The sequence below is a fragment of the Ovis aries genome, chromosome 2 (genome assembly GCF_016772045.2).
Source record: "Ovis aries strain OAR_USU_Benz2616 breed Rambouillet chromosome 2, ARS-UI_Ramb_v3.0, whole genome shotgun sequence".
NCBI lineage: Eukaryota > Metazoa > Chordata > Mammalia > Artiodactyla > Bovidae > Ovis > Ovis aries.
The window spans coordinates 235,567,570-235,695,783 of NC_056055.1; the positions used below are offsets into that span (position 1 = coordinate 235,567,570).

The 128,214-nt window shown below is 45.3% G+C and overlaps 2 protein-coding genes, 1 long non-coding RNA gene and 1 pseudogene across 8 annotated transcripts in view; 3 read left to right on the forward strand and 1 right to left on the reverse strand.

The window, feature by feature from the left end:
* Positions 1 to 163, forward strand: part of PTP4A2 (protein tyrosine phosphatase 4A2) — a 26,060-nt gene extending 25,897 nt beyond the window's left edge. For all 5 annotated transcript variants that reach the window (XM_027965362.2, XM_042245001.2, XM_060410550.1 and 2 more), the window contains one exon: positions 1 to 163. This exon is cut by the window's left edge and continues 2,367 nt beyond it. The gene's annotated coding sequence lies outside the window, so the exon portion shown is untranslated.
* Positions 164 to 42,944: 42,781 nt separating this feature from the next.
* Positions 42,945 to 60,667, forward strand: LOC132659238 (uncharacterized). Of its 2 annotated transcripts, none has more exons than XR_009599443.1 (5): positions 42,945 to 43,434; positions 44,055 to 44,155; positions 45,403 to 47,285; positions 54,249 to 54,364; positions 56,478 to 60,667. It is a non-coding gene; the product is annotated as an uncharacterized LOC132659238 (long non-coding RNA). The 2 variants fall into 2 exon arrangements; XR_009599442.1 differs by having other exon boundaries at positions 46,947 to 47,285.
* A 13,402-nt stretch (positions 60,668 to 74,069) lies between these two features.
* On the forward strand, positions 74,070 to 106,987 carry SPOCD1 (SPOC domain containing 1). The gene is made up of 16 exons (XM_042245003.2): positions 74,070 to 74,163; positions 74,716 to 75,924; positions 95,637 to 95,678; positions 96,679 to 96,855; positions 97,298 to 97,339; positions 97,504 to 97,564; positions 97,876 to 97,966; positions 98,747 to 98,906; positions 99,046 to 99,162; positions 100,738 to 100,863; positions 103,223 to 103,334; positions 103,550 to 103,700; positions 104,015 to 104,150; positions 104,670 to 104,759; positions 105,050 to 105,236; positions 106,151 to 106,987. Exons 2-16 carry the CDS (start codon positions 74,755 to 74,757, stop codon positions 106,816 to 106,818), a joined length of 3,330 nt encoding a protein of 1,109 aa, XP_042100937.1. The 5' UTR covers positions 74,070 to 74,163; positions 74,716 to 74,754; the 3' UTR covers positions 106,819 to 106,987.
* On the reverse strand, positions 90,670 to 91,275 carry LOC114113239 (large ribosomal subunit protein uL13-like; annotated as a pseudogene).
* Positions 106,988 to 128,214: the final 21,227 nt, after the last annotated feature.

Sequence of the window (128,214 nt, forward strand, 5' to 3'; positions counted from 1 at the left end):
CAAAATTAAAAAATTTTTTTTCTTTCGGATTTAATGAAGTATTGCTAGCTGAAGCCAGTTTGACATGGTGAGAGAGATGTCAGACTGATGAAAGGTGTGCAGCCTGATTTAAAACCAAACCCTGAGCCCTTTTAAAGAACAATAAAACATATTTTACATGCTCTTTGTCTGTGCATTTGTTCTCTGTCCTCAGGTTGAATTTCATTTATGTCTCCTTAGAAATCTTGGTATTCTCAAGGCTTCTTTTGAGTCCTGCTTATAATTACTATAAGGAGGTGAAATAATCGGATGTTAGCAAGTTTGAAGATTTCATGCCTCCTGGGTGTTCAGTAAGGGCAGACTTAACCGTAGTTGGGATACATGAGGTTCACTTTCTGGTTCAGTTCTTGGAGGTAGCACTGTAGGAATTCAGCATCTCGTTTCATCTCAAAGGGCTGGTTTATTCCATAGAGTTTTGATGAAGCACTGAAACTTTTTACTGGAAAGCTTCAAGAACAGTGAGAAAGGAGGAACTTTATGTATCATTGGATTTGGGGGTGGGAAATTTCCCTTAAACTATGGGTGAACATCTCTCCATCCATCTGGATAACAAATTCATGGATAAGGTACTGAGACTGAAAAAATAAGACACTGATCCCACTTTGGAGGACCTCTGTCCAGAAAAGGAGCCAGGTATGTAGACAATGGTTAGAGCTGTGTGACTTACAGTTCACTGATCATTCACTTCATGTCCTTCATTATGCAGCTTAGATTCTGTGGTCCAGTGTTAGAATCACTCTTAGCTACATAGTCAATTGCCTTGCCCCATCTCTTGCTTCATTATACTTGGTTAAGGTCAGTATGGCACTTCTGCAGTTAGGCAGCTGAACTTGCTGGCATAGTTGCTGTGTTTTAAAGTCACAATCTCAAGTAGACCTTAGTATCATCTGATGATCCTGTTTGCATTTCTCTGTCCCGTTTACTCTTGGTACTCTTGAAAACTTTAAAATTTTTCTAACTCTCAGTCTCAACTTACAACCTTTTTTTTTTAAGAAACAAATTTCACAGGCTCCTACTGTTGCATCCTTGTCGGGAGTACTTTTGAGTAGTTTAATGGTAGAGCCTTGACTTGAAGGGACTGTACAAATAGCATGTTCAAGTGCTGTGACTATAGCACCTGTAGGAAGAGTGATAATTTACTAGTAAGTATTTGAGCCCCTGCGACATACTTATACTATTCTAAGCACTTAAGATATGGTGGCAAATAAATGCCCTTACAGGGTTTAAATTCTAGTGAAGATAGAGAATAAAGATAAGTAATACACTTTGAAATAGTGGTTAACTATGAAGATATGAAGAAAGTAAAAGGGGTTATTGATGGGGTTATGTATGGAGTTAGATGAGGGTCAGGGAAGGACTCTGATGAAGGTAAGGGAGCCTACTATGTGCAAATGCTGTGTGAAGGCAGTGGAAGTACTCTCCAAGCAGTGTGTTTAACACTGCTGTTTAACACTGTTTAACACCGTGTTTCAACTTGAAACAACTTGTATGTTCAGGAGATAGCAATGGGTGGCATGGCTGAAGTCCAGCAAGGAGTAATGGTGAAATTCAGGCAGAGACAAAATTGTGTGGATTTGAGAAGGCTGGAAAGATTGGGATCATATTGTAGAGGGTATTGGATATCACAGCAAGAAATCTGAAAGTGTTTTTTACTCAGGAGGAAACATCAGATTCAACTATGTGGTTTATTAAAAATGTCCATGTTCAGGCATCACTAAGGTCATTCTTAATCAGTCTTGAGTTAGGAATCTCTTTGGGTAATGAGCCTTTGAAGGTTGGTAAACACAGCAGTTACATAGATCTGTGCTCAAAAAGCTTATTCAAGAAATCTTTATGTTAGGGTTTCCCTAATAGCTCAGTGGTAAAGAATCCACCTGCCCATGCCGGAGACAAGGGTTTGATCCCTAGTCTGGGAAGATCCCACGTACTGTGGAGCAACTAAGCTTGTGTGCCAAAACTATTGAGCCGATGCTGTGGAGCCAAAGAGGTGCAGCTATTGAGCCCGTGTGCCACAACTCCTGAAGTCTGTGCACCCTAGAGCCCATGCTCCGCAACAAGAAGGCGCTGAAATGAGAAGCCTGTGCACAGCATCTAGACAGTAAACCCTGCTCACCGCAACTAGAGAAAAACCCACACAGCGTTGAAGACCCAGCACAACCGTAAAGTTATATAAAATAGAAGCCCTTAAAGTAGAGGCCATACCTCTTACGAAACTCAGTTGCTGCAGTACTATGCATGCAATAAATAACAGCTGAATGAAAATGTTTCGGAGAGAGAGAAGCTGAGAGACCATTTATGGGTGGTAGGCTTTCTGCTTCTCTACACTAAAGCCTTTGCTGGATCACGACAAACTGGAAAATTCTTAAAAAAGATGGGAATACCAGGCCACCATACCTGCCTGCTGAAAAACCTGTGTGTAGGTCAAGAAGCAACAGTTAGAACCGGACATGGAACAACGGACTGGTTCAAAATTGGAAAAGGAGTATGGCAATGCTGTACGTTGTCACCCTACTTATTTAACTTACATGCAAAGTACATCATGAGAAATGCTGGGCTGGATGAAGCTCAAGCTGGAATCAAGATTGCTGGAGAAATATCAATAACCTCAGATACGCAGATGACACCACCCTTATGGCAGAAAGCGTAGAGGAACTAAAGAGCCTCTGGATGAAAGTGAGAGAGGAGAGTGGAAAAGCTGGCTTAAAGCTCAACATTCAGAAAACTAAGATCATGGCATCTGGCCCCATCACTTCATGGCAAATAGATGGGGAAACGATGGAAACAGTGACAGACTTTATTTTCTTAGGCTCCAAGGTCACTGCAGATGGTGACTTCAGCCATGAAATTAAAAGATGCTCCTTGGAAGAAAAACTATGATAAATCTAGACAGCATATTAAAAAGCAGAGATATTTCTTTGCTGACAAAAGTCCGTCTAGTCAAAGCTATGATTTTCCCAGTAGTCACATATGGATGTGAGAGTTGGACCATAAAGAAAGCTGAGCACCAAAGAATTGATGCTTTCTGAACTGTGGTGTTGGGGAAGACTCGAGAGTCCCTTGGACTGCAAGATCAAACCAGTCAATCCTAAAGGAAGTCAATCCTAAAAGTTGATTGGAACGACTGGTGTTGAAGCTATGGCTCCAAGACTTTGGCTAGCTGATGCAAAGAGCTGACTCGTTGGAAGGAACCCTGATCCTGGGAAAGACTGAAGGCAGGAGGAGAAGGGGATGACAGAGGATGAGATTGTTGGATGGCATCACTGACTCAATGGAGATGAGTTTGCGCAAACTCCAGGAGATGGTGAAGGACAAGGGAAGCCTGACACGCTGCAGTCTATGGGGTCGCAAAGAGTTGGACACAACTGAGTGACTGAACAACAATGAGGTTGATGATGGCTTATAGTAGGCCAGAAGAGGTGTGTTTGTGTTGGGGCCTCTGTCTCCTTTGCTGCTTTGGGGTTGAGGCAGTCAGGAAGACAGGAACAAGAGGATGACACTAGCCAGTATCTGCTGAGTATAACTGGCTTCAGAATTTCATAGGCATTATCATTTAACCTTCCTAGGCTTCCGCTCTTGCTAACTGCTTGATTGTACTGCTGTAGTAGACTGGGATGTTTATGATCGCATTGCTGTGGTTTTTCTCACCCAGTGAATCCCTATTAATTGAGCTGCATCTTTATATTAAGTGTGGGGAGTGAGGCAGAGAGGAGTGCAAGTGTCTGTGTGAACAGCAGTCCTGTCTAGTCAGTGGATTTAACTTGTATAAATTGTGTGTAATGGGCCCTACCAGTAACAAACCAGGACATTTGAGCAGAGTGGTTTATAATTTATAATTGGCTTCCTATTACTGTTGGCTGATTCTCCTGCACAGAGAGTATTACTCGAGGATTGGTATTTGATTTAAGAAATTTTCAAATTGATTTTATCTTCAGTGCATTAATGCATGGCCTAAATTCTTGCAGAAGCATTAGATAACCAGCCTGGACATGCTTTAGCAATCGTAACTGGATCTGAGCTGGCCATGCTACAGCTTTTATTCAGCATAGATAAATCCCTTTTCTGAAAATACTTCTCTACCTAAGCCCTGTGACTTTTTTTTTTTTTTTTTTTTTTTTTTAGGACACTGCAAGTTTAGGCACCTTGACATTGGAATATATTACCCAAATCATGCTAAGACACACAAACAGAAATTTGTTAACACAAGTAGATTTAATCTCTATCTTCCTGTTGGAAGAGAGTACATAAATATACAAGGAATGATGTGGAAATCAGCCTAATTTTCAAGGGTGTGCAATTGCAATGCCTTTTGAAATCCGGAAATATGAAATGTGATTCCAGTAATAAAAATGCTATAAATGTAACCGAGTACATGGAAACCTGGAGGATGTTCTGCAATTTCATGAGGATTAGGATAGGTAAATGTTTTTAGTGAAGCATTTTTTTTTTTCACCTGTAGAAGTGCAGAATAGATCACAGCTGCACAAAAATACCAATTAATCATCTTCTAATGCTTTTATGTAAATGATTATATTTGACTTTCGCTTAGAGTTGCCATTAACACCTGGAACACTAAGATTGATAACAGGTAAAATTTTAATGAATACATAAATTAGAGATTTGAATCATGTTTAGATTAATTTATAACACCTTTATTCATCACTGCAAGTCCTCTTGAAATCTAAAAATCAAAAGATGAGAGAAAATAGAGAAGAAGAGATAGCCTTTGAGCTTATTAATTTTTTTAGAGGTGGGAAAGAATGACTAGGAAATGCTAAACCCTCAAGTGTTTTTTCTGCCTTTTGCAATAATTTTGCCCAGATGCCAGGCCTGTGTGTCCTGTGGAAGACTTTATTTTCTCATGCCCTGAGACAACACTGATCTTTTTTTCTTTCCTTTCCTTTTTTTAGTGAAGATTTTTCTTCTTATGCACACTCCTTGTTTTAGGAAGAAAAATTTTTTTTTTCCAGAATCAAAGTCAAAATCAGCTTACTGTAGAAACTTTGGGAAATACAGAGGATGTGAAGTTAAAAAAAAAAACAAAACAACCCTAATTGTCCTGCCATCCAGGGACAACCTTTATTATGAGGTATTTCTTTCATTTTACCTCCTTACCTCCATGTATTAATATAAGTGTATTTATGTAATTATGTGTCTTCCATTTTTAGTTACATAGCCAAAGTAGTATTTACAGTTTATTGAAAGTTTACCATCTGCCCAGCACTGCACTCAGTGTTTGAAATGTGTTATGTTTTGAATGGTATATCACGTTACTTTCATTTTACAGAGGAGGACATTAAAGCTCAGAAAGGATCAGTACCTTCCCAGTATCACACATTTAGTTAGTGGCAGCGCTAGAATTCTAGCTTGAAATGTCTAACTCAGAAACCCTGATCATATCACTGTGCTACACTCCCCTTGCTTTCAGTAAGCGAAGCTGTTATTAACTGAAACCAAGTTGTCCCCTGAGGACAACTGTTTTCTCTGCAACCTCAAAAAACAGAAGTTACTCATTCTCCCATGACCTGTGTACTACAAAGGTCACTGGGAGGTGAGGGGTCGGCCACATCTAGATTATTGTTCTGCCCTTGGGTAATACCAGTTGAGACAGGCTCATTGGTGCTCTCCTCTGTCGCCCTCCCCATCACTCAGTGCAAGGAATTCCTTGGGCCTTGAAAGCTCACCCCTCATCATTCTCTCATCCTTGGGTGATTCAGTGCCTCTTCCAGCCCCTCAGCATCAAAGGCCTTTACTACCTTAAATCTATACCTCATTTCCTTGGTAATGAGACAGCTCTGCTTCTGATGTAGTGAGGAGGTTGAACAATATCTGGGGGAAAACAATTGTATGTATATGTGTATATGTACCCACATATATATCTATATTTACATATGCACATATATGTTTACTGTACATTTTACTGATGAAAAGAATGCATGAAGGGCTTCCCTGGTGGCTCAGCTGGTAAGGAATCCACCTGCAATGTGGGAGACCTGGGTTCAATCCCTGGGTTGGGAAGATCCCCTGGAGAAGGTAATGGCTACCCCCTCCAGTATTCTGGCCTGGAGAATTCCATAGACTCTATGTGTGTGTGTGTGTGTGTGTGTGTATATATATATATATATTTATACACATATGCACATATATGTTTACTGTACATTTTACTGATATAAAGGATGTATAACATAAAATTTTTTTAAAAGTTAGATTTGTTCTATCAGGTTCAGAGTATGTTAGGAATTATAGAATCCCTCTTGTACACTGAATGTCTTGTGATCATTTGTTATGCTTTATTCTAAAAGCCTAGATGGCATATTAAAAAGCAGAGACATAACTTTGTCAACAAAGGTCCATCTAGTTGAGGCTATGGTTTTTCCAGTAGTCATGTATGGATGTGAGAGCTGGACTATAAAGAAAGCTGAGCGCCGAAGAATTGATGCTTTTGAACTGTGGTGTTGGAGAAGACTTGAGAGTCCCTTGGACTGCAAGGAGATCCAACCAGTCCATCTTAAAGATCAGTCCTGAGCGTTCATTGGAAGGACTGATGTTGAAGCTGAAACCCCCAATATTTTGGCCACCTGATGTGAAGAGCTGACTCATCGGAAAAGACCCTGATGCTGGGAAAGATTGAAGGCGGGAGGAGAAGGGGATGACAGAGGATGAGATAATTGGATGGCATCACCGACTCAATGGAGGTGAGTTTGGGTAAACAGGAGTTGGTGAGGGACAGGGAGGCCTGGCGTGCTGCAGTCCATGGGGTCGCAAAGAGTCGGACACAATTGAGCGACTGAACTGAACTGATTCTGAAATCATGTCTCAAACTGGAATGCTTTTGAGGACAGATACTTCTATAGCGGTCCTTTGACCTTAATTCAAGGTTTGAATTAAGTTTTATTTCAGTGTCTATTCTGAATCTCAGCCCGTAAGAAACAGTGTGACTAATACTGGCCTTTGCTGATGTGCTTGAGTGTGTGCTAGTTTTTCTTTTTCCTTTAAGTCATAGCCATATGGTGAATTTTCTGCTTTGTTATGATTGCCTTTTATTGGTGGGCATGCAGTAGGTGTTTCTTGGAAATGGCCAATTTTTATTCAGATGTTTCTGGAAGAAAATTAAAAGAAACATGCAATTTTAAAATAATAAAATATGCATTAATCTTTACTGTAAATTCCATACAGTCAATTAATTAACACAGAATGCTTTTGTTGATTTTTCCACAACTCTTATATCCTAGCCATCCTATGGTTACAGCTGACACACCCAGCATAAATGACCGTTGTTGTTTTCCCTTTTGTTACAGACGTGAAGGTAGAACAATGAAGACTCCGTTAGATCTTTACTCAGTCACCAGTGACGTGACTTCTTTATGGAACTGGAAAATAGTTTCTGAATACTGGAGGACTATGTCCTCGATTTTTTTGGATGCTGTTTACAATGTGATGGCTGCAGTCAGGATGCACTTTAAAGTTTGATATCCATTACTAACATTTTCTCCATTAATTTCTTAAATGTACACAATCGCAAAAACAAGCCCTGTCTGTAGCATTTTCCAATGTCTGTGGTATAAATACGCCTGCCATGGCCCATTTCAAGCTACCAGTAGACATCACTGAACATAGATTTTGAAAAGGTGCAGTGGCACACCATTTCAATATTTCCACCAAACAGATACCATAATAGTAAATAATAATAATAGTAAAAGAAAGTGAAGAATCTTAGGAATGCATAAGCTTTGTCTTTATTATTATAATGTTTTTACAACTAATTTTTAAAATTTTATTTTATTGAGGTATAGTTGATTTACAATGATGTGTTAATTTCTCATTGACAGCAGACTGATTTAGTTATACATGTATATTCTTTCTCATATTGTTTTCCATTATGATTTTTCATGGGATATTGAATATAGTTCCCTGTGCTATATAGTAGGATGCTGTTATTAATAATTTTTAATAATGGCTGTATTTAACAGCCAGCTTGCAAAATCCCTAAAGTCTAACAATCACTTGGCATGAGTGACTTCCACACACCACTGTGTATACTTGCCTCTGCACCTATTGGCTGGCCCAGGCATCATCAATCTTTCTTACCTGCAGCATGTATGCTTACCCTTCAGTTCCTTTTCTGTTCTCTCCTCAACCCACCACAACCTGACTTTGGTCCTTTCCATGACAGACCCTATGCTAGTAAGTTAAGACTCCTCTTCCCCCACTGGCTCCCTGAATTCCAGTTTTCCCCAAAGCTCTGTCATAGGTAATCTGCTTTTCTCTTCCTACACATTTTGCTTTGGTGATCTCACCCAAACCCCTGAGATGAAGCACACTTATGGCTCCTAGATCTATAATTACAACCGACATCTTTCTCTGGAGCTCCAGATCCATGTGTCCAACAGACTACAGGACATCCCACTTGCTTGTCCCATTGAAGTTCAAACTCAGCATTTCAAGAAATATAGTAATTGATTCTCCAGCTTTTAGCCGCCACCCCTGAATCTGACTTTGCCCCTCTTTTTCCTGCTTCAGTAAATGGCAATGCCTTATTTACTAAGTCTTCCAAGAAAGGTATCTGGGTTTCATCCTTGATGTCTCTCTCTTCTTCATTACTTCCACCTTTCCCCCTGGTAGTCAATCTAGATTTACTCAACAGTTCATTCATTCATCCTTCCATTGAACTTTCAGTAAATATGTATTAGAATGGCTGCATAGTATATCAGAGAAGGCAATGGCACCCCACTCCAGTACTCTTGCCTGGAAAATCCCATGGACGGAGGAGCCTGGTGGGCTGCAGTCCATGGGGTCGCTAAGAGTCAGACATGACCGAGCAACTTCACTTTCACTTTTTCACTTTCCTGCATTGGAGAAGGAAATGGCAACCCATTCCAGTGTTCTTGCCTGGAGAATCCCAGGGATCGGGGAGCCTGGTGGGCTGCCGTCTATGGGGTCACATGAAGTCGGACACAGACTGAAGTGATGCAGCAGCAGCAGCAGCAGCAGCAGCATAGTATATCGAGTAAGAACACTAGAGCTTGGAGTCAGTCTGCCAAACACGAAATTCTGGCTCTGCCATTTCTCTAGCTTTGTAGCCTTGAGAAACTTACTCGAGTCCTCTGCGTTTCAGTTTTCTTTCTTTCTTTTTTTTTTTTTTTAATGATTTTATTTATTTCTTTATTTTTGGCTGTCCTGGGTCTTCGTTGTCTCCTGGGCTTTTCTCTAGTTGCAGAGAGCCAGGGGCTACTCTTTAGTTGCAGGGCGCAGGCCTCTCATTGCAGTGGCTTGTTGCAGAGCATGGGCTCTAGAGCACACGAGTTGCGTTATTTGTGGCACATGTGCTTAATAGTTGCAGCTCCCAGGCTCTAGAGCACAGGCTCAATAGTTGTGGTTCACCAGCTTCGTTGCTCCACCTAATGTGGGATCTTCCTGGACCAGGGGTCAAACCCGTGTCTCCTGCCTCGGCAGACAGATTCTTTACCACTGAGCCACCAGAGAAGCCCTGATTTCAGTTTTCTTAAATATAAAGTGGAAATAATAATAGAATCTTTTTTTCACAGGGAGCTGAGAGGTTGAAATGATTGCTCTGAATGAAGCACTTAAAACCCAACCTGTGACAGAGTAACCACTCTAGAAATGTTAGCTATTGCTGACTGGGGCCACGGTCCCTCTGAAATCTGTAGGAGAATCCTTCTTTGCCTTTTCCTAACTTCAGGTGGTTTTCTGGCAATATCTCACACTCCTTGGCTTGCAGCTACCTCACTCCAATCTCTGCCTTTGTCATCACATGGAGTTTTCCCTGTGTGTCTCTGTCTTTACATGACTGTCTTCTAATAAGGACACCAGTCATATTGGATCCATCCTACTATAGTATGACCTCATCTTAACGAATTACATCTGCACTGATCCTGTTTCCAAAGAAGGTCGCATTCTGAAATGTTGGGGATTAGGCCTTCAACATATCTATGCTGGAGGGACACAGTCTAATTCATGACAGGCAGGAAGTATGATATAGGGATCATATCTAATCCCTGACCTTATTAACTCTTCTCCCTAGAGCCACGTCTTAGTTCTTTCTGTCTTGTAACTCTTCCTAACTAGACCCCAGTCTGGCCCCACCATCACCAGTTCTCCATGTGGCTGTCAGAGTAATTTTTCCAAAACATAAAGTTCATCATGTTGCCTCCTTCTGAAGCCCTCTGAGGTTTCAGGTAAAGATTTACCACAAAAGAACGATCTTGCTCCAGCTCCTTCCTGCTTCTCTACACTGAACGTTTGACAAAAGCACAGACCAAAAAACTCTTTGTAGTTCCCCAATTGTATCATTCTCTTTTGCAACTCTGGACATGCACCATTCCTCTGCTTTGCATATAATCACCCTCATATTTCTTCATTTGTCTGGGGAAGATGTCCCCAACTCTCCCCACCCTTCTTCTGAGGTCCTTTCGTAAACCTGTGCACACCCTAAACCTGGGTCTTACTGAATTTATTGTTTCTTGTGTGCTTTTTTGACAGGACAGAATGCCCCTTAAGGGCTGGGACTATTTTTATATCCCCTATTGTTATAGATTAGTGTCACTTTGAATTTTTTCACCACTGTAAATAATACTGTGATGTTTATGTTTAAATAGTTTTCCCATTTAAAATTATTTCCTCAGGCACAACTCAACAGCAAAAAGACAAACAACCCAATTTTAAAAAAGGACAAGGTCATTTTCCTGAAGAAGATATACAGATTGTTGATAAGCACAAGATGTTCAACGTCATAGTCATTAGGAAAATGCAAATCAAAACTCTCACAATGAGATATGACTTTATACCCACTGCTGCTGCTGCTGCTAAGTTGCTTCAGTCGTGTCAGACTCTGTGCGACCCCATAGACAGCAGCCCACCAGGCTCCCCCGTCCCTGGGATTCTCAAGGCAAGAATACTGGAGTGGGTTGCCATTTCCTTCTCCAATGCATGAAGGAATGAAAGTGAAGTCGCTCAGTCGTGTCCGACTCTTAGCGACCCCATGGACTGCAGCCCACCAGGTTCCTGCATCCATGGGATTTTCCAGGCAAGAGTACTGGAGTGGGGTGCCATTGCCTTCTCCGTTATACCCACTAGGATGGCCATAACAACAACAACAACAACAAAATAAGCATTAGCAGGGTGTGAAGATGGAGAAACTGGAACATCCCTGGGGGAATGTAAAAATGGTAGTCACTAGAAAATTGTTTGGTGGTACCTCAAAAAGTTAATCTTAGAATTAGCATGTGACCCCTTGGGACTTCCCTGGTGGTCTAGGTTCTGGTGGTCTAGGTTAAGCCTCTGTGCTTCCACTTATCCCTTCTCAGGGAACTGAGATCCTGCCTAACATGTGGCATAACCCCCCCAAAAAAATTAGTTTTGAAGAATTACCATATGACCTAGCAATTTCAATCTTCGGTGTATACCTGAAAGAATTGAAAATTGATGTTCAAACAGAAACTTGTACACAAATGCCCATAGCAGCACTATTCACAATAACCAAAAGGTGGCAATGACCCAAATGCCCATTAATTGGTGAATAGATAAGCAAAATATAGTACATCCATACAGTGAAATATTACTCAACCATAGACAGGTATGAAATACTGATACTTACTACAGTGTAGGCAAACCTTAAAAAAAAGTCATGTTTATAAGAGAAGCCAAACACAAAAGAGTTATATATAGTATATATATGAGTCTACTTACATATATATATGATTCATATGTCACATATATATATATGATCATATATATATAATCTTATATATATGGTTCCATTTATATAAAATATTCAGAATAGATAAATCCATAGAGAAAGAAAGCAGATTGTTGGTTGTCAGGGGAGGAGGAGAGAATGGGAATTAACTGTCTAATGAGGATGGATTTAATTTTTAGATGATGAAATGTTTTGGAATTAGATAGGGTGGTAGTTGCACCACATTGTGACTGTTCAAAATGTCACTGAATTGTACACTTTAAAATGTTTTATTTCATGTTATATGGATTTTACCTAAAAAGTTAAAACAAAGAAGTAAGACAGTACTGATACAGGCTACAAAATGGATGAACCTGAAGACAATATTCTTGTGAAAGAAGTCATACACAGAAGGTCACTCCATTTATGTTAAATATCCAAATAGGTAAATTCATAAATACAGAAATCAGATTAATGGTTGTCAGAGGCTGGGGCAGAGGGGAATGGGGAGTGACTACTGAATGGTTATGAGGTTATGAGTTTTCTTTTTGGTGTAATAAACTGTTCAGAACTAGATATCAGTGGTGGTTGCACAACAATATTGTGAATGTGCTAAAAGCTACTAAATTACACACTTAACAGTGGTTAAAATGGTAAATTTTATATTATGAGTATTCTACCACTTCCCTTAGAAGAAAGGGAGTAACTCTCATAGTCAACAAAAGAGTCTGAAATGCAGTACTTGGGTGCAGTCTCAAAAATGACAGAATGATTTCTGTTCGTTTCCAAGGCAAATCATTCAGTATCATAGTAATCCAAGTCTATGCCCCAACCACTAATGCCGAAGAAGCTGAAGTTGAACTGTTCTATGAAGACCTACAAGACCTTCTAGAACTAACACCAAAAAAAGGGGACTGGCATGCAAAAGTAGGAAGTCAAGAGATACCTGGAATAACAGGCATATTTGGCCTTGGAGTACAAAATGAAGCAGGGCAAAGGCTAACAGAGTTTTGCCAAGAGAATGCACTGGTCATAGCAAACACTCATTCAACAACACAAGAGAAGACTCTACACATGAACATCACCAGATGGTCAATACCAAAATCAGATTGATTATACTCTTTGCACCCAAAGATGGAGAAGCTCTGTACAGTCACCAAAAACAAGCTGTGGCTCAGATCATGAACTCTATATTGCCAAATTCAGACTTAAATTGAGGAAAGTAGGGAAAACCACTAGACCATTCAGGTATGACCTAAATCAAATCCCTTTCAATTATACAATGGAAGTGACAAATAGATCCAGGGATTTGATCTGATAGAGTGCCTGAATAACAATGGACAGAGATTCGTGATATTGTACAGAAGGCAGTGATCAAGACCATCCCCAAGAAAAAGTAATGCAAAAAGGTGAAATGGTTGTCTGAAGAGGCCTTACAAATTGCTGATAAAAGAGGAGAAGCTAAAGGCAAAGGAGAAAAGGAAAGATATACACATTTGAATGCAAAGTTCCAAAGAATAGCAAGGAGAGATAAAGACTGCCTCAGCAATCAATGCAAAGAAATAAAGGAAAACAATAGAATGGGAAAGACTAGAGATCTCTTCAAGAAAATTAGAGATACCATGGGAATATTTCATGCAAAGATGGGCACAATAACAGAAATGGTCTGGATCTAACAGAAGCAGAAGCTATTAAGAAGAGGTGGCAAGAATACACAGAAGAACTATACAAAAAAGATCTTCATGACCCAGATAATCACGATGGTGTGATCACTCACCTAGAGCCAGACATCCTGGAATGTGAAGTCAAGCGGGCCTTAGGAGGCATCACTACGAACAAAGCTAGTGAAGGTGATGGAATTCCAGTTGAGCTATTTCAAATCCTAAAAGCTGATGCTGTGAAAGTGCTGTACTCAACATGCCAGCAAATTTGGAAAACTCATCAGTGGCCATAGGACTGGAAAAGGTCAGTTTTCATTCCAATCTCAAGAAGGGCAATGTCAAAGGATGTTCAAACTACCACACAATTGCACTCATCTCACATGCTAACAAAGTTATGCCCCAAATTCCCCAAGCCAGGCTTCAGTAGTATGTGAACCGTGAACTTCCAGATGTTCAAGCTGGTTTTAGAAAAGGCAGAGGAACCAGAGATCAAATTGCCAACATCAGTTGGATCATCGACAAAGCAAGAGAATTCCAGAAAAACACCTACTTTTGCTTCATTGACTAGGCCAAAGCCTTTGACTGTGTAGATCACAACAAACTGGAAAATTCTTTTTTTTTTTAATTATTTTAATTTTTAATTTTTATTTTTTTTAATTTTTATTTTTACTTTATTTTACTTTACAATACTGTATTGGTTTTGCCATACATTGACATGAATCCACCACGGGTGTACATGCATTCCCAACCACGAACCCCCTCTCATCTCCCTCCCCACAACATCCCTCTGGGTCATCCCCGTGCACTAGCCCCAAGCATGCTGTATCCTGCATTGGACAAGAGGTGGGAATACCAGACCACCTTACCTGCCTCCTGAGAAACCTGTATGCAGGTCAGGAAGCAACAGTTAGAACTGGACATGGAACAGTAGACTGGTTCCAAATAGGAAAAGGAGTACGTCAAGGCTGTATATTGTCATTCTGCTTATTTAACTTCTATGCAAAGTACATCATGCTAAATGCTGGGCTGGATGAAGCACAAGCTGGAATCAAGATTGCCGGAAGAAATATCAATAACCTCAGATATGCAGATGACACCACCCTTTCAGTTAGCAGAAAGTGAAGAGGAACTGAAGAGGCTCTTGAAGAAAGTGAAAGAGGAGAACGAAAAAGCTGGCTTAAAACTCAGCATTCAAAAAACAAAGATCATGGCATTCAGTCCCATCGCTTCATGGCGAATAGGTGGAGAAACAATGGAAACAGTGAGAGACTTTATTTTGGGGGGCTCTAAAATCACTGCAGATGGTGACTGCAGCCATGAAATTAAAAGACACTTGCTCCTTGGAAGAAAAGCTATGACCAACTAGATAGCATATTAAAAAGCAGAGACATTACTTTGCCAACAAAGGTCCATCTATGATGTGAGAGTTGGACTATAAAGAAAGCTGAGCACTGAAGAATTCATGCCTTTGAACTGTGGTTTTGGAGAAGACTCTTGAGAGTCCCTTGGACTGCAAGGAGATCAAACCAGTCCATCCTAAAGGAAATCAGTCCTGAATATTCATTGGAAGGACTGATGCTGAAGGTGAAACTCCAATATTTTGGCCACCTAATGGGAAGAACTGACTCATTGGAAAGGACCCTGATACTGGGAAAGATTGAAGGCAGGAGAAGGGGACGACAGAGGATGAGATGATTGGATGGCATCACCGACTCAATGGACATGAGTTTGAGCAAGCTTCAGGAGATAGTGAAGGACAGGGGAAGCCTGCTGTACTGCAATCCATGGGGTCTCAAAGAGCTGGACATGACTGAGCAATTAAACAACAACAACAAACCGCATTAAAAACCTATTTCCTTGGGAAAGATTTTCTAAGTGAAGTCTGAGTCAAAGGATATGATATTTCGCTGAATTTCTCTTGAGAAGTAGTCACTCATTGCCCTCTCACCAGCAATGTTTGAGATAATCTGTATTGCGTCCTCACTAGACATTGTGATTGTTTTTAAAAAGCTAAAAATGTCACCAATTTGACATTACACTCTTCCTCTTCAGGGAAGTTCCTCATGCTTCCAAGTATAAGGCTAAACTGAACAGGAAGAGTTGTTTAGGAACATAGCCAGAGTAAATAGATTCTAGAACTGGGAGAGACCCAGGGCATCTAGACCACTGAATCTCATCCTCATCATCATTATTTAGTAACAGCCTTACTCAGTCACTCAGTCATGTCCAACTCTATGCGACCCCAGGGTTTATAGCCTACAAGTCTCCTCAGTCCATGGGCTGATTTTTAAAGGCAAGAATACTGGAGTAGGTTTCCATTCCCTTCTCCAGGGTATCTTCCTGATCTAGGGATTGAACCCACATCTCTTGAGGCTCCTGCATTGGCAGGTGGATTCTTTACCACTAGTGCCACGTGCGAAGCCCCTAACAACCTTCCTAGCCTGAAATAAAATCTGTGGGCTATTTTAGGTAGCTTAAAGACTCTAGATTTTTAGGCTAAAAGCCTATGTGATGTAGTGCTTCAGACAATATGATTTTTGGAGTAAATGTTCTGGGTTCAAATTCCTGCTCTGCTGCTTATTAGCTGTGTGAACTGGGGTACTGTTTTGTGCCACAGTTTTTCATCTATAAAATGAGGCCAATGACAGTATATACCTCATATGATTGCTTGAGAACTAAATTAGTATATTAGTATATATATTCATATATATATTGTAATCCTAATGGCAGAATATATATATATTATATTAGGATTGCCATTTCCTACCCATAAGAAAAAAGAAGTAATTTATTATAAAATATATTTTACATTTGTAAATACCTAGGTGTGATTACCCTAGAGACTGCAATGGATGTTTGCAGCTACACACAGAATCACCCTGAAACCCATGGCTGTAAATGTAGTCTGACGGCTGCAGCTGCTGCTACTGCTGTTATGTCGTTTCAGTTGTCTAACTATTTCTGGCCCCATGGACTGTAGCCTGCCAGGCTCCTCTGTCCATGGAATTCTTCAGGCAAGAATTCTGGAGTGGGTTGCCATTTCCTTCTCTAAGGTATCTCCCTGACCCAGGGATCGAACCCAGTCTCCTTCAGCTCCTATATTGCAGGGGGGTTCTTTACTGCTGAGCCACTGGGGAAGCCTAATGGCTATGTGTTGCAATTCAAACACTATAAGCACTTCAACTGGTGACAGCTCTTCCAAAGACAATTCTCTAAATAGATCAAATTTGATTTTCATTTGAGTTGACCTCCTGGGAAGTATTTTTAAAAACCATGCTTGTATGTAGAATGGATGTAGATTCTAGGCTCAGATAAACTTACAGGTTTTTCATCTTTATGTGCAGTGGGGTGCTTGAAAGTGGATCACAAGAGCATTTTTTATTATTGGGATATTTACATTTTCTAGATATCTAGAATCCCTGGCCTCTTTCTCTAAAGGTCAGCATTCTGTAGTGGATACTTCCTCACTGAGAACTACCGAAATTATTCCAACCATCTCGTTTTCCAGACCAGGTACTGAGGCTTAGAAAAAGTTTCCTTTATTTATTTATTTTTGATACCCGAGCCTTAAGACATAAAGCTTAGAAAGTACTGACAGCTGAATGTTCTGCCTTTTGGGCCACAGAACTGGAAGGAAATCAATTTGTGGGAAGGTTGCTGCTGCTGCTGCTAAGTCGCTTCAGTCGTGTCCGGCCCTGTGCGAACCCATAGATGGCAGCCCACCAGGCTCCCCTGTCCCTGGGATTCTCCAGGCAAGAACACTGGAGTGGGTTGCCATTTCCTTCTCCAATGCATGAAAGTGAAAAGTGAAAGTGAAGTCGCTCAGTCGTGTCTGACTCTTAGCGACCCCATGGACTGCAGCCTACCAGGCTCCTCCGTCCATGGGATTTTCCAGGCAAGAGTACTGGAGTGGGAGAGAGGCATATGAAGAGCCAGAGATGAGACACAGAGAGAGAGAGAGAGGAGAAAGAGAGTATATTTGCAACAGTGGCAGGTGGGCACCAGAAGTTTTGGGGGTTCAGCTGCTAACCTGATCTCTCTGCATGGATGTGCCTATGTGTATGTCCTGTTTATTAAAAATCAATTTCATTGAGGTATAATTCACGTGCAATAAAAATCATTGCTTTAAAGTGTTTAGATTCAAAGAAATTTGATGAACTTTAATGCCATAGACATTAAAGTTCATCAAAGGCTTGATAAAGGACAGAAATGGTATGGACCTAACAGAAGCAGAAGATATTAAGAAGAGATGGCAAGAATACACAGAAGAATTATACAAAAAAGATCTTCACGACCAAGATAATCACGGTGGTGTGATCACTCACCTAGAGCCAGACATCCTGGAATGTGAAGTCAAGTGGGCCTTAGAAAGCATCACTACGAACAAAGCTAGTGGAGGTGATGGAATTCCAGTTGAGCTATTTCAAATCCTAAAAGCTGATGCTGTGAGGGTGCTGTACTCAATATGCCAGCAAATTTGGAAAACTCAGCAGTGGCTATAGGACTGGAAAAGAGCCCAAAGAAAGGCAATGCCAAAGAATGCTCAAACTACCGCACAATTGCACTCATCTCACATGCTAGTAAAGTAATGCTCAAAATTCTCCAAGCCAGGCTTCAGCAATATGTGAACTGTGAACTTCCAGATGTTCAAGCTGGTTTTAGAAAAGGCAGAGGAACCAGAGATCAAATTGCCAACATCCGCTGGATCATGGAAAAAGGAAGAGAGTCCCAGAAAAACATCTATTTCTGCTTTATTGACTATGCCAAAGCCTTTGACTGTGTGGATCACAATAAACTATGGGCAATTCTGAAAGAGATGGGAATACAGACCACCTGACCTGCCTCTTGAGAAACCTATATGCAGGTCAGGAAGCAACCCTTAGAACTGGACATGGAACCACAGACTGGTTCCAAATAGGAAAAGGAGTACATCAAGGCTGTATATTGTCACCCTGCTTATTTAACTTCTATGCAGAGTACATCATGAGAAACGCTGGGCTGGAAGAAGCACAAGCTGGAATCAAGATTGCCAGGAGAAATATCAATAACCTGAGATATGCAGATGATACCACCCTTATGGCAAAAAGTGAAGAGGAACTCTAAAGCCTCTTGATGCAAGTGAAAGAGGAGAGTGAAAAAGTTGGCTTAAAGCTCAACGTTCAGAAAACGAAGATCATGGCATCCGGTCCCATCACTTCATGGGAAATAGATGGGGAAACTGTGGAAACAGTGTCAGACTTTATTTTTTGGGGCTCCAAAATCACTGCAGATGGTGATTGCAGCCATGAAATTAAAAGACACTTACTCCTCTGAAGGAAAGTTATGATCAACCTAGATAGCATATTCAAAAGCAGAGACGTTACTTTGCCAACAAAGGTCCATCTAGTCAAGGCTATGGTTTTTGCAGTGGTCATGTATGGATGTGAAAGTTGGACTGTGAAGAAAGCTGAGCACCAAAGAATTGATGCTTTTGAACTGTGGTGTTGGAGAAGACTCTTGAGAGTCCCTTGGACTGCAAGGAGATCCAACAAGTCCATTCTAAAGGAGATCAGTCCTGGGTGTTCTTTTGGAAGGAATGATGCTAAAGCTGAAACTCCAGTACTTTGGCCACCTCATGCGAAGAGTTGACTCATTGGAAAAGACTGTGATGCTTGGAGGGACTCGGTGCAGGAGGAGAAGGGGATGACAGAGGATGAGATGGCTGGATGGCATCACCGACTCGATGGATATGAGTTTGAGTGAACTCCAGGAGTTGGTGATGGATAGGGAGGCCTGTCGTGCTGCGATTCATGGGGTCGCAAAGAATTGGACACAACTGAGCGACTGAACTGAATGCCGTAGACAGTCATGTAATTACCACCACAATCAAAATCTAGAATAATTCCTTCAATCCTCAAAGCATAACCTGAGGAACTGGAGTTCCACGTGATACTCCATGATTCTTTTTGTTAAAAAAAAAAAAGCTTTGTTGCGCTTATAGACAATAAAGCTGCATGTATTTAAAGTGTGTAACTGGATATTTTGACATATGTGTATACCCATGAAACCGTGACTCTAATCAAGATAGTGAACACTTCTATTACCCCCCCCCCCAAATTTCTTCCACTTCTTTGTAATCCGTGCCTCCCATCCCTCTTTACCTCAACCAGAGAAACCACTCATCTGCTCTGTGTAACTATAGATTAGCCTGCATTGTCTAGGGATTTTTATAAACGAAATCACGCACTCCTTTTTTGGTCTGCCTCTTTTCTTTCAGCAATTTATTATTATTTTTTTTTACATTCATCCATATTGTTTGTTGCAAGTATCAGTAGTTAATTGCTGAGTAGTATTTCGCTGGGTGGATATGCCACAATTTGTTGGACATTTTGGGTTGTTTCCAGCTTGAGATTATTACAAATAAAGTTGCTATGAGCATTCATGTACAGGTCTTCATGGGAACATAGTATTTCTCTTTTCCTTGGGGAAATACCTGGAAATGGAGTAGTTGGATCATATGCTATCCTTATTTTGTTATTTTTTAAGAACTTTGACATGTTTGCAAAACATCCATTCCCAGCATTATCTTATTTTATTTCTTTGGCTGCATGGCTTGTGGGATCTTAGTTCCCCAATCAGGGATCAAACCTGGACCCCCAGCAGTGGAGGCACAGTGTCCTAACCACTGGACTGCCAGGGACTTCCCACCATTCTGTTATTCTTTTTTAAATTTTTTAAAAAATTATTTGCTTATTTTTGTTTAGGCTCTGCTGGGATCTTCATTGTTGAGTTGGTTTTCTCTGCTTGTGGGTTTTCTCTACTCTCTAGAGGCGGTGCACAGGCTTCTCTTGTCATGGAGCCTGGGCTGTGGAGTGCAGGCTCGGTAGTTGTGGCTCCCGAGCTTAGTTGCTCTGCGGCACGTGGGATCTTCCCAGACCAGGGATCGAATCCATGTCTACTACATTGGCAGGTGGTTTCTTTACCACTGAGCCACCAGGGAAGCCCCACCTTATGTTATTCTTAATAATCTATTTTCCTTTTTGGCTGAAACTGATCAATTTAGGATCAGTCAGGGCCTTCTGCAGGAGAGGGACTCAGTTCCTCCCCGCAAGTGTCTCCTAGCTGTCTCTGGTCCTGTGTGAGCCACAGTGCACCTTGCCATCCTGAGCACGTCTCAGTGGAGAAGCTGTGTTGGCTTACATAAGCACACTGACCTCTTGCCTCTTGCCAGAGTCTAAAATCATGAAATCTTTTGCAAGCGTGCTTTCGCTGCCTCTGGACTGGAATGTTAAGTGCCAGTGGAGTTGTCTGGCTTAACAGTCTGATCAAAATACACCTGTAGATGGACAAGGTCAGTGATTGACTCTATGGAAGGAGAGCCTTAGATGAAAAGACGGTTTGAGGAACAGGGAGCCATCGGGATGAGCTGAGAACGAGGCTCATGCATTCAGAGCAGCTTCAAGACAGTGGCAGCATGATTTCACATTTGAGTTTATTTCTGAAAAAGGAATGCATTCAGATGGCTCAAAAATTCGAGAGCTTGGGTGGGTATACAGCATTGTGAAAGGCCTGTCTCTTACCCACATCCCCACTTCCTCTTCCCGGAGGCAAACCACAACTCCTCCCTCCCCAGTTCTTGTTTATCCTTCCAGAGATTTGCATATACTAAAATTTGCATACACAAATACGTATGTGTATATCTTGTGTGTGTGAAGCACTTTTACACAAGTGCTAACAGGCCAAGCTCATTGTCGTACATTTTGATTTTTTTCCACTTTACTTATCTTAGAACTTGTACATAGTACGGTGAAAAGAGTCTGCTCATTCTTTCTTTTTTTTTTTTTTTAACATTTACATAGAATTCTACTGTGTTGGATTTAACCTGTTGAGGCAACATTTGACCACCAGTATTGGTATGACAACAGTTGATAGGGTGAATAATTTTAGTTTGCACAGTAAATAATGTCAAAGTTATAGGTGGATTCTCTAAGCCTGTTGGGCTGTGATGTCATCTCAGGGAAGGCAGACTAAGGGGAAGGTAACATTTCTGAGCACTTGATATGCCGAAGGGTTCATAAAGCAGTGATCTACTTTGGTGTCTTGGAGAATTACCAGGGGAGCTAATTAAAAGTGAGGCCAAGCAGGCGCCTCCCTCCTTCACAGCCCCAGAAGTTCTGATTCATTGGAGCTGGCAGTGGAGGGGAGCACAGATTTTTATAAAGGTAGTCCTCAGACTCGGCTTTGAGGAAAGCCTGGCTCTGCAGAGGGGAAAGCAGAAGTCACTGAGGAATTCATTAATTCAAATTCTTAAAATCATTTCATTCCTATATTTTTAAAACTGAGAAAAATTCATGAAGGAGAAAATAATGTTTTCAAATGGTTTGGAAGGCTCTGTAGTCTCCCCACCCCTGCCTCCCAGTTCTCTCTCCTTAGAGACAACAATTTCTTCCCTGGTGGCTCAGTGGTAAAGAATCTGCCTTCTAATGCAAGAGATGTGGGAGACACGGGTTCAATCCCTGACTCGGGAAGATCCCCTGGAGGAGGAAATGAAAACCCACTCCATATTCTTGCCTGAAAAATTCCATGGACAGAGGAGGCTGACAGGCTAGAGTCCATGGGGTCACAGAGAGTCAGCCTGAGCAGTTGAGCATGCAAGCACTGCAGGGAGTGCCTATGTGACTAAGGAAGTAGGCCTTGTTCCTCCTTAGAGGCAGTGAGAAGAGCACTTTTCCCACTGTTTGAGAAGGGCAACAAACTTGGATTTGGGAGTGCTGGGTCAAATGCCTTAAATATCAGTGACTCCCTGTAGGCCAGGAACTGAGCTCAGGATTTTACATGCATTATTTTCCTTAAGGAGAAGACTCTTGAGAGTCCCTTGGATAGCAAGGAGATCCAACCAGTCAATCCTAAAAGAAATCAACCCTGATGATTCGTTGGAAGGACGGATGCTGAAGCTGAAGCTCTTATAGTTTGGCCACTTAATTTGAAGAGCTGACTCACTGGAGAAGATCCTGATGCTGGGAAAGATTGAGGGCAGGAGGAGAAGGGGGAAACAGAGGATGAGATGGTTGGATGGCATCATTGACTCAATGGACATGAGTCTGAGCAAACTCTGAGAGATAGTGAGGGACAGGGAGGCTTGGCGTGCTGCAGTTCACGGAGTCACAGGGAGTTGGACACAACCGAGTGACTGAACAACGACAGTGTCAGTTAATCTTTCAACGAACCTTTTTACAGAGAGCAAAACCAGGCTGAGAGATTTAGTTATTACCTGGGGTACGGGTGATGTGGGGCTCACACAGCTAAAGGAATGAAACCAGGGTTTTGAATTCAGGTTTAAAACCCTTGGTCTTAAACACTGTTTGGAGGACCAACCACAGTCACTGGGCATTTGGAGAAAAGCTGCGCTTCTCAGGCCTCCATCACACTTGGTGGAAACCACACGCTGATCGTCTTTTCCCTTTTGGGAGCTTTTTGAGGACATGTCTGCATCTTCTACTCCGCTGTAGATGGAGCCCCTGCCCTCGGGATGGACAGCGGGTGCCCAAAAAAGGACTTCTCCGATGGGCTTTGGGTAGAATCCAAGAAAGGTGAAATCTCATAACTGTTGCAGTTCCTCAGCCCAGTAATTTTTTTAGAATTGTTTTAATTTAAAAAAATTTATTTATGGCTGTGCTGGGTCTTCATTGCTACATGGGCTTTCTCTAATTGGGGCCAGTGGGGGCTACTCTCTAGCTGCGATGCACGGGGTTCTTATCATGGGGGCTTCTCTTGGTGGGGCGCATGGGCTCCAGAGTGTGTGGGCTTCAGTAGTGGCTGTTCATAGGCCTACTTGCCCCATGGCGCAGGAAACCCTCCTGGAAGAGGGAGGAACCTCTGGCCCGTGAGTTGGCAGGCGGATGCTCAACCACTGGACTATCAGTGAAGTCCCTAAAATTGTTTTAATTTTTAATAAGTGTTTCCTAATTACAGACAGATGTATGCTCATACAGTTCAGAAAATAATTTTGAAAAATATAAATATCCATAATTGCATCACCAGGAAAAAGTCCTTGACCTTTTCCTCATCTTGTCTGCCCATTTTATATACACATATGTATACACACATACACGCGTATATATCTGTACATATTATATGCTATAAATAACATCATATGGACTTCCTGGGTGGTGCTAATGGTAAAGAACCTGCCTGCCAATGCAGGAGACATAAGAGATGCGGGTTCGATCCCTGGGTTAGGAAGATCTCCTGGAGGAGGGCATGGCAACCCACTCCAGTATTCTCCCATGGACAGAGGAGCCTGGTGGGCTATGGTCCATGGGGTCTCACAGTCAGATACCACTGAAGTGGCTTAGCACACACACATGCACATTACATCATATACATAAAACGTAGGCAGGCAAGGTCATTGTATATATGTATGTATAATAGTATATGATGTATACATATAATATCTATCTACTTATCTATCTATGTATCGCTGACCATTGCCCTCCTATTTCCCCCTGTTAAACAGGCTGACTAATCTCCACTTCTAGGGCTCCAAGGAGGTCCCTGGGGGATTTTTGCCAGCATAGTGCCAGACCCACACTGACTTGCTTTTTCTGCATGATAGGAAAAAGATGGCAGTATGTCAGGGAATTCGGGGGGCCAGGCCTGCCTTGAGCCTCCAGCCTTATCCGTTACTCTGCGGTGCTGCCTGCAGGGTCATCAGTGACTGCTGGGTCGCAGCAGGATCCTCAGGAGCCCTCACTCTGGAAGAGACACGGTGTTCCCAAGGGACCCACATGTCTGCTCTCTGTGGTCTTTCTAATCTCACAGTAAACAAACATCTTGACCTCCTATTTCTCTACAGTTCCCCTTGATTTTGGTTACTGTGGGTCAGTCCTCTGGAGATAGAACGCTTCTGGGGCACTCACAGACTTTAGCTTTTACTTTTGCAGAGTGGACCCAGCCTGAACAACTGCCAGCTTCCCTGACAGATTTACTGTCTTCTCTCTGAGCCCCAGGAGCATCCACAGCTGTAGGGCTGCAGTAGATTACATTTCTGTTTAAATTATTCACTGTCCATCCTGGAGGAGGGTTATACTACGTCTTTATTCTGTTGAATTCAGGAGTGGCCGTAAGATTTGATTTGGTCAATGAAACGCTGGTGCTGATGGCCATGTCACTTGTAAACAGGTGTTTTCAGCCAGCTTGTGGTCTGCTGTCTTTTTCTTTCTTTCTGCCGTGAGTCCAGCAATGTCCCTGAGAGGGTCTGCCCCTTCAGCCTGGACTGACAATGACACGGAGTAGGCACAAGCTGACCTAAGATGACATTTGACATGAGTGAGAAGTCCTTATTTGTCAGAGAAAAAAGAAACTGTCCCTGACATCTTGAGGTCATTTGTTACTACAGCATAATTGAGTCCATCCTGCACCTCTGTTACACTGGCCTCAGGCATGTTACCCGATGTCTTTGAACTTGACCCATCCCCATCTGTAAAATGGGGAAAATTGTGCTTACTTCATTTACAGGGTTTTTTTGAGGCTTTTATAAGCAATGGGTTGAAAGCACCTGGCCTAGATCCTAGAACTCAGTAACTGCTTATTAAATGCTAGGTAAATCTCAACCTAATCAGCAGCTGGAGAGAGACCAGACACAGACTGGTATTTGGTGGCCTTCCCTTAAAAAGCCAGAGAAAACACTGATTTCACAGTAGCACTATTCACAAAGCTAAAAGACAGAACAGGCCAAATATCCATACATGGATGAATAAGTAAACAAAATGTGATGTAGACATACAATGGCATATTATTCAGCCTAAAAAAGAAGGAAATTCTGACACAGGCTGCAGTGTGTATGAACCTTGAGACATTATGCTAAGTGAAATAAACCAGACACAAAAGACCAAATAATGTAGAAGTCTCCTTATGTGACTGCTAGGGTAGTCAATTTATAGAGACAGAAAGTAAAGTGGAGGTTACCTGGGGTTGGAAGTGGGGAGTTGGGGAAATTTAATGGGTATAGAGTTTGAATCCGTGAAGATGAAAAATTTCTGGACATGGAAGGCGGTGGTAGGTTGCTCAACAATGGGAATGCACTTAATATCACTGAGTGAATGAGTGAGTGAAAGGCACTCAGTTGTGTCCAACTCTGCGACCCCTGGACTATACAGTCCATGGAATTCTCCAGGCCAGAATACTGGAGTGGGTAGCCTTTCCCTTCTCCAGGGGATCTTCCCAACCCAGGGATCAAACACAGGTCTCCTGCATTGCAGGAGGATTCTTTACCAGCTAAGCCACAAGGGAAACCCTAATACCACTGAACTATACACTTTAAATGGGTAAAATGCTACATTTTACATTATGTGTATTTTATCACAATTTTATTTACTTTTTTAAAATTGAATCATTTGTCATTGTATTATTGAGTTGTAGAGTTCCTTATATATCTGAATAAGATATGATATATACCCTTATCATATGTATAATTTGTAGTTACCTTCTCCCACTCTGTGTATCATGTTTTCCAGCTGAACTCTTGTTTAAACAATATTTTTTGTTTTTAAATTTTAATCAGTGTTTTTTAATTGAAGTATAATGTTCTTGCCTGGAAAATCCCATGGACAGAGGAACCTGGCAGGCTACAGTCCATAGCATCGCCGAGTCAGACGCAATGGAGACTGAACACCAATCTAGAGCTGACTTACAATGTTGTGTTAATTTCCGCTGTACCGCAAAATGATTCAGTTATACAAATAAGTATTCTCTTTTGAATATTCTTTTCCATTATGGTTTATCGCAGGATATTGAATATAGCCCCTGGTGCTATAGAGGAGGACCTTGTTGGTTTATCCATTTATATGTAATAGTTTGCATCTGCTAGCTTCAACCTCTGACTCCATCCTTCCCCCAGCTCCCTCCCGCTTGGCAACCACCAGTTTTCTCTATGTCCGTATTTCTGTGTATATTTCATAGGTAGGTTCATTTGTATATTTTATTTTCATTTATTTTTAATAAATGAAAATATGGAGTATAATTGCTTTACAATATTGTATTAGTTTCTGCTGTACAACCGTGTGAATCAGGTATATGTATTGTGTTGTATTTTAGATTTCCCATATAAGTATTTTATCACAATTCTGTAAAGCTGGATAAAGCTTCCTTTTTCTTAAAAAAAAAAAAAAAACAAAAACCCTCATTCCTTTTTTTAGTCTGCTTGGTGTTGGGCAGACCTCATTTGGAGTCTTCTCTTGCTCTGGGCCACAAAATTTTATCTTTTCCTTTATTATTATTTTTATTACACACATCACACATGGTCATCATTAAAAAAATTAAAATGCAGATAAGCAGAAAGAAAAGAAATTTACTCATGTACTCACCCTGCAAGGATAACCACTGTTAACGGTTTGGTGTATCTCATTCCAAACAGTTTTCTAAGCACTTACACATATAATTACACATGCATCTATATGCATTTATACAAACTTACATTTAAACATAAAATCAGGTCATATTATATACACCGACATAAAAACCTGCTTTTTAAAATACAAAATAAATACATGAACAATTTTCCACATTAACAAGTATAGATATGCATTATAATTTTATTTTTACTATTAACTTTTTGTATTGAATTTTATTTATTTTAAAATTTAATTTTATTAAAAAAAATCATTTATTTTGGCTGCAGTGGGTCTTCATTGCTTCACAGGGGCTTTCTATAGTTGCAGTGAGTGGAAACTACACTCTAGTTTCCATTTGCAGGCTTCTCTTTGGGGTGGCTTATCTTGCTGCCGATCATGGGCTCTAAGGCACGTGGGCTTCTGTAGTTATGCATGTGGACTCAGTAGTTGTGGCTCGCTGTGCAACGGCGTGCTTGCTCTGTTGTGTGTGGTATCTTTCCGGACCAGGGATAGAACTGCTGTCTCCTGTGTTGGCAGGTGGATTCTTTACCACTGAGCCACCAGGGAAGCCATGGATATAATATCTTTATTTAACCAATTCCCCATTGATCAACATTAGGTTGTTCCCATTCGTTTTTGTTATTATAAGCAAGCCTGTGGCAAATGTAATAACAATGGTATAACTTATTATTTCCTATATCAGATTCTATGCTAAACTCTTTACAAGTTATTATTTAATTTCCACAAGACTCCTAGAAAGTAATACAGTTATAATCTTTGATTTATAGGTGAGGAAACTGCAATTCACAAAGGTTAAGTCACTTGTCTATATCATCCAGCAAGTGACTTTCAACACTGAATGGAGCTCTGCCTGGTATATTGCAGTCCATCCTCTTTCCTCTGAATTGTGCTGTGTCCCAACTCCTGAAATAGGGCTCCTTAAATTCCCTCTCCTGTGGCCACAGAATGGGAGGGATTTGTGGGCAAGGAGCCTGCCCCCATCTAACTCTTTTGAAACCTAAATGAAGCCAAAAATTTGTGCACCCATTTTCCCTTACGAAAGTTTACATACTCGCCAACAAGGATACCATGTCTTCCCTAGGGACTGTCCAGGAGGTCTTAGATCTAGGTCATCACTGTCAGGGAGCAGACCCAGAACTGCCTGAGGTCATGTGTTCTTGATCTGCAAGTTTGTCTGTTGTCCGCTCAACCCCAGGAGACACACTGGGTGCTCTCCAAGTTTCTCTCTAGCTGAGGCTTAGAGGTTGGCCAACGCAACCCAGAGTCTTGTGCTTCCTTGCCAAACAAAGCAGGTGCTCCTGTGGGCCTTTGGCCTCCCTGTGTACAAGTAGCAGCCACTAAGTGTTGATTGTTTGTCAGCTCGCTACTTGGGCAACTGCTCCTTTAGATACAGAACCTGCTTCCCCTTGTTTGTACAAGAGGGAGTTATAAAGCATGTTAAAAGACAAGTTAAAATTACAAGTTAAAAAGCATATTGTTAGGTTAATACAAATTTAGAATTGTTACATCTTCCTGGTAAATCGGATTTTTATCATTATGAAATGATCACATCTCTCCATTATGAAATATTTTTGACTTCAAAGTCTGTAATTTTATTATGTTATTCTGTAACTAATGTAGCCATGTCAGCTTTCTTTTGTTTCAGTTCAGTTCAGTCGCTCAGTCATGTCCAACTCTTTGCGACCCCATGGACTGCAGCACGCCAGGCTTCCCTGTCCATCACCAACTCCTGGAGCTTACTCAGACTCATGTCCATTGAGTCAGTGATGCCATCCAGCCATCTCACCCTCTGTTGTTCTCTTCTCCTCACCTTCAATCTTTCCTAGTCTCAGGGTCTTTTCCAGTGAGTCAGCTCTTCGCATCAGGTGGCCAAAGTATTGGAGTTTCAGCTTCAGCATCAATCCTTCCAATGAATATTCTGACTGATTTCCCTTAGGATGGACTGGTTTGATCTCCTTGCAGTCCAAGGGACTCTCAAGAATCTTCTCCAACACCACAGTTCAAAAGCATCAATTCTTCGGCACTCAGCTTTCTTTATAGTCCAACTCTCACATCTATACATGACTACTGGAAAAACCATGGGTTTGACTAAATGGACCTTTGTTGGTAAAGTAATGTCTCTGCTTTTTAATATGCTATCTAGATTGGTCATAGCTTTTCTTCCAAGGAGTAAGCATCTTTTAATTTCATGGCTGCAGTCACCATCTGCAGCCCCCCCCAAATAGTCTCTTACTGTTTCCATTGTTTACCCATCTATTTGCCATGAAGTGATGGGACCAGATGCCATAATCTTAGTTTTCTGAATGTTGAGTTTTAAGGCAACTTTTTCACTCCCCTCTTTAACTGTCATTAAAAGGTTCTTTAGTTCTTTGCTTCCTGCCATAAGGATGGTGTCATCTGCATATCTGAGATTATTGATGTTCCTTCTGGCAATCTTGATTCCATCTTGTGCTTCATCCAGCCCAGCATTTCACCTGATGTTATAGAAGTTAAATAAGCAAGGTGACAATATACAGCCTTGTATATTGAATATTGTATATTGGAAGGAAATATACTCCTTTCCTGATTTGGAACCAGTCTGTTGTTCCATGTCCAGTTCTAACTGTTGTTTCTTGACCTGCATACAGATTTCTCAGGAGGCAGGTCAGGTGGTCTGATATTCCCATCTCTTGAAGAATTTTCCAGTTTATTGTGATCCACACAGTGAAAGGCTTTGGTGTACTCAGTAAAGCAATAGTAGATGTTTTTCTGGAACCCTCTTGCTTTTTCGATGATCCAATGGATATAGGCAATTTGATCTCTGGTTCCTCTGCCTTTCCTAAATCCAGCTGGAACATCTGGAAGTTCACAGTTCACATACTGTTGAAGCCTATGTACTGTCAACTGTGTCTCTTTCATCTTCTGCATTCGCAGGCAGGTTCTTTACCACTAATGCCGCCTGGGAAGCCCAGAGGCAATATATAGTTGAATTTTTATTATCCACTCTGGCAATCTTTGCCTTTCAAATAAAATATTTATTTTTAAACCTCAAGATAATCTTATCATTAGTTACAGCCAACATTTGTTTGGCTTCATTTGGCTTCCCTGGTAGCTTAGACTGTAAAGAATCTCGCTGAAATGTAGGAGACCAGGGTTCGGCCCCTGGGTCAGGAAGATCCTTCGGAGCAGGGAGTGGCAACCCACTTCAGTATCCTTGCCTGGAGAATTCCATGGACAGAGGAGCCTTGTGGGCTACAGTCTATGGGGTTGCAAAGAGTCAGGCATGACTTAATGACTAACACACACACACACACACACGGGATCGTTTTTTTGTCTGCCTGTAATATATTTAGAATGTCTTCAGTATATTTGATTTACTAGTGGCAAATTGTTTCAGTTTTGTTTGTCTGAAAATGTCACCTTAATGGTTGCTTTTCTCCCCGATGTCTAACATGTTGGAAGAGAACAAAAGTCAATTCAGAATTTTACACTTATCAAAGTTATCCTTCAAGAATGAAGACAAAATGAAGACATATCATTCCACTGAACTCTTGGTTCTTTCCATTCCAAACCTGCTCTTCCCTGGCAATCCCAATAATTTGGGCAGGGAGCACAAAAATATTGAGGTTATCTAAGATTCATCTTCTTTCTACTTCATCTCATATCCTGTTTTTTGTGAAGTCCTGTAAACTCTGTTACAATCTAACCACTTTTTACTGCTTCCACTTTTACTGTGTTCACTTAAACTACCATAATCTCTCACCCAACTGGTGTCTCTGCTTCCTGTCTTACTACCCACACGATGTCGACACAACATCCTTTTTTAATGCAAAGGAGATATTGCTATTTTCCTGCTCAGAGCCCTCCAATGTCTTCCCATCACATTTAGCATAAAATGCATAGTATCCTTGCATAGAGTCCATGAGGCAGCTTTCCCTGCCTCTCTCACTTCATTTACACACCCCCCTCACCCTGCATCTTGTTCACTGAGCTCTAGCCGCAGTGGACTCCTGTTGTTTCTCTCTTATTCCTAGTTTGCTTTCAACTCAGCATCCTCCCACATGCTCCTCCTTCTGCCTGGAGTCCTCCCCCTAGACTGAGCTTGCCTCCCTCCCTCACTTCATTCCCACCTCTGCCCAAATGTTAACTCATCTTCAGTGAGGGCTTCCCTGAACTCCCTTTCTAAAATAAAGTCCTCTCACTCTCTATCCTCTTCTCAGCTTAGATTTTCATCATAACAATGATGACTATCTGACCTTACTTCAAAAGGACTAGAGTATAAACTCCAGGGGGACAGTAACTATATTTTATTCACTGTATTCATCCCTAGTGTCTCCAACCATCCCTGGCAGAGAGGAAATTGTCAGTAAATATCTGCTGAATAAATGGATCTTCACAGTTGTCTATTTTATAATGAGAATGCATATTAAAATATTTTAATGCAAATATAGCCCGCATATCTAATCTCATCAGCTTGTTACTACAAAGTTGGATTTAATTGCCTGATTGCTTTTTCATATTCAACTTGTAATGACTTTACATCCCATTCATGTGATGGCAAATCCTGTCTTTCCTCAAAGGACCCTGCAGTTATCTCTGGGGGTCCCAATAGAAGAGCTTCCAGGAGTTATGTACTAGAGTTGGCATGTACAGCCTCCCAAGAGCTGATTGTTAAATATTCAGGAATTCTGTGAGCTGGTTGTTGCACCGTGGTAGCTTGAAATTGAGTTACAGGGGGAATATTTACACCCTGGAAATCAGAGAAGGCTATAAATCAAAGATTTTTTTCTTAAATAATTAAAAATATTTATTTATTTGGGCCTTAGTTACAGCACGCAGGATCTTCATTGTGGGGCACAGACTCTAGTTGTGGTGCGCAGGCTCAGTAGTTGTGGCTTGGGGACTTAGTTGCTCCCTGGCATGTGGGGGCTTAGTTCCCCGACCAGGAATCAAACCCACATCCCCTTCCTTGCAAGGCAGATTGTTAACCACTGGACCACCAGGCAAGTCCCCAGGGTGCTTTTTAAAATTCATTTATTTTTTCCCCTGGAGCCAGTTTATCAGTCCAAGTTTCCCCAAACTAATTAGTAAATTACTGTCTCCAGGTGGTACCAGCTCCCCTCCTCCTGAGGCCAGGTGGAGAGCTCTTGGAGAACCCCTTCCCGCTGCCACTGCCCATCTGGAGAAGGCCAATGCCCCTGTCAAGGCTATATCACATACTCTCAGGGAGCCAAGGGTAAAACTAAGGCCTGCTTATCCAGTAGATATGGAATGAAGGGGCTCTTTGAAGATATAGGATTTCTCCAAAACCTCCCCCAGCTTCTCTTACCTGCTGACTTTGAAAGCTCTTAGACCTTTTTTTTTTTGTCAATCAAGTCTCCATAGTGGCAGTGCCAAAGCATGGCTTGATGACTTTATCCCCCCCGTGAGGGACTGCTAGTTGCATTTCCATACCAGTTCTTCATTCTCCCTTACTACAGCTGTGATGCCAGAGCAGCAGATAAAAGATACCACCATAAGGGCACTGGAGACAAAATAAAATCCCTTGACTCACTTAAGCGATTGTAACTGGCTTACCTGCTGCCTGACCAATTCCTATCTGAAACACTTCTCTATAATATCCATAACATCCCCCAAAGCAGTTAAGTGAAATATGTTTTCCATGCAAGTACAATATCAAAACCAGAGCCCTAAGCATCTGCCCCACAACCTGATGAGTACCTCCAGGCCACTCAGGACTCTGGAGCTGCCCTTGCAGTTCCATACATGTCCCTTCTGGCATGTGCTGCACCATGCCTCCCCAGGCAGAGATACCCAGAAGCAGGAGGTATCCAGAAGGCATTTCTCCTGAACCTGCTCCCTCCACAGAGCAAGGCCTTTATGTTGAGGAAACAGCCGAGTGTGGGCCTTCAGACATGTAGTTTCAGCCCTGATACTTAAAAGCATCCTGAGGAAAGTTATTCATTGAATTTTCAGTTTCCTTTTCTGTAAAATGGAGTCAATATTCCCAGGCTCATAGGGTTGATTGCTGTAGGATTAAATGAGAAAATGCCCAGAGTAAGTTCTCAGTGGGTATTAGCTCTTATATACAGGGCGGTAATGAACTTTGTGGTCCATACTTATCACAACCAATCATTTCCTTAGGATAAATTCCTAGAAGAGGAATTTCTGGGTTACAGTTTCTGTTCATTTAGAATTTTGACAGATACTGAAAACTGTTCTCCAGAAGGGTTTATCCCGTTTCTCCAGAACTTCCTTATCTTTGTTGGTTTTTTAAAGGCAAAAATCTCACCTTTTTTCTCATTAATTTTTATGTCGGAAGTATCTTTAATGACTCATAAGGTTGATCACTTTCTCACATTTGTCAGTCATTTGAATTCTTTTGCAAATTTTCTGCTTTCACCCTTTGCCTGCTTTTCTGTTGGTCATCGGAGGTGAGGGACATGGAAGAGCTGAAGTTGATTTGGCTGATTCGGTGGCAGAGAAAATGACAGTTAATAGATGGATCTGAGAGAAGTTTAAGTGGTTTACGTTTACATGGTGGTTTTGGTGATGGTCTGGATTCGGGAGAGCAGAAGAGAAGGCAGTTAAGGATGACATCCAGTTTTCTGGTTTCTTCAGCTGGTGGGAGTGGGAGTTTCTTTATTTCTTCTGGTTAGGTGGAAGTGACCTCTTCTGCAATGGGCAAGATAGGGAATGAAGATGATACTTTTCTTTTGGCCATTTGAGTTTGAGGTGCATTGTGGAATAGCTAGGAAACAGTTGGGTTTGTAGGTCTGGAGCTCTGGAGACAGATGTGAATGGTAGTCGTTGCTTTGCTCCTGGACACCATGAAGAAGGAAGACCTAGAGAAATGGGAGACATGCCAATACTAAAAAGATGGAGAGAGAAAGACAACTGGGAAGGAGGGATGGGAAAATAAGTGAAAAACCAGGCATTGGAGGGGCCATGGAAGCAAAGGGAAGAGGATGTATCAAGAAGAAGGTAGTGATCAGTGTCCAAGGAGGTGAATAAGACAAAAGCTGAGACATGTCCATTCAGGTTTCCACATGAGCAGGAGTAGTTTAATGGTGTGACAGTGGTGGAAATCGAGCTACAGGGGGTCAAGGAAGGAGGGTGAGGAAGCAGATGGCAAGTGCCAGGTCTCTGTGGATTTGGAACCACTGAGGAAACAAGAGTCAAAGGGCTGGCTGGTGTGGCCTTGCCTCTTTTCCCACACCTTCCACCAGTACTGGATTTGGCCATTTTTTATTCTTCATCTGCCTGATAGGTTAACATGCCTTCTCATTATTTTTATTTTCACTTAGTTGATTGTCAGTCCAGTTGATTGGTTATTTCTTCTTTTTAGAAAAGTCTCCTGTCCCCAGGCTGCTGCTGCTGCTTCAGTCATGTTCAACCCTGTGCAACCCCACAGACAGCAGCCTACCAGGCAAGCCGATTCTCCAGGCAAGAATACTCGAGTGGGTTGCCATTTCCTTCTCCAATGCATGAAAGTAAAAAGTGAAAGTGAAGTTGCTCAGTCGTGTCCGACTCTTAGTGACCCCATGGGCTGCAGCCTACCAGGCTCCTCCGTCCATGGGATTTTTCAGGCAAGAGTGCTAGAGTGGGTTGCCATTGCCTTCTCCACCCCAGGTTGCTAGACTCAGTAAATAAAAATATGCTGCTGCTGCTGCTGCTAAGTCACTTCAGTCGTGTCTGACTCTGTGCGACCCCATGGACTGCAGCCTACCAGACTCCTCCGTCCATGGAATTTTCCAGGCAAGAGTACTGGAGTGGGTTGCCATTTCCTTCTCCACAGTTAATATGAACTCCAGATAAAGAAGAAATGCTTCTCAAGGATGTCCCAAATATTGCATAGGCATTCTTTGTTTTTGCTGACAAACTTCTCCCCGCCCCAAGGTTATAAAAAATGTTCACCTGTTCGTGTTTCTAACACATTATCATTTCATTTAGATTTTTTTCTCATTAAATTAAGAAAAAAATTTTAGTGGGTCTCAAATTCTGTGACAGATTTTTGGTCAAGTTGTTTTTGAAGCCATCTCATGTTTATTTTGTGAGATACAGTTCTAATTTAATTTTTTCCTAAATGGTTAGGAAGTTGTTCCAGCACTACTCATTGAATAATCTAACAATTTATCATGATTTAGAAAACTATCTTTATCACATCAATTTTTTTTTTTTTTTTTTGCCATGCCATGTGGCTTCAGGAAATTAGTTCCCCAACCAGGGATGGAACCCAGGCCCCTTGCAGTGGAAGCACCAAGTCCTAACCACTGGAAAGTGAAAGTGAAATCGCTCAGTCGTGTCCAACTCTGCAACCCCGTGGACTGCAGCCCACCATGCTCCCCCGTCCATGGGATTTTCAAGGCAACAGCACTGGAGTGGGTTGCCATTTCCTTCTCTAGAGGATCTTCCCAACCCAGGGATCAAACCTGGGTCTCCCACATTGTAGTCAAATGCTTTACCATCTGAGCCACGAGGGAACCACTGGACTGCCAAGGAATTCCCTCATATAAAATTATTTTACATACTTTGGTCCCATCTTTCTATTCTGTTTCATTGTCATTTGTCTACTGTGTTCTACTGATCATTTAAAAACTTTTTTTTCTATATTTCAGGATGCTCTGACATCTTGGGGTCTTATTAATCCTGAAGAGACTGCCTCTCCCAGGGCTAGAGAGGCTAACTCCTAGAGATGGTAAACACAAGTTGCCTGCAAGCACACATATGCAAAGGAGAGTGAAAAAGCTGGCTTAAAACACAGCATTAAAAAAATTAAGATCATGGCATCTGGTCCCATTCAGTTCAGTTCAGTTCAGTCGCTCAGTCGTGTCCAACTCTTTGCGACCCCATGAATCTCAGGCCTCCCTGTCCATCACCAGCTCCCGGAGTTCACTCAGACTCACGTCCATCGAGTCCGTGATGCCATCCAGCCATCTCATCCTCTGTCGTCCCCTTCTCCTCCTGCCCACAATCCCTCCCAGCATCACAATCTTTTCCAATGAGTCAACTCTTCGCATGAGGTGGTCAAAGTACTGGAGTTTCAGCTTTAGCATCATTCCTTCCAAAGAAATCCCAGGGTTGATCTCCTTCAGAATGGACTGGTTGGATCTCCTTGCAGTCTAAGGGACTCTCAAGAGTCTTCTCCAACACCACAGCTCAAAAGCATCAATTCTTCAGCGCTCAGCCTTCTTCACAGTCCAACTCTCACATCCATACATGACTACTGGAAAAACCATAGCCTTGACTGGTCCCATTACTTCGTGGCAAATAGAAGGGGACAAAGTGGAGGCAGTACAGATTTTCTTTTCTTGGGCTCTAGAAACACAGCAGACAGTGCCTGCAGCCATGAAATTAAGAGATGCTTGCTCCTTGGAAGGAAAGCTGTAACAAACCTAGACAGCATATGAAAAAGCAGAGACATTACTTTGCTGACGAAGGTCCGTCTAGTCAAGGCTATGGTTTTTCCAGTAGTCATGTATGGATGGAAGAGTTGGACATGAATTTGAGCAAATTCCAGGATATAATGGAGTGAGGAGCCTGGCATACTGCAGTCCATGAGGTCACAAAGAGTTGGACATGACTCAGCAACTGAACAGCAACAACATGCAAAGCAACCAATCCAAAACCCACATCCACCATCACATTCTCTATCTACCTCTCTCACCAGGCCGGCATTCTCCCTGCCCTAAATCACCCTAGGGTCATGTACCAGACAACTAGGGACCATTCCCAGAGCAGCTGAAATTTTTCAGACTGATCAATCTTAAACCTGTTTAAGTTGTTTACCCCATGAAAACCACAATAAAGGACCTGGCCTGTGGTTTCCTGTTCCTCCTTCCTCCTGACCTACCTGGATTTCTTCCTTACCTGTCCTGGCATGGCCTGGCATGCCCATTCCTCTTGGGAACTGTAAATAATAAACTCTTCTTTCAAAGGCAGTTGTGCTTGCATCTATCACCCTGTCATACCTGATTAATACAAAATCCCAGGCACAATTAAAAACATCTCTGCCAGTACCATACTGTTTTAACTTCTAAAAGGTAATATTTTAATGGATGGGCAAGTCCTTTCTCTTATTTTTCAGACTTTCCATGGATATTATTATAGCTTTATTCTTCAAATTGCCATCAAAATTGCTTTGTTAAATTTGAAGATAAGGTCTTTGGGGATTTTAGTTTGAATGTGTGAATTTTTGCATTAATTTGAGGAAAATAGTTGGATTTTAAATATTGAGTGTTTCTATTTAAGAAGTTTCCAAGTTCTCTTCCATGATCCTCAATAGACTTTTTTCCGCCAGAAAGTATTTCTAGTTACTTTATGTTTTTACTGATATTGTGAATGGAACTCCTCCCCATTGTAATTTCTAACTGCTTTTTATTTGATTCTTGTATACTTATTTTGTAAACTGGCCATGTTCTGGGACTCAATTTATTTTTAGATTTATTTTATTGAAGTATAGTTTTTTAAAATTTGTATCGCAGTATAGTCGATTTACAATGTTGTGTTAATTTCTGCTATACAGCAAAGTGATTCAGTTATACATATACATACATTCTTTTTCATATTCTTTTCCATTATGACTTGTCACAAGATATTGGGTTCTCCTGGTGGCTCAGACAGTAAATAATCTGCCTGCAACGCTGGAGACCCGGGTTCGATCCCTGGGTAGGGAAGATCCCCTGGAGAAGGAAATGGCAACCTACTCCAGTGCTCTTGCCTGGAAAATTCCATGGACAGAAGAGTCCATGGAGTTGCAAAGAGTTGAACATGACTAAGCAACTAACACTTTACTTCACTTTACTGAATATAGGTCCCTGTGCTATACAGTAAGACCTTGTTGCTTATCCATCCTATATGTAGTAGTTTGAATCTGCTAATCCCAAACTCCCAATTCTACCCACCACCCTCTGCCTCACCTTGGCAACTGCAAGTATGTTCTCTATATCTGTGAGTCTTTTTTTGTTTCATAGGCGTGTTCATTTTACATCCCACAGTATTTTACATTCCACAAGTAAATGATATCATATGGTATTTGTCTTTCTCTTTCTGAGTTACTTCTCTTAGTATGATAATCTCTAGGCTGGACTCAATATTTTTAATGGATTTTATGGGGATTTCCAGATAAATAATCATATTAACTCTAAATAATGATTACTTTGCCTACTCTTTTCTAATATTTACACTCTTTTTCATGTGTTTCCCTAATCAAATTAATAAGTATTTTCAGAACTCCATTAATGAAGAGTCATGATATAATTTCTGATTTTTCTTTATATTTAGAGCTTCATTATGAAGCACAGTGCTTAAATTTGGTTTGAGACATTTAAAAAAAAATAATCCTTTGAAGGTATCACTTCTGTTTTACTAAGATTTAAGATAGTTAGTTATGGATATAAAATATATCAAATATATTTTCATTATCTTTTAATAATATTATATAATTTTCTTTTTCTACTTATTAATAAGATAGATTATATTCATAAATTTTCTAATATTGATTTATCTCTTTTTATTTCTGTAAACAATACCCCCAAGAGCTATATTTTCCTTTTAAACCAATATTTTGGTCTATTTTTCAGAATAAATTGTATTAATAGACATTAATATTGCACTATCCTAACATTCCTATAATAAATACCTCTTGATCACAGCATATTCCTCTTTTAACACACTATTAGTCCTCTTTGTTAATATTTTTAAAAGTATAAACTCAGTGTATAGCTTAGTTGCCCAAGAAATATCACATTTCTCATTGTGCCACAATTTTCTTCAGCAGTTTTGCATCAGTATGAGTAAGTGAAGTTGTTCTATTCTCTTCCTTTGCTCCACTGTCCTTGAGTTTAGAGGACAGGGGTTTTGTAAAGAAAACCAGGAATATTTCCTTCTTTCTCTTTCGCCTGATACAATTATCCCTGTTAATTGACGTAACTGCCTGATATGTAGGTGGCATCATTCCCTTGTGATACCTTAGGAGAATGAGGTTCAGACTTGCCATCATTAAGCCTGGTGTCAAGGTCTCTGGGAGCCAAACCTCATCAGTGAAAGACACTGCGGCGTGGTGGAAAAGTCTGGGCTGGAGGGCGAGGCTAACTAGCCAGCGACCTTGGGCATCCTTCCCTCCGCCCCGTCATCTCCAGTTTCTTAAGAGAGTTTTAACAAGATGATTGTGGATAGAACTGACGACAATGCCTGACGCATAGTAAACACTAAACAGACAACATCTGAAAACCAAACTGGAACAAAACAAAACCCAGAGGCTATCGGATGAACCAGAAATAAGGCAAAGGGAAAATGGTCCTGAAGATGACTCCTTCCACGCTGAAGAAAAGCCTCAGAAAATATCTCTGCCCACAGCAGGAGCCCCTCTCTGGCACCCGTGTCTCATGTGCCTTTCAAGTTCAGCAGCTTTTGCCAGCAAACAGTTGCAGGGATCATTGCAACAGTCAACTTTCTGCCTGGAGACCTCAGATTCTCCTAAGCCAGGCCCTACGTGTGGGTCCATTGTGACCTGGGACTGCATTCGCACAAAGGCTGTTCAGCCACCAAAAAAAAAGCAATTTCCATTTGTACTGACGCGTCCTGAGTAATGTAAAAGGGGTTCACATGAAGAAATCTCATACCTGAGATAGCCTTTCTCGACTTCACTCACACCTCCCAGTTGCCTTGAAGACTCAGCCTTTCTCAACTTCCATCCTAGCTGGGCAAGCATCCTCTCTCTCCTTCCATTCCTTCCACCCCCGTTCCCTTCCTTCTCCACCGCGTGCCCACTCATGGCGCTCAGTTCTCTACAGGACCCTCCCCAGCAAGGTATTTTGTCTTCGGCTCTGATCGCTTCTCCCACAAGCAGCAGCTGTCCCTGGGATTTGTTGATACTGTTCTCTGGTGCCCTTGAGGATGACTTTTGTCTGCAGAGAAGACTATTTAAAAGGTCTATTTTGGGTTTTAAAAATGGAGTCAGTTTATTAAAATTACAGGTTCTTAGACTTTGGTTCTTTCTCAGGCTTTTATGTTCAGCTTACAAACCTTATTATTCTATTTATAACCTGAACACATTTTAAGAATAATTTTTAAGGAGACTTTGAATAATGTTTGATCCTGTTTATGAGCTCAGTTAATTAAACACCTTCACCAACATAAAACTGCGTTGATAAATTTAAATAGATTTGACTTCTTTTTAAGCATTCAAATTTTCTCACTTAACAAACAAAACCTTCGTAAGTGCAAAATAATTCTTATCAATCTAGAAAATTAAACTAATAAATATGGTGAGCCAAAAACTCACTTTGATGTTCCAGCATTGTGCGTTAGTTTAGTAAAATTTCTGACAATCATACATCTTAATCAATTACTCCATTACACATTTATGCTAGAGTTACACAGTTAATTTGTCATTCTAATAGACCAAGTGCTCTTAAACCTTCCAAACACATAAAATACCAAATATGAGTAGATTTCATCTTATCACAGCATTATTAATGCTATAGTTCTAATTCTCTTAGACCTTTCGGCACTTCATTTTAAACAATAATAGCTAATACATTGCATTTTCTATGTGCCAAATTCTGTTCTAAGTGCTTTTCATATATTATGTATTAGCTCATTTAATTCTCACCAATTCTTGACCACAGACTTCAAGTGGGCCCTGAAGGCTGCCTGTCAGTCACACTGTATGGCAATGGACCCTTCACTCTCACATGCTTATAAGTGACTATTTCATACATTCTGTTTCAACCTCCTCCCCACATCAGTCTCAGTCAGTGACCTGTCTCGCAATGATTCACTGGATTATTTCCATCAGAAACAGGCCCATCTTACAAAGTAAGACAAAAACAAATCTTCTTTAAAAGCCATATTTTCTCTGCTAACTATCAGCCCATTTTGCTTTTTTATTTTTTCATTTTAAATATTTGTTTGGCTTGCAACGGGTCTTAGTTGTGGCTCAAGGGTTTCGTAGTTACAGTGCATGGGACTAGTTGTCCATGTGGGATCTTGGTTGCAGTGCATGTGGGATCTTGGTTCCTGATCAGGGATCAAACCTGTGCTTCCTCCATGGGAAGGGGGATCCTCAACCCCTGGACCACCAAGGAAGTCTCAGATTAGCCCATTAAAAAAAAAATTTCACTTTTGCAACCAAATTCCTCTAAAGCGTTGTTGCCCTTGATCTCTACTCCTCTCCTCTCAACCTGTTCCCGGACATCCTTCTCTCCCAGTACTCCACTTTTGTTCATCTTTTCGGACCCATCAGCAGCATTTGACACAACTAATCACTGTCTTCCTGAAGACACCACTTCTAGGACCTCCTTGCTTCTGGTGTGTCCTCCTTCCTCACTGCTCATCCCAACTCTGTCTCTTTCGTGGTTCGTCTCTCTTCTCTTCTCTCACATCGAGTGCTGCAGGCTTGGGCCTTGTTCCTCTCTTCCCTGTGTCTTCTCATTCCCCTGATGCTCCCATTCCAGGTCCATGGTCTTAATACATTTATTTACACACCCATGAATCCCAAGTTATATTGTCTTCCCAGAACTCCCTTTTTAACTACATGCTCACGTATCCAGCCACATATTTACTCAATATTTATACTGGGGGTCTAGCAGACATCTTAAACTGAACACATTCAAAACTGAATTCCTGATCTTTCCCTCATTCCCAAAGACTGTTCCACCCAAGTCCCCACCCCCTCCACCCTACCTCAGTTGATGAGCATCCTTCTAGTTTCTCAGACTGAAAACCCTGGATTCCTCTCTTTCCAACTGGGAAATTCCACTGGTTCTGCCATCAAAATATACCCAGAAAAAAAATATATATATACCCAGAATTTGGCCATTGTTTCTTATCTCCACTTCCTCACCCTTGTGTGAACCATCACCTATCACTTGGATTGTTGCAATAGCTTCCTCGTTGGTCTCCCTGCTTCTGCCTCGCCCACTGACATTCTGTGCTCAACATAATACATATAATGGATTAGGACACTGTAATCCCTACCCCCAACCCCCGTGTCCTCAGCCTGCCTTTTGTCTGTGGAAAAACTTCAGCCAAAGCATAAGTTTAATCAGAGAAATGAGAACATGTGCAAACAAAGGAAAACAGTCAAAGGAGATCGAATAACAATACTGTACTCCTTAAACGTAGTCAAGGACTTTTAGTTCCTTCTCAAGGGCTATACATGATATTCTGAGCCATATCCTGGGAGCTGTCTTACAGATCCTGAAAACCCCACCAGGTGGGGAAGTTAACTTCATGATGTTTTGTTCCCCAGTGTCTCCTAAATGCCTAGAATGATGCCTGGCATTTGGTGGGAACTCAGGAAATACTTTTTAAATGACCAATTCCATTAGAAAAGTACATGTTTTATTTACTTCTTATAGATGAGGAACCTGAGACACAGAGAAGATAAGGAATCTGTCCCAGGTCACCCAGCCAGTGAGTGGTGAGGCTGGGATTTGAACCAACAATCCTTGTTCCTAAAAACAACACTGAATTGCCTCTTTGAGACTTAAAACATGGGAACGTCTAAGTAGGCTATTTCCGGGATTCAAGTTCCTTATATTATCTAACTCTTTTTACTCCCCAAAGAATGTACTCCCAGGAATTCCTTGGTGGTTCAGTGGTTAGGACTCCTCGCTTTCACTGGTGCAGCAAAAAAAAAAAAAAAAAAAAGCGCACGACCATTCAGGTTGAGGCTGAATTTTGCTTTCTTTTTTCCTCTTAAGATATGTAAACATGATTTTCCATTTTACAGGAAAGACCTTTGAACTGGATGGGATTGTTCTTTCTGTCATGTTCTTATGGTCACATAACTCTACAGACCAAACATAAGCTTCATGAAGACACATTTTTGGATACTCTGTGTCTTTTGTTCTTTACTGATTCCCCAATATCTAAAACAGTGCCTGGAGCAAGGTGAGTGTTCCGCAGATGTTTGTCAAATGTTAAATAGATGATATTTGAGATGATAGCCGGTTAAATTTTAGCTATACTATATGGCTTTGTCTGATACAAGGTCACCATTCATCATGCCACTTTCCAATTTATTGCACATGCCACTTGTTCCTTCCTGTTTTCACTGTCTGAAAGTTCTGGAGCACCTACAGTGGACTGTAGTCCTCCACTGGCTTTTATTTCTTTGCATAACTCCTCCCAGCTCCACGTGATCTGGGTAGAGTTACCAAACGGTGGCTCAGAGGGTAAAGCACCTGCTTGCATTGCGGGAGACCTGGGTTCGATCTCTGGGTCGGGAAGATCCCCTGGAGAAGGAAATGGCAGCCCACTCCAGTACTCTTGCATGGAGAATCCCATGGATGGAGAAGCCTGGTAGGCTACAGTCCATGGGGTCGCAAAGAGTCGGACACGACTGAGCGACTTCACTTCACCGAACGTGGTGCCCCAGGCATTAAGCCATGGAGAGGTGAAGCATGGCCTGGGCCAGGCCAATCCTGTGACTGATGGACCCGTGACTGAAGTTGGCCAATCAGCTGGGAGTTTTTATTATTGTTGCTATTATTATTACTATTATTATTATAATTAGCAAGATGGATGTTATTCTTTCTTATGTTTCACGAGGGAATGAGGTGCAGGCTGTCAGTGAGGTTGCCCCTGAGGATGTCAGTGGATTTCTTTCTCGTCACAAAGAGAGTATGTGACCTGAAGGCATGGAACCAACATAAGAATAAAGGTAGAGAGAGGGAGAGGGAGAGAGTCTGTGAGGGAGGGAGGGAGAGAGAGACCTATGCCATGTTTTAATGGTAGTTCTTTAATAGTCTTTAAAATCTTTGCTTATTGGTCAGTTCAGCTTTTCTACTTCTACTAGAGACAATTCTGGTAATTTGTTTTGATAGATTGCCATCTTCCTGTGAATCTGCACATTAGTTGCCATGATGTTATTATGTTATTTTTAAATTCCCTTAGCCGCTTCTATATTCATATATGTATACATGTGTGTGTTATACTTAATTAGGCTTGCTAGTGATTTTGTACTTTAAAAAATGTTTTTGAAAACCCAACTTTAGTTTATCCTTTCAACTCCTTTTTATTTCTTTCTTTGCTACTTCATTCATTTTTAATTTTATTTTTATTCATTTTCTTCAACTTTCCTTCATTTTGTAATTTCTCTAGGCCTTAGGTTGCATATTCAGCTTATTTGCATTCAGCAGTTTTTTTTAACAGTAAAATAATTTGAAGTTATAAATTATCTTCTGAATAAAGATCACTGTACCCCATAGGTTTTGCTACAATGGGTTTCTCTTTCCCTTAATTTGATTATTATAATTTCTGTTTTTATTTCCTCTTTACCAGGTATTGTCTTCCATCAACTTTTCCTGGCTAATTCTTACTTGTTCATCAGATTCAGCTCAGATATTATTCCTCAGGGAAATCTTCCTGACCCTGCAAATCAGGTTAGGACTTCTTGTCGTAAACTCTTCCAGAACTGATACTTCTTAATACATCAAGAATGATTATTTGTGCCACCATCTGTTACTTTCTCTTCCTTACCAGACTAAGCTCTTCAGTGCAGGGACCATGTTTATCTTGTTCAGGGCTTCAATATGTATTTATTGAATGAATGATTGAAAACTGGTTATCAGGGAGAATGTGAAACAGTACAACTCTTTGGGAGGGGAACTTGAAGATACTTCTTAAAAATACCTGATTGGTTATGCATTCACCCTTTAATCCAGCAATCCCAGTTCTAGTATTTTAACCTAAAGACACACTGGAAAAAATGCTAAAATGATTTATTGCACAAGGTTATTCATTGTGGCATTATTTGAGATACAAAAGGTTGGAACCAATCCAAATGCCCATCATTAGGAGACTGGCTGAATCAGCTGTGGTCCATTCACACAGTGGAATATTCTCTGGCTGTAATAGGAAATGTGGAAGGTCACTGCAATGGCGTGATCTCCAGATGTATTGCTAAGTGAAAAAGCACAACTTTGTAGAACTGAATATCTAGGATGCTATTTTCTGTGTAACAATGGGGCAGGAAGAGTTATAAATATGTATACAAATTGTTTATATTTGCAAAAAAATAGTAAAAGAATAAACAAACATATAAAAAACCCTTGAAAATGATGACTTTTGTGGGAAAGAATAGAGCAGAGGGACAGTGGTGGAAGGGATATTTTCTTACACATAGACTGTTGTGTGGTTTTGACTTCAGAATCAGATAAATATTTTCCACATTCAAAAATAAGATTAAATCAAAAGGAAAGGAGAAGAAAAGCATCTCTAGAATTTGAAAGCAACCTGAAACGAAGGACCTTGAATGTATATCAAGTTAGTGATATAACCAAGTCAGTAAAAATGATTGCTCTAGTGTTCCAATGGGCTTTACGAAACAACATAGCTACTGTATCTTTTTAAAAAATTAATCTTTTTTAGTTGCTATTTTAATTATTGACTTAGCTGTTCTGAGTCTCTGTTGCAGCATTCTGGATCTAGTTCCCTGACCAGGGAACTGAACCCAGGCCCTCTTTACTGGGGCTCAGAGTCTTAGCCACTAGGCCACCAGGGAAATCCGTAAAGAAACATTTTTGAAGGTCAAAAAGAACTGCAAAGAAATCTTAACGTTTCATTTGGAAGTCTTTCTGTTAGTAAAAATACTGGCATTATTTCTGAAACTAGTTTATATAAATCACAGGATAATGCAAATAAATAATGATGATGGACTGGAATCTAAGATCTTCAGTGGATTCGAGAAAAGAGATATGAGGATAAGACCAAAGAAGTTAAGTAAAAACCTTAAAATGTTACATTTGAGTTGGAAATAATAGCAGAAACTTGCAATCCTTTTATTTTTCTGTTCTAAAGTATATATTTTCCAGTTCTGTCCACTGAAAATGTTGGCAGCAATGATAACCCTTTATCAATGAGCATATCTAGAGCCCAGATTGTGTCCTCCAACTACCAAAAATCTCAGTTCCTTGGAGACTGGCTAATTCCAGATCTGCGGCAGGAAATAGACAAGATGAGTCTGGGAAATCTTGTTGGGCCAGAAAGCAAGGACATTGTCAAAGAATAAGGGGGTCATGTCCAAAGGATGTATAGGAGCCGAAAAGAAAAGCAAGATAATGAATGAAACACATTGACTAAATAAACATTTATATATCCCTATTGATACTCAGAGAAAGAAGGCTTCAAATCAACCAAATATCATTAAATACCATTGGAGGTAACCAGGGCATAATTCCTCATCCTGAGGATTAGCCATGAAAAGGAAAGAATTAGGCCTTTATCCTGTCATTTTTCTACTATTTCATCTCAACTTAAAAGCCCTAGTTTATGAGAGAAAGTTCCCTATAAAAAATTCCAAGTAATAAATGTGCAAGGATTGATAGGATTAGAAAATCATCTTTTTTACAGCCCTTAATAAAATAATGGGTTCAGGCAATAATCACCGACGGATGAAATTATTATACTAAAAGTTGACAGGGAGTTTTATGATGGAGGGATCAGATTGTCACCCCCTGAGCCCACTGGTTAATCTTAGTATCACTGTGTGTGTTTCCTGCTACAATGTCATGTGACACGCATAGCCCTGCCTGTCAAGTATCTGCCTTTGCTTGGATTCCCTCAAAAAGGCAGACCATAGGAAAAGGATCTGAGCACAAGTAGCTTATTTGGGAGATGATCACAGAAAGTACCTTTATGGGAGCTTGGGGAGGTAAGGCCAGGAAGGCAGAAATCCAATACAAAGTGAATTAATGAGCATATCACTTAGACACTGGGTCCCAGTTTCTCTGGGGACCCTCTGAAATGCTATGCAGGCAGTGCTAGAAACCTCCTCTGAGAGGCAAGCAAGCTAGAATGTTGAGCCACCAGCTCCCATCCTGCTTGGTCAAAGATTACTCCTGGGAACCTCCCTGATTAAGAATCTGCCTGCCAATGCTAGGGACACAGGTTCAATCCCTGGTCCGGGAAGTTTCCACATATCATGGGGCAACTAAGCCCGTGGACCAAACTACTGAAACCTGAGCATCCTAGAGCTTGTGCTCTGCTCCAAGAGAACCACCCTCCCCGCCAAGGAGAAACCCGAGCACCGCAACTAGAGTAGCTCTCGCTTGCCACAGCTAGAGGAAGCCTGTGGGCAGTGATGAAGACCCAGTGCAGCCATAAATAAATAATACATGCACACACAAATAAAAACAATTTTTAAATTTCACTTCTGTTGTATTACTACCCCAGAGAATGCCCTCAGTGTGCAAGACTCAGCAGGGCATTGGTATAGCACGTCTGCAAGTGGAGTCTAGGATTGACCAAGAGGATCTAGCCAGGCATCAGCTCCAGCTGCTTTGTGTCCTGCTGCAAGAGTTGACTTCTAGTGACAGGAACTCCATGAGGAGGAATGAGATGAATGATACACATAGATGAAGGCAGACAGATCCAGAATGGAGGACACGCTACAGGACAAATGACTTCTTCAACATGCTGTTCTCTGAGCTAGTTACCCTGGTGAGCAACAGGCCCAATACCACTGGGGCCCCTCTGAGGACCCACGAGAAGCAGGCTTTGGAGTTGTGCCTGGTAAGACCAGAGAGCTGAGGTGTTTATCGTGCACTTCACGGCAGAAGGTTACTCTCAGGGCATCAGCTTTCTGCATTTCCAAACTGTGCCTGCTGGAAGGCTGAGTGGCTTTCCCCAGCAAAGCAGAAAGCCCAGGGAAGCCACAGAGCCCAGGGGTGGCAGGGTGAGGTACACAAAACTGGCTCCCCAGCTGCCAGGAGTCAGCGGGCCAAAGGGTTGTGGGGAGGGACACCATCGTTGTCTGGAAGCATATTGGCAAATTCTCATGTGTTCTCAAAAACAAATGCCTTTTGCTACCCCTGCTACTGGGTACCTCCTGTAGATACCTCTGGTCCTCACCAGGTACCAGAATTTCCCCTGTGAAAGCAGGCTGTGATGTGTGATGCGTGTGTGTGTGCGTGTGTGTGTGTGGAGGGGGGAGTGTGAAGGCACTTGTAACAGCAGGTGGTGCTCAGAGTTTCTGTGCTGGGTGCAGCTCATTTCCTCCTCACAGACATGGGCTCTGTGAACGTTCAAGTTCAAACATGTCACTTTCCTGTTTAAGATCAGCCCAGCAGCCCTGCGGCACCTCCTGAGATGGTGAAAAGAGGCTGGAGGATGGGCTGCTGCTCAGCTGCCTGGGTCAGGCACCTGGAACTCTGGGGTTGACAGGGGTATTGAGGGCTTGGTGGGGTTATAGTGAGGCTGAGCCCCTCCATAGGTCCAGGCAGGTGCTTTGTCTCTGGTCCCTGGCCTGGATCCTGTTAAGACCCTGCCCCTGTTCTGGTCGCCATCTCTCATCTCTCAGGCTCTCTCAGCCTCACTCTTCCCCAGCTCTCCATCTGTCACTGTCTCTTCCTTGCTTTCCCACCCCGATGCCTGGTTCCCGACCACAGGTCCCATTTCTGCCTCTGTCAGGCCTTGGGCCTCCACCCGGAACTCTTCATGGCTCTGTGTCCTTCCTCCTCCTTCAGGATAGTTTTCTGCTTTTCAAACAGGAGCCACTTTAAAAAAAAAAAACAAAACTCTTATAAAAATTTTAGATTGTAAACATACCGTAAAGATATTAAAAGTTAGAGAGAGGGAAAAATTAACAATCCCTTCATTTGACTCAACAGCTGTGGTCAATTTGGTTATTTCCTTTCAGTCTTTACAAAATGAGTTTTTAAGCGTATCTTCCTATTTTGTTGTTGTTGTTTAGTCACTTCGTTGTGTCTGACTCCCTTGCTACCCCACAGACTCTCGTCCGCCAGGCTCCTCTGTCCATGCGATTTTCCAGGCAAGAATATCAGAGTGGGTTGCCATTTCCTTCTCCAGGAGGATCTTCCCGATCCAGGAATCAACCCGCATCTCCTGCACTGGCAGGTGGATTCTTTAACCACTGAACCACCATGGAAGCCCCATATCATCCTATACTTTTAATGTAATATGTTGCTTTTTTATTTTAATAATAAATCCCTCCAGTGGTTTCCAATGTCACAGCAAAACCCACAATGCCTTTAAGATGGCCTATGAGGGGAACCCTGAAGGTTCCCACCTCCTGGACACTGTCCCTCTTCTCCAAGCACAATGACAGTCTCGCTTTCCTGAACCTGCTAGGTGTGCTCCAGCCTCAGATCTTCACATTGGTTAACCCCACTGCCTGAAACGTTTTTTTTCCCCAAAAGTCTGCATGGATCAGTTCTCACCTCCTTTAAGGGTTTACTCAAGGGTCACTTTCTTGGCCAAACCTGCTGTGACCAACCCATCTAAACAGTGACAGCTGCCCTCCCAATTTGCTACCCAATTTTTCACTCTAACAACGATGTTGCAGAACAGCTCTACTGCACACATTTTATCGATGATCTTCTCAACCATCCTCTAGAGGAACATTTGATTGAAGTGGAATTCCTGGATTTAAAGGTATACACATTTAAAATTTCTATGGAATTGCCAGATTACCCTTTACTAAACTTCGCCAGTGAATACCTCCATCAAGGGCACATGACTGTGCTCTGTCTCCTTATCTGACTTTTTAATTTTTGCCAATTTGCTAAGGAAAATGTATGTTAGTGCTGTTTTAATTTGCATTTCCCTAATTAGAACTGATACTGAACATCTTTTCATGTATCAATACTTATTGGATGTTTGTATTTCTCTGTGAATCTTATTTTTCATATCCGTTGCCTGTTTTTCTATTGGATTACTAGTCTATTTTTTATTGGTTTATAGGAGATCTTTGTATATTGTGGATCTATTTAGCCAGGGTATTTTTTTACCATTATTTGGTTCTAGTCACATATAGGTTGCAGGAAGTCTTCATTTCCCTACTACCACCTTTTCTATATGAATAGCAAGGAGAAATAAGAAAGCCTTACTCATGATCAATGCAAAGAAATAGAGGAAAACAATGGAATGGGAAATACTAGAGAGCTCTTCAAGAAAATTAGAGATACCAAGGGAACATTTCATGCAAAGATGGGCACACTAAAAGACAGAAATTATATGGACTTAACAGAAGCAGAAGATATTAAGAAGAGGTGGCAAGAATACACAGAACTATACAAAAAAAAGATCTTAATGACCCAGATAATCACGATGGTGTGATCACTCACCTAGAGCCAGACATCCTGGAATGTGAAGTCAAGTGGGCCTTAGGAAGCATCACTATAAACAAAGCTAGTGGATGGAATCCCAGTTGAGCTATTTCAAATCCTGAAAGATGATGCTGTGAAAGTGCTGCACTCAATATGCCAGCAAATTTGGAAAACTCAGCAGTGGCCACAGAACTGGAAAAGGTCAGTTTTCATTCCAATTCCAAAGAAAGGCAATGCCAAAGAATGCTCAAACTACTGCACAATTGCACTCATCTCACATGCTAGTAAAGTAATGCTCAAAATTCTCCAAGGCAGGCTTCAGCAATATGTGAACCATGAACTTCCAGATGTTCAAGCTGGATTTAGAAAAGGCAGAGGAACCAGAGATCAAATTGCCAACATCCAATGAATCACTGAAAAGGCAGGAGAATTCCGGAAAAACATCTACTTCTGTTTTATTGACTACGTCAAAGCCTTTGACTGTGTGGATCACAACAAAGTCTGGAAAATTCTGAAAGAGATGGGAACACCAGACCACCTGACCTGCCTCTTGAGAAATCTGTATGCAGGTCAAGAACCAACAGTTAGAACTGGACACAGACCAACAGACTAATTCCAAATAGGGAAAGGAGTACGTCAAGGTTGTATTTTGTCACCCTGCTTATTTAACTTATATGCAGAGTACATCATGCGAAATCCCTGGCTGGGTGAAGCACAAGCTGGAACCAAAATTGCCAGGAGAAATATCAATAACCTCAGATATGCAGATGACACCACCCTTAAGGCAGAAAGCGAAGAAGAACTAAAGAGCCTCTTGATGAAAGTGAAAGAGGAGCATGAAAAAGTTGGCTTAAAACTCAACATTCAGAAAGCTAAGATCATGGTATCTGGTCCCATCACTTCATGGCAAATAGATGGGGAAACAGTGGAAAAAGTGACAGACTTTATTCCTTTGAGCTCCAAACTCACTGCAGATGGTGACTGCAGCCATGAAATTAAAAGACACTTCCTCCTTGGAAGAAAAGCTATGACCAACCTAGATAGCATATTAAAAAAGAGAGACATTATTTTGCCAACAAAAGTCCATCTAGTCAAAGTTATGGTTTTTCCAGTGGTCATGTATGGATGTGAGAGTTGGACCATAAAGAAGGCTGAATGCTGAAGAATTGATGCTTTTGAACTGCAATGTTGGAGAAAACTTTTGAGAATCCCATGGACTGCAAGGGGATCCAACTAGTCCACCCTAAAGGAAATCAATCCTGAATGTTCATTGTAAGGACCGATGTTGAAGCTGAAACTCCAATACTTTGGTCACCTGATGCGAACAACTGACTCATCTGAAAAGACCCTGATGCTGGGAAAGATTGAAGGTGGGAGGAGAAGGGGATGACGGCAGATGAGATGGTTGGATGGCATCACTGACTCGATGGACATGAGTTTGAGTAAACTCCAGGAGTTGGTGATGGACAGGGAGGCCTGGCACGCTGCAGTCCATGGGGTCACAAAGAGTTGGACACGACTGAGTGATTGAACTGAACTGAACTGACTGACCTCTTCTATGCGAGCTGAAGATCCCATCCCCTGATTTGGGAGCCTGGTGAATGTCCTGAACTGTTTGAAAAAGGAATGCATTAATAAGGGTAAGTGTAGACGGGGCTGCTCAGCAAAGTTGAGCAGGACAAGGGTGCTACTCAGGACAAGGGTAGCCATCACTCCCGCTGAGCACTCCACACAGCGGCCAATGAAGGCCCAGGTTGGTCAGTGAAGAGTCGACTAATGTGGCCCTTCGGCCAAGGTGGCCTCTGGTGCCCACTTAAGTGGCCACAGAAGATCTGCTGGTGATGGTCCAGTGCCCAGAAAGCCCCCTGGTAGTGGTGATGGAGAGGGCTTAGCAGTCTCTGGGCACTGACTCCCTTCCCCTCCTTGTGGTCCCACACGTCAAGTTCCCTCATCCCAGGCCCCTACCCACCGACCTCTTCCAAGGTCATGCCTCCTCCCGCTCCTTACCCCTCTCCCAGCTCAGTGACCCCATTTACTTCCCCAGATGGCACGTGATCTGGGTTGTCTCTGTTCTCTTTTCCATCTATAGTTAACGCATAAACTCTGCCTCCAGCTTCCTTCAGGACCTTCCCTTTCGATTTTCAAGAACATTTTCTTCTCTCGGCAAAAGCAGTCTCTTGCAAATCAAAGGCTCTGCCTTTCAAACGTGTGGTTTCTGATGTGAGCTTCAGCAGACTATCTGGGAAGTTAAAAAACAATGACATCTGAACGTTGGCTGTTTCCTTCTCTTTGTATTCCTGCTATGAAAGCACTCATTCTCCTGGAGGTAGAGTGGGACCTCTGATTGACGTGAGGAAGTGGGGAAAATAAAAGGATAGTTATTTCGAGATGTGCTTGTGTTGCCTTCCTGCATGTCAATGACAGGTTTGTTTTCCAGGCTGTTACATGTCTTTTCACTTTGCTCCCATAGTCTTCTGTCATTCAGAAGTGAAATGTTTCTGTGCAGTCAAATCTATCCACCTTTCCCACTTTTCTTCCAATGGTTTATGAGGTTTGTGTTTTACATGTAGTTCTTTAAATCAAAGGTACTTTGTGCGTGTGTCTGGTGTGAGGTGGAGTTCAAATTTTGTGGTTTTCAAATTGGACAGTCATTTGTCCTCATGCCATTGATTAAATAGTCTGAATTTCCCCTATGGATTTGAAATGGTACACTTGTGATAGATAGATAGAATTTCCCTTGTTTTATAAGTATTTTTATTTCTGGACTGGCAGTTGTCCCTTAGTTTTATTCATTAAATTTTTTTCTTGTGGGAGAAGGAAAGAGATGGGGAGTTATTGTTTAGTAGGTACAGAATCTCAATTTGGGATGATAGAATAATTCCAGAGATGGATGGTGGTGATGGCTGTATAACAATGTGACTGTACTTAATGCCACTAAACTATACACTTAAAAATGATTAAAATGATAAGTTTTATGTTATGTATATGTTACCACAGTAAAAATTCTAAAATTGTTTTTTATTTGTGTGTATTTTCTGTATATCTTTTCTTCCAGTTTAACCTAAGAATTAGCTTGTCAAATTCCATTGAAAAAAAACTTCGATATTTTGATTAAAATTAGATGAAATTTATAGGTGACTTAGGGGGGAAGTGACATCTTTATAATACCGAGTCTTTCCATCCAGGGACACGATGTGTCTCTCCACTTATTCAGATCTCCTTTTATGTCCTTCGGTAAAGTTTTATAATTTCATTCACAGCAGCTTAGTCCCAGATATATAGTGGCTTTAGTTCCCATTGTGAATGGAATCACGAGTGTAGCACAGGGCTGTCACTTAGGTCTATCCCCAGCCTAGCCCCTCAGATGAATGACGGGGTCCAAAAGACACATGAGGCAGGAAGTAAAAATTACACGATTCATTTCACCAAAAGCCTCTGCAATAGGCAACAGGCGAATTCAAGCGAGCTGAGCTGAAGAGATGGCAAGGGCAAGAGGATGGTCGACCTTCAGGATCAGAGAGACCCGAGTTTGTCATCAAAAGGCCAGGAAGAGGGAGAAATGCAGAGGCTGGAGGTCGGCACTGATGCTCATCATTAATGCTGATATAGCTAAAATGCCTCTTTCACTTTGCAGAGCAGATTGTGACTTTGAAACCAGGAGACCTGAGTTTGAACCCTGACTGCCACTCACTAACTGAGTGGCCTTGGGCCAGTTGCTTAGCTTCTCAGAAGCCTAGAGTCTTCATGAGAAAAATAAGTGTGAATGCTTCCCTGATGGCTCAGGTGGTAAAAAGTCCACTTACAATGCAGGACACCCAGGTTTGATCCCTGGGTCAGGAAGATCCCCTGGAGAAAGGAACAGCCATCCACTCCAGTATTCTTAACTGGAGAATCCCATGGACGGAGAATCCCATGGACAGAGAAGCCTGGCAGGCTACAGTCCATGGGGTCACAACAAGTCGGACACGACTGAGCGACTAGCACTTTCACTTTACTAATTATATATTCAGCTGTTTAATTATTTGTCTGTCTCCCACTGGACTGTAATTCCACATGGGTAGGCTCCATCTCGAACTGCACATTCATAAATGTGCAGGGTTGCTGCTAGCCTGTCCAGTCCTCTCCAGGGAATTTGAAAAAGGCATCCTTTTGATGCCTGTGAGCTCATAGCTCTGTGAGCCCCTATCTTCGTGGCTGGGTGTATGTTGCATCTTGATCCCAACTTGTCCTTGTCCTGTGTGCTCTTGTGCAGTGAGTCACCCTCCCTGTGTGTCACAGGTCTGGAACGTGGGATGCTCTCAAGAAATTTATTAAATAAGTTGATGATTAGATGTGGGGTTTAGAGAAGGAGATGAGGAAGCCCCTGAAGGGTTCTTGTTTGTGTTCAAAAGAAGTTCTCTGCTTGCAGGTGCCCAATAACAAGGAATTGGCGAAGTGCTTTATTTCCTGTTGCAAGAGCTCAGGATGGCATCTTCCAGCACCCAGCCTGGGACCTCTACAGGAATGGGCCAATCTGATGACCTGGTGAGAGAGACCACCCAGGGCTTCCTTGCGTGAGGCCTAGGGAGCCTTCTAGAGGCAGCCTCCCCAGGGAGGAGGGAGCCTGACTTGGTAACAAAACCTTGAGCAACCCAGGGAAATAGAGATGAAAAGTAAGCGGGGAAGCTCTCTGTGGAGGGGAACAAAGTGGTGCCCTGAAGGCTGAGGAGGAGCCAGACACATGAAGAGCAGGGAAAGCATTCTAGACACAAGGACAGTGTGTGCAAAAGTTTTGAGGCTGGGGAGAGGTTGCTTGGTCCCTTTGGGGAATTGAATGTTGGCCAGGGTGGCTGGCCCTCCATCTGTCTTTTCTTTTTAAAAAATTTTAATTTATTTATGGCTATGCTGGGTCTTCCTTGCTGTGCGCAGGCTTTCTCTAGTTGCGGTGAGCAGGCTTCTCCTTGCAGTGGTCTCTCTTGTTGTGGAGTAAGAGCTCTAGGTGAGTGGGCTTCAGTAGTTGCAGAGTGTTGGCTCGGTAGTTGTGGCACACGGGCTTATATGTGGCATCTTCCTGGATCAGGGATTGAACCTGTGTCTCCTGCATTGGCAGGAGCATTCTTTACCACTGAGCCACCAGGGAAGCTTTCCATCCATCTTTTCATAGAATCTTCACCAATCAGGTGCCTTTTGGAATGTCCTGCAACCATCCTCCTCTTTGTGAACTCTGTGAAGTTCAAATAACTGAGTCATACCCTGACTACACCATTGTCTCCCCAGCATGTCTTTTATCTCTGAGTACAGCCAGCCTAGGAGTTGATAGAGTCGTCCCACTAAGCTAGAGAAGAACCCTAGCTCTACTGTGTATCGACTGGACTTTGTCTACCCTTCCTTCTCCATCTCAAAAATGGGGATAAGAAGACCAATCTTACACAGTTGTTGGGGAAATTCTTAATAATAAGGGCAAGAACAAAGGAAAGATATTTTAAAACTCCAGGGAAAAGATAAAGATGCAAAATAAGGAAATATACAAGCACATTCCTTGTGCTTGAACAGTATTCAGATGTTTACGGTAATCCTTAAGCTTTTATTTTTCTTCTTTCTGTGCTGGTCAGAACTTCCAATGCAACACGGAACAAAAGCAGTAAGAGTGGGCAATGTTGTCTTGTTCCTGACTTTAGAAGAGATAGAATGTGCTCCATCCAGTATGAACACTAGCTTAAGAAACTGTGGGAATGGTGAAATCTGAGTCCTCACAGAACTGATCTCTTTCTTCTTGCAACTAAACAATGGTTTTCATGTTTCAACCACCCCAGGACTCCACACTGCCTAAGGCAGTAAAGTTTTTTTTTTTTTCCCCAAAAAAAGACCAATGTTAAAGGCCTCTTACCCTTTCCCAATCTCAGATCTTCAGAGTTCACACATTCATTCCAAATGCCTGAACATCCTAGAACACCCCCTTGATGGCATCTTGAATTATAATTTAGACTGTTTTTCCTGTGCCTTTATGCCTGCCTGCCTTTGTATAATGATCTTCCCTCTGTCTGGGACACCCTCCCTTTCATGTACTCCCACTCATCTGTCCAAGGCCAGCTCACTTCTCCAAGGAGGCTCTCCTCCTACCCTCTCTAGCACTTAACATCAGACTCTTTTATGCACAAGGCTTACATGCATAAGACTCTGAGGCACAGGCCCCAACACATGCAAGAATCTTTAAGTATCTGTTGCACAAACACACGCATGCTGAGTCACCTCAGTCGCGTCCAACTCTTTGTGGCCTGACCCTGTGGACTGTAGCCCACCAGGCTCCTCTGTCCATGGAATATTCTCCAGGCAAGAGTACTGGAGTGGGCTGCCTGTAGAGGATCTTCCCAACCCAGGGATCGAACCAGCGTCTCTTATGTCTCCTGCATTGGCAGGCAGGTTCTTACCACTAGCGCCACCTGGGAAGCCTGTACAAACACATAAATGAACCCTAAGATTCTGGATCACCAAAAGGAAAAAAAAATCCCCTTCTTCTAACAAATCTAGATGGCTTTGCTTCAGCCTCCAAACTCCCACATGTGTTCAAAAATGTTGTCTTCTGCCTTTATGCTGGCTCAACACTTCAGCTGAAAATAAAATTCCTGAGTCACACTTTCTCTCCTTGCTGACGTTGTAGGTGGTGCTCTATTGAATTCCAACGCTGGATTCTGCCGCCGAGTCAGAGGTCAGCCTTATTTCCCCACCTTGTATGTGATTTGTTCCCTTTCATGGAGTTGCCCAAAGGATTCTTTCTGAACTTTGGAAATCCCACTGCTTTCTTAGAATATATTTGGTATGGATCATTTTGAGTCAGTTTTCATGGGTCTCATTAGCTTTTCAATGTCTCTTTTCCCCCTAAAATATGTCCTTGAACTGTATCTTGCAATAATATTGTTTGATGCCATTGTTTTGGTTTACTTCTTCTGTTATGTACATATGGCTTCTCTTTGTCATTTTATTTCATCAGTTAAACTTAAAAAAAAAACAAAAAACCTTTTCATTTCAGGTTTCTCACTTTATAATTTCTCCTCCCTTACCGTGTTTCAGCAAAGCCTTTTCTCTTTTGTGTTACTTTCAGCTTGACTTCCATTTCTGTGACATTGTATGGGGTTGGCCAAAAAGTTATTCATAAGATATTATGAAAAAATTCGGATGAACTTTTTGGGCAATTTCCTTTTGTTACCATATCACTCTGAAAAATGAATTCTCTACTTCCCCCTGAAGCTCTGTTCCGAGCTTCCTTGCTTTTATCTGCTTCCATTTCAGATTTCTCCCGGTTTCCTCAAAGATGGCCTTTGCCTCATTTTTCTCCTTCTTGTTGCTTTATGGCAGGAGAAGTGGGGAAGGACCAACTTTTTCAAATAGGACATTCCAACTGCATCGTGAATAACCTCACTTCTCTCCTCTACAGTGATTGGCTGCTGAGCCTACAGGATTCACGGGATGAGCCTTTGTTAACCTCTCTGGCCTCATTTTCAATGTTCTCCACTCTGTCCACAGTGAACTCTTTGGTTTCATTTCCTTCTGAAAGCCCAGCATCTTTCCTTCTTCAAGACTCTGAATCATCCTTCTTTGCCTTTCCTCTGCCCTATCAAGTCTCCAGTGCTCAGCACCTTTCCTCCTGGTGCTCGGAGTCAGGACACTCCGTTATCTTCCCCCATGTTGCCCTAATACCGTTCAAGCAGTGACACGGGACACTTCAGTAGCCCACGAGGCTTTGTTCAGGGTGAAAGCACAATTCCCATTTGGCCTTTTGAAATTCTGACATTAGTAATGGGATCCCCATTGCAGGGGTAGCCAGAGTTCCTGAGATACCTTGGGTGGGAAGGAAGGTCTTAGTGAGGAAAGGCCAGGTGCCTCCCAGGGGTTTTTAATCCAGTGAAGAGGGACAGAAGAGTCAGCAAGGTTTTTTTTCCTGGTATTGTTTGGGCAAAACCATGGGCATCAGCCAGTGGCAGGGTGGGGCACTGGTCCACAGAACTCTCGGAGGGACCAGGGCTAAGCTGCCTGAGACAGCTTTGGTTGTTCTTTTAATTGTGTTTTGATCGCACACATGACATTTAAACAGCACTAAAGGCAATGTTTAAAAAGAAAGAGAAGCCACTGGACCCCATCCATCTTACACATCTGATGTGCTGGAAAGAGGCCTGGGCTTAGAGTCCAGCACACCAGGCTTGGCAGCCTGCCGATTCCTGGCTGTGCCACCTTGGGCAGGCTATTGGCCCTCTCTCTGCATTAGCTGCCTAAACTGTAAAGGGGAACAACACCTTCCTCATGGGGATTATTTGAGGACAATTGGGGATGTGAGTGAGATCAGGTTTGTGGGATTCCTTAGGCATAGTGTCTGGGGTCTGGTGGATACTCACTAAAGTGTTTTTTTTTTTTTTTTTTTTGCTATGAAGGCAACGGTTTTCATTTTCTTTAAATTTTCAGAAAGCTTCTGCCAAGCTTTCATCAAGTCCATATGAACATTTTGCACTTGTGATCATGCTTGAAATTTAATTTTGCACTCTGCTTGTAAACTTACTGTTTCCTAAGCACTTGTTTCAACGTGTTCATGATTATTTCATGGTGGATGTGCCATTGAATCAATGTGTCATTATTTACGTAACCATTTTCCCACTTTTTTCAGTGGACGTGTTTCAGTGTCTAAATAATTCCACATCGAATTCTGTATTCTGTATTATTGTTGCTTTCATTGGTATCTCATTTTTATTTCTCCTGCAGAAAGTTGACTATTCCTCCATGTTTACTTACTCCTCTGTTTCCTCACCTGAATTGCCTGCTCGTGACCTTTGTCCAGATCTGTCTTAGCTACTCTGATATTTTTTATCGCTGTGTACGAAATCTTTACATAATGAAGGCACTAACTATTTGCCATTTTCCCCTCTCTCTGGGTTCATTTCATTTTAGTTGTTTTCTAATAGAAAAACTTAGTGTTTCATCTATCAGTTTTTGTGTTTTTTAGAAGATCTTTGTTTATTTTATTTTTGGCTGCACTGGGCCCTATTGCCGCTCCCAGGCTTCCAATAGTTGTGGAGAATGGGGGCTACTCTCTAATTGTGGTGCTTGGGTTCTCATTCGGTGGCTTCTCTCGTAGAGCATGGGCTCTGGGCGCACTGGCTGCAGAATCGGTGACATACGGGCTCAGCAGTTGTGGCGCACGGACTTAGCTGCCCTGTGGCATGTGGGATCTTCTGGGACCAGGGGTCAAACTGGCATCCCCTGCATTTCAAGGTGGATTCTTAACTACTGGATCATCAGGAAAGCCTCCTTTGCGCTTGTGATTTCTTTGGTTGAGTTCATCAGTTACCCAACAAACACCGCATGGTAGATGAACCGCATGGAAAGATATGGGGCAAGGGAGGAAAAGTTACCCCAGTTCTTGATTTCCAGAAGGTCTCAGTTAAGTTGATGTTACAGGCATGAACACAATCATGATGCTGCCTTATCATGAACAGAAGGGTTGCACCAGCTCCAGCATCAGCAGTGGTCTGAGTTGTTTCTCTGCAACAGGCCCTGTTCTGAGAATTTGCTTTTACTCTCTCATTGAAGCAGCACAACTCTGAGACTTAAAAACTATTATTACCCCTTTTTATAGATGAGGAAAATGATCCTCAGAATGATTACAAGACTTACCCAAGCTCCAGCAGCTAGAAAGAGCTGAAGCCAGTATTTGAAATCAGCCACCTTGCTAGTTTTTGTACTGGCATTTCCAGTACTCGTGCCTGGAAAATCCCATGGACGAAGGAGCCTGGTGGGCTGTGGTCCATGGGTTCGCTAAGAGTTGGACACGACTGAGCGACTTCACTCTCACTTTTCACTTTCATGCATTGGAGAAGGAAATGGCAACCCACTCCAGTATTCTTGCCTGGAGAATCCCAGGCAAGCCTGGGGGAGCCTGGTGGGCTGCCGTCTATGGGGTCGCACAGAGTCGGACACGACTGAAGTGATTTAGCAGCAGCAGCCAGGCTGTAAAGCTTGCCTTCTTAACCACTACCCCAGGGCATCCCCAGGGTGGTGACAGTGGTGATAATGGTAGTGGTAAGGGATGGGGCTGTAAATCAAAGAAGGCCTCCAGGAGGAGGTGAGACAAGACTGAGAAATGAGAGATGAAGATACCTCCACCATCAGGTAAGGGGCTGGGGAGGAATGCTGCTAAGCTGCTATGGAGAAGGCAATGGCAACCCACTCCAGTACTCTAGCCTGGAGAATCCCATGGATGGGAGGAACGGGTATTCCACAAAGAAGGAGCAGCTCTGGGGCTTCCCTGGTGGCTCAGTGGTGAAGAATCTGTCTGGAGGCCGCAATTACTGAAGCCTGCGCACCCTAGAGCCCATGCACAACAAGAGAAGCCACAGCAATGAGAAACCTTCGCACTATAACTAGAGAAAAACCTGTGCAGCAATGAAGACATGGCACAGTCAAAATTTAAATTATTTTTTAAAAAAGAAAAGGAGTAGCTTTCCCAAAAGCATGAAGCTGTACCCCTCCCCAACCAGAGACTGTAATTTGGCCAGTAGCCTCAAAGTACAGGTGTTCTTTCATTGCCCATACTTTATTTAATCTGTGTATTCTTCACAGGCTCCATGTTAGGTGTTAGAGATACAGAGGTGAACAAGACATTCAAGGAACTCAAACTGGGGCTCCGTAACAACCCAGAGGGAGGGGAGGTGGAAGGGATGTTCAAGTGAGAGGGGACATGGGTAAACGTATGACTGATTCATGTTGATGTTTGCTAGAAATCAATGCAATACTGCAAAGCAATTATCCTTCAATTAAAAATAAATACATTAAATAATAAAAAAAGCAAGACGTTCAAGATAATACCTGCTTCACGGAGCTTTTGTTCAAGGTAGGGGGAAGCAGATAAGACAGATATACTGAAAGTTTATCATTCATTACTGACTAACAGTTAAAACAATTCCTTTCTACATATTGACAAGCCTTTATATCTTAAGTTTCTCCTTCCCAAAGCAGAAGTCATCTCCCCTCGTAGGGTATAGGCATGTGATCTACTTTCCTCCAATCACACTCATCCTCCTGAGATATCAACCAGAAGATAGGCTGTGTGGGAGCAGCTGTGTGTGGGGTACACCTTTTGCTGGCCTGGATGGTGGCCAAGGCAGGACTGGTCCCGGGGTTTGCGATGGCAACAACAGTTCCCCCATCAGCTCAGTTCTGCTGTGTGCTTCTTGGAGATGCTCCTGAGCTGGATCTAGAGCTGAGTTCTCCATCGTCCAATGAGCCTAACATCCCTAATTAAATTCCCTTTCTACTTAAATTGGCCAGAGTGGACCCCATTGTCTGCAGGCAAGAGTGCTGTGAATATGCAGACAAACAAATAAATACACACACCAGGAAAACTAAGGGGTTTGCCCAGAGTTCCCCAGTGGTGGAGCTGAGATCTGAATCCAGGAGATGAGGATCCAGAGGCAGCATCTCATCCTAGAAGCCGCTGGGTCAGTGCCCCTGCCTCGTGGTACCAGTCCTCCAGGTTTTCTGGCCTGAGAAGACCACCTAGTCTTCCTTCTTTTGTGCAGAAGAACACGATTTCCTTTCCTTTCAGGTGCACAGATTGCAGGTGGCTGGGAGGAAAACCTTTGCATGTGGTGCCCTGGCCCTGGGCTCTTGATCTCTTGCAGCGATCTCTGCACTATCCTCCTGCCCCGAGGACTGCTAAGTGATGGGATTGTGTATTTTTGTTAATGTTATCGTAATTCAATTCTGTATCTATCCCAACGTCAGAAATAGGGGAGGGGCTACAGCCTGACTGGACTGTCCCAGAAAGGGAACAAGGGGAGAAACAATGCAGGGTGTATGGCCTGGGGGTTGCGGGCCATCCAAGTTCCGTATGTCTGTGTCTTTGTGAAGAAGTGGGGCTCACGCACACCGCAACTAAAGAAAGCCTGTGAGCAAAAACGAAGACCTAGCACAGCCAAAAATAATAAATCAATCAATCAAAGAAGGCAGGCTCAGTCCCCTGGAAGCCGGAGGCATGTCCTTGACCTTGGTATTAAGAGGACCACTGCAGGGACTTCCCTGGTGGTCCAGCGGCTAAGATTCTGCTCTCCCAATGCAGGGGCCCCAGGTTAGAACCTTGGTCAGGGCACTAGATCCCACATGTCACAACAAAGGAGCCTGTATGCTGAAATGAAGATTGAAGATGCTGTGTGCTTCAATGAAGACTTGGCGCAGCCAAAAAAAAAAAAAAAAGAATAAACAAAACAATACCAAAACAAGACTACTACTACAGAAGGGAAAATGGGGGCTCCTGTCTGCAATGCAGGATCTGCTTTTGTTAAGTCAGCATCTTGTTCTGGGAGACAAGACAACTCGCCCGGAGCATAAGCCGACAGCAGGGGAAGTCGATCACACACAAGTGGTCCCTTCACTGGCAGGACTCGCCTGTTAGCAGCAAAAGACAAGTGTTTTTCTGTTGGATGCATTTCTTTGCATTTTCCAAGGCTGGTGGATCAATAGCTACAAATAGCTCAAATAAATTTCTGTCTCAGCTCCTTACAACTCTCAGGTGGGAAAATGCACCATTGGATAACTCAGGTTCCCATCAGGTGCCACTGCTGTCAGCAGCTGCCGTCCCTGGCTTCTCTAGACCCATATGACAAGCCTTGTAGGGTCAAAACTACTGTGCCTATCTCAGAGATATGGAAACTGAGTCTCAGACAGGGGAGTCATTACCCAAAGTCCTAGAGCTGGCAGTCATTGGCTTCAAGGCCTCTGTGTGTGGTAAGCTGTGTTTTTACAGACCCCATGGACTGTAGCCTGCCAGGCTCCTCTCCAGGCAAGAATACTAGAGTGGGTTGCCATGCCCTCCTCCACTGATCTTCCCAAACCAGGGATTGAACCCAGGTCTCCCACATTGCAGGCAGATTCTTTACCATGTGAGCCCCCAGGGAAGCCCATTTGTTTTTACGAACTAGGTTACCATTGTCAGTTTCCCAGGCTAGCACTGACAATGATTCTCAGAGACAGCAAGTTGTCATCCCAAGGTCACAGAGCCAGTAAATGGCAAGGCAGGAATTAGAAGCCAGCTTGTGGGACCGCAGAGCTCGCTACTAGGAGAGCTTGTCAGCCTGGGCTGGTCCAGCCTCCACAGGCCTGCCCTGGAAATAATGGAGAAAGGCCGGAGGCACTAAGATTTGTGTTTCTCTGAGCAGCCCCCAGAGGGAAAGGCAAGCTCCTTCTCCATCCGTGGTACCAAGGGCATCAATTCCCAGTTCTGGAAGGACCTACTCCCCAAGGCTGCAGTTCTATTTTTAGCCTTGAATCCATCAATAAGCAGAGCAGGCAACTCCTGGCTGCCTGATTTTAGTTAGAGAGAGACAGGGAGCATTTATTAAGCATTTTCTGTGTGCTGGCCATTACGCGAAATGCTTCATGTAGATCATCTACTGAAATCTTTACAACGTTCCTATGAAATGACTATATTATTATCATCATTTTATAAGTAAGGAAAATGAGACTCAAGGAGGTTAAAGAATTTGCTCGAGGCTACACGGCTGATAAGCTGCAGAGCCAGGGTCCAAATGAAGATCACACGCAGTTTTGTGGGATTCTAAGTCCACACTCTTTCCAACCTGGCAGTCTCCAGATAAGACAGCCTGGAAGAGCATTTTGGGCAGAGGGAACAACACAGGCAAAGGCAAGGACATTTGAAGTGCAAGGCCTGTTTGGGGAACAGTTAAGAGTCTGGTGGGATTTAGGTTGACAAGGAAGATGAGGCCAGGTCCTTAAGCAACACAGATTCTGTAAGATTGTCAATCCCAGGATGCGGAGTGGTTCTGGAAAGATTCTGGTTTCTGGAAAGATTGTGAGTGGAAGAGTGATACCACCATGTCTGAGCTGTAGAGTAGATGATGGATTTGAAGGAGAGACTGTGGAGAGGAAGACAAAGGAAGATTCCCACTAGTAACAGTAGTAATAGCTTCCATTTATTGAGCACCTACTATGTATGTTAGGAGTATTAAATGCATTTAGTAAGTTACCACCTAATTCATGGATCAGGGGCTCATTTAGTGGTAGCTATTTGGAGGCTATTATTATCTGTCTTTTACAAATGAGAATACTGAGGCATTGAGAGGTCAAGTGACTGCCCAGGGCCACTTGGATTGAAATCTGAGTCTGGTTGATTCCAAAGACCTTGATGGCCACCGTGACCAGATGGGAGGGCAGGTCATAAAAACAGTTTCCAGCAAAAGAACATTTATCTGACATTCAGGAATGAAGACGATAAGGTAGGTTGCAAAGATCATAGGGAAGCAGAATTTTTATTTTGTTTTGTTCTTTAAATATGTTTATTCACGCACACTGAGGAAAGCAATTACGTCACTATGGTCACCAAGCTTTTCTGGGGCCGAAACTGGCAGACAGACTCAGCCAGGGGAAAGGGCATTGTTTCTGCAGGGCAATGACTGGGGAGGCAGGAAAGGGCAGGGTCCCAAGTTCAGTTTGTCCAGCTACTCCGAGGTCTCTCATAGTCAGAGGCGTAGTAGCAAGTGGCTGGGGCGAGTGAAAAAGCGGGGTGGGATCATTCTGAGTCTCAGCCGCATCTGATAACTGACATCAAAAGTCTCCAAGGAGGTAGAAAATATACCTGCCCCCTGACACACACGCACACACACACATAATAATGGGGCTGTGTCAAATGTCAAAGGGACACGGGAGCCAATTGAAAGAGCTCCCAGTGACCAAAACTGAAACAGTTTGAGCAACAAAAGAAAATAAAGTAGCATTGGATTACAACCCATAGCACACAATAAATACCCATGAGTTCTTACTGATTACAAATACATGATTGAATAAATGATATAAATAAATGATTAAGGAGAGAAAAACCTCCCATGCAGAATTCCAAATAATTTACGTAGACATTCTGCCCTCAAGGAGTAGAGCATAACTCCCCACTGTTTACGTGTGGGTTGCACACAGTGGCTGCCTTCTTAAGAGTACCGGGGGTGGGAGGGGGATAGGAGAGGTGCGGAGAAGCCTTGCCAGTGGAGAAACTTGACAAATGCGACCTCAGCCAGGTGACGAAGGTCGGCAATGATAAGCAGTCACGTTGATATGATGTGTGTGTGCATCAGCAGCCTTGGGCAAGGTGCCAGTAGCTTTGCATAAACACAAGCATGTCCACCTGCAGCGGCCATGGCCCTGGTTTATTGTTGGCTGTGTCTGTCCACGACCCTGCAGGCTGAGGATCAGGAGCCTTGGAGTGTCTGACCAGCGATTGCCTCTGCTGCTAGGAGCTCAGAGGCACAGGAAATCCCGAACCTTCGGCCTCGGCCCGGAACTTAGAGGGGCAGCCAGGTTCAGGAACATCTTAGGAGGGCTCAGTCAGAGGTCCGGCAGTGCCCAGCAACCTTGGCCAGGATTGCAGAGTTCACAGTGTACAGGGCATGACCTTGAGTCAAAGAGGAGGTCCCAGGGGCTGGGGTCCCAGCAGCTGGCAGCCTCAGCAAAGTCCCATGGTGCCTGTCCTCAGATGAGTCCGTGCCTCGGGACACAGAGCTGACGCCTTGTGTTCCAGAGTCTCTTGCCTGGGGCCCAGAGGGTTTGCTTCTGGTTTCCAGTTCTTAAGTCAACAACTCGTCCTTCAGCAAATCGAGGAAGCTGGGAGGAGGTAGTGCGATGGTGAGCCAGAGGCCTGTGCAGGCCAGGTTCAGTGGAGGGGGACGGCACGGTGACCTCTGAGCGAGCCGCCCCACTGACTTCTGCTGCTGCTGGCTGGTGGAAGCCAGCCTGGGACTGACCGTGCAGGGGGTGCCTCTGGGGAAGCTTAGTTCCCAGGGACATCTGTTCTGCTGTCATGAGTTTACCTCCCTTCTTTCCCTGGGTCCCACAGATTGAGAAGCCAGAATTGAAAAAAATGCACAAAGGTATCCATGGAAAAGAAACTTTGTCCTCTCTGCCCCTCCCCAGCAGCTGGAGAAGCTGACTGACAAAAATCAGCCCATCTCAGGGAGTGAAGACTGAGACCTTCCCGCTAGTTGAATTTGTAGTAGCCTCTGGTGTGGTGGCCAGAGGGGTATGGGACAGTCAAAGCCCAGCCTGTCGAGTAATTGACTGGAGGGAATCCTGCCAGCGGAGAGCTGCCTGGTGCCTGGGGAAGGTCCCCAGCCCTGGAACTGCTAGGAGAAGCACAGGGATAGGTGGGGCTGGTAGACCTTATGGCTGATGAGAGGTCGTTGACTTTTAGGTTTCTGCCTGGGAGGACTTGGTGGATGGACCTCAGGACACGGAGATGGAGATGCAGGAGGAGGGGCAGGTGGGGCAGGAAGCCAGCTTGGGCCACGCCGGCTGGCTGCAGGCTGGGAGCGGAGATGGCACCTCTTGGGCCAGGAAGACAAAGCCCTTTGTGTTGGGGTTCCACATCCACTCACTCGGCTGGTGCCCAGCCAGGAAGGCCCAGCCCCCAAGCCCTCAATCAGTGGCAGTTTCCCTGCCAAACATACAGCACCAAGGTCTCCCCCATCAGCACGCTGCCTCTCCCTGGTTCCCAGGAGCCCCTTTGCTTCTCCCGGGCTGGGCTCCCGGCCTTAGCTCTCCCCATCCCTCTTCCTTCCTCTGAGGCAGGAAATTTCTGCCCTTGCAGCCCACTTGGCCGAGGGTCACCTCCCAGCTTCCAAACCTAGTCTGGGCTTCAGACATTTGGGAAGAAGGAAGGGAGGGAAAGAACCACTGAGCATTGAGTGGCTACTGGTCTAGGTGCTCCATGAGTCTCACACCTCTCTGATAAGTGTGTTGTCTCCCTTTCAAATGGCAGTCCTGGGATTTGAACCTATGTCTGTTCAGCTCTAAAGTGAGTGCTCTTTGTACAAAAGGAGAGAGCTGTAATGCCCATATGCTCTCAACACTGAGCTAGCTCTTGCTCCTGTGTCTCCATCATCCCCTCTTCCCTGGCTCCTTCTCATTTGGCCATAAACTCAATGCTCCTTTTCCTGGAAGTCCTCTCCCTTTGACCTTGCAGTCCTCCCCTTCCTTTTGCTAGCAAACCTCCTGCTTCATTCCCTTCTGTCATTCCCATGCTAGAGTCACCAATGCCCCTGGGCTCCATGTTAGGCTCTTTCTTGTTCTTTTTCATTACAGCTTTTTACAGGAAATTGAATATATTTCCCTGTGCTATACAGCAGTGCCTTGTTGTCTCTTTATTTTATGTATAGTAGTTTGTATCTGCTAATCCCAAACTAATTTATCCCCCACCACCCTCTTCCCCTTTGATAACCAAAAGTTTGTTTTCTCTCTGTGTGTGAGAGTCTGTTTCATAAATAAGTTCATTCGTGTCATACTTCAGATTCCACATGTGTAACACGATGGGCCCTTCCTTATTTAGTCTTTATATTTCCATGTTTGGACTTCCCTGGTGGTCCAGTGGTTAAGACTGTGATCCCAATGCAGGGGGCATGGGTTCAATCACTAGTTGGGACTAAGATTCTACATGTAGGTTGGTCGAAAAAAGAAAAAAAAATATATATATATAGATATATTTCCAGGCCCTTCTGTAGCAAATGACACTCTCAACAAACAACTCCCTGAAAATACGAAAGATTTGTTTTTCCTTAAAAATGGAAAAGAAATATATGCCCCAAACACATATTTATTGCAGGAAAGAAAGAAGAAGAAGGAGAGAGAGAAAGTGAGTGAGAGGCAGGGTACTAAGAATTAGAAAGTGGTCAAAAATGCAAGAACCTATCTATGAAACAGAAACAGACTCACAGACATACAGAGCAGACTTGTGGTTGCCAAGAGGAGAGCGGAGGAGGGATGCATTGGGAGCTTGGATTAGCAGAAGCAAGCTATTATATGCAGAACGAACAATAGCACAGGGAACTATACTCCATGTCCTTTGATAAACTATAATGGAAAAGAATATTTAAAAAGAGTGTATTATATATATATCTATGTATAACTGAGTCACTTTGCTGTACAGCAGAAATAAACACAACTATACTCCAACTATACTTCAATAAAATAAATTAAAATAAAATTAAAAAGAAAGTGGTCATTAAGAAGTGAAAAAATAGCACCTATTAGGATGCAGAGTCTTTAGGGGGTTTCTCCTAATGACTGGTGGGAGTGTAAGTTGGCACAAACACTTGGGAGCACAGATGGGCTTCAGTGATGAACATCAACATTCACCTGTTCTGAAGATTCTGATTTAAAGCCCGCTGCCAGATGCAAATGTACAATTAAAATGCACAGTGCGGCATGACCACCTCAACTTTACTTCTGATCATCAGGCATTAGATTTTGATACAGGAACGGACAACCTAGATCCCTAACATGGATAATAGCCAGGATATAGAAGCAACTTAGGTGTCCATCGACAGATGAATGGATAAAGAAGTTGTGGTACACATATACAATGGAATATCACCCTGCCATAAAAGGTACGAATTTGAGTCAGTTCTACTAAGGTGGATGAACCTAGAGTCTGTTATACAGAGTGAAGTTATACAGAAAGAGAAGAACAAACATCATATACTAACGAATATATATGGAATCTAGAAAAATGGTGCTGATGAAACTATTTGCAGAGCAACAATAGAGACACAGACAGAGAGAACAAACTTGTGGACTCAGTGAGGGAAGGAGAGAGTGGACTGGATTGAGAGAGTAGCACTGAAATATATTACCTTATGTGAAATAGAGAGCCAGTGGGAATCTGTCCTGTGACACAGGGAGCTCAGCCTGGTGCTATGTGACAACCTGGAGGGGCGGGATGGAGTAGGGCTTACGGAGAGGTTCAAGAGGGAGGGGACATGTGTATACCTATGGCTGATTCATGTTGATGTAATGACAGAAACTAACATAACATTTTAAAGCAATTATCCTCCAATTACAAATAAATAATTTATTTTAAAAGAAAAAAGACTGAAGTTTCAGGTTAAGAAGGAATTAAAAGGAGACTTCCCTGGTGGTCCAGTGGCTAAGACTCCATGCTCCCAGTGTAGAGGGTCTGGGTTTAATCCTCGGTCAGGGAACAAGATCTCACACACTGCAAACAAAAGATCCTACGTGCCGAAACGAAGACCTGGTGCAGCCAAATAAACAAATATTTTTTTAAAAGTTATAAAAAGAGAAGGAATTTAAAGAACAATAGTAACCCAAAGGAAGCAGAAGAAATTACATAATGAGAGAAAGAGCAGAAGGTAATGAAATAGAAAATATAATGGCAAAACCAAAACAAAAGCCCAGAGAAAATGAACAAAAATCTAATTCTTAAACAAAACAAAACATAGAAAGACTGATCAGGAGAGAGAGAGAGAAAGAGGAAAAGCACGAATAAACAGTATTAGGAATGAAAAGTGGATTATAACTCTGATACAACAGAGATTTTTCTTTGACTCATGGGAATACTATGAACAACTTTGTGCCAGACTATGAACAACTTTGAAAACCTACGCTGCTATCAGAAAGTCTACAAACAATAAATGCTGGAGAGGGTGCAGAGAAAAAGGAAACCTCTTACACTGTTGGGGGGAATGCAAACTAGTACAGCCACTATGCAGAACAGTGTGGAGATTCCTTAAAAAACTGGAAATAGAACTGCCATACGACCCAGCAATCCCACTGCTGGGCATACACACTGAGGAAACCAGAATTGAAAGAGACATGTGTACCCCAATGTTCATTGCAGCACTATTTATAATAGCCAGGACATGGAAGCAACCTAGATGTCCATCAGCAGATGAATGGATAAGAAAGCTGTGGTATATGCACAATGGAATATTACTCAGCCATTAAAAAGAATACATTTGAATCAGTTCTAATGAGGTGGATGAAACTGGAGCCTATTATACAGAGTGAAGTAAGTCAGAAAGAAAAACACCAATACAGTATATTAATGCATATATATGGAATTTAGAAATATGGGAACGATGACCCTATATGTGAGACAGCAAAAGAGACACAGATGTAAAGAACAGTCTTTTGGACTCTGTGGGAGAAGGCGAGGGTGGGATGATTTGAGAGGGTAGTGTTGAAACGTGTATATTATCATATGTGAAGCGAATTGCTGGTCCAGATTTGATGCATGAGACAGGGTGCTCAAGGATGTTGCTCTGGGATGACCCAGAGGGATGGGATGGGGACGGAGGTGGGAGGGGGGTTCTGGATGGGGAGCACATGTAAAAATAAGTAAATAAATAAATTTGAAAACCTAGATAAGATAGACATAAAACATAAACTACTAAAATTGGTTCAAAAAGAAAAAGAACTGAATAGACCAAGAGTCATTTAATAAATCAAGCTAGTAGTAAAATGTCTCATGGGCCAGTGGCACCACATAATTTTCCAGTGAATTTCACCAAGTGTTATAAGGAGTAGAAAATCTTCACACAATGCTATAAAAGATGCTATAAAAAAATTACCTGATTCATATTATAAGACTAGTACAAACTGGACACTAAAACCAGAGAAGGCAGAATAAGGAAATAAATCTTTATGCTATCGTTCTTCTAAACAGAGATGCAAAAACCCTACTAAACTGTATTAAATCAAATGTGGTGGTGTTTATTTTTTTTTAAATCATACTTCGCTAAGGACTGTATTAGTAATGCAAAGATGGTTCAACATTAGAAAATGCTATCAATGCATTTTATTGCATTGTTTTAGGTAGAAAGGTATCAAAAGATGTGGAGCAAAAATTTGCCTCATTAGTGAAAAAAGTATTTAGTGATAGTAACAGAAGGGAATGTCCTTAATGTAATATATATTATCTACCAAAAGTCTTCCCTGGTGGCTCAGAAAGTAAAGCATCTGCTTGCAATGTGGGAGACCTGGGTTCGATCCCTGGGTCGGGAAGATCCCCTGGAGAAGGAAATGGCAACCCACTCCAGTACTCTTGCCTGGAAAATCCCATGGTCAGAGAAGCCTGGTAGGCTACAGTCCATGGGGTCGCAAAGAGTTGGACATGACTGAAAGACTTCACTTCACTTCACTTCACCAAAAGTCTACAGCAAATATTGCGAAACTTTAGAAATTTACCATTTAAGTAAAAAAAAAAAAAAAAAATTCCCATGCGTCTATTCAAAATGGCACTACAAGTGCTACACAATGCAAGAAGATTAGAAAAAGAAATATGACATATAATGAAAATGCAGGCTAAATAGAAGATATCAAATAAAGAAGGGAACTATAACTCTAATGCAATACAAGATGAAATTGTTATTATTTTCAGACCTAATGATCATACAGTTACATATAATTACAAGAAACCAATAGAAAAATTATTACAATTAATGAGAGAGTTCAGCAAAATTTCTGGATACACAGTTCACAAAATATAACTGTCTTCTTTTTCACTGGTAATAAACAAGTGGAAAAGTAAGAAGAAAAAAGTAACAAAGATTACAGAGCACAAAATAACTTAATAAAAATGCACAATGTTTTGGTGGAGAAAAATCACAAAATTGAATAGAAAGTATGGAGAGAAATAAATCAAATTTATAGGTTAGAAGATTCAGTATTATACATATTCAGTTATACCTCCAATCTGTACATTAAATGAAATTTTAGTATAATTCCAAACAGAATTCTTCAGGGAACTTGAAAAAATGGTTCTACCATTCATATGAAAGAATAAAGGTATGTAGACAGCTAAGACAGTTATGAAAAATAGGAACCAAGTAGGGGATAGGACTTGCCCCCGAGGTATCAAGATGTTATCACAAGACCATAGTATTAAAATAATGGCATATTAGTTAGGAATAGACAACTTGATCACTAGAACAGAACAAAGAATCCAGAAATAAACCCAGGCGTTACTGGGAACAAGGTATACGTCAGAGACGTCATGAATCAGTAGAGGAATCAGCACACAATTCAGTAAAGGGCATTGGGCCAAAACCGGGCAAAACTTTACCTTGATCACTTTGTATGACAAGACATTTAGAATATCAGGAGACAGTGAGACCTGCTGGGTTTTTAAACCAATTTACTAAAAGTAAATTAAAAGAGGTAAACATAGGATTAATATAGGTTAAGGATATAGACCACATACCCAGCCCTCAGTTTCCCTCATTAACATATGTTTGCTTTTTAAATTCAACATCATGTCTTTGAGATATTGGATAGGCTAAAAAGTTCATTCGGGTTTTTCTGTAACAACGTATGGAAACCTTGGCTTGAAGTAGCACTATTTGTTATCAGTCACCATTGCCCTTTTATCCTCTATGCCATGTGATACCTCTGCTTCTCCTTTCCTTGTCCAACTGTGGGAGACTTTCATTATCTAAATGGGCCAGAAAAATAGTCTACTTGGTCTTAATGGCCCTGGTCCATGTCTCTGCCATCATGACCAGGATATTCCACAGGGTGAAGTCATCTTCAAAAATTTTTCTTTAGAGCAGTAATTGTGGTCATTGGTAACATCCAATCTCACCTCTTAACCTCATTTGTGACCTTGACGGCCATATAATTAGAGTTTTCAATATAGATCACACTACAGCTTCCTTTTTTTCCCCTTAGATTTTATTTTCTAGAAGAGTTTTAGATTTGGAGGGGAAAAAATGAAGATTGGTACAGAGAGTTTCCATATACCCAGCACTCTATTTCCTTCATTAACATTTTCTTGCTTTCTAAATTCAACATCATGTCTTTAACATCCAACATCTTTATTGGATTGGCTAAAAACTTTGTTCGGGTTTTTTCATAACATCGTATGGAAACCTGTATGAACTTTTTGGTCAAGCCAATATTTAAATGTATTAATTCTAACTGAATGTAGTAATCCCATTGACTGGAAGCTTCTTGTGGTCTCACATGGCACAAGTTTCATGCTGGGGAATTTCATCTACCTCTCAGTCAAATCTCTAGTTCTACAGTGAAAGTACTTACATAGTATAATGTTATAAATGGGGCTTCCCTGGTGGCTCAGTGGTAAAGAATCCACCTGCCAAAGCAGGAGACACGGGTTCTATCCCTGGGTGGGGAAGATCCCCTGGAGGAGGGAATGGTAACCCACTCCAGTGTTCTTGCCTGAAGAATCCCATGGACAGAGGAGCCTGGCAGGCTACAGTCAATGGTTTTGCAAAGAGTTGGACATGACTGAGCCACTAACACACGACAACTAGAGAAAGCCTGCGCAATCAAGACCCAGAGCAGCCAGGAATAAATTAATTATTTTAAAAAGTCAGCAACATTTCTTTTAAAAAAGATATATATATTTATTTGGCTGCACTGAGTCTTAGTTGTGGCATGCACGATCTTTAGTTGCAGCCTGTGAACTCTTAGTTATTGCATGTGGGATCTAGTTCCCTGACTAAGGATCAAACCCAGGCCCCCTGCATTGGGAGTGTGGAATCTTAGCCACTGGACCACCAGGGTAGTTCCAGATGGAATTTTTTTTTTTTTTTAAATTTCAAGAAAGACTCCAAAAGCAAAATTTGGATTTCTTAAGCACATGCAAGATAGTCATACAGCATTTACAGTGTACAAGGAATTATACAAGTCTAGAGATGACAAGTATTGGGGAGGATGTACATAGATTACATACAATGGCTATGCCATTTGGTATAAGGGACTTGAGCATTCCAGAATTCTGGTGTGCCTGAGAACTGGAGAACTGAATTCTCCAAGCAAAGGGACGACTGTAATAGCAACTAGTCGAAAACCAAAAAATATATGTAAATATAAAAGACAAAAACTGGGAGGAGCAAACAGGAAGGATCGGTAATGAAATCACACAGCAGTTAGTCAATCAACACTGTTAGCCTGGCGAGCTGCAGTCCATGGGGTGGCAAAGAGAGGAACACAACTGAGCGACTGAACAACAAAGACATTAATAAACCAAGGAATAGAAGTATGAGTATATTATTCATAATCACATGAATAAAAAAAGAAAGAAAGTTGTTCTCAAGAGCTGGGCAAGTGAGAGGACACTTTTAGGTTTTAATTTCTAACCTTTCTGTTGGGGTTGGGTGTTGCGTGTTCATCTACATAAATTATATTTGAGACAACAATAATTAAAATAAATAATTGAGAAAAAAATGTAGATCTGATTCTGATACTCCTCTAGAGGTTCAGGTGCTTTCAGTAACGCCCCATTGCCGTAGGATCAAGATGAAACTCTCACGCAGGCATTCAAGGCCCTTTCTCGCCAGGCACTTCCTCCCGGAAGCCCTTGGGTGGGAGAGGGCGCCCTCTGCCGGAGCAGCGACGCCAGCACGCCCGAGGTCCCGCCCTTGGCGTATCAACAGACTCCGCCCCCATCCCTCGGGGGCTCTCCGCATCATGTGATCTCAGCCCCTTTTCCCCTGGGTGTCGAACCCCGAGAAGGGGAGCCCAGAGACCCCAGACCCCAGGTGAGAGCGAGTGGGTTGGTGGGTTCTGGGTTCCCTGAGCGGTGGGAGACTGCCTGGTCAGGCTGGGAACGTAATTGGGAATGTCTCTCAGGCGCAGCCTGATGTGAGGGTGATGGACAATTAACCTGAGTGATTTAGAGCTGGTCTTTTTTTCCGGGGCCGAATCCCGTGTCTTCCACTTTTTATCTGCGCGTGGCCTTGGGCGAGCCACTGGATATCAGTTTCCTCGCCTGTGGCTGGCAGCATGAAATGAAATAATGCACAGAAGTACATCATTCATAAATGATAACTTGTTTTTAAAGCTCATACAAGCAAATATGTGAACTCTCGGAAGAGGGGAAGACCTCATAAAAGGTGGCTGTAGCTCAACCCTGTTTGGAGACAGGCCTCCCCTCCCTCATCTGGGGCACTGTGTCCCGCTGGGGTGCTTATGTCAGTGGTTCCTGGGTGCCCTGGAGGTGCCACCTATAAGGGAGGCTGCCTCCGAGGTTCCCATTGACTTGGTGTCCTGAGTGGGCGGGCAGGTCAGACCCCCCTCTTATCTCCTCACAGGGCCTACCTTCGGCACTGGGCCCGTGGAGGCAAACAGACATGTCTCAGGAGGCGGCTCCAGTGGGCCCCAGCACGGAGGACCCCGTTCTCAGTCCCCTCAACAGCCTTGGACTTTTCCAGGAGGACATGGAAGAAACCAGCTCCATGTCAGGCCTGGCACCAGACCTGTCAGGAGAGAGCTCGAGGGACCCCGTTTGTGCTGGCAGTGGGAAGAGGGTCCTCAGGGAAGAGTCTGGTCAAGGTGCCAGCTCCCAGGCAGTGGGTGCTCCTGGGGGTAGCCCAGAGGCCACGGCCCATCCTGTGGTCCTGGGGCTGCAAGCTGTGGGACAGAGCTGGAATTTGGTGCCCAGCCCCAGGCTCTGCTGTCACCTACCCACAGAGCCTACCCAGGGGAGGGCTCAGGCCTTCAAGAGGGTCCAGATTATTCTGCATGACATCTTAGCAGGAAGTTGTCCCAGGAATCTTTGTAGTGGGTGTGTGGGGGCAAGAAAGAAAAGCAGGAAGTCTGAGACCCCCTCAGAGGGTCAGGAAGGTAGCTTCTTACAGCTTGGTCAGAGCCCTAGTGGGAACAAGCCCCAGGCTGTGGAAGGCCCCCTGCGAGGTGCTGACGTGGCGTCCTTGGGAGGCCCGTGCAGTCCTCTCTCTTGCAAGGACACTGGGTCTGGGCCTGGACACCCAGGTGGAGGTTGGGTGGACTGTGACTCAGGGATTGAGAAGTTTGAATATTTGCCCACTGTAAGGGGTGGGACCCTGCCAGGCAGCCCCTGGGACCCTGTGAACTCCCCTGTGCCCACTGGAGGACTGTCACTTCAGCTAGCTGCCCGGGATCCTCTCCAGAGCCCTGAGCTGTGCCCAGGAGGGTCTGGAAAGGCTTCCACAGTACAGCAAGAAGCTGAGCACATCATGAGGCCTGGCGATGGTGATGGCCATGGTGCTTCACACAACCAGGAGGAGCTGGAGGTCGTGGCTCGACCAGTGTCTTGGGGGAGGCCAGGGCAGGGACTTGGTGACACCCCCTCCAGCTTCCTGGAGCCTGTAGCCAGCAAGGCTAGCTCAGGCCCATCCACGAGGCAGAGAAATTCCAAGTGTGCTAAACAGTTGAAAATGGACCCAGTGCCTGGTGCCCAGGATCAGGGCACTAACAGATGGCCAGACAGCTCCAACCAGGACCAAACAGAAGAATCCAGCCCAGGAAGCGGCCCCAGACTGGTAAGTTGACTCTGAGAGGTTGGGATGGGAAAGGCATCGTTATCTTTTGGTGTCAGTGAGTCGTGTCTTCAAATCCTATCTCTGCCCACTTCCTAGTTGAGTGGCCCTGGAATATTTTTTAAGCTGTTTCCTCATGTGTGAAAAGGGAATACTAGTTCCACTTTAGTGGGGTTGTTTTGAGGAATAAATGAGATGATGGTGTGAAATAACATACTTAGCACAGCATAAGGCACAAGGTAAATCTATTTGTGTTAAATGTGCTTTTCCTTGAGTGTTACAATAGTCCTGTGAGATAGGCATTAGCCCTATATTCCCAGGGCAAGCTGAGGCTCAGAGAAGTTAACAAACTTCCCCAAGCTCACACAGCAAGGGAGTCAGTGCCTAGCCATGTTCCCTGTATTCACTGCTTCCCTTTCCATTGTTCTTTTATTGATGATAATAATTGTCATTCTATTAATATTAATAATCATGGTCAATATATTTATATGTCAAGGGCAGAAAATGGCATTGCTCTGTTTGATGTATATTTCTGACATAGTTGAATTTTTTAAAAATTGAAGCATCATGTTAGTTTCAGATGTACAGCATAGCGATTCAACTATATATATGTAAGAGTTGGACACAACTGAGCGACTGAACTGAACTGAATATATATGTATATATACCAACCTAGATAGCATATTTCAAAGCAGAGACATTACTTTGCCAACAAAGGTCCGTCTAGTCAAGGCTATGGTTTTTCCAGTGGTCATGTATGGATGTGAGAGTTGGACTGTGAAGAAAGCTGAGCACTGAAGAATTGATGCTTTTGAACTGTGGTGTTGGAGAAGACTCTTGGGAGTCCCTTGGACAGCAAGGAGATCCAACCAGTCCCTTCTGAAGGAGATCAGCCCTGGAATTTCTTTGGAGGGAATGATGCCAAAGCTGAAACTCCAGTACTTTGGCCACCTCATCTGAAGAGTTGACTCATTGGAAAAGACTCTGATGCTGGGAGGGATTGGGGGCAGGAGGAGAAGGGGGTGACAGAGGGTGAGATGGCTGGATGGCATCACTGACTCGATGGCCATGAGTCTGAGTGAACTCCGGGAGTTGGTGATGGACAGGGAGGCCTGGGGTGCTGCGATTCATGGGGTCGCAAAGAGTCGGACACGACTGAGCAACTGAACTGAACTGAACTGAATGTTCTTTTCACTTATAGGTTATTACAAAATACTGAGTATAGTTTCCTGTTTTATGTAGTAGCTCCTTGTTGGTTACCTATTTTATATATCATAGTCACATAGTTGAATTTTTATCCCCTTGATAGAATATTTGTTGTGTGCTGAGTGCATTTGATTTAGTCTTCACATGAAGCCCAGAGAGGTGAGGTTACGGGCCCAAGGTCTCACAGCTGGCAAATGACAGAGCCAGCATGCAGACCCAGGCAGTCTGTCCGGAAAGCTTACTGCATTGCCTGCTTGCGCGCATTCCCCACCATCATTGCAGCAGTAAAGGCCCCTGGCATGCTTACTACATGCTGGGCACTATTCCCAAGCACTTATCTTCAGTCTTCCTAACACCCTTATAGAGAAGATGCTGTTGATATATACCCATTTTAATGATGCAGACACTGAGGCTCGGACGGGTGAAGTGAGTATGTCAAGGTCAAACAAGCAAATTAGTTGAACTAGGATAGGAACCAATCAGCTGCCTGTGGTGATTTATCACTATTTGGACTATAATTACATTAGAGATACTATTACATTATCTGTGTAAATATCACTCAAAACATTAATTTTTAATAAAAAACAAATACATGTTTATCGTAGAAAATAAAGAAGAAATAAAAATCCCCATAATGCCAACAACATTCAGAGCTATCTCCTGTTGACATATTGGTGTATGTATCCTTTCTTCCATTTTTTTCATATACATATATATCTTTTCTTTGCCTAGAAATGGAACCATGCAGATCAAAATTTATAACTTGATTTTTTAGGTATTAAAAATTGTTTTTACAGTGAATTTGTTGACATAGAATGAGGAAATCCCTTTTAGTGTCTCCTGACCTAATTGCCCTTTGTTTGATGTTAATGGTTAGCATTCTTCCAGTCTCCTTTTTTATGAACTTCTATACATATATGAACATCTTATATTGATCATACCTTTTTATATATAAGTAGGCTCATGCCGTGCCTCATTGTTTTGGGACTCGTACTTTGATTTTCAGATGCTTTAGAGTTTGAAGACGTTTCCAAGTTGGCAAATCTGTGCTTTCCCTGAACGCTGCATCATGTCTGTCTACAGGCACTGCTGGGACCAGAGGGTGGGCTGGGACTTGCTTTTCTCATTTCTAGTCACTGTCCTGTAGTTAAGAGCCTGAAGCTCAGAGGCTGACAGATTGGCATTCAGGCCTGGCTTTGCTGCTATCTGAATGTGACCTAGGCAAGTGGCCTCACCTTTCCGAGCATAATTTCCCCATCTGTAAAATAGAGGCAATAAATTACTTACCTCACTGGGCAGTGGTAAGGGGCAGGTGAGATGACATGTACCTATGTTCGGTATTTAGCACAGTGCCTGGTACAAGAAAAATACTCAGAAATGTTACCTGTTGTTGACTATACTTTGTCCTCCTCCAAGGACTGCCGAGGTGAACCCCTGTGCATCTGGCTTCTCCCCATTTCAGGTTATCTATGTGGGCCAGATGCCCAGAAGTGGGATTCCTGGGTCTGCAATGTTTTGAGGGGGTGTTTGAATTTGGTGGTGGAGGCAGGTGCCTTTCCGCCTTGACGGGAAGCAACCCACGGCTGCTCTCTGCTTTAGTCCCATCCTTGACTCTGCGACACGGTCCCTCATCCCACAGCATCCCAAACAGCCGGTTGCCATGGCAACTGGTGCCAGCTGCGGAAGAAGAATGGAGCTTGTACTGCGACAGGGATAGGCAGGTGGTTGAGGCCAAGGCTGAGTAGGGTGTGGGCAGGTGTGGGTGTAGTGCCCAGCTGATCTGGATCCCCTCTCAGGACTCTGGCACCTTCTCCTGGAGACCGCTCAGCTCATATCAGGAACAGATAGACAGGTTCAAGGTCAGCCTCTGCTTCTTACAACTGAGTGACTTTAGAGACATCTCTTCTCTGAATCTTAGTTGCCTCCTCTGTGAAATGGTGCGGGGGATCAGCTGGGCCCCAGAACTACTGGGAGTCTGGTGTGAGAGGCTGGCTGTGTTGTGTTCTTTTGGTTTGATGCAGAGATTCTTGGAGGAGGGTGGAGAAGTCGGTTTGATCCCCAGGGTGGTTAGTGAGATCTGGAGCCACTCTGTGGCTGGGATAACAGGAGGCGTGGGATGAGCAGCTCTGCCAGGGGCCCCTGCTCTGCCCTTCACAGTGCAGGAGGTACACAGCTCCTCTGCCCCACTAGGCTCTCAGCTCAGGTACCCTGTCTGCAGCTACAAAGTATCAGGCTGTGTGTGAGGGAGGCACATGTCTCCAGCAGATGGACAGCCCAAAAATAGCTCTTTTAAGTGCTTACTATGTACTAGGAGCTTCACATAGGTCATCGCCTCATGTTTAATCCTCATAGTAGCATGAAAATTCAGTGTTAATATGCTTATTTTGCTGATTAAGAAAACTGGGATTCAGAAAAGTTAAGTGACTGACTGACGGTCACACAGCAAGTAAGTGATGGAGTCAGCGTTTGAATCCCGGCCTATCCAGTTCCACTGTGTACCCTGAGCCCAGCTGCCAAAGGCCTAGCTACGAGATTTAGACTTTTTTCCCTCTTGAGGGAGAATGCAGTTTATTTATTCTTTTAAATTAATTTTTGTTGGAGTATAATTGCTTTTCAGTGTTGTGTTTCTACTGTACAAAGTGAATCAGGTATATGTATATGTACACTCTCTCTTTTAGATTTCCTTCCCACTTAGGTCACCACAGAGCACTGAGGAGAGTTTCCTGCGCTCTGCAGTAGGTTCTCATAGTTATTTCTTTTTTTCCTAGTAGTGTGTGTATGTCAGACCCAGTCTCCCAGTTCATCCCATCAGTGCTTCCCCTCTTGGTATCCATAACTTTAATCTCTACTTTTGTGTGTCTATTTCTGCTTTACAAATAAGTTCATCTGTATCATTTTTCTAGATTCCATATATCATATGATACGTGTTTTTTTATTTCTGACTTACTTCACTCTGTGTGATGATCTCTAGGTCTGTCCAGAGGATTTAGGTTTTTATGGAGCTTTATTTGTTCAGCACACAGGGGTGCTCCTCCAGGATCTCAAAGTCCAGGGGAGAGGAGACAAAGTAACCAGAATTGAAATGCAGATAGAAGCCTGGCATGTTCTGGATCCCCAGAGGACAGTTGAGTCTTCCCTGGGGAGGGGTGAGAGGGAAGGCTTGGAGGTAGGGTGGAGCAGAAGGAGGGGCTGTTGGAGCTGGGTTTGAGCAAAGAAAGTGGGTGTGCAGCAGGCCAAGACATAGGAAGAACATCCCAGGAAGGACAGAGCACACGCAGAAGCACAGAGGAGGCAGCCTGGAGCACTGCAGGAGAGGAGCAGTAGTGGCGACAGGGTCAGAGGGGAGGAAGGAGGTGGGAAAGATCAGTGAGCATAACATTGCTCCATTTTGGGGGGCTCCAAAATCACTGCAGATGGTGACTGCAGCCATGAAATTGAAAGACACTTGCTCCTTGGAAGAAAAGTTATGACCAACCTAGACATTAAAAACCTAGGTATTAAACCTAGATATTAAAAAGCAGAGACATTACTTTACCAAAAAAGGTCTGTCTAGTCAAAGCTATGGTTTTTCCAGTAGTCATGTATGGATGTGAGAGTTGGTCTATAAAGAAAACTGAGCACCAGAGAATTGATGCTTTTGAACTGTGGTGTTGGAGAAGACTCTTGAGAGTCCCTTGGACTACAGGGAGATCAAACCAGTCCATCCTAAAGGAAATCAGTCCTGAATATTTATTGGAAGGATTGATGTTGAAGCTGAAACTCCAATACTTTGGCCACCTGATGTGAAGAGCTGACTCATTGGAAGAGACCCTGATGCTGGGAAAGATTGAAGGTGGGAGGCGAAGGGGACGACAGAGGATGAGATGGTTGGATGGCATCACTGACTCAATGGACATGAGTTTGAGTAAACTCCAGGAGTTGGCAATAGACAGGGAAGCCTGGCTGCTGCAGTCCATGGCGTCGCAAAGAGTCAGACCCGACTGAGCAACTGAACTGAACATTGTTTAAAGGGAATTGGAGAGACTGAAGTGTGGTCAGGTACCAGGAGGGAATCTCTCAAGGACAGGAACCAAGGATTCTTTAACAACATCAAAGGTTACAGAGAGAGCTTTCTGTCTTCCAGGCACTGTTCTCAGAGCCTTGAATAATGATAATAATCCTTGCATTGACACTAGGAAGTTGATAACTGGTATGATCCTCATTTTACTAATGAGAAAACTGAGGCACAGAGAGGTTAAGTAACTTTCCCAAGATCACACAGATCCTAGGTATTGGCAGCAAGTATCCTATTGCATGAATATGGCACAGTTTATTTATTCCTTGACTCCATGTGGGCATTTGGGTTGTTTGCAGGTTTTCGCTTTTACCTCTGGTGCTGCTGTGATGAACAGTTTTGTATGTTTCTTGGTACGTATGGGCAAGAATGCCTCCATGGAATATTCCTTGGAGTGGAATTGCTAGGTTATAGAGTGTACATGTCTTCAACTTAGGGCCAGATGTGTCTAAAATGGTTGAAAATAGTCTGTACTCCCATCAGCAGTGCCAAATTCTAGTAGCCCCGTATCTTTACCAACACCTGATATTATCAAACTTCAGTTTTTGCCAGAGTGAGGATATGCTATGGTGTCTCAGTGTTTTAATTTTCATTTCCCTATTACTGAGGAGACTCTTGGCATAAATTCCGGTATTTTCTGTTCAGTCTTGTGCCAAAACATTTTGGTTGTTTTAACTTTTTCTTATTGATCTGTAGGAGTTTTTAAAATAAGTATATATTTTAGATACTCTTCCATTGCCTGTTATATGTTTTGCAAATATATTTTCCCAAAGTTCATATTTTGATTTCTTTATGGTATCTGTTGATAGGTAGAAATTCTTTTTTTTTGTTGTTGGTGTTGTTGTCTGGCCACATCGCACAGCATGTGGGATCTTAATTCCCCAACCAGGGATCAAAACTGTATCTCCTGCGGTGGAAACTCAAAGTCTTAACCACTGGACTGCTAGAGAAGTCCCAGAAATTTTTAATTATTTAAAATTGTTTTACTGTGATAAAACATATGTAATGTAAAAATTCCCTTTTAAAACCATGTTTAAGTGTACAGTTAAGCATGAAGTGCATTCACGTTGTACAACCATTACTACTATCCATCTCCAGAACTTTTTCATCTTCGCAGGCTGAAATTCTGTACCCATTAAATAATAATTCCCCAATCTCCTCTTGCCCTTCATAACCTCTATTCTACTTTCTGTCTTTTTGAATTTGACTATTTTGATACCTCATATAACTAAAGCTGTACAGTAGTGGTCCTTAATGTGTCTGGCTTATTTCACTTACCATGATGTCTTTAGGGTTCATGTTGTAGCATGTGTCAGAATTTCATTCCCATTTTAAGGCTGAATTAACATTTCATGGTATGTATTTACCACAGTTTGTTTATCCATTCATCTGTTGATGGAAATTTAGGTTATTTTCACCTAATAGCCATTGTAAGTATGCTGCTGTGAATGTGCACGCAGGCTAAGTTGCTTCAGTCATGTCCAGCTCTTTGTGACCCCACGGACTGTAGCCATATCCAAATTTCCAGTAGTCTCATAAAGATGATCATTTACTTTTATACTTTTTTTTTAAGTTAGGGTCTAAATAGGATCTGTATGTTAGAATTGGTTGATATGCTTTTTAAGCCTCTCTTAACCTATAGATGGGAGTCCCAGGTGGCTCAGTAGTAAAGAATCTGCCTGCCAGTTCAGGACACGCAGAAGATGCACGTTCAATCCCTGGGTCAGGAAGATCCCCTGGAGGAGGAAATGGCAATCCACTCCAGTTTTCTGGCCTGGGAAATCCCATGGACAGAGAATCCTGGGGGGTTACTGTCCATGGAGTCGCAGAGTCAGAGACAATTGAACATGCACACACAACCCATAGATCTCTTTCCAATCTTGTTTTTTCTGAACTTTAAAAAGTTTTTTTAATTAAAATATTTTTATGTTATATAGAAGTATAGCTGATTAACAATATTGTGATAGTTTCAGGTGTATAGCAGAGCAGCTCCACTATACATATATGTATATGCATATATGTATATACATATATGTATCCCTCAAACTCTCCTCCCATCCAGGCTGCCACATGACATTGAGCAGAATTCCCTGTGGTATGCAGTAGGACCTTCTTGGTTATCCATTTTATTTTTTATTTTTATTATTTTTTAAAATTTATTTATTTTAATCGGAGGCTAATTACTTTACAGTATTGTATGGTTTTGCCATACATCAACATGAAGCTACCACGGGTGTACACGTGCTCCCCATCCTGAACCCCCCTCCCACCTCCTTCCCCATACCATCCCTCTGGGTCATCCCAGTGCACCGGTTATCCACTTTAAATATGGCAATGTGTACATGTTAATCCCAAACTCCCTAAACTATCCCTTCCCTTTGTTCTTCCCCCCTTGGCAACTGCAAGTTTGTTCTCTAAGTCTCTTGAAGTCTGTTTTTGAAGAAACTAAGTTGTTTATTTACTAAGTTGTAGCTTATTGCATCTCTGTGGAATAGTGAGCCCTGATCTTCTGTTTTCTGTGAAGTGGTGGTTGAATCTGGAGCTTTGATTAGGTATAGATTCAAAGTTCTGGGCTGACTAATTTGTTTTTAGTGGGTTTTTTTTTTTTTTTGGTCTTTTTAAAATTATCTTTCTTTTTTATTAGTTTTTTTATTTTTATTTTTTGGGAAGCAGACTAATTTGAAACCATATAATGTCTCATTTTATTTCTTTGTATTTTTGATGTACTATAAAATGGTAGTTTTTTAAAACTGCAGTTTCTAGCTATTGATGGTATATAAAATGCAATAGATTTTGCAGAAATCTTTTATTTATATAATTTATCTATTAGGATTTTGTTTGTTTTCTATGTAGACAGTCATGAAACATGCAAATAATGGCAATCTTGTTATTTCCTTTCCAATTCTTACATCTCCCCGACTCCATTTCCTTATTGTGCTAGCTGAGGCCTTTATAGTATTGTGTAGACCTGTATAACATTGAATATAAGTGGTGATAGCAGGGACCCTTCTCTTGTTCTGGATTTTAAGGGGAATGTGGTTACCATTTCACCAGTATATTTGCTATATTTGTATTTCTATATATCATTATAATATACATTATATAATATATACTATTATATGATATAATATATAAGTATATAATAATATATTATATGTAGTATATATTTGTAAGGGAACTCCCTTCTATTCCTGATTTGCTTGTTATGAAGGGAAAGTACATTTTAAGAAACATATTTTCTACAGGTTTTGAAATAATATGATTTTTATTCTCTTACTAATATTAGTAAATTTAAAGAGTTGGATTTTTTAAATGTTAAGTCAGTCTTTCATTTCCAGGATAAACCCCAGTTGATCATGTTGTATCTTGTTTATGTTCTCTGAAAACATAAACATGTGTTGTGTTTGTTTCCAGAACATAATGATGTGTTTTATGTTTCTTATGTCTTCTTGTTGATAGTATTGGGTTTGGAAATTTTGTGTTTCTGTTGATGAGTTAGTTAACTGGCCTGGAATGATTTGTTCCCATACTGCCCTTGTGAGGTTTCAGTATTCAGTTTTGCAGCTTCAAAGAATGAGTTGTAGACTGTGCTCTCTTTTCCCATTTGCTGCAGCAGTTTGTATAAAATTGGAATTACTTGTTCTTGGAACATTTCAGTAGAATCACTGGTTAAAGAAAAATCTGGACGGATGTTTTCTTAGGGAAGATAATTCCTCCCCTACTGAGTCAATTAATTCTATGCTTATGTGTTTATTCAGTTTTGTAAAAAATTTTCATTGAGTCAATTTTGGTAAGTTATGAGATGGCTGGATGGCATCACTGACTCGATGGCCATGAGTCTGAGTGAACTCCGGGAGTTGGTGATGGACAGGGAGGCCTGGCGTGCTGCGATTCATGGAGTCGGACACGACTGAGCAACTGAACTGAACTGAACATCTTTCTAGAAATGCATCCACTTAATCTGAGTCTTCAAATTTACTTGCATGTTGGCATAAAGTATTTTACAGATCCTCTAATTTTTTTTAATACATGATTTCTCATTGCAAATATTGTCTTGTTGTACCTTCCCTCTTTTCCTTATTGTTGCCAGAGAGTTGTCTGCTTTCTGAGTCTTTTCACAGACCTGGTTTTTGGTTTTGTTGACCCTGTCTGTTGGTATATTTGTTTTTAGTGTCACGCTTCTTTCCATTTATTCTCTTATTTTTATAATATTTTGAGAATAATGCTTGGTTCATTAATTTTCTTTATTTTGTTTCTAATAAAGTCATTTAAAGTTACAAAGGAACCTCTGATGATCATGTTAGCTGCATCCACATACTCTTGTATATAACCTTTCTTATTATAATTCAGTTCTCAGTATTTCATAATTTTTACTAATTTTATTTGGCCTGTGTACTATTTATAAGCATTATTTCTTAATTTCCATTCGTATGAATTTCTTTCTTTACTTTCCTTCTCTCGCTCTCTTTTTGTTATCCTTCTTTAAATTAATTAATTTATTTGACTGTGCTGGGTCTTCACTGCTGTGTGGACTTTTCTCTAGTTGCCGCACGCGGGGGCTACTGTCCAGTTGCCGTGCTTGGGCTCCTCATTGCAGTGGTTTCCCTTGTTGCAGAGCACAGACCCTAGGATGCAAGAGCTGCAGTAGTTGTGGCACGTGGGCTCAGCAGTTGAGGTTCCCAGGCTCGAGCGCACAGGCTCAACAGCTGTGGGGCACAGGCTTAGTTGCTCTGTGACGTGTGGGATCTTGGACCAGGGATCGAACCTGTGTCTCCTACATTGGCAGGTGGATTCCTTACCACTGAGCCACCAGAGAAACCTTTATTATTGCTTTTCAACTAATACATATTGTGGCCTGAGAAAATGATCTTTATCTGAGTCATCTGATGTGGTAGCCCCTAGCCACTTGTCTCTGCTGAGCACTTGAAAGTTGGTCAGTCCAAATTGAGATGTTCAGTTCAGTTCAGTCGTTCAGTCGTGTCCGACTCTTTGCAACTCTATGAACCACAGCACGCCAGGCCTCCCTGTCCATCCCCAACTCCCGGAGTCCACCCAAACCCATGTCCATTGAGTTGGTGATGCCATCCAACCATCTCATCCTCTGTCGTCCCCTTCTTCTCCTGCCCTCAATCTTTCCCAGCATCAGAGTCTTTTCAAATGAGTCAGCTCTTTGCATCAGGTGGCCAAAGTATTGGAATTTCAGCTTCAACATCAGTCCTTCCAATGAACACTTAGGACTGATTTCCTATAGGATGGACTGGTTGGATCTCCTTGCAGTCCAAGGGACTCTCAAGAGTCTTATCCAACACCACAGTTCAAAAGTATCAATTCTTTGGCGCTCAGCTTTCTTTATAGTCTAACTCTCACATCCATACATGACCACTGGAAAAACCATAGCCTTGACTAGATGGACCTTTGTTGAGATGTACTATGACTGTAAATACAGTCCTGGATTTCAGTGACTTAGTCACTGAAAAAAAGAAATTAAAATTTCATTAATAATGTTTTAGATGGATTATTAGGCTTGTCATATTGGCATGCATTTTAAAAAACATCAAAATTGGTGAATTCTTGTGTTCAGTTCAGTTGCTCGGTCGTGTCTGACTCTTTGCGACCCTATGGACTGCAGCACGCCAGGCTTCCCTGTCCATCACCAACTCCCAGAGCTTGCTCTAATTCATGTCCATCGAGTCAATGATGCCATCCAACCATCTCATCCTCTGTCGTCCCCTTCAGTCTTTCTCAGCATCAGAGTCTTTTCCAATGAGTCAGTTCTTCGTATCAGGTGGCCAAAGTATTGGAGTTTCAGCTTCAGCATCAGTCCTTTCAATGAATATTCAGGACTGATTTCCTTTAGGATGGACTGGTTGGATCTCCTTGCAGTCTAAGGGACTCTTAAGAAGCTTCTCCAACACCACAGTTCAAAAGCATCAATTCTTTGATGCTCAGCTTTCTTAATAGTCCAACTCTCACATCCATACATGACTACTGGAAAAACCATAGCTTTAACTAGATGGACTTTTGTCTGCAAAGTAATGTCTCTGCTTTTTAATATTCTGTCTAGGTTGGTCATAGCTTTCCTTCCAAGGAGCAAGCATCTTTTAATTTCATGGCTACAGTCACCATCTGCAGTGATTTTGGAGCCCAAGAAAATAAAGTCTGTCACTGTTTCCATTGTTTCTCCATCTGTTTGGCATGGAGTGATGGGACTGGATGCCATGATCTTAGTTTTCTGAATATTGAATTTTAAGCCAGCTTTTTCACTTCCCTCATTCACTTTCATCAAGAGGCTCTTTAGTTTCTCTTCACTTTCTGTCATAAGGGTAGTGTCATCTGTGTATCTGAGGTTATTGGTATTTCTCCCCGCAATCTTGAATTTTTGTGTAGCTATTTTTTCACTTTGTTTTCTTTTTTTCTAATTTTTATTTTTACTTTATTTTACTTTACAATAGTAGCTATTTTAATATTAAAGATTAAGATAAAAAGAAACATTTTCAGAATACTATGCTTTATTATTTCGAGAAAGGTAAAAACACAACTGAAATGCAAAAAAAGATTTGTGCAGTGTGTGGAGAAGGTGCTGTGAGTGATTAAACATTTCAGAAGTGGTTTTTGAAGTTTCATGCTGGAGATTGCTTACTGGATGATGCTCTACGGTTGGGTGGTGCTGATGGTGGTGTAGTCGCTAGGTTGTGTCCGACTCTTGCAACCCCATGAATGTAGCCCCTGTCCATGGGATTTCCCAGGCTAGACTACTGGAGTGGGTTGCCATATCCTTCTCTGGGAGATCTTTCCATTGAAGTTGAAAGGGATCAAATCGAGGCATTGATTGAGAACAGTTAAAATTAATGTTATACCCAGCTTCCCAGGTGGCTCAGTTGTAAAGAATCTGCCTGCCAGTGCAAGAGATACATGAGATGTGGGTTTGATCCCTGGATCGGGAAGATCCCCTGGAGGAGGAAATGGCAACCCACTCCAGTGTTCTTGCCTGGAGAATCCTGTGGACGCAGGAGCCTGGCAGGCTGCAGTCCATGGGGCCTCAAAGAGTTGGACACCATTGAGTGAGCACAGATGCAGTGTTACACCGCATGGGAGGTGGCCGACACACTAGAATATCCAGATCAAGCGCTGAAAGTCGTTTCCACCAGCTTGGTCATGTTAATTGCTTCGATGTTTGAATTCCACCTAAATTAAGCGAAAAAACCTTTCTTGACTATCTCTGCATGCGATTCTCTACTTAAACATAATGAAAACGTTCCGTTTTTAAAACAAACTGTGACAGACAATGAAAAGTGAACACTGTACAATAATGTGGAATGGAAGAGATCTTGGGGCAAGTGAAATGAACCACCACCAACCATACCAAAGGCCAGTCTTCAGCCAAAAAAGGTGATGTTGTATATATGGTGGGATTGGAAGGGAGTCCTCTGTTATGAGCTCCTTCTGGAAAACCAGACAATTAATTCCAAGAAGTATTGCTCCCATTTAGACCCAACTGAAGGCAGCACTTGATGAAAAGCATCCAGAATTAGTCAACAGACTACGTATATCAGGATAACACAACATCACATGTTTCTTTGATGACCAGGCAAAAACGGTTAACAGCTTGGCTGGAAAATTCTGATTCATCTGCATGTTCCCCAGACACTGCACCTTCAGATGTCTTTTTAGTTCGTCCTTATAAAACTCTCCTAGTGGGAAAAAATTCAGTTTCCTGGAAGACTATAAAAGGCACCTGGAACAATTCTTTGCTCAAAAAGATAAAAAGTTTTATGGAGATGGAATTATGAAGTTGCTTGAAAAATAGCAGAAGGTAGTGGAACAACCAGTGCATAGATTGCCCAGTGAAGTTTTTGGTGAAAATGAAAAATGTGTCTTTTGTTTTTAACTTTAAAACCGAGGGAACTTTTTGGCCAACTCAATGCATGTTGAAATGATGTTTTGGATGTGTTAAGTAAAATGTAAAATGAATTTCACTTGTTTCTTTTTACTCTTCTTTAATGTGGCTACTGGAAAACTCAAAAAATACACCTATGGCTCACATTCATATTTAATTGGGCAGTGTTGGTCTAAAAAATACTCATTTTTTGACACTTGCTGAAATTTGCTTTATGGTTTAGGCTGTGTTTAATTTTCATATATGTTGCATGTATACTTGAAAAGATATGTGGACTCTAGTTGTTAAGAACAGTGTTCTATATATGTACACAGGTTAAGCTTCTTCATTGTTTTCTATTGAATCTTTTTTCTCCTGACTGATTTTTTTCAGCTAGATTTAACAATAATTAAGAGAAATACATAATTTCTTGCTGCAGTGTGGATTTGTCATTTTCTTCATGCTTTGCCAAGTTTTACTTTCTGTTTTTGGAGGTTCTGTTACTAGATACGTATACATTTAGAATTGTTGCAGCTTCTTGGTGAAACTGCTAGTCATTATGTAATAAGGTCTTTACCTCATTATTTTTGCCTTAAAATCTGTTTTATCTGATATTAGTGTAGCTATAAAACTTTATTTTGGTTAGTATTTACCCATTCACATATTACTCCATTTTTTTCTCTTAACCTTTTTGCATCACTGTGTTTTAGAAATAGGTTTTACAAATACTTTTTTTCCCTTTTAAAAATTTTATTACTTTTAAAATTTAATTTTATATTGGAATGTAGTTGATTAACACATATGTTTAATGTGTACAGCAAAGTGATTCTGTTATACACACATCTACTCTCGTTCAAATTCCTTTAGAAATATCTTATAATTGGATTTTCTTTTTTAAAGATCTGATAATTTTTATATTCATTTGAAGTGTTAGTCCATTTGCATTTGTTGTAGTTATCAATTTATTTGAACCTATTCCTACTGCCTTATTTTGTACTTTGAATATACCCTGCATTTTTTATACAATTTCTCCCTTTTATTGCCTCCTTTTATTTATATTTTCTTTAAAAATAATTGATTAATATTGGATCACAAAATATAGGGAAGACACAAGGGCAATGCCTGTGACCCCTTGGCTGTACTTCCCTTCCATAAATACCTTTTAGAACCCCAGATTCTTCCTGCCCAACCATTGTCTCACATCCTAGCAGCTGCAGAGTATATATCCGACCATGTGGGAAGCTTAAGCAGACTCCTTTTACTCAGTGTGGTGTCCCTTCCAACTAAGCCTTCCAGCTCACTTTTGCCAGTATTGCAATAGCACTGATTGTTCCAGCCGTCTGTGTCCTAAAACTCTCATGAAGGAATAGGTCTCAGGCAAGTTATGCCTGCACAGCCCTTAGACCATGTAGACAACACAGCCCTGTCTACACTTTTAAAAAGGCCCTTCTTAGACAGCCATGGCAGAGGCCCCTCCTCTGCACCCAGTGTTCTAACCCCAGGCTGCCTGTGGCAGCTGGATGGCAGCCCCTGGGGGTCCCCTGCAGCCAAGTGTGGTGATGGAGGAAGGCCAGGTCAAGCCAAGCAGGAAGAGTAAACCATTTTATTGGCCTCAGACTAGAAATCCATGGGTCTTGAGGACCTCTGTGAATTTTTCAGTTTTCTTCTGTGTTCTTTTCGGCCTGCTTCCGTCACCTCTTTAGCTACTACTGTCTCCGAGAATGGGCTTCCCTGGTGGTGCAGAGGTTAAAGCGTCATATGGTACTTGGCCTTCTCTTTTCTCTTCTCCTTCCGGGTGGCTTTTACTGCCTGGTACGTCCAGCCAACCTCATGAGCCAGGTGCCCTAGGTAGGCAGACTTCTGCCTGGGCTTCAGACGCACAAGCTCGAGGGAGGCAGGAACCACCATCTGCTTTTTCTGGCCATAGGGTGGTGGGACCCCTTCAGACACCTTGAGGTGGTCCAGAGCGGCCTGGCCTCACTTGGTCTTGCGAGGCAGTGTGCCTCAGGCCTTCAGGGGTTCAGCAGTGGTGGGGCCGCAGAAGGAGGCTGGGGTTTATCCGTTTGTGGAGGAAGGCCGGGTAATTCAGTTTATTTCTGTAGAAATTGCCAGAGATGCTGATGCCCTCACAGCACACGACCACAGCCTTCTGGCCAGAAGCACCTGCTCGGCCATGATGGCTCCTGGCGCTGAGCACGATGAACTGCCCTTTCGCCATCTTTGGCAGCCAAGTGGGGCTTATCACCTCCTTTTAGATTGACTGCTTTTTCTCATTCCTTTTTCTCTCTCTAGTAGTTTGGAAGTCTTCTGTGTCCTATTTATATTCTTTTGATGTCTGTTAGGAATGTCAACAGAAATACCTAGGCTATCAAAGTATAAAGGTAGTTACTATCTCCCTCTGAAATAACAGGATTTTGGAATGCTTTAATTCCAGGCATGCACCTTCCCAATTTATGTGATGTTGTTATCTAGGAAGTTAGTCCTCAGTTATTTTTCCAATCCCACAAATTACCCAAATATTATAGTTTCATAGAATCTGTGTTTGTTTAGGTTTAACCACATACTTATAATTTTCTTTGGTCAGAATTCCTCTTTGCATCTCAGCTTTTCTGTCTAGATCATGTTTTCTTCCTTTTGCCTCAAGTACATCTTTTAACGTTTATTAAGAAAGATAAAATTATAAAAAAAACTCTAGGTTTTTATCTATGATATCTTTATTTGAAAATTTTTAAAACTTTTTAAATTGAAGTATAATTAATTCACAATGTTATGTTAGGTTCAGGTATACAGCAAAGTGATTTGATTCACTGAATCTGTTCTTTTTCAGATTCTTTTCATTATAGCACAGGGAACTATATTCAATATATTTTAAGATATTGAATATAGTTCCCTGTGCTCAGGGAACTATATTCAGTATATTCTAAGGTATTGAATATAGTTCCCAGGAACTATATTCAATATATCCTGGGATATTGAATATAGTTCCCTGTGCTATACAGTAGGTCCTTGTTGTTTATCTGTTTTATGTGTAGTAGTGTGTGTATGTTAATCCCATACTCCTAATTTATACCCCACCTTGCTATCCTCTTTGGTAATTGTAAGTTTGTTTTCTATGTCTGTTAAGTCTGTTTCTGTTTTGTAAGTTATGGTATCTTTATCTTCGTTCTCAAAAAATATTTTGTCTGGGTGTACAATTGATAATTATTTTCTTTAAACACATTGAAAAATATTATTCTGCTATGTTTTGCCATCCATATTACTATTGAAAAGTTAGCTGTTAGTTTAACTGCCATTTCTTTGTAAGTAAAATATCTTTTGGTGAGAGGCATTATAGCATTGGGCTTCCCCCTATGGTACAGTGGTAAAGAATTCACCCGCCAAGACGCAAGAGACACCAGTTAGATCCCTGGGTCGGGAAGATCCCCTGGAGTAGGAAATGGCAGCCACTCCAGTATTCTTGCCTGGAAAATTCCATGGACAGAGGAGCCTGGCGGGTTACAGTCCACGGGGATCACAAAAGCTTGGACATGACTGAGCGCACACATGTATTGTAGCATCAGTGGTTAAAGATGTGGCCTCTGGAATCAGCCTGTGCTGCGTGCTCAGTCGTGTCTGACTCTTTGTGACCCCAGGGACGGTAGCCCACCGGGCTCCTCTGTCCATGGGGTTCTCCAGGCAAGAATACTGGAGTGAGTTGCCATGCCCTCCTCCAGGGGGTCTTCCCAACCCAGGGATCGAACCAAGGTCTCTTGCATTGCAGGCAAATTCTCTACCATCTGAACCACCACAGAAGCCCAAGAACACTGGAGGGGGTAGCCTAACCCTTCTCCCCTGGATCTTTCTGACCCAGGAATCAAACTGGGGTCTTCTGCATCTCAGGCACGTTCTTTACCAGCTGAGCTACCAGGGAAAACCCCTGAAATCAGACTGCCAGCATGTAAATCTCAGATCTCTGGTTTACTAATTGTGTGACACTGAGGAAACTGACTAGCCTTTCTGCACCTCTGTGTGCCTCAGTTTCCACTTCTGTAAAACAAGGGCAATAATAGTAGCGATATCTGACTCACAGGGTTTTGGTGCAGATTAAGGAAACTAACGTGGAGAGTATTCAGAACAGTGATAGCACATCGTCAGTGCTAGATGGCTAGCAAAGTGTTAGATGGTTATTTTTTCTCTTGTTGCTTTTAGGATGTCCTTATCGTTGCTGTGGCGAAATTTCACTGTGATGTATCTAGGTGTGAATCTACTTTTACTTAAACTTTTTGAAATTCACCAAGCTTTTGGAATCTGTAAATTGTTGTCTTTTATCAGTTCTGGAAAATTCTTAGTCATCTGTCTTCAAATACTCCCTCTGCTCAGTTCTCTCTTTCTGGAACTTTGGTTTGAGTGAAATCAGTGCTTTTCACTCTGACTTTTTTGTTTCTTTGATTGTGTTTCACGGTCTCTGTGCTGTGAATAATTTGGATAATTTCTTTAAACTTATCTTCTAGTTCACTAGCTTATTTCAGCTGTCTAATACTGTTAGGCCTATATATTGACTTTTTAAGTTTTCATACTTATTATCATATTTTTCATTTCCAGAAGTTGTGTTTGGTTCCCAACCATATATGCTTGGTCTTTTATATGTATTTTTGCCCTTCATCATATATTTGGACTATAAAGAAAGCTGAGCACCAAAGAATTCATGCTTTTGAACTGTGGTTTTGGAGAAGACTCTTGAGAGTCCCTTGAACTGCAAGGAGATCAAACCAGTCCATCCTAAAGGAAATCAGTCCTGAATATTCATTGGAAGGACTGATGATGAAGCTGAAGCTCCGATACTTTGGCCACCTGATGCAAAGAACTGACTCATTTGAAAAGACCCAGATGCTAGGAAAGATTAAAGGCAGGAGGAGAAGGGGATGACAGAGGATGAGATGGTTGGATGGCATCACCGACTCGATGGACAGGAGTTTGAGCAAGCTCTGGGAGTTGGTGATGGACAGGGAAGCCTGGCATGCTGCAGCCCATGGGGTTGCAAAGAGCCAGACACGACTGAGCCACTGAACTGACTGATATGTTTGACCTCGCCTTTTCTTTTTTTTTCTTTTTTGGCTGCACTGGGGCTTCATTGTGGCATGCGAACTTTCTCTAGTTGCAGTGTGCTGGTGTAGTTGCCCTGAGGCATGTGGGATCTTACTTCCCTGACCAGGGATCAAATCCATGTCCCTGCATTGGAAGGCAGACTCTTAACCACTGGACGATGAGGAAGGTCCCCTCACCTTTTATTTATTTAAGCATATTATACATACATACGTTGTATTCTTGTCTGATGAGTCCAGTATCTGAAGTCTTTGCCGGTCTGATTCTGCTGCCTGTTGTTTGGAGCCTCATAACACTGGTATGTGGACTCCTGAGAAGAGGGGTCAGCCTAAAGGTTTTAAACTGGGAAAGACCATTCTTAATCTCTTGCCTGCTTTCCTTCCCAGATATCCTGTTTTCTTATCTCCTCCCCCTTTTTTTTCTTCTCAATTTACTTTTTTGAAAGGCTGATTCATTCCCATGGTTTAAAAAAAAAGTGAAAAACCTCCTTCCCAGCTCCCAGTTCCTTTCCCACTGGAAGCCTCTGTTACCAGGTTCTTGTGGATACTTCCAGAAGTATTTTATGCAGATGCAAGCAAATACAAATTGAAAATTCTGTCTCTTTTTAAAGCAAATGGTAGCACACTACACACATTGTTCTGAACTTTCTAATTTTAAAAATAGTATGTAATTGTAAAAGAACCACATGCTCATTTTGAATAACATAAATACCCAGGTGTCTACGTGTAGAAAGTGAAAGTCCCCCTGGAATTTCATTCCCCAGAGATAACCTGTCTCATGCGTCTATAAATATATATTTACATAAATCGGCTTATGCAACATGTACTTCTCCATAACCTATTTTTTTTCTTTTTCTCCAAACTATGCAGCTTGACATCTTTCCATGAATCTTACCACATCTGGCAGTGCTCCCCACATAGCTCAGCAGTTAAATGCCTGGACTTTGGAGTCAGACAGAACTAGGTTCTAATTCTAGCTCTGCCGCTTAGTAGCTCCGGGACTTTTCAGAGCCTCTCTGAGCCTCAGTTTCATCATCTGTAAAATGAGGGTAGAAATAGTACATAGTCCATGGTGTTGTTCAGAGATCTTAGTAAGATCATGTATGACATGCTCCCTCCACAGCCAGCTGCTTTATGAGCCCTCAACAAACGGTGGTTTTTACGATGACTCACTCTTTTTAATGGCCACTTAGTATTGTGGCCTGGAGAATTTCATGGCCTTAATAGTCCCTGGGGTTGCAAAGAGTCAGACACGACTGAGCAGCTTTCACTTTTAGAATCCATAGTATGATATGTTGCTGTTTACTAACCATTCTCCTTTTGATGGACATTGGATTGTACCCCATTTTTTAGTTACAAATGCCAACCTGGTGAACACTGAATATACATCTTTCACCTTTGTGTCGGTATCTTCTTATGAATTCACTGCCGTGGGGGGCGGTGGTGGTGGTCACTGGGTCCTCTGAATTCTAATCTTTCTATCCTCTTTCTCTCCAAGGAGGCGATGAGAATGGCCCATGGAGTGAAGCTTGTGTGTTACGTAGGTTTTTGCTTTTTATTACTGCTCTTCTTTCTCCCTCTTCTGAGGTCTGGTGGGGGTGGGAGGGGTCCTCCCCAGAGACAATCTCAGCCCCTTGCCCCTGCCTGCCCTCTTCCAGAGCATCCTTACTCCCTATGATGTGAATCTCAGACTTCCATTTTCCCCCAAACCTTGGAACCTGACCATTCATGATCATTCACTCAAGGATTAGTTTTCAGACCCATCTACTTTCAAAACAACTCCTGGTGACTTGTAACAAGTTGGAAGAATCAAAATACACTGAAATGGGATAAAAGTCTAAAGAAAGCAAGAAAAGGGCAAGGGGAAGGGGCACTTGTTACTAACAACCCCTTGTTACTTGTTACTAACAACCCCTTACTCTACCAATCCTGGAAAGGTACAACCACTAGGTTTAAAGTTAAAACTGAGCTTCCTGGCGGCCAAAGCAGAAAGGGGAGCAGAATAGGTCCTATAGGTCATCAGAAGACCCAGAACTACTCTGCACCTTGAATGGGTCATGAAGGGCTTTCTGTCTGGGTAACAGAGGGATGATCAGTAGGCTTTCAGAGGGGTGATGGATATCTTCACCATGTGTCTGCTTCAAGGGGAAAAGGCAAGTCACTGACCCCAAAAAAGGGGCCTGACAGAGATTTTGAGAAAGAGAGGGTGGACTCAGAACAGGATATGAGCACCTCTGGTCATAAGGGTGAGAAGGGTCTCGGTACAGGGTCCAGGTAACTGTGAACATGGCTGGGAGGAAGGGTGAAGCCGAGAGGATGAAAATGAAGCCAGGCTCCTTTCCTGGGATGGAGACCAGGCAGTCAGCAAACATTTACTGAACCCTACTGCGTGCCAGGCCTTTTCCAGGCATTGGGAGTACAGTGGGGGCCAAGACACACATGCTCTCTGTCCTCATGGAGCTTACAGTTCAGCGGGGAAGAGAAAGGACCGTAAATTGCAGGTGAGGTTAGCGGTCTGAAAGGCACTTCTCCCCTGGCAGGTTGGTTCCGAACCAGTGATCTACCTCCTGGGGGCCGTGAGCTACAGCCAGGCAGGGGGGCAGCTACCTCCAAGGCTGGAGGTTCTGGAGGACATGATGGAGGCCTACTCAGCCTCATCTGTCCAGAGGCCCAGAAAGAAGAAAAGGTGCAGGGCCCGGGGCCGCATGAGGCGCCAGGTACAGAACAGGGTCTTTACACTGACGTCACTTAATCCTGCTGGGAGAGACACATGGGCGTGTGGTTCACAGAGGCGTTGCTGCAGCCCAGAGCGATGCTGTGACTTGCCCACAGTCACACAGAATGTGACAGCCGGGGGTGCATTAGCCTGTCATCTAACCTGGTGTCTGTGTGCTCCTTCCTCTGCACTGCTGAGTTCAGGAGCTTGGCTGCAGCGAGGGAGGGAGGGAGGGCCTGTGGCCTCCATGCATCTGGGGAGAGAGCGGTCATGGACCTTCCTTCCTGGCCAACTGGCATGTCCCGCCATTCCAAGATCCTCTAGCCACCTCCCTCAGGGAGGGGGACCCTGGTGGTCTCTCTGACCCCTTTCACCATCCCCAGGAATCACTCCCTGCACCCCAGGGACTCCCCCTTCTTCTCTGCGTCCTCGTTCTGTTGCAGGCGAGGGTTCGTGTTCAGAAGCCCAGTGCTGAGGGTCTAGGGGTGAGTGTTTCTGCTCTGGCCATGTGGTCTCCCTCCCTGGGCACAGGTCAGGGCGAATGTGGGGGTGCACAGGTGACTGGAGAGACAGTGCCCCTGCCCCCGACCCTGGGGCTGGGAGGCTGTACCCAGGGACGAGGCCTCAGTTTCTCACCCCTCCCCAACAGTGCAGCCCAGTGGAGGCTGAAGAGGAGGAACCTGGAGAACAAGCAGGGGGCGAGGACTTAGGTGAGGGGCTGTGGAGGGTGCCCTTCAGCAGCCGCCTGTCTTCCAGGAATTTCTGAGGACACACGGGGCTCATGCCCAGCTCCTGGCCTGACCCCTGCTGGGACTCCTCTCCTCCCCTCATCATCTGCCTGCAGTCCTTACCCAAAAGGGTGGGGCTGCTGGCTGCCTGGGCTCAGCAGACAGACATCCTAGACACTTTGGGTCCCTGAGGTGGGACCCCTTCTTTACCTCCTGAAGCCCCTCAGCCTTGAGTTGCCCCACTCCCTTGCCCTGAGCATCCCCTGGGAGCCCATGACTCTCTCTCCCCACAGCTCAGCTTCAGCCCCAACAGGAGAAGCCACCCCTGGATACTGGGGTACGGGACACCGTGGTCCGCACCATGCAGGAGGCGCTGTGGAGTCGGTAAGGCCTTACTCCACCTCCTCTGACACCCGGGACATCCTGAAGGGCTGCCCTCACATGTCCTACCTCCTGAGGCTGTGCCGTGTTCTGAGGGCTTGTGTGTGTACCACTAACCCCCTTTTGTCCTGTGAGGCCATTTGCCCACACAGCAAGCCAGTGGAGAGCCGGATTTGAACCTGGGTCTCTCTGGCTTCAAGGTGGCTCTTTTCCTTTAAGCCACTGCAGCTCTGAGTGTCTGCTCGGTCCTTGTGGATATCACCCACAGAAAATGCTTTCAGACACGGGGCAACTCTGTGCTGGGACCATCTCAGAGATCTGAGCTCAGAGCGCTCATTTTACTAACGGTGAGACCAAGGCCCGGAGAGGGCAGGATTTTGCAAAGGCCACACAGCAAGTCAGTGGCTGATGATTCAGGGTTATTTCCAGGACCAGGTCTCCATCCTCTGCCTTGACCAGTGCCTCACCCTCCCACCCCCCGGCTTCTGCCCCTCCATCCATACCCTGGTTCCCTGGTCAGGGAGAGCAGGGGCTGAGCAATCGGACCTTGCTTTTCCACTCATCATGTGGCCTTGGCAAGCTCCTTATCTTCTCTGAGCAGCAGTCACCCATCTGTAAGTGGGGAATGATAATACCTGTTCCTCACAGAGTGAGGAGAGAGGGGTTCACTTAGGAAAATGTTCAGAGTAGAAACCGGAGTTGGCCCAAACCCTGCTCCCCACCCCTGCCCGCTCTCAGGCTCAGTGCCCTGGCCCTGCCCTTGTTTCCCTCCCCACCCCACAGCCTTCGGAAGCACCCAGACCTGGTGCTTAGTGAGAAGGTCGTGGAGGGCATCGCTGCTGGCATCGAGGCAGCCCTCTTCAACCTGACACAAGCCACCAATGGCCGCTACAAGACCAAGTACCGCAGCCTGCTGTTCAACCTGCGGGACCCCAGGAACCCGGTGAGCGGGCCTCTGGGCTGGGCTGGGGCCCGTTCTGAGGTGGGAAGCCCTGGAGTATTTGGGAGCCTGACCTGGGAGTGCCAGGCAGGGTTGGGGTGGGGGTTCTCCAAGCGGCGTTATGTAGCTCCTATCCCTGTAGGAGCTGTTTCTCAAAGTGGTTCATGGAGACATCACCCCCCATGGCCTGGTGCGGATGAGTTCAGTCCAACTGGCCCCCCAAGAACTGGCCCGCTGGCGGGACCGGGAGGAGAAGAGGGTGAGTTGTCGGATCAGGTCAGGACCTGGCGGAGGGACTTGGGGGAGCCCCGAGGATGGAGCTGGAGAGACAGAGTGAGGAAGAAGGCGGTGAGATGGGAGCCCAGGATAGACAGAAGCAGAAATGAGGAAACAGAGCAGGCAGACGGGGAGAGGGTCAGAAAGCCTCTTCTCACAGGGGGAATAAAACGGGAGAAGAGGCAGAAATGAAGGGGGTTGAGGATGGAGAGCCTGGTAGAGGTGATGTCCCTGGAGGTGTGGTCGTCCCCTGGCTTTTCTGTGGAGCTGGACTCGGGGTGTGTGTGTCGGGCTGAGGGGGACTGGGGATGATGGCCCAGACTCTCGAGTCCAGGAATATCATCCGCCATCTATGGTGGGTAGACCCAGTGCGAGGCCTCCGCTCCAGTCCCAGCCCCAGAAGTTCCAGAAAAGGCTGAATGTCTTCCTGGTGCCCCAGGCCCGGTGAGGAAGCCCACAGCCTCCCGCACTTCACAGTTACACCCCCACACACTCTGTGTCTGTGGGTCTCTCCCTCTCTGGGAATGGCTCTGAGATGGGAAGTGTGGTGGGCACTGAGCAGCTTTGGGAGATGTTTGTGTAATGGTTGTTGGTGGCTCAGTGAGAAAGAGGGGGACTGACCGAGGGAGTGGGGCCCATGGATGGACTGGGAGCACTAAGACCTTGTTCTGACAGATACTAGGCTGGTTAGAATTAATGCGTGGAATCCATTAGGTCCGTCTGCCCACTGCAGTCTGAGCTTCTATCGGGGCATTGTCGGGGTCAGGGAGTAGGGTCATCTGTGTAAACTGTGGGGCCCCTGCAGAATGAAAACGCGAGCACTTTGTTGAATGATTAAGAATTTCAAGACGACAGCAGCATGAAGCATGGAGCCCTTTTAGAACAGGGCCCTGGGCTACTGCATGGAGCCCATGCCCACAAATCCAGCCCTACAGGGAGGACTGGGCTTCTGTTCTCCAGGGGTGGTTAGAAAGGGACAGGCAGGCTTTCCAGAAACATTTCAGATAGGATGACATTGATCAACAATAAGGATCACAAGGAGCAAATACTATGAACTAGACTCTAGGGTAAGCACTCTATATAAGCTGTTTAATATGACAATCTTAATTTCATTTCTAAAGAACAGATCAACTGAAGCTTAGAGCCACGAAGGGCTTGCCCAAGGGCATACCACATTGTGGGTTTTTATTAGTGGCAGCTGGTGGGCCGGCGGCTCTGCTTTCTCGACAACACCACACAGTCTTTTCCAGGACAGAGAGTGGGTGGGATACCGTCTGGGGCGGATTTGACTTGTGGGAGGAGCAAAGTTCAGGAAGGCTTCCTGGGGGAGGCAGGGTTTGAGTTGGAGGGTGAATGAGTGGACTGTGGAAAGGTAGGGCAGTTGGTGGAGGTCTGCCCGGGTTAGGGAGCTGCAGAAGCGGAGGTGTGGAGGAAGGGAACCGGCTGGCATGGCAGGGGAGCGACAGTGGAGGGACCTTGGAGGAGGAAATGGAGCACGTGGGCTCCTGGTGGCCAGAGCCCCCAACCCCAGCTGAGCAGGGGCTGCCCCCTCTACCAGGGCCTGGAGATCATTGAGCAGCTGCGGAAGGAGCCGCGTAGCCTCCCAGCCTCCAAGCTGACCCATAAGGGGGAAGTCGAGATCCTGCGGGACATGGACCAGACGCTGACCTTGGAGGACCTGGTGGTAAGTGGGAGCCTGACCTGGTGGTTGCCAGGCAGGGCCTGTGCCCACGGGCGCAGCCCTCACCTCCCCAGCCGTGTGGCCGTGGGCAAGGCACCTGACTGCGCTGAGGCCCAGGGTTGTCGCTATAAACCAGAGTTGGTTGCTGCACAGGGTCTGGGTCCCGACACCTTCTCAGGGCTGCTCCCCCGCCTTTTGGCCTAACCCGACGTGTGGAGTAGTGAGTCCCGTCTCTGCAGTTCCCTCCAACCTCAGGCACTCCGACCACATCCCAGGTTGGGAAGCAGGAGGGCCACGCTGTTTGAGGCAGTGACTTTTGGGAATGTTAAGGAGCAGAGGCTTACTCTGTTCCGCAAAAGGACCGAGGATGCTCCAGCAGGGAGCTGCGTGGAGTCCTGGCCATCTGTGCAGCATGTCCTTCTATCCCCTGGGGTCTGCCCCATCCTTGTGCCCATCCTGCTCCTTCACCCCCTCGGCTCCTCCATCTTGCACTTGGCCCAGCGGGCTGGAGCAGCCCTCCAATCAATGAATCCATCCAATCCATTGTCAGCCTCCTGCAGCCAATTGGAGCGCCTCCTTGGCTCACTTCAGTCACTCCCAGGAGAAGGCTGCTTTGGCTTTGGTTGGGTGTTCCATGGATTGGATGTTCATCCTGGTCTAATCAGTTGTGTGTCCAGGATAGGGGAGTGTTGGGCAGGTCCCTTGAGCCATGTTTCCTGGGGAAACGGCCGTGACCATGACCCACAGAAATCCCTACTCTTCTGTACCAGTATCCAAGCCAACAACCAGAATTGCTGGCGGTGCAGAGAAGAGCCCTGAGGGGGTCTGGCTGCTCCCCAACCCAAGCCAATCTGCATTCCCTGAGAAAGGTGAATGCAAATGTAGGGGGAGGAGCCAGAGACAGATGGGTAGAGAGAGTGGTTGGAGAGTAGGGGAGGGGAAGATGACACAGAATAGCAGTCCCTCCGGTTGAACACCTACTATGCACCCCTTTTACAAGCAGTGCCTCATTCAGACCTCACGATGAGTGAGATGGGTGAGGCACCTCAAATCCAAGGTCGCTTAGTTGGCAGTGGGGGAGACTGGCACCCAGGCTGTCTGACTCCAAAGCTTGAGCCTTGTCCACTGCTCTAGAGGTGGTTTTAAGGGAAAAGTAAGTTTCAAGATCTTTTCAAATCTTCCTAAAGAAATGTTTGCTCTGTGTTTAAAGCTGGTTCTATTGTAAGGTAAAAGGCTGATTTAGCAATGAGCATTAGGACTTTAAAAATGTTCATTCTCCCCGATTCTGTCATCTGCTTATGAGAACTCATCCTAAGGAGGTAAATTGAAAGTTTAGGAAAATACTTTCTGCTCAAAGATGTCCTCAGTGTTATCTGTACTAGTGAAAGCCTGGGCATGACCCAGTTGTCATTCAACAGTGCAACAGCGGTGATGCACACACTCCAGTCCACCCCATGAGTGCGGTGTCTATAGGGACCATGTAACATGGTAGATGCCTCTGCTGGGGTTCACGGACAAAATGAAAAGACAAGCTTGCATGTATAATCCCAGCTCCTTTTTTTTTTTTTTTTTAAGTTATTTATTGACGTATTTGGCTGTGTCAGGTCTTAGCTGCAGCCCTAGGGATCTTCGTTACAGCCTGCCTGCTTCTCTGGTTGTGGTGTGCGGGCTTAGTTGCCCCGTGTCATGTAGGATATTAGTTCTCCTACTAGGGATTAAACCCACATCCCCTGTACTGCAAGGCAGATTGTTAACCATTGGACCACCAGGGAAATCCCCCAGCTCTTTTAGCAAAAGGATTCCCAAAACTCTGGGTACAGATAAGCTATTATAAAGGAATACCCAAAATATCAGCAGTTGCTTCTGAGTGGTGAGACAAGGAGTGATTTTTTTTTTTTCAAATTCTCCATGTTTTCTAAATTTTTTGTAACAAGTTCGTGGTACTTTTGTTATTAAAGAATGTATTAGGCTGACGCGGTCTGGGACTTTCTGGCCAGCATCCGCCCAGCTGAGGCCAAGGTAACCGCCTAGCCGTGAGAACCACCTCTCCTCCTAGCACTGTCCCCCCAGCCCTGAGCTCTCTTCTGCTCCAGCTCTGGAGCAGAGGCCTGGTTTACAGTATCCGGGTCCAGTTCCCCCTGTGACTGCAGAGCTACTGTGTGACCCTAGGCAAGTCCCTCTGTTCCCACCTCTGGAAAATGGGGACACTCTTCCTTACACGGCTCTCAGAGATTCAGATGAGACCAGGCGTGTTTATTTAGAAACATAAAACCACATTGCTGAGGCCCCCATATAACAGGAGGCCTCCTGACTCCCCGGCCGCCTCCCCAGCCCACCCCCTCTCTCCTCTTGTGCCTCCCAGGGACCCATGGTGCCCGTAGATGGCGGCCCCCTGGCCCTGCCCGCCACATCGAGGGAGAGCACGGAGCAGCATGAGCACCACTTCCTAGACCCCAGCTGCCGCATCTGCACAGGTCGGGGGAGACCCAGGAGGGGCGCAGGGGCGGCGGGCAGGCCCGGACTGGCGTGGGCTTCAGCAGCAACATGGATTCATGACTTGGGGCAATGGTTGCAGGGTGTCCCAGGTCACCTCGAAAAGGGCTTGGTTCAAACCCAGTTTGTAATGCCCTGGGCTGGCTGCAGCCTAGCTGCTGGCTTCCATTTCAGCTCCTGCCTCTGCTCTTTGCAGACTGGAAGCCCTCACGTGAGCAGCCAGGCTCCCTCAAAGCTGCAAGGAGGATGCGGGATGATGCTTTCCAGAGAGCCCCAAGCCAGGTTCCTGTGTCCTTTTCAGATATGCCCCAAAACAAGGAGAAGCCTCTAGCAGCGCACAAGGACAGGTGTGGGGAAGTGGGCAGGGAGGTGGGCAACCCAGCAGGGTGGGTAGGCGAGGCACCCACTAGGGCAGCAGACAAAGCCTGGGCTTTTCCATATGGCCTTAGGCAAATCTTGCCTCTTGTGTGGGCCTCAGTTTGCCCATCTGTGCAATGGAACTAATCACCCCACCTACTGGTCTCCGCCTTGTAAGGCCTTACTTGGACCAGTGTTCCAGCACCCACTGGAGTCACAGGACCTTCTCTGAAAACTAAGGAGCTGCCGGGGAAGCCCTGATGACCTGTTCTCCTTGGCCCTGTCTCTCTGTCCCTCCTTCTAGGCTCCAGATGCCTGCTGGGCCCACAAAGGCCCTGCCCAGCCAGGTGCCCTGGGAGGGGTCTTTGGACATGTTCTGCATCAAGCGGTTCCGGGTCAGGGCCCAGCTGGTCTCGGGACACAGCTGTCACCTCATCCAGGTACTCCTGCCCTGGTCTCTGGGGACTCCCTCGCACACTAACCAGCCCCCTCAGCTACACACACCACCATTCATTCATTGACACACTCATCATTCTGAAACAAATCATTGGCACCCTCTCTGTGCTTGGCCCCATGCTAGGCATAGGGGCAAATGAGATGCCAGCTGCACTTCACACATGGGCAAAGGACTCCCTGTAACCCAAAGCATAAAGCAGGAAGGACCCAGGACAAGGTCTGGTGTTTCCTGGTTCAGAGGAAACCAGGAATGAGCGAGTGATCAGCTGAAACATTGGATGAGGGGTTTAAGGAGGGAGTTAGGGGTTTCTGAGAAGTTGCAGATTGGCCAGGACAGGCTGTAGGCCTCCAGGAGTAATTAGGGCCCCAACAACCAGGGGGGCTCTGATCGACTGCCTGCCCGTCCTCTTGGCCACAGGCTGTGACTTCGGGTAGCTGGTCCTGAGTCTGCCCTAAGTGGGTGGGAAGCTGGGAGGCTGACTGGCAGTCTTACCTGCCTGCAGGCCCTGCCCCAGGTGATCCGCTCTGCAAGCTGCATCGCCCCTGATGCTGTCTGGGACTTTCTGGCCAGCATCTGCCCAGCTGAGGCCAAGGTAACCACCCCGCCACGAGAACCACCTCTCCTCCTAGCACTTTCCCCCAGCCCTGAGCTTTCTTTTGCTCCAACTCTGGAGCACAGACCTGATTTAAGATATCTGGGTCCAGTTCCCCGCCCCAGTGACTGAAGACCTCCTGTATGACCCTGGGCAAGTCCCTCTCTTCCCACCTCTGAAAAATGGGGACACTCTTCCTCACATGGCTCTCAGAGGTTGACATGAGACCAGGCGTGTTCATAGGAGTAAAGCATGACTGTTGCTAAATCTGCTCCTTCCTGCGACCACAGGACGTTTGCGTGGTCAGACTGTGCCCACGGAGCTCTCGGGACACCCAGAGCTGCCACCTGCTGTACTCCTACCTCAATATCAAGCAGCGCCACGCCTTGGCAGCCATGGGGCAGGTGAAGCTGGTCCTGCTGCCCCTGCCTGCCTTCCAGCCCCTGCCCTCCAGGCTGCGCTCTCTTGGAGGTCCAGGTGAGTGCCCGATGGCTGTCCCACACCCTGCCTCCCCTCACTTGGTGGCCAGATGGGCGTTGCTGACATAGTCACCCCATTTCTGTGGAGGCAGGCACGTCTCAGCAGGGAACTCCTGAGACAGGCACATGTGAGAACAGACTGGTACACTGCCTAGTATGTGCCAGACAGCGTTCATATCAAGTCAGTCAGTCCTCAGCATTACTCTATCAGAATGGTACTATTAGTTTCTTCATTTCATAGATGAGGAAACTGAGGTAGGGAGAAAGCAAGTGACTTGTCTAGAGTCACAGAGTCAGTCAGTAGCAGAAACTGGGCTCCTAGCCACCACTTAGACAGCCTCTCCAATAAGGCTGATAAGAAACTCACTGGCCATTCACGGTGGACTCAAACACGGCAGAGCAGAGGCAGGAACCAGAAATAATCGGCTGAAAGCCAGGCCTAAATAAAAGAGAAAGGAGAGATATTCTTACCACAGCTGTCCTGGGCCCTACCACAGCTGTCCTGGGCCAGGCTTGGCTTTTGTGCATGGATAGCCTCCAGGGCGTGACTCCAGGAAAGCATGGTTGGGGGCGAGGGGGTGGGGTGGAATCAAGGAGTGGGATGTGCCTATTCCTGAGCAGAGGGTTTGATGTTCCTGGGCTGCCTGATCTGGGGACTGTACGGTAGAATCACAGTCTGGAGATCAAACTATCCATGCCTCATTCTCAGCCAGTGAACCCGTTCTCTCATCATGAGAGCATCTTAAACCCTTCTACTTACTTTTCTCAGCCCCTCATGGGCCCCATCTTACTGCTGGAAAGCTCTCTTGGGGTCTAAGCTGTAGACCTCTTGGCCACAGACAGAATGCAGTTTCTGGGGGCTGTGAGTTCTCTCTGTCCAGGCCTTTGGTCTCTTCCCCCATCTTTCTCCAGGCCTGGAAGCCACTCACTCAAGCCTGTTGCTGGCTGTGCTGCTCCCACAAACAGGGCTTCCGGCCATGGCAGGATCTGGTGCCTTGAGGGGGAAGGTTCACAAAATGGTCTCCTTCAACAGAAAAGTGGAGATGAGATACTACCAGCCAGAGGACAAGGGACCACATGTGGCCCTGAAGGGCTCCGCTCCCCCAGGGGGTGCCGTGCAGCAGAGCCAGGGCAAAGACAGCCTGGCTCCAAGGGGAATTTGTTCTTGGCAAAGACCACCCAGAGGCAGGGGGAGTCTGTGGGGAGAGCCTGAGACCCGGCAGGGTCCTGGGCGAGGGCCATGGCCTCCAAAACCAGGCTGGTGCCAGTCCTGGCATCCCTATTCAGCATTACCAGTTGGCCATGACCAGCACCGCCACAGGGCTTCCTGTCCCAACCAAGCCCTGCTCCAGCATCTCGAATCCCTGGTGGCCATGACCCAGCAGCTCCAAGCCTCACTGATGTCCCCAGGACAGGAGGAACTTTCCCAACCCCCCGCTCAGCCTCCCACAGTCCCTGGGACTCTTGGCCTTCTCTGCCAGCCCCCTGCAGCTCCAGAGCCCCCTGGCCCAGCCCTGGACTCCTCTTTGGGCCCTACAGATGGAGCTGGCACTGATAGTCCCCTTCCTGGAGAGACCTGACCCTCATTACTCATAGAAGAGGGGTTTTAATTCCCCCATCAGTGCTGAACTCTTAAGTGTTCCAGGGAGAGCAACAGGGATATAGGAAGGAGAGGGTTAGCTGTTTACGTTTGCTGTTCTATTTGCTTGGTGTTGATTTTTGGTTTAATAAAGAATTTGGCAAAGTTGAGACTGCATCTGCTGGCTGGACAGGAGGGACCCTGGGACTGGCCCTGTGTGGGTTGGGGCGGGTGTATCTGGAAGATTGTGTGCACAGGTATGGCAGAGCTAAAGTGCTAGGGATGGAGGGGCGGGGCAGCTTTGAGTATCTGAGGCCCAGGGCCATCCCTGTGCGCCAGGGTTCACCTGTTGCCATGGTGGGCTCTGGAAACATTTTAATAAGTATTTTGAACTGGATGGAAGAAGTAGTGATGGGAGAGAGGGCAGCTCTAGGTTGGGGAGAGAGAAAGAAATGAGGGTTTTTGAAAGGGCATAGACACTTAAAGATTGTTAGGGAGAGAAGGAGAAACAAGTTGCAGGGGTTTCTTAATGTTTCAGTTACCAAGGTTTTCCCCTTTGGGTAGCTGGAGGTCACCACCATAATCCCCATGTCTCTGTTTCTGTGCGTATCTGAGGGTCTCTGTGTGTCTAGTGCTGTGGGCATGTGTGTGCGTTTGATTCTTTGTCTGTGGGTCTCTGATGTCTCTTCTTTGTTCCTCTTGCCAGCCCCCAGGGACTGATACTGGAGACAAACCAAGGGTCTTGGCTTGGGATGTGGACTCTCAGGGTGGGTTTGGAGGCTGTTGTTAGGGCGGGATGGTGTTGCTTTGTTTGGGGGCTAGGGTGAGCTCCTAACAGCAGCTGCAATTGTAAGGTATCTGAGTGTGTGTGCACCTCCAGAGAGCAGCATAGGAACTGCCTGCCTCCTGGCTGCCTAACTCAGGGTCCGGAAGCAGGGCTAGCATTGGAGGAGAGAACTTGCGGCAGGACGCCAGCCTTACCCTCGCTGCTTCGGCTTGAAGGGTTGTACCACTTCCCACCGGTTGTCTACCTTCGTCGCCCTGCGCTGGGAACACTGGGACAGTAGTTGGGGGTGTACCACCTGTCTGCCCCACGAGCTCTGCTGCTGCCCTACTCGCGATCGACAGCAGAGGGGGCCCTAGACCTTGGGATGGAGGTCGGGGCTGGCAGGACTGGAGGCCCAGCTGGGGGAGGGACAAAGTGTGGGAATTTAGCGGCAGGGATTGGAAGCACGTGCGGGGGTGGGGTGGGACAGTGGGAACTGGATTGATGAACGGGGGAGGGGGCAGGGTTCCGAGGGCCTTGTCTGGGCCTCCGTCTTGTATGCAAATTACGCAAATTACCATGCAACCTGCGGCTGGATGCTGACTCGGCAGCAACTTGGGTCATTATTTTAATACAAGGCAGTAAGGGGGCGGCTGTGCGCCCCCTCTCAAGGCCCAGGGCTTCCTCTCAGGAAGACAGGAGAGCGTTTGCTGCTTTCCCAAGCTCTCAAGGAAGAAGCAGCTCCGTCCTCTGGACTGAAACTTCCTTTCGGAGCGTCAGTTTTCCCTTCTGTAAAAGGGAGTGATAATGCGGCCCTCTGGCACCTTGCGCCGCGGAGAGGACTATAGGTGATCCCGTAAATCCTCAGGCTGCCTCGAGGTCTGGACAGCAAAACCTTCACCCACCTTTTGGCCGAAGTCCACAGCCCCTTGCCTTTTCTTTGGCAGAGATGGCCAGAAGCGCGGATAAGATGAGCTGTTACTAGGGGGCGTGGCCGGAGGTTGCTGGGCTCGGGGTTGCCAAGCAACGCTGGGCGGGGCTCACGTTGCTAGGCCGGAGTAGGAGTCGCCGCCGCGGACATGAAGAGGCCCCTAGCTCCCCTCGGTTTTAGTAGAGGGCGGCCGAAGGCCGTGCTGTCCCGAGATTTTCTCTGGGCTTCTGCTTCCCCCAGGCAGAACGCCTTCTCTGAGGGTCCTTCCAGTCACACCTTCTGAGACTCCGCGAACCTCTGGGCCCTGGAGCGAGGAACCCCGGGTCTTTGTGCACGTGTCTATGCGTTTGCTTGTGCAGTAGAGGGAACGGGGGTGGGGGTGGGGGGGTCGCTTTTGGGTTTCTATAGCAACCGCTCCAGTGTCACCCCAATGCTCCCGAAGATTTGAGCGGTTGCTTGTGCAAATTTATATGTATCTGCATGTTATTAACATAGAGGCGGAGTCGGAACTTGTTTGGGCAACAATCCCTGGACAGTTACGTTTGCTCTTCCCTCATCCCGCCTCATGGGCACGTGGGCTGCGCATGCGTGAGTGTTTCGCTTATTAACGTTCCCAGATTTGGGGTAGGGGGGTGAACTGTAATAGTGACCACCGCTTCCTGGGTCCCTCAGTCACCTCATGGAACTGTCTGAGTGAATCTGTCCAAGTACCCTTGACCAGAGACCCAGTCCCACCAGGCAATGCCGGGCCTGGTTGGAATCCCAGTTCTGCCATTTCCTGTCTGTGTGGCTTTGGGCAAGTTTAGTTGCCCTCTCTGGCTCAGTGTCCTTCTCTGTGAATGGGAATACGAATCCCTAACTCAACAGGTTATGTGAGGGTTCAATGAGATATCACTTTTAGGTACACTTCCTGCTGCTTCTGGCATACAGTAGGCCCTCCATGATAGCTCTCTCCTGCCCTGCATGGAGCCCAGCTCCTCTCAGGCCCCAACCACAGCGAACTGACTTCTTTGGAGCTCATGTCGTGACAAAACACCGGGAAGAACTTCCAGATGTCAAAGCAGCCTGGATTTGAGGCACAGGATGAGGACTGTTAGTGGGCCTTTTTGTCCTTCTTGGAGGTTGGAGGCCAGATTGATAAAACATGGACGCCCTGCCCATCACCACCATCACCGCACCTTAGTGGCCAACCGTTTCAAGAAACCTTCCACTTCTGTCTCAAAGCAGCAGCAGTGAAGTTGAGAGTTTTGAGAACCAAATGAGGTTTTAAGGGGACCAAGTGAGTATTCTCCAGGACTCTGACGTCTGGGATGGAGCAGGATCTAGCAGGAGGCTGCAGCCAGAAACTTTGCTTGAAGAGCCATGTAGCTGAGCCTTACCAGAGAGGACTGGGGGACCCTGGGGCCACTCCTTTGCCTTTTATGTCCTTAGTGTCCCCATTTGGGGACGACTATGAACAACTGGGACTCCTCTGCTGTGGCTTGGGGCAAAGGGAGGCAGAAGTCAGCTCAGTATGGAGAACCCTCTCACTGCTGCAGCTGTGTAGCAGTGCCAGGCAGGAAGTGAGTTCCCGGTTGGGGCTGTGAAAGCAGAAGCTGAGAGGTATCCTTGGAGCGTGGCTGGGATAGAGCAGCAGATCTGGAAGTTCTCATTCTAACTTGGACTCTGTTCTAGTTGTTCATTTGTCCAGTCGTGTCCGACTCTTTGTGACCCCATGGACTGCAGCACACCAAGCTTCCCTGCCTTTCACAATCTCCCAAAGCTTGCTCAAACTCATGTCCATTGAGTCAATGATGCCATCCAACCTTCTCATCCTCTGTCGTCCCCTTCTCCTCCTGCCCTCAATCTTTCCCAGCATCAGTGTCTTTTCTAATGAGTCGGCTCTTTGCATCAGGTGGCCAAAGTATTGGAGCTTCAGCATCAGTCCTTCCAATGAATATTCAGAGTTGGTTTCCTTTAGGTTGACTGGTTTGATCTCCTTGCAGTCCAAGGGACTCTCAAGAGGTTTCTCCAGTACCACAGTTAAAAAGCATCATTGCAGATGGGGGAAAAACTGGAATTCTGTCATTGTTTCCATTTTGCCCCATCTATAATTGTTCCAGAGAGCCTCTTAAAAAACTGGGAAGTCCTCCTGAGTCCAGTGTCACCTTTCTGCTCTGGCAGAAGCTCCCTCTTGTCCTCCTCTCTCTCTATGTAACCTTAACAGCCAGGGTCAGAGAGGTGGCAGAGCACATGTTAAAGGAGAAGAGGCAGTTCTACTCTGTGTTGATCTCTTAGTTCTCAGTTAAGTTCAGGTAATTAAAATAAATGAGATTGGCTCCTATCCTAGGTGGCGGATGGTTGTTGGTGATAAAGAGGGAGTGTAGAAGCTGGATTCTGCTTGGTTAGTTGGCTTCCTGGAGGAGGTGGGATTACGCTGGAGCCATACCCTGCAGTTGTCAGTCTGCTGTATGCCGGGCTGCTGTCTGCCAGTGGATGGCAGTGGGCCAGCTCCTTCCCTGGAAGCCACCTGTGCTCCACAGGTAAGGGTTCTAGGGACAGGCTGAGAGCCTGGCAGTGCCCAGTTGGCCTGCTTGTGTCCCGCTCTAGGGGCCAATTAAGTCTCCATCCCTAGCTGCGCCGATGAACAGTTAATAAGGCGGCAAACACCTGCAGCTATGGAGGCGAATTAAGAGCAACAGTCGGCATAATACACAACCCGATAAGTGAGCAATTAACAACTGGAGAAAGATTAATAGAAGCAATTACGTCTTACTCGGAGCTCTGTAAATACGACTGTCAATGGCTGAGGGATTCAGTCCAGTCTCTCCCAGCCCCACCCCAGGCTGCAGCGTTTGCTGGAAGGGGAGCCAGGCCAGCCAGTCTGTGGATTCTGGACCACATAGTCATATGTAGTCATGGAAAGTGCGCATATATGCAGATGTGCACATAGACATACATGTACAAATATGCTCACAGAGACAGTCCATAAAGTGCACACAGACACACACATTCCTTACTGTCACCCACACTCACATTCACATAAATGGGTACATGGCACTACACGTTGGTCCTGCCAGAAATACACACACACTGGAAAATACCCACAGTGTCGCAAACAGACACTTCCCTGTTTTAGACAGAGCTAGAGCCACACAGGGGCTTCCCTGGTGGCTCAGACAGTAAAGAGTCTGCCTGCAGTGCGGGAGACCTGGGTTTGATCCTCTGGAGGAGGGCACGGCAGCCCACTCCAGTATTCTTGACTGGAGAATCCCTATGGACAGAGGAGTCTGGTGGGCTACAGTCCATGGGGTCGCAGAGAGTCAGACACGACTGAGCAACTTGAGCAGCACAGAGCAGCACAGACTGCCAGACACACAGTGACACTCACGTGTGCAATTTGGGCATGTAGATACACAGCTCAGTACTCTCAGGATCTCAGGATCCCAGATGCATGTGGCATCTGCCTCCTCTGATGTCCACCTTGCAAAGGGCCTTGCATAGTGAGAGAGAGCTATGGCTGGGCATTGGTCTGAGAGTGAGGGTAGTGAGGGACCATGGTGAGGGTAGGAAGGGACAGAACATATGTGCACACATATGTAAGCATGTCTGTGTGCATGTACCTCTAAGCATGTATATCCTCGCAAGAGTGTGTTTTACCAGTGTATGTTTCTGTGTGTATGTGTACATGTGTCTGTACATCTAAGTGCCTGTCTGGGTGTTTGGCCTGTCGTGGTGTGTGCGCAGGTGCTTGTGTCCAGCGGATCTGGCTGCACATGTGGGCTTCCGGTTCCTGTGTGGCGCTGTGCCGGCGCCCAGGTCTGGGTAACTGTGTGGCTCTTCCTCTGTGTCCTGTCTCTGTGCTGGGGTGGATGAAATTGTCTCTAGGATGCTTCCTGGGGAGCCTGCAAATTCTGATGATCCCGGGGTCTACCTCCAGGGGTTTGGGTTCAGGGACAGTCCAGCATCCTCCAGAACTCCTTGGTTTCCCCCCTGAGGGACTTTCAGCCCCTGGAGTGGGACCCAGCACCGTCAGGCCTCACCCAGATAAGGAGGAGAGGAATGAGAACAGTTCCTGAAGAAATAGACTTGAAGGGTAATTTCTCCTGGTTGAAAGTTGAGCCAGGGTTTCCTGAAACGTTTCTCTCAAGGCCACAGCTCCAGTTCCCAAGGGGCTCTTCCCACTCCTGCCTCCACCTCGGAGCTTCTCATGGAAAGCCCCCAGACCCAGGACTCACACACTTAGCCTGAGGTCTGGGGCATACTCCATCATGCACAAGAGCTCCCAGACAACAAAGATACGGTCATGAATATAAACACATAAAATCCTATTCACGGTCACTCCCAGACCTAGCTGCCCACTCACCGTCTCCTGGCACACAGAAAATCACACACTCGTGTGTACACACACCTGCACTCCCACACGCCCCCACTCCTATCACTGTCTGAGATGAGCTCAGTGCCAAGCCCAAGGGCCCAGAGGGTGGTCCTGAGACGGGTTCCCCCCCTGCTTCTCCTAAGGTTAGCCTGGTTAGATGGCCCCGGGAGAGTTCTCCATCACTACTCACCCACCAGCTGACAGGTGGGGATGCTGAGGCCTGGCTTTGCCAGAGGGGGCACAGCGTAAATAAGGAGGTAATGAGGCTCACCAACATCCCCCACCTCTCCACTGGAGACCCGGATACAGCCTGCCCAGGGCCTCTCATTGTTGGGCAGGGAGGAGCTTCTGAGCAGAGACACAGACACAGGGATTCACAGGGAGCCATCCACACACACTCAGACCTCCACGCGACACCAAAGGACCCAGGCATAGGCAGTGTCTGGCACAACCCCCTTGGGCACCCCCACACCCTGGCAGAGGCGCCCCCTCACTAGGCGTGAGCCACTTGCCAAAGCCAGGGCTAACCTTGCAGAGTGTCTGGCTAGACCCCTCATTCCCCAGCAGCCACCCACCATCTAATGAAAGCAGAGAGGAAACAGATCTGAGGGCCCCCGAAGCCAAAACATCCACATGTCAGTTTCTCCTTCTGTCAGTCAATCCAGCCTTCTGTTGGGCTTTTATCCATTCAGTCTCTGTTTTCCATTTGTTCATGTGTTAACTCATTCATTTTCAACCAAAAAGGATGTTAAACAAATCATTACTTTCAGGCTAATGACCTGGCTGCCCTTCTGGCATCCTGGCTTCCTGGCCTGGGGGCACAGTGGCTGGGAAGGGAGCAAAGCAGGGGCCCAGGGCTCTGAGGGAGAAAGGGGCGGAGTAGAAAGGGTATCCCATCTCCTACTTCCTCAGACCCTCAAAGTGAAAGAAAAGGTGCTGCTTCTGCAGCTGGAAGGAAAAAACCAAGTCCCAGGATAATAGATAATAATAGCTAACACTTACAGGCTCTTACTCTGTGCCAGGCACTGTTCTAAGTGCTTTCCATGAATTAACTCAGTTCATCCTCATAACAACTCTATGAGGCAGTTACTATTATTAACCCCACTTAGGCACACAGGGAGGTTTGCCCAAGGTCAAACAGCTTGTCAGAGCCACCCCAAGCATTTAGAGAGCCCAGGGCAGAGTATAAAAGGAGGCATCTAGCCATCCAACGGTTCCTTTTCTCTCCCACTCTGCTCCCTGCGGCAGCACGAGGGGCCTTGTGTGCATGCCTGTTGATGCCTCAACACTTTAGTTCCTGCTTGCCATGCTCTTGGCAAAGAGCCACCCTTCTGCAACCCTTCAGCTTTGAGGAGAAAGGACGTGGGAAGAGACCATTAGGCCCTGGCAGCTGGCTTAGGGCTGTTTGGGGAAGGAGTTCCAGGATCCTAGGTTGGGGAAAGAGGAGAGTGAAAAAGTTGGCTTAAAGCTCAACATTCAGAAAAGGAAGATCATGGCATCTGGTCCCATCACTTCATGGGAAATAGATGGGGAAACAGTGGAAACAGTGGCAGACCTTATTTTTGGGGGCTCCAAAATCACTGCAGATGGTGATTGTAGCCATGAGATTAAAAGACGCTTACTCCTTGGAAGAAAAGTTATGACCAACCTAGATAGCATATTCAAAAGCAGAGACATTACTTTGCCAACAAAGGTCCGTCTAGTCAAGGCTATGGTTTTTCCAGTGGTCATGTATGGATATGAGAGTTGGACTGTGAAGAAAGCTGAGCACCGAAGAATTGATACTTTTGAATTGTGGTGTTGGAGAAGACTCTTGAGAGTCCCTGGGACTGCAAGGAGATCAAACCAGTCCATTCTGAAGGAGATCAGTCCTGGGTGTTCTTTGAAAGGACTGATGCTAAAGCTGAAACTCGAATACTTTGGCCACCTCATGCAAAGAGTTGACTCATTGGAAAAGACTGTGATGCTGGGAGGGATTGTGGGCAGGAGGAGAAGGGGACGTCAGAGGAGTAGATGGCTGGATGGCATCACCAACTCGATGGACATGAGTTTGGGTGAACTCCAGGGGTTAGTGATGGACAGGGAGGCCTGGTATGCTGCGATTCATGGGGTTGCAAAGAGTCGGACACGACTGAGTGACTGAACTGAACGGAGGTTGGGGTGTGGTCTCGAAGTGGGCTGGAGCTTCAGATGGGCACAATTGTGTGAGCCTGTGGACCTTTACTTTTTTTTTTTTTAATATTTCTTTATTGAATTTATTTATTTGACTGTGCTGGGTCTTAATGGGGGCTTCCCTGGTGGCTCAAGGCAGAAGATTCAGATTCAATCCCCGGCTCAGGAGGATCCCCTGGAGGCGGGCATGGCAGTCCATTCCAGTATTCTTGCCAGGAGAATACTGTGGACAGAGGAGCCTGGCAGGTTTACGGTCTATAGTGTCGCAAAGAGTCGGACACAGGTGAAGCAAGTGAGTGCACGGGCGCACTTGGGTCTTAATGCGGCATGCAGGATCTTCAGCCTTCGCTAAGCATGCGGGTACTTTCATTAGTTGCGTATACGGGATTTTTTTTTTTAGTTGCAGTATATGGAATCTTTAATTGTGACATGTGGGATCTAGCGCCCTGACCAGGGATCAAACCTGGGCCCTCTGCAATGGGAGCAGAGAGTCTTAGCCACTGGAGCACCAGGGAGGTCCTGAGCCTTTGGACATTTAAATTCCTCACCCTGTGCAGAAGAGAGCCTAAGTGGGGTCATTTAAAATGGCGGGGGTGGGGGGGGTTGCGGTTCAGGGCAGGGGCCTCTCTTGCTGAGGTCTGAAAATATGGGAGCTGGTAAACGACAGTCCCAGGCTATGATCCCAGGCTCTCTGGCTGAAGTCAGCTCTTAACACACTAATGGGGGCCGAGGAGGGCAGGGGACTGACAGGAGGTGCAGAGGTTGCTGAGTTCTACTTCCCCACTCCGACCGCCAACCCTGCCCTGATCAAATCCAGGCCCTTCCCACCACGGGAATGCTGTGCTCAGCTCTGTCTGGGTGCTGGGGCTCTCAAGGATGACTTGATTCTTAACCTTGTTATCCCTCCCACCCCATTCTCATTGACATCCCTGCCCCTCCTGCTGCAGAGATTAGGGAAGGAATGGAGGCTCTGGGATTGAATGGGTACCAGTACATCAACACATCCAGCTCCCTGCCTCTGTTTCCCTGGCCCCAGGATTCCTGCTGGTCTCCAGAGGCTTTTTCACATAATTACCCAGGCTAGGAATTTCAATTTCTGGTGCCAGCCAGGTCCTTGTTATGCAAATATAGGCAAATGAGATGCAAACGGAGCAGTCCCAGATTAACAGAGAAATCCCCAGCAGCTGGAGGGGTCACCCTAACGTCAGCTCTCTGGAGCGTCCCCAAGCTCCCCGCAGCCCGTCCCTGTCCACCTGGGTGTGTCTGGCCCCTCCAGTCCTTGCTGCCAGTCTCGCGCCCGCTCCCTGCCGGAAGCTAACTGGGTCTGGACAAGAGGGAACAACGCAGCCCGGGCCCTCCGCCACCATTCCTGCTGAGGTCTCTGCCTTCTTCCCATTTTTAAGGGATCCAGACAAGGATGGAGGTTAGGGTGGGGGTGGTGAGAGGGGCTGGGAGAAAGGGAGAACTCCTCTTTGCCCCTGCAGAAGAGAGAACTCATGCACACACGCATACCCATGGACACCTGGAGTTGAGGGTGAGAATCACCCCTAAGTACACACATATACACTGTTCAGACACAAGCCTCACAGGCAGCACCACACAAATCTGGCCAAGCTCCCCACCTTTCTTCCCCCTGCGCTGTGCTCAGTCACTTCAGTCGTGTTGGACTCTTTTCGACCCCGTGGACTGTAGCCCACCAGGCTCCTGTGTCTATCGGATTTTCCCGACAAGAATACTGGAGTGGGTTGCCATGCCCTCCTCCAGGGGAATCTTCCTGACCCAGGGATCGAACCTCTGTCTCCTGTGTTGTGGGCACATTCTTTACTGCCCCGGGGAAATCTGTCTTTCTTCCCCCAGCATCCCATAAATTAAGCCATAGATGCCAATAGGCTGAGATAGGAGGGCAGGCTGTGTCCCCATCCTGGGACCTGAGGTTAGAGGCTGGGCTGGTGGAAGGACCTGGGGTCTGTGTGAAGTCAGAAAGGAGTAGAAGATCCTGCCCAGGGCCTGTCCCTGGGGAAGAGGCTGGGGGTGTGTGAAAGTCTCCACAGGAACAATGCCCACCTTGAACCCCCAGGGACAGGGTTGAGGCTGGTGTCTATACCCTCAGGCACTGCCTGGGGAAGCCTGGCCTGCTGGCTGGCCCAACCAGTCCAGGCCCAACTTCTAAAAATAAGAGTCGAGAATCTAAGCCCCTGGTTGGTTCTGCAGGAGCCTGTTGCCTTGGCAACCCCTTCTTAGAGGCCTCTCTCCCAGCTGCCCCGTTTGGCTGCTGGTCTCTCTGCCAGTCCCCTATGCTAGCCCCTCTGTCCTGTCCTTCTGGGGAGGAAGGAGGGGGTGTGAGGCTGGGGGCAGAAGCCCTTGGGGGCTCGGGCTGAGCACAATAGCCTGAGTGTGCAACCTGTCTGGGGCTGACTGTGTCGGAGGCTGGCTGAGTGTGGGTGTGCGGCTGTGTGCGACAGGACCCGTGTCTGACAGCCTACGTCAGGCTGTGCCTCTGTGCGTCTCTTCTGCCTGTGCCTTGGCTCTCAGAGTCCCTGTGGACGACTGTGCGCTCTCTGTGGATCCTGGTCCGCGTGTGTACCTGTCGGAGGGAAGGCCTAGCCTTGGTCTTTCTGTGCCCGCCCCTGCCCACGGCTCCCCTCCACGTAGGCTTCCCCTTACCCCTGCCCACTCCCGCTTTCCGGTGCAGCAGACCAGGAGCCCACACATGCAGGGGGTCCCAGCGTGAACCAGAGGTCAGGTGGGTGAGTGAACCAAGGTCAGCTTCTTCCAGGGTCTGCAGCCAGATATGAATGAGCCCCGAATCTGCTCCTTTGGGAGAATGGGGGGGAAAGCCACTCCTGAAACCATGCGGTCTGAATCTGAGTGCATGCACGCGTATGCTAGAGCCGCTGTCAGAGGCAGCGCCTCCCCTCCCCCAGCCGCCTCCCCTCTCCAATTAATCACCGAGTCCTGTCAAATCTCCTCATAATCACTGCTCCAGCCCGCCCTTCCTCTCTTCTTCTCTGTCACTACCGCCCAGCCCAGGCCAACCCCCTCTCTCACCCAGATGATGCAACGGCTCCCCCGGGCTCCCAGGTTTCTATATCCTGCCTCCCCGCATCTCCCACGCCCCATGCTGTGGCCATGATGGTGATCTTTGGAAAACACAACTTGGATCCTGTTATGTTACAGGACCCTCCCCGCCCCCCTGCCACCTCCCCACAAAGGAACATCCACTTCATTCTCAGGGCAAAGTGCCAGCTCCTCAACCTACTCAAGGTCTCCACTCACTGACTGGGCTTACCTGTGGCCCCTTCACTCAACTCCACAAACTACCAAGAGTTTCCAGGAGAGGTCAGGATCTCTCTTGCCTCTGTGCCTTGCACATAATGTTTCCTAGCCTAGGACCAATCTTCCCTCCTTTGGATAAACTTATGCATGTGAGACTCAGCATAGGCATCACCTCTAGCAGGAAGCCCTCCCTGACTCTCCAGGCTGTGTTCTCATGACATCCTGAGCTGCCTAGCCCCTGAAACTCCACCACCACACACGCTACATATATTTCTAATGACTTTCCCCAAAAAATTTTGTAAAAGGTTAAGAAGAAACACAAAAGTGTTAATTGAAACAAAAAGTCACTGATAATCCTCTCAGACTTAACTAATTTCTTCCAGACTTTCTTTAAGTGAATTGATTAAATATTTTTGTTATAAAATAAAGAATATCCTATAAGTATAGTTTCTTTTCCTGCTTTGTTTCACTTATCATTATATAATGAACCTTTCCCCAGGTTATTAAAAGTTCTTTAAGAACATGACTTTTATTGTTTGCCTGATATTCTTATATATGGACGGATATATTGTATTTTATTTAACCAGCCCTCTATTGCTAGACATTTATGGTGGTTGTGATTTTTTACAGCTACAAATAATGGTAATAAGCATCCTTCTGCGTGGTTCTTTTTCAGCATCTTTGATTATTTCTTGGATTGAGTTCGTAAGAGTAGATTAAGAGGGCCAAGGGGTCTGTCTGTTTTAAAAGCTCCTGACACCACAGTGCAATGGCCTTCACCCTTTCATTGGGAGTCTGAGAATGCTCCAGATTTCAGTTCTCATCAACTCTGATGCTATCTTTTAAAAAAAAAAAAAAAAGAACCAAAAACTATTAATTTCAATAGGTAAAATTGCATTGTATTGTTTTAATTTGCATGTCTTTGATTACTGGTGAGGATAAAGCTTTTGTATCTCCTCTTTTGTGTCATGCACAGATCACGCTGAGCTATAATTATATTTTTACATCCTGCTTCTCCCTCACCAACCTTAGCTTCTGAGGGCAGAGCCTGTTTGGGTCCAGTTCTCTGTATCAGGAGCAGGGACTGAGGAGGTGTTCCCAGAGGGCTGGATGGATTTAATTGAAGACTGTCTTCAGCCTACGCTTTAACATTGGGCAAACCTGCAGTCAAGCTTAACTCAGAGGATTGAACCTGGGCAAATTATTTCACCTGTCTGGGCCTCAGCTTCTGTGTATGATAAGTGGGTTCGAGTGAGGCTTCAGTGTGGAGAAGCGTGTGAAGAGGCATATGAGCTGTTGTTCGAGTTCTGCTCATGTTCACGTTCAGGTGGCCGAAGGAGGAAGGAATGTGTGGGAGTGGCCAGCTCTCCCCTCCCAGACACAGGATGGAGCCCAGATGCCTCTTGGTCCAGAGGTGGGCAGGGAGCTAAGAGCCAACGGTCCAGGTGGGCTGGGAAGGGCTGTGGCAGCAGTCAGGCCTGAGCTCCAGTTCAGTTGATAGGGTATTTGTGTCCTTGTGTTAAGTCCCAGAGGGGAACTGTTGGCACTGTTCCCATCTGGCATGGTCTGTGTGGTGAGCTGTTATCCACACCATTGTGTGATATGGTTAAATCTCTGTCACCAGAGACGGCCAGCACCTCTGCCCTGGTGGCTCAGCATCTCGCTGGGGACACCCTCACCCATTCTGGCTCAGGACATGTTCCAAGACAGACACGCACAATTTCTCTGAACATTACCAGCCTAATGATACTGTCATTTGAAGTCTGGAAATGAGGAGAAATCGGCTTTTTCTCGGTAATTAACGTGAGTGATGGGCCTTGAGATGGAGTGGCAACCCCCTTTAAGTGAGAACCAAGCTCTTACGAAAGTCAGCCAGGTCATCCCTATGCTTCCAGGAAGCTCCACATATCCACCCCTGGCCTCTGTTTGGTTTCCCCTGGATGGGCCAAGGCCCCCCTACCCCTTCCCCTTTGCCATTTCTTTAGGGATCACTTTAGGGGCTGAGCCTTCATGGTCAGGAAGTTCCTCCTTGTGTCTTCCCACAGTCCTTCATGCTGCAGTTCAGTTTACTCTGTCATTATCCTCCTGAGAGCTGCCTTTATTTTGGGGGGAGTATCCTGGGCTTAGTAGAGGCTTTCTTTATCTCACTTGTAGAAAGCAGAGATAAAAACACTTGGATAAGAGTGGATTGAAATGAGGTACTCCAAGCTTTCCAGCAATGTTCTAGAAAAGAACCTGGAGGGATGGGGTAGGGCTTAGCTCTAGTCAAGAGAGAGTTGAAAGCTGACCCAGCTCTTCTAAGTGAAACATCACCAGATTCATGAATACTTCTCTGGGTGCCTGCCTCAGTTTCCCTACCACCCTCAGGAGAAAATGTTTTTATCCCATCCCTTTGTCTTCTTTGTTCACTTTTGGTGCTGAGGAAGGAGACACAGAGTAAATCAGCTCGAGGCCCTGCCCATGAACACCTTTGAGTCCAATGGGATAAGAGACGCTGATATTAATGCTCTGAAACAGATACACAGTGTCACAGAAGAAGGAGGTTACAAAGGGAGCCCAGAGGAGAGAATGGAGGAATCTGGGAGGTAGAGGAGGGGGTCTGGAAGGAGGCATTTGGTGACAAAGGAGGGGTGTTGTAAGAGCAATCTGGGTAGAAGGAACAGCATGGTCAAAGGCTGGGTGGTGAGCCAAGAACCTGGCATGATCCGGAAATGGGTCCTAGATCCTGGGACACAGGGTGGGTTTAGAGGCTGGAAGAAAGGGAAAGCTAGGAGGTTTCCAGGGGTCAGAGGGTACAAGGCAGTGAATGCTGAGATAGGGCGTTTGAACTTTATCCCGAGAGTACTGGGGAGACAGAGGGTTTAACCAAAGGAGATATGGTTGAGTTTGTTCCTTAGGTTGATCATTTGGGGAAAATATGGACAGAGCATGCAGGATAGGACCAGCAGCTACTCTTACAGTGTCTGTGGTCCTGAATGAGGGCAGTGGGTTCCAGAGATATTAAGAAGGCAGATCAGACCCCACAGCACCTATAGGTGAGATGGGTGGTTGCTGGTGGTCCAAGGTCAGGAACCCAAATTGACTCTCAGCACAGTCTCCTCCTCCTCCCCCCATCCCTCAGTGGCTCCCTAGGCTGCTAGGAAGATGTTTCAGCTCCCCGGGATGGCCTTCCCAGTCTGCCCCTACCTACCTCTTAGAACTCAGCTCCTCCCCCCTCCCCCCCACCCTGTGCTCTGGCCCAACTAGTTTCTCCACCAGCTCAAATCACCCATTCTAGCATCCAAGCCTCTGTTCATGTTAATTACTTTCCCTTTCCCCATGTCTTCTGTCCTCCCTGCCTCCCCAAATCCTCCCCACCTCCTCAGTGAAGAAGGCCTTGTCTGCCTCTGCTCCCACCACCCTGACCCCCCTCCACGCCCCCCGCCCCCCGCCTCCTTCCTTCCCTCTATAACCACTTTCCCTCCTTTCCACTATAACCTTCACTTAGCAAAGGTCTGAGCAAACCGCGACCTCAGCACAAACAGTTGTTCAAAGATCTTTAAAGGAAAACTGCAGGCTTTGGCTCAGGTCAGGGAGGAGATCCGGCTCCCACCCTGCAGGGGCTCTGAGGAGGCCAGGCCAGCAGAGCAGCCTCCTTTGCAGCTATCTTGACTCAGGCAATGGAGTTGTTGTTATTGCTCCAAATTAGGCACCAATTTGCCCGTGTAATTGTTTGCTAATTGGCATGAAATCCTAATGTAATTAGTTGGGCCCCTTATCGGGGAGCTTGGGGAGCCAGGGGCAGTGGGGGGGCCACTGGAGCAGGGAGGGTCTAGAAGTCTGGGGAAATGTGTCTGAGGGAGGAGGCCCTGAGCTGCCATTGGGATTGAGACAAGGAAAGGTAGAGACTGCAGAATCTCACAGTGGAAAGAACCTTTGGAGAGCCCGAGACGTGCAGCTCATCTTACAGATGGGGAAACTGAGGACAGGGGCCAGGAGGAAACTCCTGGGAGCTGGTGGGAGAGCTGGACTGTATATCTGGGTCAGCTGTCTACAGGGAGCATGGCTATGGCCTGACTGTGGGTCCTTATGGCATGGCCCGTGGCTGTCTGGCCTCTGTTTCCAAGTAAAGGTACCCCTTTGAGAGGGGTGAAGGGAAAAGGTAGAGGCTGTGGGTACCAGAACCCTTTTGAGTAGAAAATGCAGTAGGTAGAAGGCCCAGGAAGAATGTCAAATGGTTAAAATCGGAGGAGCGATGGGGGCAGACAGGAGGCTCTGAGCCTCTCCCTGGGGAATGACTTTGGTATTGAGAGGAAAGATGGGGAGGCTAGAAAACTCAGCTTTTTTCCCCCTCCTCACTTGCCGGCAGATACCCCCATATCCCACCCCAGGCTTTTTGCTTCTTGTGTCTCTGGAATGGGTCCAGCAAAGGTGCTGGAGCCAGCTCATACCAGCTTATGAGACCCCATTGTTAAATGTTTAGGAATTTTGCCAACCGGTTGACTTGGTGTTGGTGGTTGAAATTGGCTATCATGGGAGGATTTACACCACGGAAATGGATAAATGCTACAAATCAAGACCACACCTCCCTACACCCTACTCAGAGCCAGTTGGACAGTTACCAGCAGACCACTGAATCCATCTGAAATGTGATGAAAGAGCCTCAGAGATGCTAATCATGTTAGGGCTCCAAAGTCTCTCCAGATCCCAATACAAGGGGAAACTGAGGCTCAGAAGCCACCGAGGAAATCTATGGGCCTCCAGACTCTCAGTCCATGCCCCCTGCTCCCCAGGACTGATAACAGCAGAGGGGGCCGCAGCGTTGCTTGAGGATTTGGCCTCCAGAGAGAGGAAGGAGGCACTGGAAATGCAGGCTGGGTGTGATGGCCAGGAAGGGGGCAGAGGGAGCCAGGGACCACAGGAAGTCATGTTTAAAGGGGCTCCTGTCAACAACCCAGCCTGTTTCCCTGACTCTCTCCCAGGTAGCCGGGTAGTTTGGCAAGTGAGGAGAGGCTATGGGCCCAGGCAGGATCAGGAGGAGGGGCGGCTAGTGCCGGGACCGCTCTGAGTATGCCATTTTAGTCTCATGGTCCCACCCCCACTCCCCACCTCTAGCAGCCAGTCTCCCCCAGAATTGACTTACGCCCCAGGTTGCTCTTCATCCGCCTCCCTGAAGTCTGTCCTTAGTCTCTCCAACTGCATCAGCTCCCAAAGCTCCATTCTCTCTAATCCCTATCTTTACCCAAATCTCTCCTGTTTCCTGGTCACCATCCCCGGATGTCCTGAAGGCACCTCAATGCAGTGTGTCCAAAATAGAAATCATCGACTTCCCACGAGTCTTTCCCCATCTGAGTAAATGGCACGCTTCCCCTTAGGGCTTTTGCACTGCAGCTCCCCCTATTTGGACAGCTCTTCCTCCAATATCCCTCACCTCCTTCAGGTCTCTGCTTGGATGTCACCTTCCCAGAGACATCTTACCCCAAATTGACCTCATTCACCTCTACCTCTCCTGCCTGCTCACCCAACACTATCTTCCTTCTTTGTACTTACCAACGCTCACATTCCATATACTTATCCTTTTGTGTCTGGTTTTCCTCCCCCACTGGAAGGTCAGTTCCACATAAGCACAGCAGTTATGTGATCTCGGGTTCTAGAAGTTCCTTGAGATCCTAGTTGTATCCGTTTCACTCTCTTAGTACCATACACTTTTAGTAAGCTCTCACTAAGTATTTGTTGAATGAATGAACGATTGAATGAGCCTCTAACCAGTCACCTTCTCCAGTCCTGGCTCCTCAAATCCACCTTCCAGTTGGCCATTGTCATTCCTTAAACAAACTTGACTATGATTCTAAAATCTACCTCTAGTTTACCTTATAAGACCCTCAGTGATATATTTCCAGCTTAACCTCCAGTTTCACACATCCTTCCCCAAACAACTGCACACACACACACGCACGCACAGGCACCGAGCCTAGATACACTATTTGTGCCTGTGTATAGAGCTCTCTCAGCTCTTAGGTGGTCCTCTACTTTCTCTGACTCATTTACTGCTTTTCTTCCTTCAGTCCCTAGTGATTCTGGAGCAGCCCCTTGGTGCCAGTCCCTTGCTGAGCCTTACTGGGAGGAGTCAGCCCCTACCCTCCTCAAAATTCTCCCATCTTTCCAGGAATGCGTGTGTGCGCATGCTCAGCCTTGTCCAACTCTTTGCGATCCCATGGACTGAAGCCCACCAGGCTCCTCTGTCCATAGGATTTCCCAGGGAAGAATACTGGTGTGGGTTGCCATGTCCTCCTCTAGGGGATCTTCCTGGTCCAGGGATCAGACCCGTTGTCTCCTGCATCTCCTGCACTGGCAGGCAGATACTTTACCACTTGAGCCACCAAAGAAAGAGGACCTGAAATCATATTCTCATCCCTAGTTCTTCTCTTATTGTCCTTTGGAGCCCCCTGTCCCCAGGCAGGCCCCTGGAGGGCCCTCAGGAGGAGGCAGCCCCTGGTTCTTGTCTGCTTCTGGCTATGGAATCACACATTATTAGAATGATCAGGAATAACTGGATTTGAGGTCTTTGTGCCCCTCGCCGGCCTCAGGAAGGAAGGATGCAGGGTGAACCCTCCCTGTCAGGGCCCAGCGTAGGGCCTAAGTGAGTAAAGGGAACAAGGAGTGATTCAGGCTACTTCTTTTCCCTAGGACTTCTGAACCTGGGCGCTCTTCACCCCACAGGGTGCGAAACCCAGGGAGAGCTGCGGTTCAAGGCAGTGAAGTGTGCACACAAACTTGCTGGTCTCTGGGGCCTGGCCTGTTAGCCTGGTGTCAGAGGCCTGTCTCACGCTCCTGTCTGTGTCAGTCGTGTTAACAATGTGTCCAGTGCCTTTGCATTAGGGTTGTGTGCGCCTGGCCTGTTAGGAGCTGGCCCCACCTTGGTACCCGCCCTGGTCCTTCCTGCGCTCTAGCTTGAGCCTCAGGGCAGCCACGGCTCAAGACTGATGAGCTGCTCCAACACCCTCAGAAAAAGCGCCAGCGTGAAACAGGCTCCGCTCCGTCCTTCGGGCTAATGGCCCATCCTCTCCGGTCGTTGCCTCGGAGAACCCATTGAGCTCCCACAGGTGGGAGAACCCGAAGGCGGAGGGTGAGGGGAGGAGCAGGGCTCGGGCGTGCAGTGCCCCGCGGCTGCGTGCCCGGGATCCCCGTGAGGAGCGGGCTGTTCCCTCAGCCTCCCGCAGGCGCCCAGAGACGCCCAGCGGCGGCGCAGAGACACTCAGCACTGGGGGCGGCAGTGGCGGGCGGCCGGGCCTGCTCCCGGAGCCCTGCGCCCTCAGCCCCGCTCACGGACACCCACTCCTGCACCCTCGCACAGACGCACCGACACTCTTGGGCGCCAACACCGGCGGAGACGCAGTGACACAGACACTTGAGTGCGCAAACGCAAGGACCTGATCGCAGCTTCATGCGGGGGCTGGACGCGAACACACGCAGACCAACACACTCAGACAGACTCCGTCCTGCAAACGCCTGCCCCCTAGGCTCATCAGAGCAAACGCGGGTCCACACAGGCGAGCAGACACACCGACACACCCTCAGTGACATAGCGAGCCCCCAGTCGCGCTGGCACACTCGCAGACGTACGCAGGACCGACACCACGGACACAGACACAGACACGCTCGGGCGGACTCGTCCTAGAAACCCACCCTCACAGAGGCAAAGGCGTGCCCACAGTGGGCACAAACACCCGACGCAGCCCGGTGGACGTTCACGCAGTGACGGAGACCCCGACACCCAGGCTCCCGGTCGCTGGGTCGCAGCCAACGCCGGCTCGTCCCGGCCCCACAGAGACCCAGTCCCAAAGCGCATCCACCCAGACGCACGCCACACATGCAGGCACGCGTGAGCAGACACACCAGCGCCGCACACACAATCGCGCAACGCACTTGGGCCCCAGCTGCCTTTGAAATTCAAATCGGCGCTGTTTTCTGCCCGTTCTGCGACCGTGCAGCCCGGCACCCCAGCCGCCACAGCCGGCTGGAACTCCACTCGACCCGCCCCCCTCCCGACCCCCAGCGGAAATTAACATTCATTTCAGGGTAGACCTGGGAGGAGCACGGAAGCACGGGGCACTGCAGCCTCTGCGGGGAGTGCCCTTTCTAAGTGAAGGGGTGCCTGGTGCCGAGGAACCAGGAAGCCCTGCCCCTGCAGCTATGTGACCTTGACCCTGTGATCAGCAGTTTCTGGGTCCCCTCAGGAGGGATCCCCTTTCAAAAGGCAAGCAAAAAGCTCACCAAGTTTGTTGAGAGTGAGAGGAACCGCGAAGGTCTCAGCCTGAGAGTGGGTACTCCCCCCCCCCCCCCCCCCCCCCCCCCGGCTACTTGGGAAGAATTAGTAGTTCAAAAAGTCCCCCAAGACAAGAATCACTGTCATGTGTCTGGATCTGCAGACACACAAAACACATATCCACACATAATCCACATTCCTCATCTATACAAACACACACACACACACATATAACACCCACGTCCACAACCCGCCACAGACACACACCAAATAGTATCACACACACACAGGCCCCCGCGGGGAACTGAAGGCCTGCCAACAACCCCAAGCACACACAGGAACACACGCCACAGGCTGGTATAGACAGGTACCAAACACTGACACACAGACACAGACCTGCAAATTGCACACACCCTCACTCATATGCCACCCCAAGGCACAGATACTCAGAGGCCTGAAAACACTTTCTCCTACACACATGTACACACACACACACACTGAACAGAAACACCATACACTCTGATTGCACACAAACTCCAACAGCACCAAACACTGCCCTGTCAACACCCTGCACGTTCACCCAGACCCTGAGTGGGTGCACAAATTCTAGTATCAGCACAGATACTCATTCTATACCATATATATATATATATATATATATTTATTTATATATACCCCCCCAAAAAAAATCAGTGCACAGAAACACCACACACTCTCCATGCAAACACACAGAGACACAGCAGAGATCCCCAGAGCCAGGCCCAGGCTTCTGACGTACAAGGCCTGGGCAGACACACACACAACCTGCGTGCAGGCACACCGTATACACACACAGACTCTGCCCCCACGCATTGACGCACACAACCACCCACACGTGTACCCAAGCTCAGCCCCACTCACTCCCACTCTGACGTGCAGAACACGGCCTTAGTGATGCACCCTAGGGCCTCTCCCCTCCAAACACGACACTGGGGAGCCTTCTTGGCCCCCTCCCCTGAGCCCTAGCCCCCTGACTCAGTCACAGGGCTAGCCTCCAAGTCTGAGACCCCCAGAGGTAAGAGTTGCCAGGGTTGGCAGCGAGCTGGCCCCAGCCCCTCACCTGGCAGTAGTCATTGCCTTCCTGCCAGCGTGATGTGGCGTATGTTAAAGATGAGTGATGTCCTCCTGGACTGTGTCCTTGTGCAGTGGTGTCTGAGGGGCCTGTGGCTGTACCAGCCAGGGAAGTGTGTAGGTGTCAGCCGGCATGTGGCGTGTGTCATGTCCTTCCCAACACCCTCAGCAAAACCCCTGTTTTCTCCCCCAAATATAGGCAATCCAGCTTCAGCCTCTCTTTTCAGTGAGCAGGACTTGGGAGTCAGACCCCTCTCAGATCTCTCACCCTGAGGGAGCTGGTCTTCTCCGGAAGATTATCTCTAATCCAGAAATGTATTATTTTCCGCAGTTGGCCCTTGGTCTGTCCTCTGGGGGGTGGGGGGTGGGCATAGCAAGGAGGCCAAAGATGAGGCAGGATTAACACAGCACCTTCCTGAGTGAAGGGAGGTACAAGTTCTATCTCTGCCTGTCTCTCTAAGCTACAGTTTCCTCATCTGTGAAATGGGGATGATCCTCTGAACTTAAGGGGTTGTTCAGATCCCCTGGAGAAGGGAAAGG

What these genes read in the sequence shown, in the direction of transcription:
- SPOCD1 (XM_042245003.2), top strand. Translation starts at nt 74,755, where the DNA reads ATGTCTCAGGAGGCGGCTCCAGTGGGCCCCAGCACGGAGGACCCCGTT. An exon ending in AGCAGGGGGCGAGGACTTAG is followed by an intron (nt 97,565 to 97,875) that starts GTGAGGGGCTGT and finishes CTCTCCCCACAG; the next exon opens with CTCAGCTTCAGCCCCAACAG. An exon ending in CAGGAGGCGCTGTGGAGTCG is followed by an intron (nt 97,967 to 98,746) that starts GTAAGGCCTTAC and finishes CCCACCCCACAG; the next exon opens with CCTTCGGAAGCACCCAGACC.